The sequence below is a fragment of the Mercenaria mercenaria genome, chromosome 6, assembly GCF_021730395.1.
Source record: "Mercenaria mercenaria strain notata chromosome 6, MADL_Memer_1, whole genome shotgun sequence".
In the NCBI taxonomy this organism is placed as follows: Eukaryota; Metazoa; Mollusca; class Bivalvia; order Venerida; family Veneridae; genus Mercenaria; species Mercenaria mercenaria.
The window spans coordinates 55,736,926-55,881,104 of NC_069366.1; the positions used below are offsets into that span (position 1 = coordinate 55,736,926).

A 144,179-nucleotide genomic window follows, 5' to 3' on the forward strand; every position below is an offset into this window, starting at 1 on the left:
ATGTATTCGTTTTTAAGAAGGAATTTGACATTTTCATAACACAGTTTTAAACTCTTCTAATATGTATGACTTCTTATGTTAAATATACATTTATACATGCAAAAGCAATAGACTTTCTTAGGAACGACTTAAAATGGTGCAATTACCTTGAAAGTAAGGTTTATAATTGCTTCATTAACTTCAAATATACGTAAAACTTCAGCTTCGATTGCTGTTACTTAAATAAAATAGAGGCTCTTGAAGCAATTTCGCTCAGTAAAATTGCTAAGCTATCGACTGTTGCTGTACCAGAGACTGATTTATGTTCGAATACATGGCGAAACAAAAACCTGAAATTCTCTCGGGACGTAACAGAGTATTTTCAAGGATGATTGTGTCTGATTGCCAAAGCGAGAACATTCCAATACTCAACGTACGCAATGACTTTCAGGGTATAGCAGGTGCATGATTGAAAATAGATCACAAATGAGCCGCGCCATGAGAAAACCAACATAGTCAGGATCCATGCTGTTCGCTTTCAAAGTCTATTGCAATTAGAGAAACTGTTAGCGAACAGCATGGATCCTGACCAGACTGCGCGGATGCGCGGATGCGCATGCTGGTCTGGATCCATGCTGGTCGCAAAGCCACTATGTTGGTTCTCTCATAGCGCGGCTCAAATTATGAGCCACAGTAATACTAACATTCATTTGTAAGCTGCTTCTGCAATACTTTAACATGTCCAACATGTCCAAGAGTCTGTTTCAGGCTTATTTTCTTATTTCATTTCCAGAAACATTTTACGTAAAAGAAATTCCAACCAAAATGGATTCTAGTCTATCGCCGATATACAATAATCATAAATTTGAAGGTTCAACAAAATTGCATGTGTTTTATGGACTAAAGTATTCAAACAAAATAGAAATATCTGAAGGTATTCTGGCTTTACACCAGGAAAAATATACTTAACAAATATAACAAATTCCATTTAAAAGTTCATCTTGTAATATATTACAGATGCATAATAATGCAATTTGAATTACATCACCTGCTTAGAAATATCTTTATGAATATTTTAAAATATTGACGGTTAGCTTATAAATGCTGGGAGACATGGAGGAATAAGTAAAGAATATGCAGCGTCTTATGTTTGCATATTTGTTCATGTTTCTAAAAAGCTTTACATGTTTGTTTCGCAAACATTAAAACTTTTATTCTTACAGTCAGTAGATAAAAGCTCTGTTCGGGTTCTTATGCATGAAAGCCTTCACAGGCGCTCGTCCGTTCTTGGAATGATGTTCAGAGGCCCATTAGTTTAAGCTATGTTTTGGTGTGACTTAAAATCCAGCTCAAACAAAAAGGAAATAGTCCAGGCACTCAATGCCAAATTATAGATTGTTTTTTTTACATTCTACTTGGACAAGGCAAAAAATAATTCTAGCAAAAGGAAAACTGCAGTTATATCTTTTTTCGTTTTCATGAGGTGTTTCAACAGGAAAGTAAACGAGAGTAAACAGGGAAATCACGTCCTATTAATTACCTTTCAATCAGGTGCGTTCCACAGCGAAAATTACGCGTAATGTGTCCCTATAACGCATAGCTAAACCAAGTTTGAGGGCAAACGACCCTGTTGATGTACTAATATAGCAATAGCGGATGTGTTCTGTTATAGCATCTGCAGAATTCCTTACGTTGGTGGGGACGGGGAACTTGTACACAATCTCTACAGATGTTATAACAGGGAAAAGACATTTTCCCTTCGTAAACTTATGCATGTTTCTGTGTGCTGATGAATTTCAACGATTTAAACGGGATTTTATACACTCCGCAAACTGTATTTGCTAATATTAAATTGCATAAAAATACCTATGCACACTATTCTTCTTCTTGACGTTCACCTTATCTGTACAGTAAACACAGGATATTAAGTACGTCTTACCATATATAAATGAACAAGGAAGTTGATAAGTCCATAATATACATTTTTGAACACCACGGACAATGAACAACACTTGACCACTTCCTACGGCATCTACACTGTTTTAAAAGTAAATTATTATTTAGTGTAACTTTTAAATTACTTCCTCTTTTCTGTATACCGACATAAACATTTCTCAGAATGTCTAGGAAAGAGAATATATCTCTCACCTTCAACAATTCATTGATTCTGGCGATGATTCAGAAATAAATGGAGAGCGCAGATTATCCCATTGGCGCTTTGATAAATGCTTTCAAGAAAGATTTAGGACCTCTATAATAGTTCCTCACCAATCTTCTCGTACTAAATAATCGAATGAAAAATAACTTGTGCTCGTAATTCACGTAATCACGGAGAAATTTGTGTGTTACGTAAATCTACGCCATATATTGTGAATGAACTAGCCAGGATTTAAAGTATCGAAAGGGACTGAGAAACAGTATGTAGAAATATGTGGGAAATTAATTGATAAAAGAAGACTTTATGTAATAGAGACGTGCAAGATGTACTAAAATCAAGACATCTTTTCATAACGGAAAATTATTTTAATGCCGAAGAACCATACAGAGGAAACGTAAACGAACGGGAAAAGCCGATTGTCATAACGGGTATATTGCTTTGAAAACGCAATATGTAATTATTAGGAATATGACTGGTAAATTTACAAACTGAAAATACATTACAAAAGAACTAAGAGCTTAAAAACTTGTCCTAGAATGTTTTTCTATGAGCATGTTGTCTTTACATCCATACATTTCTACTTCAAAGTACGCTCTATAAAGTTCAGCGATCATTAGGGTATGACGCCATACCCGTAAAGGACAAGCACATAACCACTTTGAAACTGATGTACAAATACGAGAATGCAACTTCCTACAATAGTGTATGAACGACTGACATTTAGATATATAACAAAACTGTGGTGTGTTTGGTCACCAGTTCAGTATTTAATCGTAAATGCTTTCTTGTTCTCGTGGGAGACATAATCTAATCTAAAATTACAAACTCAAAGTAAAACAGTTGGAAAAGGCTGTCTTTTAATATTGTCTGAAATCTTACATATTGCATTTTATTTGTGCACACCATGAAGTGCCTTTATATCAGCAGTGGGCAGAAAATTGAGTAAATCAATCAAGTCTTCTCCCGTAGATGACAAGTTTGATTTTGATTTTTCTAGGAAAACTTATACATATTTAAGTACGTCACCGACCCCAAACGTCTTGTAAAATACAAATAAAACAAGTACGTTTATCGAATGAATTTATAGCTTCCAATTTCTGAAAATGATTTTAATTTTTTAGGTTCGTTGAATTTGTTTCTGTGGCTGCAGTTTAGACAAGTTGAAAACACGTTATTTGGATTTTCAAGCGAAAACTATCGACATTATTTGTAAATTTCGGTGCTGGTGATTATCCAATGTTAAGAAGTTCGTATGCTAAAATGAAAAATTAACAACAACTGTTTGATCCACCTTTTACGAAATAAGATTTTTTCTTGATTTTTTTTTAAATATCAGAAAATTCAATTTATATTGTACATATCATTCTCAAGAACCCCGGGTGTGTTAATAGGAACCTTTTACATTTTCTAAATAGTCTGATAAGCTTTGGATTTATCGTCAAAAGAAGATTTAATCGGGTATTTCTGATTGTACGTTTAAGCCGTTTCTGATAAAATTTATTACAACTTTCAATTTTGACCTTTTTTGTAAACGGATTGATACAAAAACGTACATCATGTCTTAGCATAAAAGTAAGTTTACATGCAAAATATTTTTAAAATTTCAGAAACGTTTTGCCCTATTATTACAAAGGAAAAAATACATTTTGGACCATAAAATTGATATTTTTAAAGTTATTTTGAAAATTCAAAAAGATGGTGCTTTTGTCTTTTGAAACCTAAATTATCTGGATTTTGCAAAATAAAGCTGTAATTAAAAAAAAACATTCTTAGGGATTAGGCGGATCAAACCGTGTTTTTGATTTTTGACAATGGTAAGAAAAATACTACTGATCAACACTGCAAAACGCAGTATTTTCAAGTGTTTGTATCAGATGTGCGTCATAGTTTAACGAAAATTAAAGGAGTGGGCCATTCAAAGCTACATGTACACATTGCTAGACATAGTGGGATTTAAAGCAGCTTGCCTTGATATTAACCAAAGAGCTATAAAAATGTATTTTATACTTCTTTGTATTAAGTGAACAGAAATATATCCGTTTCTGTTATTTTGTGCTACGGTATTTCATGCAATGTTATCCGACATAAAACCACATTGAGAGGTATGTGTGTACATTCAATCAGGTTTTGTTTATCATAAAAAAAATAAAACAATAATATCCAATACTAAGTCCGCATTTTTTCTAATAGAATATCTAAGAAGATCCTTTGAAAGCATAGAACGCAACTAAGTAATATGATTGCGGACTCGGTTTGGCTGAATCTGTTCATGAGAGGTAATGAAATAAGCAACACCCATCACGCAGTCTGGTGCCGGCTTAAGCGGAATTTAATTTTAACAAAGTTGTTTGTACTCCTTGATTTCAAAGGACCAGACAATATAACAACACTGAGTCTAAGTACGGGGGAGACTTGTCCAGCAACCACATGGCACGTAAAACCTGTTGTGATAGCTAAAAAAATCTATACTATATCCTCTGTAGAAGGCAGACTCAGAATTTCTAAGACTTTTATTAGTACAATGTATATTTTGTATTCGAGAAATCGAGTTGAAGAATAATTGTAGATGAAATAGTACTCTTCACTTTACGTCTATAATGCTTTAAGCAAGCTATCTGTTACAATCAACAAAAAATCAGTTCTGGCCGTTTAATTGAACATAAATAAAGAAAATAACACTCATTATCAGCCTCTTTGCTTGAGCAACAGCCAATATTTAAACAATTTTCCAGAACGTAATTGAGCAAGCAACAATTATTTGACGCTTAAAATTTACGGAAATCTTCAGTAAATAATCACTTATTGTGCTGCTTAAGGCAGTTCTTCACAAAAAATAATTGTAAAGTGTGCAGTATTTGAAACAGCAATGTGAATTATCAGATTCCATCTAATTGTACTAATATTTCTTCAAGATGATCCGTGACAGCATAGAAAACAACAAAGCAAAATACAAGTTATATTATATAGCACACTTTGTTGGACCGAGGCAGTGTATAAGAGTCACATAATGTCATATTTTATTACTTTTTTATAACACATGTCCCGGACATAAAAATGGTTTACATCAAAGTTTGACTTTGACATTTTGAATCAGGGGTCTGGATCTCGAGTGCGAAAAGCCATCTTATTAGATGGAACATCTGTAAAAAGTAATTTTGAAATTCCAAATACATCATTTATGGCAGTGTTGCAGATCGGATATAAAAACCCTGTTGCCGTCTCATTATGCGACATGCGTACCAAGTAATTTAAAAATACTTTGATGGATGACTAAGTTACGGCGAAGGGTGATGGACGGGTAGGAGGGCGGACACAACCCGTTTCTATATCTCCCTGTTTTCTTTGAAAAAAGTAGGGGACAATAACAGACCCAGATGTCCTTTAAGTGGTAATTTTTTTTTCGGAAATGACTTTTATATTTCATTTACACGATCCACTATTTAACTATTTTACATTATGTAGATATATATCATATATATTTCTCTATGTTACAGGATTGCAGGAACGTGTGTGACAACTATCACTGCTCCATCAGAAAAACAAAACAAAACACAGTGTTGGGGCGATGATTCGGAAATCTATTGGCACTCTGATGCTTCCGAGAATGATTAAGGACCTCCATAGTGATTCCTCACCAATCTTCTCATACGACAGAATTAAATGGTCGTAATTTACGTAAGCATCGAGAAACACGGAGTTTTTGCGTAAATCAACACGATATTTTATTAACAGGCCAGGCAGCTCTATCTCAGCTTGATCGAGTGTAATTAAAGGACCTGATGAGCAGTTAGTGAAATCTACGAGGAACTGATACATAAACGAATAGTTTATGTAAAAGCAAAGGACATAATGTATTAAAGTCACGACAGTCTGTCTCAAATAATACAGACGACTGAAAAGATAAAATGTTACAATAATTACCAGACGGACTACAAGAAAAGCTCATACATTTTAGGATACATTATATCAATCCTGCTCTTTTGATCCAACATAGGATTCAAATTTCAAGATTATACAGTGCCCAATTAAAATGTGAAGTTATGTTACGATTGCGGTCATTGGTATTTTAAATTCGTACTGTACACGTATTTTTTTATTTCCAAGACCTCAGAAAAACTCCGGATCGTAAAGGCTGGTCAAGGAATATTTCTAAGCAAAGAAAACATACTCCTGGTGGCAATTAAGGGAATAGAGTGGCAAAATTGAATGCTGGTCATAAATATTTTGGAAAAGACAAATTTGCAGATAGATATTATTAAATCATATAACAGTTAAAAAGTCAATACGCACCTTCTGATATTGTATTTATATAACCTGCAATCATATAAAGAGACACCTGCAGCTACATAACGCCTCGTTTTAGTATAGTTTATAGAATTATAACAGACTAATTTCTTTTCCCTTTAATTGGTAGAAATATAACAAACTAATTTCATTTCTCTTTCTTCAATTGATAGAATTATAACAAATTAATTTCTCTTTCTTCAGTTGATAGAATTAATAACACTTTATAAACTTCTCTATGCCCAAATATCCTCTCATTGTTTCCGGTAACATGCTCCAAAAAATTAGGGTAGGTAGGTCGGATTGTCAGGATACTGGTTATATGACCCAGGGAAGTGCCTACGTCTTTAGTATCTTGAACAATGGTTTGGGTCCAATCGCTAAGGTGACTATGTCTTAGACTAGCTGACAAACGATGTAGAATATCCTTTGTTAAAACGTTAGAGCTGGTGAGACCAAATATCTCATATATAGAATTTTCCTCTGGCTACCTTGCCTTAATGATTCGTGTACCAATGATTCGTAAATGATTTCTTATTTTGAGCTAGACAATTTCAGGGATCAGGCAAATCACTAAATGTTTCAAACTAACAATCTCCAATGAAAAATGATTAGCTCAAACTATAGGTTGGAGACTCTATACTTGACTGGTCTTTTTGTTGAAGTTCCCGTCAGACAATGTCTTTGAATCCACAACATACGAGTCCTATCGCATAAATGCTCGGCCTCTGTCCTCTCAAACTCTATATGATTGCCCTGACTCCTGGATGCTCAGCGCCTATATGCTATCACATGTAGCATTCAACTACCATATAGGTATATCCCCGATGCCTTGTCTGTACTTCGCCAATAATGCTGAACCGTCTATAAGCTAGAACTCTCCTACTATCTCAGTAGATTACCAAACTCTGGGTCTCTGGCTCAGCTTCCCGATGCTCAGCCTATATATGCTGTCGTATATAGCATTCAACCACCCTTAAGGTAAAACTTCTATGCGCTGGCCCTGTAGCTTGAAACCTGGTTGACAATGTACGACAATGCTCCAGAGAGGGTAATGTACAAAAATGGAAGAAGAAGAAGAAGAAGAAATTCTGCAACTCTTCTTTAGTCTACGAACTTCCAAAGTCTTCTTTCTAATAATTTATCTGCCCCGACAGGGTAACTGCAATAGTCTCCTTATCAAGGTACTGGGATAAATTATTGGTTGAATCCTCGATGTGTCTTCTTCCACCGCTGGATACCGAATGAGCTCTCTGCCATCCATCTACCTATTTATACCCCAGCAGACGTGCTATTTTTAGAACTTGTTTCTGATTGGTTCAGATTTAAACATAACGTTTTACAACGAGTACTTGCTTTATCAAATATCTGGTTCCCTTTAACTTTTGTATATGACATAATGTGCGAAGCTGGGACCCAGCCATCCACATAATGAACCCAAATCAGCCACAAATGACCCAAATTCTATTAATTACAGCAATTCAACAAAAAATATATCAATGACAACATGAAAAGGGAGTCAAGCACTATCTGTGCTTATGTGTTATTAAATTTTTTTTTTTTATTGTGAGACTATTCGAAAATTACTTTTGTGTCAAAAATGAAAACAAATAAGAGGGTTATGCCTTAAGGGCATTGTTAAGTTGATTTCTAACATCACTGACCATGTTTAAAGCATAAAAAGTGCACTTTTGCAACTTTTTATAGGGTCGGGCCAAAAATTTAGGATAGGTCGTGATACCGGAAATAAACATTTTTTCACGCCTTAATAGAATTGTAGCAAATTGTTTTCTCTTTGTACAATTGATAGAACTATAACAAACTAATTTCTTTTTCCTCCATTGATAGAGTCATAACAAATTAATTTCTCTTTGTTCAGTTGAGAGTATTACAACAAACTAGTTCACTCAGAAAAAGGTCCCAACAGGTATTATATATAAATAAATCATCATAACATGCATTTCACTTAATATAGAACTTATTTTATGTCTAAATATATCATACATCTAAATGTTTGATAAAAACATTTAACAAACTCTAATACTCCCTGGAATTCTGCCGTGCAACAATATATTACCGTTGAGAAAGCAACAACTCTTAAAATCTAGGCGAAAACTAATTTTATTTCAGTAAGTGTTATCAGTGTATTTTCTCAACATGTGATCTAAAGACAAAATTTCACAATCTTTTTCTTCTAATAAAGCTTTTTTATTACGGCAGTTTTGACAAACTTCTAGCAGATTTCACATGCATCTATTTTGATAGAAATTATTTATTGGCGGAGTTCCGTATGTTTAATTTACCGCGCATAACCGACTAGTTACTGTGTTATCAAGGTAATTAGTTTTCATCAAAATTGCTAGAGATTAAGTAGTTCTAAAATGTAGCTCTATGTATAAATTGTTGCTCTCCTCGGAAACGATGTATTAATTAGCGTCGAAAACCTACGACGTCTTAAAAATAACAAAAATGTCACAAAAATCCCTCAAAACTACCTGAACTTTGCACATTTTGTGATCGATATGTACATAAAGTTTTATTATTTTCCAGTATGAGAAACATGATAAAACTAAGTACATGTACATACACTTTTCCCTTTACTACATCCATAGTCTAGTACATAGCAGCGATCGCAGTTCAATACCGTATGTCTTACACTAATACTATTTTAGCTTTTCTTTAGATGTTTTTGAATTAGGAAAAGTTATGTTACAGAACATCTGCTTAACTTTCTGACTCTTTAGATCATGGCGTCTATCAGTTTACATTTCAATAGAATATATACTGCTCATATTTTAGCCGGTTCTAAAGGGCATGAGGGGTGTTGAACATTTCATATTTACCTCTTATTAATGGACTATAAGACCCCATGCTTGATTTTAATCTCTCAAATGATCTTATGGATTTAATTAATTTTCACAACAGCTGTTTTTCGTGCATTTGATCGTCAAAATTGTCATCTAGTACTTTGAGTATGATATTATCATCATCTCTTGTCCTTTTGTGGGGTCTCGTTGTCCATTCCATTTCACTGTACAATAGATTGAGTGGTATTGCATATTTCATTATCTCCTACGGAAAGAGTTCGCTATTAATTTGCTTGGATGTGTTCTATTTAGATAAAAAAATGTCTTTAAAGATTTAATTAAATGGAATCTGATAATTCAACATCCTATTTCAACTTCTTCCCCTATGTTATTATGAAATGAACACTTTAAAACTGTAACTATGCTTTTTCTGAAGGATTAGCTGAAAACATCCGTAAATCACAGCATTAACTGATTGTTGCTTGAACAATTACGTTGAAGAAAATTGCTCAAATATCGACTGTTGCTCTAACAAAGAGGCAGATAATAGGCACCCATTGTCTCGATTTATGTTCGGTAAAATGACGCGAAAGTCCAAAGTTTTGAATGTACTTAAATGTTTCTTTCATTTTCACAACACAACCAAGAAATACTTAAAAATAGGAAATTATCTCAGAAAATGCAAAAGAATTTTTATTACGTCCTATTTCATACCAATATAAGATTATCATATGAATAATGGATCAGGCCTGATTGAATTGTCCAGAAGGATATCTACTCAGAAAAGCAAAAGCCGAAATACATTAAACCATCCCCAGACTTCGTTTAGGATAGGTATTTACACTGTGCAAGATAAACGGACAAAATGGCGAAGAAATGTACAAGTTCATCTAAAGTGTTCGAATGAATTTTATAAATCTTTTCCTCTGAAAATCGAAACAACTTCATATTTTTAATGTACCGTTGTCACCGAAACAAAATCCCCAAATGAACTTTTTTTCAGATATTCCTATTAGTATATAAACTGGAAAATTTCTACCGGAATACAAGGTCACACAACAAGAAGTAACAGTAAATTCATGATATGGGTTCAAGAATTCTTGTTTTAGCGTTGGAAAGTTTCATAGATGAATTAACATTGCGTTTGTTTAGTTTTTTTTTGGAACTGCGAACACAGGCTGCTGTTTTCAAGTGTTTGTCATCTTCGAAACAGGAGCTCGCCCTGCATAGGACAAGAAAGCGTTGACAAATAATTACTGAACAAATATCTAAACTGTTAATGGAAACTTTCATGACTGCAACAATAGTTTCATCTCTTGAAAATAAACTGTTTGCTCATGCCATTGTTTTCCAAGGGTGCTGATTTGATTTGATTTACACCATTGGCACCAGAAAGAAAGTGTCTTGTTCATGTTATACGCTACCCATAGATATACCATGAGAACCATGGGACCCCCCGTTGGTAAATACAGTATCCCATTTCAGTTGCGCATTTCAAACCTAAAACGCACAGTTCGTCTAATGAGTGATATGTTTTTTGAACGAATGGTAATTCATCTTCCATCGTGTACATGTCACATTTTCTCCATGTTTTATTTTGTTGTTGCTTTTGTTTTTGAAACTTTAAAACTTAGTTTAACTTTTTTCTCAATTTAAAACTTAGTTTAAATCCCAATCCTATGTATCTTCATATGAGCCGCGCCATGAGAAAACCAACATAGTGCATTTGCGACCAGCATGGATCCAGACGAGCCTGCGCATCCGCGCAGTCAGGCCAGGATCCATGCTGTTCGCTTTCAAAGCCTACTACAATTAGAGAAACCGTTAGCGAACAGCATGGATCCTGACCATACTGCGCGGATGCGCAGGCTGGTCTGGACCCATGCTGGTCGCAAACGCACTATGTTGGTTTTCTCATGGCGTGGCTCATATATGCCTGGAAAACAACTCTTCCGTCCCGAGACGGGGAGGTACGAAAATCTTCATGTCAGTAACAAGAGTTGTCCTGTGTCGAAACAATTTTAAAATCGCTCTGCAAAGTTCGTTCTTGGGATTTCAATATGAACAGTGACATTTTTGTGAATGTTGAAACAGTTTATTTATTCTGTAAGAAGGAAATTTTGTAGGGTGTTTCCTTTAATCATAGATTATGTAATGGATCCCAAAAATAACACCCATGGCCGAAGTTGAAGAACCCATAAATTGCTTATGATTACCAAAGTCTGTAGATTTTCCCAAATTAAAAGAACCACTCTCGGATGGTTTAAGAAAAAGTAAAATTTCGTCTTCGCCTGTTATAGACATATAAATGACTTTTTACTGCCCACTTATTTTGCGCAAGAACACTTAAGAGAATTAAGTAGTTTTCTATGACGGCGTTGTGTGATCAAGGGACATTTGGAGTTAGACGAATTTCGCTGATGGTGCTAATTACTCAAAAGGACCTTCTGGTAGATACCTTACTATTATCCTAGCCATGTTCTCCTATTTTATGAAGTTGTTGATTATTTTTAGAGCGCTTAATGTTAGCATTGCCTGTGGCTATACCGTCGCAAATTTGGAGACTTTGGGTTTGCTATATTACCTCAAGTTAGATTAGTATGTAAGTCTATTTTCACAATTGTATAAGACAATTTTCAGTCTTTCATTTCTTCAATGTTTCTTTTTCATTTTAAAAGATTTTTTTTTCATTTTTTAAATGGAAAAATCATTTTCCATTTTTTAAAATGAAAATGTCGTTTTAAAAAGATTGCAGCAGGCCGGAGCTTTAGATTTTTAGCAGGTTTTCTTTATACGTTGAGGAAGATTATAGTTACAAAAATAATGTACACATACTCGAACTATGTTTTATATGTTTTACAACCGGTTTTATATTGTGGATCCGCAATCACACTCGACAATTTCGGTGTGATTACGTATTCCCGTTAGGCGAATTGGCATTCTTCGGATAGGTCAGTGCACACAGAGTTTTCAGGCCGAAATCGCGTAAAGAGAATATGTACTTTGTCGATGATTGTTCTATTCTGGTATTATTTCAAAACACGGAAGAACAACTTATAAAAAATAATGACACAAAATGTTTTACATTCAGATTGGATATCATTATGTTTTTCCTTATCTACTTTACCTTTGATTCTTTCCGAAGAATGATAGGCAAACGTTTCCATTTTTATGGTATTTTCTGGTATTATTTCAAAACATAGGTTATGCAACATTGATATGATAATAATACAAAATATTATATAATTGAGCCGCACCATGGGAAAATCAACATAGTGCATTTGCGACCAGCATGTATCCAGACCAGCCTGCGCATCCGCGCAGTCTGGTCAGGATCGATGCTGTTCGCTTTCAAACCCTATTGCAATTAAAGAAACCGTTAGCGAACAGCATGGATCCTGTCCAGACTGCGCGGATGCTCAGGCTGGTCTAGATCCATGCTGGTCGCAAACGCACTATGTTGTTTTTTTTTCATGGCGCGGCTCATATTCTGATTAAGTATCGTCATTCTGATTCTTTTTGAGGCATGACGGACATAAGTTTCTTTTTATATCGCGGTAATGTTCAGTATCTAATTTCCAACACTCGTTCATTAAATGTTGAACGTTGCCATGGGAAACGTATTTCTGTGTCTTAGATGGCAAAGACTAGGAAAAAATTCTTAAAGGACACTATGTAGCGTTTTTAAAGAAACAGTACGTTAGCAATCAAATTACTATGAGTCTTCAAAAATTATATCGATGCAGTGAATTATAAAGAAACTATCAAAAAGCGATCAAAAAGCGATTGTCTCAAGTTTTCATTCTATTTTCACATTTTTCGCCGGCGCCGGGAAAGGTTAGTCTAAGTCTTTAAAACTTGCAGTGGGTAATTGTTGCTGAATAATATTATAAAACATTTTTGAGAGGGAAAGAGCTTACGTTTAAAGTATGTTTTGTTTTAACGGCGCTATATGTTAGTAATCGTCCCTTGATACTCAAGTCACCACAAGCAATTGATTTTAACTAAAACCTAAGAGAAAACAAAAACACGTTAAAGAATCACCGTGCACATTGAGAACTTTGGAAGATGCTCGCTTTGGCAATCATACTAAATCAAGTTATAAAACAATTTAAAATCATCTGTTACGTCGTGAATGATTTTTCCCCCTTTATTCGCACATAAATCTGCCTAAATTATCTGTCTTTTATTTTGAGCAACAGTCGATGGTGCGGTAACATCATTGTACGGACTTTTTAAAAGTGCTCCAGTTTATTCAACAATGTCCATTTGTTATACACTGTTGTCACCATTATTAAAAGGTGTTTAGATTTAAATGAATAAAATGATATCCTTTCATGTTTTGATGTTTGTAAAATGTATATACTTTCTGTAATTTTTAATGTAGAGGTAAGGTATAAAGTGTTGTGTTCGAACATTTTTTAAACTTCCTGCTTTTTTGTTTGAGGTATCATATAAAATTCCGCAATCAGCGATTTAAAGGTATCCGAAGAATCTCCCCCTTCAGTCTAAGTACACCCTTTGTAATTTTTTTCGATATACTTCACTTTATATTTTATGTCGCTATTACTATAATATTCAAACTGAAATAAAATGCAAAATTTGCAATGTTTTAAGTCTTAAGGTTTAGAATTATGCTTTGAGAAACAAAAATCAAACAACACCAAATCAGAGAAGGAAAAAGTTGTTAACAGCATATTAAACGTGTAATTCTAACCCTTAAAACATCACGTAGCTTGGGGAACAAAATATTTAGAACATACAATCTGAAATTTTGTAAAGTCGTTTCTACCAACTGCCGTACAATTTATATATACGAAACTATTGCCGTAAATTCAAGCCCAAGGAAGCGATTGTTTTAACACGTTTAAAGATCGATAAGCTACTTGCTAGAAACAAGGATATTGATTTTTTTACGGTTGATCCTGATTGGTGGCCAACTGTTTTGACAACCAAGATTATGTCAATTTTTTGACTGACTGCAAGTTTGCCTGTATAGCAAAGATAATAAGAAGTTTGAAATGCGATATTATCTCAATGTCACATTTCTTTAATACGAACCATTGGTCTAATTCTATACAGTGTAGCATCTCTTTGTGATGTATCAATTGTCCGAGTTTACACGGGCTGTAGCATCTGATTGAAGAATCCAAAGTTCAAGTGTATAGTAGTATCCGGTTTATAGAAGTTACAGTATCTTATTAAAGAAACCGTGATCCAAGTTTAGAGGTTGCAACTGTTGTGCACAGTGTTATAATTTATCATGACACTTTTGCACTGTTACGGGTGTCCCCTTCAAGAATATTTGTAAAACCATGTAACATCAGCTTACATTCTCAAATGCAACATATTCATGATATGAGCCGCGCCATGAGAAAACCAACATAGTGGGTTTGCGACCAGCATGGATCCAGACCAGCCTGCGCATCCGCGCAGTCTGGTCAGGATCCATGCTGGTCGCTTTTAAAGCCTATTGGAATTAGAGAAACTGTAAACGAACAGCATGGATCCTGACCAGACTGCGCGGATGCGCAGGCTGGTCTGGATCCATGCTGGTCGCAAACCCATTATGTTGATTTTCTCATGGTACGGCTCATATGATTACCGGTTTTGGTTATAACTCAACAATCTAGCATAGTGACCGTGATTTCTATTTGCTTATTTAAAAAAATACAAAAAGAATAAACTTTTCCTTGAACATTCTAATAATAAACTTATCCATGAGTATTAAAATTCTCATAAAATGTTATGAGTTGACATAAACGATTAGGTACATAGACTTTGTTTTCCGCTTTACCCTAGCAGAAAAGCCTACAAATCATTTCAGTTTGATTAAATTTTGCTGGTGATTATTTTATAATCCCCTGAAAAATATGACCCATGGCTACGTTCAAGAAACTATAAATCGTTTATGATTTCCCTAGTTCTTAAATTTTCTGAAATAAAAGTAGCAGATTTAGGTGATTTAGGAAAATAAAAGCACGTCATTCCTTTTTATGGACATGTAAACGACCATTTAATAGCCAACTTCTTCACTGTAAGGACATTGAGAAAAATAATTCTGTTTTTATGACAACATCATGTGCAAAGCGAACATTTTACTCGAAATTAGGCGGTTTTGCAGATGGTTCAAATTATATAAAAATGCCCTTCTGGTGGATACCTGACAATTTTCGAAGACATTTCATCCTGTTTTATTAAGGTGTTGATATTATCTTAGTAGTTAAATATTAAATTTGCCCGTGAACATAATGTTTCGCTATTATTAAACAATATCTTTACTTTTAAGTGTGTCAATGTTTGACAAATTATCTGCTGTAGCCCACGTATGATTGTTTTAATGCTGGAAGTGTTGAAGAGGCTGTGTTTTTGGGGTCTGTTTAATCTAATTGATAATATCACACAATTACTGGTACAGCTGAATGTGCTAGGATGCATATTGGTAATTACGAACAGTATTATCAGATTCTTATTGACACAAACAAATTCGATGTATTGTCATCCCCCGCTGAATGGGTTTGTGGCGAGGATTGGCAAAGAAATATATACGGCAAAAAGTTAAGGATGTTACTAAGAAGCAAATAATTTCATTAGTCAGGATCAGTTTAAAAGAAAACGAATGTTTAAAGTGCACATAATAAATGTATGTTACGTTGATTCTGACTAATAAAATTATTTTGAATGGAATATGTTTCTGTTATAAGCTTAGCTTTTAATATTATATGGAGTTATTTGAAACGTGAGCTTGAAGTGTAACTAGAAGGAAATATTGTATTCGAGTATTTTGGCACCAAGTGCCGCTGTTTAACATATACAATTGAACTTGAAAGAACAGATGTCCTTAAGAGAGCACAATCAAGTAAGAAATCTGGAAGTGGGTGTAGGCGGGATGGAGAGGTTTGGGAGTGGTTACAACGTTAAATGCTGATAAATATTCATGGAAGGTTTGATTTGATTTTTTTTTTAAAAGAATGAAACAAAAACTATTTTTTTGGTGGGGGTGGGGGATGGGAGCAACCGGGTGAAGGTACAAAACTTTACATGTTGATAATAAATGTTCATGGAAAAAAAATGAAAAAGTTAATGAAATTCTACCAATTGGTTGGTTTGTTATGTACAAATATGTGGATTTTCAAACAATTAAAGGACAATAACTGACTAAAATCCTGACTAAATTGTGTGTGCACTACCACCTTTTCAAGTTCTATATATGTCACAAGTTATAAAACAGAAATTGCCATATTTATAATACCCTATATAGTTAGAAACTTCTAAGGGCCATAACTTTGTGTTACTGGGTAATCTGAAATGAAACATGACGTGCCCATCTATCACCTTGTGTGCAAGATATAATTATGTACACCAAGTTAGATAAGAACGGACGGAGACGGACGTCTACATATTTATATCCCTTGTGGAACTTTAAGGGTTCTCAATAATTTGTTCTTGGCAGTAATCTGATGAAAATACGGCCGCATAACCTATGAATGTGAAATAGCAAAAGTTAGTTTAAACATTTCCCAACCCACTAGTATGTCAGATCGGACGGACGGAGGACGGACGGACAACGCTAAACCTATATCCCTTCGGTGGGGGATAATAAGGAAGGAACTTGTACAAATTAATTATTAGTACATGCGTGAGCATGTAATATCTCTCTGATAATGAGTAATTCGGGTAAGAAATGAAAGTTTCAATATACCAAAATTGTAAGGAAAGCATTTGAACTTTTGTTGATACGAAAGGACTCCTACAAATGACACATACTAAGACAATAAACTTTTCATTTTTCCAAAGTTCTAAAGTCATCTGAAGCATCTTCCATAGGCTTCAGAAGGATATATTCACTAATGTTCTGAAGGTATCGTTCACGTTGTCTCACGTTTTTAAACTTATTTCCTCCTTTTCTCTGATAGTACTCGGAATTCCTGTTGTTTTTACTTATTATCATTTCAGTTTTCGTCACATTTACAATCTTTTCACGTATTTTATGTTTTATGTGTGAAATATCAGCTAGAAAGTCAAAAGTTTATGTTACCTCTCTTGGCGTCTGTGATATATAAATGTTAAGAAAAGGTTCTTAAATGTTACTATACAGAGATATTGTTGCTCTCCACGGGAATCCAGGAGAAATTGACACTAGAGTTTGTTCTACGAACGAAGTAAAACTTTCGATGAAGTCTTAGACGTCGTAAATACCAAACAACGCCAAAAGGATTTCTAAGAAACTGACATTTGGAAGTGCTTGAATATTTCAAATTCTTTTGATGGATACGTGAATTAGATATTATATTTTCATAATGTGCCATATTTCATGATATTATATCATGGATTCAGGTCAACGCCAACCACAGAAGGTGAAATTATCGTAGGTTTTGGTAGCACATCAGCCTGACAATTACATTTTTATCAATATACCAATGGATAAGGATACAAAAAATCCAATCATCTGACCCATTTTGCTTTTAGTTATTCAATTTTGGTATTACAAAGAACTAATGAACATATATCTATTAGTTCTTCGGTTAATGTTATATTAACGTAAATTGCTGGTAACTACATCACAATTTCATATACATAACAAATTCTCGTATTACAAATCAGATCAGTGTAATGGACTTTATATCAATATACTATGTTTACCAATTTGACGTCTGATTCTTACAGTGTTCTATCTCCATTTTTACAATGAGATTTAAAACCATTTTGTTTAGCTTTGCGACTTCTACGTTGCCTAGCAGGCAAACAATTTGTGATATCATTAGGAAATATTCACGTAATGCCTTGCTCTATATATCTTCTGATTGAGTATTTCTATAAGAATAAAACTGCTTTACATCGAGAATTGCTATCAACACATTTCAAGGGAAGCGGTTTTGTCATTATATATTTCGATACAGCAGTTAGCCTCTAATAAATTGTTGTCATGTTTTCTCAGATCAGCTAGCGAATCTGCAGGAAAATGAACGTAAAAGCTTATAAGCACGTTCTATTATTTAGAATATACAAAACCACTGGAATAAACACCTTTTCATCATTTCCGCCCAGAAATGTTGAAAATATAGAGCATCATTCAGGCGACGAATTTTGAAATACATATATTTCTTCAATATACATCCGATCTTGCATCAGTAACCGTTCTATCGTGTCATGGTATAAAATTGTTCAATCTGACTAAAGTACATCTCCTATTACGCTACGCATAGGATCTGAAAACGACCTATTCATTGCCTCGTTCTGACGACCCTTTCACTAGCCAATCAGAGCCTAGCTTACAACATCTTGCAAATCTACCTGTAGCATTGACTTTTGATATTTACAATTCTTATATCGTATGTATCAGATAGCCGGTTAGCTCAGTCGGTAGGCCACTTGCTTTGTAAGCGAAGGGTCCCGGGTTCGAGTCCTAGAATAACTGCATATTTTTCTTACTCTTTGACAATCGAACAAGTCGTCTGATTGGATAACATAAAAATAGCAATAATGGAAATCCAAAATATACAGAAGACGAATGTGAATGGGTCGTTCTCAGATCTTCGTTTAGAAGATCAAGTACTTCAGTCAGATTGAAAATTGTTGATCCCGAATTTACATAGATAATGCAGGTCCTATTTTTGAAACAAAGCGTTTTGTTATCAAGTGGTTTATCTGACAATTGCAAGTAGTTTTGCCAAGCACTCGTGTCAAGCAAACTTGGTTGTTCGTCGTTCATGCGGTTCCATTATTTTAACAAAAATGGATCGGTTGGAAAAAACGGCCGTGACAAACAAACTGTATACAAATGAAGTACTCGTTTTGTGATAGGTTTCCAAAAGAGGAATCCACTGTTGCGCCCAAGTACTACTGGAAGCACAACATACATAAACTTCTATTAGTGTCCTAGTGAATTTGGTTAATTTCGGGGGTATCTGATTGTCAACACTTATTACGTGTTGAGCGCTCCTAGGGGAGTCATATTTATGTCCTTAAGACGACAAATTCTTGGAAAGCATTTGTTCAAACTTAACATTTACCGTTGCTTTAACTCTTACGCTGCATATTTAAGAAATAATAAATCTGTTCCTATATTTTATCAATTAATAAAATATGGGCAGGAGTTTGGATGCGTAATAATTAAATCACGAGTGCGTAGCACGAGTGATTTAATTATTCGCATCCAAACGACTGCCCATGTTTTATTAATTGATAAAATTATTGGAACATATTTATTATTTCGATTCTAACAACGCAAATAATTCGCATTTTACGGTACTACATTTTCAGCGTAATACGTCATTCGGGTCATATGCTGTTACAATTTACCCCCTATGGTTAGAAAGTGTTACATAGCCAGTGGAACGTATAGATATTTGTTTCTTTTTTATTAGAACTTTGAGAAGTATTCATAAATTAGTAATGTAACAGCTCGCAAACTAATTATGAACAGAATCATCAAATTAGGCGAGTTGTCCCTGTGTTACGAGTGACGAGCTTAACTTTTATATGACGTCACATCATTATGACGTCATACTTTATGTCATACATTTATGACGTCACCGCTGAATCATAATTGAGCTAATTGAATTCGCTCGTAGAGATGAGAACGTGTTTTACGGACCTACACATAAGTCAGTATGACTTTTTATTATATTTATGTTTTTAAAATGCTGTTTTCAACCGTTTGGCCCTGAAATAATTCGTATGTAATGGAACTGAAGTAGAATCTGTTATGTTACAATCATAGGGGGGTGAATTGTAACAGCCAACCATATTTTATCGTAGATTCATGTATAGGCGATTTCGCTATATGTTTATATAGCAATAGCTGCGGATTGTGTTAGAATTTGTATGTATGCACGCACGTCGTGAAATGCTGTAAAGAAGACTTCAAGTTGAAGACATTTTCTGACGTAATTAAGATATTTACATCTGTTTATTATTATTATAATTATTTATTTGTTTTTGTCTAAAATGTGAGAAAATCTTCATAAGGAATTTAGAGGCAAAGGATAGCATATTATACAAGACCAGCAGCATTTGAGAAATATTTCGGCTATGGATGTATTGGGATGAACGAAGTTGCAAGTTACGTTTTCATACATTGTCAACGTAATTCAGAACGGAAATGTCATTTAGGGGCCTCCGTGGCCGAGTGGTTAAGGTCGCTGACTTCAAATCACTTGCCCCTCCTCGATGTTGGTTCGAGTCTCACTCGGGGCGTAGAATTCTTCATGTGAGGAAGCCATCCAGCTGGCTTACGGAAGGTCGGTGGTTCTACCCAGGTGCCCACCCATGATGAAATAATGCATGGAGGGCCATCTGGGGTCTTCCTCCACCATCAAAGCTTGAAAGTCGCCATACGACCTATAATTGTGACGGTGCGACGTTAAACCCAACAAAACAAACAAAGAAACTGTCATTATAATCATTCATTTACATTCACCTCTTTCACCAAAATAGCTGACTGGAAATCTTTCCTGCAGTTAACGCTAGGATGATTCCATATGACCAAACACTAAATTTAATTTAATTTACGATATTGATAAATTTATGACAAAACTTGAACTTCAGGAAAAGATATAATGTATATAAAATACAAATAATTATTTGAAAATATGTGTTATTTTCTTTGCTGACATTTTTTCTATATATTAACAAGACACTAATACACACGCTTCTAATAGTATACAGTCACACCTTCTTGAAAGGCCACGTGTATTAAGAGGCCACTTGCATTAAGAGACCACTTTTCTAGTTCCATTTTGTGTTGTTAAAGAACAAACTATGTTGTATTAAGGGACCATTTGTGTTTAGAGTCAACAGCTCTTCCCTTAATTGATCTCTTAATACAAGTTGTATTGTAAATGATGACAACAATCACTACAACATCCAGTTTAGATTCTGTTTAATGGCACCGTTCAAAGTATCTAAGAATAGTGTTTTCCCGAAGGAAACTCCGATCCACAGTCTGAAGATCTAACAGTACTTAAGGAAACAGTGCGAGAGTGATCATATTTAATTGCGTAATGGCAGACAAGTTATTTGAGTACTCTGGTTTCACTTAGGGTGCCCACAGAGGTCTAAGTTAAATCTAGCTGTTGTTTAAGTTTCATTGTGGGTGTATTTTTGACATTTTGGTAGAAACAAGGCAGAGAAGATTGTATCTGCCAAAGTAATAACATTTATAAGATCCTTTGGAAACACAGAATGCAACCAAGCAAAATATTAGCAGGCTCGGTTTGAGCAGAGTCTGTTCATGAGAGTTTATGGAAAGTGTAACACCCCTCACGCCCCCTAGCACCGGCTTAAGCGGAACTCTATTACAATGATATTGACTCTATGATCCCAAAGGACCAGAAATTGTATCAACACTGAATCCAAGTAGGGGGAGACATTTTTACAGCCGCCACACAGCACTTAAAGATTGCTGTTGTCATAGTTAATAAAATCCATAAGAAGATCCTTTGGAAGCACAGAATGCAACCACTCAATATAAGCATGAGCAATAATACTAGATCACAACGATGTGATTTTGCAGTAAGCAAATGTTACAGGTAAAAGTGTCTCTTAGCAGGCACATGACCTCTACTTTTCTCTATATTTTATGTCCGTTTTAGGATAATATCTTCAAATGAAGTACGGATTTTTACTCTGCAATGGAGCAGTTCTATGAAAATTGTCCATTTTATATAGAGTACATAGGGAATATCATTTAGGTCCTTGTGATCTTTAGTGAGGGTATGGATGTAATGCGTATCGAATGAAATCGTTATTGACATACAATCAACATAAAACAAGGATTTGGGATAAAAAAAAATGTAGAGCAACCGGAAAAAAACGAACCCAAAGTAATAGCAATACGAAAAATGTATTGCGATCATATATTTTACAAATTAAGAAGCGTGTCACTCCTCTCAAGAATATTCTTTAAATAAATATCGGAAAAATTAGACATAAAGTTCAGCCAAAACATTCCATCAAGTTTCAATAAATTTGCATTACTTCGTATTCGCTGGTCATAATATACACTACACAATAATATTGAAACATCCTTGCATTAAGTATAAATTGTTTCAAATATACATTGTATAATATGAAATACTAGTATTTTGATACGGAAGATCTTTTTAATAAAATCTTATACTGCGCATGTGCTAACTGATCAGCGTTTAAAAAGTAATGATTGAAGCTTTAATTTACTCATACATTTATTGATAATAATCTAAATTATATCGAATTAGAACTTTCATTTATAATCGCACACTCATGTATCTCTCATCATGTGTGCACATTTATATATTGAGTTTTATTATAATCATAGCCTAATAAACGGTATAATAAGGTTGAATTCAACTTTAGATTATGTAACGAATCATACAAACTAAGAACTATGGCTATGTAGATAATCCATAAATTGTTCAACATTTCCCAAACTAAGAGAATTGCTATTGAGATGATTTGAGAAGAAATCTGTACATCTGTAGTTGCAATTTCTCCTATTATGGATTTACAACCATCTATTTAAGCGTAAGAACATTTCTTAATACGGCGCCCTGTAATCAAAAGGCATTTATCTAAAAATAAGATGAACTTAGCAGGTGGTTCTTATATTTCAAAGGGCCCTTCCAGTGGATACCTGACAATTATCCGAGTCATGTTCTCCTGTTTTAAGAAAATGTTGACAATTTTAGAGACTTGAATGTCAAGTTTGCCTGTGGCTGTAATGTTGCTTAATTTAGATATTTTCTTATTACTTTTTAGGTGTGTTTCAGTTGGCTTAATTGTCTCAATGTATACATAAATTGAACCCACGTATGATATATTGGATGTAACTAATGTGTTTGGAAATGTGGTGTACATAGGTCTTTTTACACAAATTTGTCAGATAGATCTAGAGTTATCGTTTGGCTCTATTATCTTTTTTGCGTTCATTTCATTTAAACAAATAGAGGCACCGTTAAGTAACATACTCTAACGTACACTTTTAGAAAATCAAATGATGAAACTTGTACAAGATTCAATGTCTACAACATATGAACTAGACGTAGAATATTTACAGTATTTCATACCAGTAATACCCTAAATTGTAAACAGGTCATAATTATTTTGTTTTTCTAAAAGATTGGAAAATTACTGTGAAGCTACCGCTGAAGAAGAAAGGTCTCCTTATAGAACTTCGTAACTGATATGTCCTTGTGGCAAAGATTTTTAAGAAGTCAGTCCTAAAACAAATTACTGACCATATTGAAGCAATTAGTCTTCTGCCATCTTACCAAAAGGATTAACGAAAAAAGTGTAGAAACAGCAATGATTAAAATGTATGATGACCTTTTGGGTGCTATAGAACAGCCAAGTCACAAGTGATGTTATGATTGATCTGAGTGCATAAAAACCTTCAAGTTGACATTGGTATTAGAGTATTAGAGATACATCGTTAAAGAGGATAGATTCTTACTTGACAAATAGGACAATACAATTAGTTGTCGGTCTAAAAGAGTTAATATGGAATCCCACAAGGATCTTGCGCTGTCTTGCAAGTTTTACTATATATTTATTATATTGTTTTATTGAACAAAATTGTACAGAGTTATTATACTAAAATTTATGGATAATTTATGCAGATGACAAGTTTGTTTCAAAATTCAATCTGAAAATTCATAGGATAAGTCGAATCTCTCCCCTCTCCCCCACCGCCCCTACCCCACCCCCGTCCCCCAACGCTCCACAGGAGCTTCAGGAATGTCTTACAGTTCGGAATTTCAGTACCAGCAGCTATAACTTTCATGTCCATCAATAGAACATAGTTGATAATTATGGCAGATATACAAGCCTTTCTTGTGATCCGTCAACAGCTAATGATGACATGTCATCCATTCTTTCGTCAACGTTTCAACTTCTTTAACAGATTTTCGCGACTTTTTATCAATATGTGTCCATCTCTTTTACGTAAACTCTTCAGTAATACATCAATATTTCGCGTATATCTCATATATCTATACTCGCAGACCACGTAATTACTCTCAATCAAGTCTGGAGAGAGTACACTACATATTCATAATATATTGCGTAAATGTACGTGAGCATTCAGTATTTCTCTAGACTCCTAAATATATAATATGCATATGTTATTTTTCCTTCGATTAATTAGTTACGGAAAAATGATAAGAAACTATCATGGAAATCGAAAATATGTTTGAAAGCGCCAATAGGATAATCTGCGCACTTCACTTATTTCCATCAAAGCCTTGTTGAGCTTGCCACAGGATACTTTGTTCTGGTGTTCAGGGAAATGTGGCTGTAGAAAAGTTTAAGACGGTATACAAAATGTAAGACTTTATGCCATTTGAGCCGTGCCATGAGAAAACCAACATAGTGGGTTTGCGACCAGCATGGATCCAGACCAGCCTGCGCATCCGCGCAGTCTGGTCAGGATCCATGCTGTTCGCTTTCAAAACCTATATAGTAATTCGAGAAACCGTTAGCGAACAGCAAGGATCCTGACCAGACTGCGCGGATGCGCAGGCTGGTCTGGATCCATGCTGGTCGCAAAGCCACTATGTTGGTTTTCTCATGGCACGGCTCATTTGATATTTTTCTGTTTAATCAAAGGTAACGGCCAATTTTCGTTAATTTGATGATAGCAATGTTCTATAAACATTATAATCATAATAATGCATTCAGTAAATTTACGTGTTTGTCTTTATTTGGTATGTCATACTTCCTTAAAAAAAAACTGACATGAGATCTGATTTAATCTTTGCTGGCACGCATTTTGCACATTTAACTAGTCCATTGCTTGAGAAGAACAGGTCAGTACCAAAAACATTGGCTAATTTAACAACTGCACTGCCTACCGTTACATAACTGAAAAAAATGATAAAACGGCGCCAACAACCCCACCCATAAAAAAACACAAACATTCTTCAATGAAACTGGTTTGAATGTGATGTGAATAAACTTTTAATATTTTTTTTCTGCAGCATTTTCATTCTAAGTTTGTGCAACTAAAGTAATTAGGAGCAATTGCCAGTTTCGCTAGCCTTCCTTTAAATCATCTAGCATCACTGTAACATAGCCCTTAAGGGAAAATGTTAAAAGGGAAAAGGTAAATACATCAAAGAACAATAAACATGTTAATTTCTTAAAATTCATCAAAATTAAAATATTAAGAAAATTAACAATGCGGTGTATCAACGAGCGATTAATGGTCCATAATGCTTTAAATTTTATGTCTTAAAAACAGATGAAACATCTTTCCAAATAGATGTTATGTGTGAAAATTACATGTTTTAACTTGCATATATCAATGTGAAAATGTGAAATAGTTTTTTTTTTATTAAAAATAAAAAGTGACACTAGGTGTGGCAGGTTTATTATAAGTAAAGAATATAAATGCATTTTAATACATGATATTATATTTTAGAAAAAGAAACAATGTTTATGAGTTTTAAAATAAATAGAAAATTGTCACTTGATACGAAAAATGTCATGTTGTGATCATGTAAATGATTGCCCTGTTATCTTTTGCATAATATTTCCGATGTAAAACTTGATGAATATAGAAACTGAAGTTATTACGTTTATTTCAGAGAGTTATTGAAAAATTACAGGGAAATATAAAATAATCATCTGAAATTTACGCTGTGAAAAATATTAGATATGTTTCTCTACTGAGAAATAGATAGAATGTCATTAAAACATGAGACAGAAAGAAAACTTTTTCTTTCACATGTAAGATTAAAATATCTTTTACTCGTGAACACCGTATCATGTACAATTGAAACTTGGTATTTCGAATTGCAATGGATCGAGCATTTTATTTTAAGATAACCGAAATTCGACTTAAATGATACTGTAAAATCATTTAATTTCGTGGGCATGAAATTTTGTGGTTTTGGTCAAAACGGCAATTTCGTGGGGATATGAATTCGTGGATTTCAACTTTTCAAGATAAAATTAATGGGCATTTTACCTGTCCGTTGGGATTAAATTTCGTTGATTGACTCAGCCACGAAATCCACGAAAGTTAGTCCCCCATGAATATTAATGATTCCACAGTATTTCATACACGTGTTTTCGGGACGGAAAATGTCTTCGAGAAAGCCGGTATTTTGAGATAAGCGAGTTGGATATGTCCTGTTTCAACTGTAATTAACCCTTAGCCTGCTAAATTTCTAGAGTGGATTGGTCCATCATTCAATTTGGGCAATACAATTTATTATTCCAAGATGTGCAGGCTGATCTTGGTCTACACTGGTCGCAAAGGCAGAGCCAGTTACCGCCAGCAGGCTAAAGGTTAATATCGTGGCTATACCACACGTGAGAATGCTGTATCTGGTATTCATTTGGTGAAAGGTATTTCGATCTCAGTCTGGAACAAACACATACCTATATCCTTTCACCTAATCAGATCCATTCTAAAGAAAAACTACTTCTTACCTTTGATAAAAACTGTATTTAATGCATCTTAATTTTCAGAGCTGTTACATATTACCAAACATTTACTTAAGGATGTAGGAGCGAATTTTTTCTAACGTTAAGAATTTTTTCATACTCCTTGAGCTTGAAGAACATTTGTTTCCAAGACAAACAAGAGAAGAAAAAACATGGGTCACCGAACTCGTTTTAATTTTATAGGGCAATATCTTCATCCACTGCTTAAGCATTTCTGAAATTTTGTAAAATTAGAAAAATGGTGGTACTTTATAAAACATATAATATCCCACTTAATGTTATAGGGATTTCAGGTGTTACAGGTTAATATGAATACAAGGTGATGCCAGTATTATATAAGCATAAATGTCACTAACAATTCTCTTTCATTTTTACATATTGACATAATTACCCCACCCATTTTATTGTCAATGGAAAAAACGTATTAAGATCCACAAAAAAAATTCTGACGTTAAGATTTTCAAAATATTTTGCAGCTTTAATGACCCACAAAAATGCTTTAAAATGGAATGAAGAAAATTTGGGGTCAACGTGCATCTAAGAGATTTATTAAGAAAAAACTTAAAAATTGGTGAATATTGATATTTTTTGTTCTTTGTGTTTTAATATCTGTTTTCTAGATAATATAATGTGCTATCTTGAAAGCTTTTATTTCAATGATAGCTTATTATTATATGTATCAGTCAGGAAAATTTCAAAACGAAACCTAATCTACTTTAATAGATATTTGACATTACCTACCCCTACCCCATTGTAAATCTTTCGTCAATTTTAGGCAAATTCCAGTCAAAAATAAGGCTGATTTTTTTCCGCAAAACGTAGAATCTATTTGGTAAAATGGTACATTATTAGCCATATTTTAATTATCTATCATTATTTTTGGGCAAAACTTTTGTTAGAAGGTTATAATGCAGTAATTCGGTCGAAAATGTGCTTCCGTGGTGTAGTCGAAAGAAGTTCCTAATAAATAGATCCTAATTTTTCCATTTTTCGCGCATTTGCGCGTAAATCGGGGGCCAAATGGGCATTATTTCACTCGTGGAATGAATTTTACATAAAATAGGACAGGTTTCATGCTAATACTCGCATGTTTTCGAGTTGTTTACTTGAAAACGAAAGTAGGGTGTTTATTCTGCGGACCGCTTTCTGAAATGCGGCAATATGAGGGTACCTGACTTCAGTTGACTTGCATTTCACTGCATACTATTCAACACCCCTTTTTATTTTCGTTTTCTTGAAGCAAATGTATGGATATCTTGTGGAAAATAGGTCTACGACGGAGTGAAAGTCTAGAAACTGTAACAAAATTGGTCTGAAGTACCTGAATTTTATATGAAACAAAGAACAATTTCTTTTATTGGTATATAACCTAGAAAGCAATATTCGGAGAAACATTTTTCAAAATGGCGGATATTCTGAAAAAAAAGCGCTCGTACATCCTTAAAGATAAACCCAAAGTGTATAATACTATTATTTGGTTCATCAAGCTGGCTTTGTTTTTTTAAAGAAACGTAGACGTCATAAATGATAGGGAAAATCTGCTGTACGCAAATTAAGTAATCTGACATGTTTCCTTTCAAAACAGCTATGCATTGTTGCACTCTGATGTTTCTTGAAGTACAATGGCAATAAAATCCTATTAGTGTCTTGATTTATTTGGCTAATTCTGGGAGTTTAATCGTCTATGCTGGCTTATAGCGTGTTGAGCGTTCCCGTGAGAGACATGTTTCTGTTTCTAAGACGACAAAAATCTTAGGAAACAATTGTTAAAGGCTGTCATTTATGGCTGTCTCAAATCTTACATTGCATTTTATGTCTGCGCGGCAAGTGCTGTTTTACGGCGGCAGCGGACAGAAAATATAGCAAGTCGGCAATTTTATCTCATGCAGATAACACCTTACAATCTGTATTTGCACATTTTATGACTTCAGTCTCTTCTGTAGATAGTCTTTCTTGAAGAGCAACAGTGACTAATTGAGCGAAATTTAGCAAGGTATCTCTGTGGTTTACAAGCAATGTTATTTACGAGAATCCTTGCGTTTTAAGGCAGCTTTCGAACACTTACTAGTAGTAGACGGTTTATTTCCGCGCCACAGAAAAGACACTGCCCTTATAATGTTGGCTTGCTATATGTGTGAAACAATAGCAATAATTGCGTTCCAAGCACACATCGATCCCGAAATGAAACTTTAAAGCAGAATATATATGGGGGTGCGGATGACATTTTCGAAAATCAAAAGAATAGGTAAAACAAACACACAGTTCTGATAAAACAAACAAACATATAGGGAACACATTGGGGCATTGCCTTGTCGTCTTCAGTGACAGTAATACCACTGGAGAATTACAAATTACAGGACAGTGTAAATAGAACTTATCTCCGCTAAGTCTAGATGTCCTGGGAGTTCTAGAGCAATTCATAAACAAATAAATGCAATATTTCATTTTTTACATGATGGTCAAGATGGGAACATACTCTATCAAAATAGCTTTTTTCCGATGAATTTAAAACTAATCAAGATATCTGGAAAATATAACGTTCTTATTACCGCTCTCTGATTATTATTTTTTTCAGAATGATGTATATTATATGCCTAAATGGTATTGTGTAACATCCAAAGAGAAAAAAAACTTTATATGGAAAATTTTGCTGAAGCAGTAATTGAGATTTTATAGAGTGTATATGAATAAGATATGAAAGAAGAAAAGAAGAATTAGTGATGTCTTCTGAATATTGCACTTGAGACAGAAGAAAACATTCATACACCATTTACTTATGTAAAATCTACTTAATCGCATGTATTTACACGTAGCGCTCAACATCTCTTCATGTACGGTAAGTGATACGGTACAGAGAACGCCGTGACGTATTATGACGTTACTATACGTCAAACGTCACAAAGGATAATGACGCTTAGCGTCGCGTTGTTTCTATAGAAGGGGCGTCGACATATATGAAGGGGAAGCTACCAAACCGTACTGTATCAGTCAACTTAACAACAAAAATGTGAAGAAATAATGAATGAATCGTCAGAAACAGGTAAAAAATATAAAGTTAATTGTTTAAAGCGACTGTCTCACAGATCCGTGATTGACCGAAAACATTTGTTTTGTTGTTTTTTGTTTTGTTTTTTGTTACTGCGAACTTAGGCACACGGGTATTCGCATATAGGATACTGAACTATAACAGCTGAGTATATGTGGTACATCCGGTTTGAAAAATGTCAAATATGTGAAATATGGTTTAAACCATTTTGTACGGCTAGCTTACATTATATTTTATCGGACGGAAGATCGTTACATATTTATGTGCGCTGTATTGCTTAATAACTTTCCATTGAAATGAAAGGACTGTGTCCACAGTGAATAAAAAGCCTAGATGTATTTCTTGTTTATTATGATACACTAAAACAATATTTTCTTTTACGGTAACTTCAAAACATCTTCTTTCACTTGTGAGCACCGTGCAGGTCTTACATTTGGTCGAAATTGTTCCCTTAAAAAATCATTATGAAAATTGATTATTATTATCGGCATTAACAATAAGTTACGTTTACCGTTAATTCAATTATATATATACGACATTTAAGCACTCTCGCTAAGATTTTGTCAATAATTATCGTCTTAATTATCGCATGATTTTCTTAATTCTCGCATCGGGCTTAAATAATGATACACAGTTGCGTGTCGAGTGTTATATTAGCATCGCAAGATTTAAAGACCCACCTAGTGACCTACTTTTTTCACCCACAAAAACTTCATGAAAATCATTCTTATAATCAATCAGTCAGTCAATCAATCAATCAATCAATCAATTAATAAATCAATTTATTTTATTATATTGTAACGTAAACAGATACTGTTTCTTGTTACATACAGACAAACATATAAACATAATGATAGTGACAAGTTTACAGAAATATAAACATAAATATCGTAAACCTTAACAAATAAGCTGAAGCTAACATTACACGTGAGGTTGAAACTCAAAAATATCTAATTATATACCGGTGTAAGTAATACAGGTAATATACAGCTATACTACAAGTTTTCAGGTGGACATTTAGGCCCTTCCTGAATAAATGTGTTTTTCAGCATATTTTCAAAAATATAGATGAATAACTATCTTACACTGTAGAAACAAAATGTGACTAAATTTAACTAAATACACCGATTTTTGTACATATTGCTACATTAATTCAATAAAACACACATTGTCTTGACCTAATGTATGTCACTGTCAATTTGTAACTAAATACTTGTATATGTATCTCTTTTTTTCTTCATGCAAATCATGCATAATTACCATCATGGAAATACAAAAGAAATACAGTTACTCACGCTGAAGCTGTGAGTAAATTAATTATTCTCTAATCTCTATTAACACTGAACTGAACCAATAAAACTGAATCAACTACTAGTACTACAGAATACAAAGACAGAATTTAGGAATAAGGCTTGTATTTGGCAGCAAATATCGAGCTAACAAAGAGAGTTAAATAAGAAAGCTCGAATATAGATACTCCTGAAGAAATTTGTTCTATCATAAAAGAATCCATTGATTTAAACGTAACGGAATGAAAACCTTTAATAAAAGAAAAAATATTGAAAATGATACTCATAATGTTGGTATAATCATCTACAGATTTTATGAAGTGACCGTCGTCTTCATCGCTCATACCAAACCATTGTGTCTTGATGTGACAATTCCACAACTAGTATGGTCACAAACTAAAATTCAATTAAATGCATATATACTTTAATTTTTCTTAAATAGGTAAAACAAAAACAATCTGAATAGCTATATTCAAAGAAAAGCCAACGATTTTAACTGTCAAATGTAAAGATTGTTTGTATCGAGCCTGTTTTGACAAATAACATATCAGGCAGATAGCTTATCTAACATACGACTAAAATTAGGACCGTATCGTCCGTAATTAATTTGTAAATTGGCATGATCTGGTTCGAACCCGTTATCCTCGATACGTAAGACGTTAAAGCAATTAAAAGTCATGGACTCTAAGTGCTCAACGGCAGGAAGAATCTGAATGTATGAACATTTAGCTAGTATCTTTTACTATCGACAATTTTATACAAAATAAAATTCAAATCACTAACAAAATGGCAGACTAATAAGAAAATCAAAATATAAATATACTTATAAATAAAACGATCCTATGCTTAAAACATCCACAACATTCACTAGTGGTCGGCCCCTGCTGCCAGTTGCCATATAGCTCATAGGAATCACATATACTGACTTTCCGTCCCACTCGTGTACTCTGACATTTGGCCTCCTCACATTGACATTACGTCGTTTCTTGCAGACTACACACAGTGACATTCCGTCACTTCTTGCAGATTACTCACAGTGACATTCCATCACTTCATGCAGATTACTCATAGTGACATTCCGTCACTTTATGCAGATTACTCACAGTGACATTCCGTCACTTATGCAGATTACTCAGTGACATTCCGTCACTTCTTGCAGATTACTCACAGTGACATTCCATCACTTCTTGCAGATTACTGACCACTTCTTGCGGATTACTCACAGTGACATTCTGTCACTTTGCGGAGATTACTCACAGTGACATTCCGTCACCTCAAGCAGAATTCATGCACTGACATTCCGTCAACACCTAACAATTAACCTACTAAAATTACACAAATAGATATTTCGTTTCAACTTCAAATTTGATACATAATACACGAATTGTAATGCTCAACTGTGATTTATTTTCATAATGTCTCTATACGAACACCTATGTGAAACAAACATGAAACAATAATGAATTACATGTATTACTATTCACACGTTCATTTACATAAATCTTATAATGTTTGTATTAGTCTATATATATTCAATCAAATACCGAGATTTAAAGACACTGACAAACGGTCTTTTAAACTGTCCTTTACATACCCATCCCTTGCCGCGGAGGATTTCCACCTGCCATGTCTCTGCCATAACCGCTCAGAGGTATTGTTATTAGCTGAAGTACTTGCACCTCCAGAACGGAAACTATGAAGGCTGTAACGAGAAGCATCTAAACCCAACGAACTCATCATATTTTTGAAACTATCACGAACACTGGAATAGGATAAAGGTTTGTCGCAATTTGGTCTTAGAACGTAAGTGTTTTTAACCTTAGAAAACTGTAACGGTCTAAATATAAATTCATCAGAAGTTGGATTAATGCCAGCTTGTAACAAATACCTCTCGAGAAGAGCGACAGGGCAAGAGAAGTTTCCAGTCCTAGAAATAATGACAGTGTTTCCTTCTCTTAACACATCAGTCTTTGAATGTTCAACATGTATTTCACAATGAGTATTGAAAATTTTTATGTCTGATCTTTTTATGTGTAACGATTCATTTATACGAAAGAAACCAGCAAATGATAAAACAAATAAACAAATAAGTCTTAAATTTCCCAAAGAACTGTCCTCAGCAGCATAGTGTTGCACTAATTTTATAAGTATATCTGAAGTAACCGGTTCCTTCTTGTTAACGGGTTTAGCTATCATTCTAATACAACCATTGAGACATAATTTCAACCATTCATCTGAACACGGATTTGGTGAAAAAGAAACATTGTGTGTCCAGTTAATGGCATAAAAAATCATATTTAATTTAGACTTGCTAGACGAATGACAGTTATCGTCCTGTAAAACGGAAACTAAATAAAGTGCTACCGTAACTGGCGTAGCGGGTAGAGCGGTTAACTGGACAATGGTACACCATTCTCTAAACTTCTTGAAAGCTTGAAAATAGCTACGTGTGGTAGATGGTTCTTTTCCCCTCATGCACACTTGTTGCACTGCTGAGAACAGATCTGTATTGAAATGACTGGCTTGAATTTTGACATCGTTCCATCTGTTTGTTTCAAACAAATATGTAAAACCATGAGAAAAAAAATATAATATACATGTATTATATTATGTAACGAAACTAAGATTTTACGATACATCAGAGCAGTCTAACCTCACTACAAAACTTTGCTGGTGAATTTTTCTGAACCGAAAATAGTGTCTTTGTTACGACCTTGCATATAAATATTACTTGGGTCATTAAACAATAGCATGTCGGAAATATATGGCTTAAAGACCGAATGCTCACTAACTATCAAAGGAAAAAAGGGACTAGATGGCCAATAAAGTGCTACTAGAGTACCTTTCGCTTTACAAAATAACAAAAAATTGAGCGCTTTGGGCATTAAATACACCGGCGGTACTAACCAATTGTTAACCTTGGACCAGCTGACCGAGAAAGCATCTACAGCCTCGGAATCAGGGGTCCAGAATAATGAATTATAACGAGGCAACTTAGTATTGTATTCATTGGCAAAGCGATCAACTTAATGAGGCCCGAACATATTGTCTATGAAATGGAAAAAATCTGGTGTTACAACGTAATCATCGTAATCTAATAATCTGCTGAGCTCATCAGCTGTAATATTCTTATCTCTACTAATCCAGGTTGGTTCCAAGGAAATACCATTGCTGGCACATACGTTAAAAACTTCTAAAGCCATATTCTGCAGATTGACATTCATGCTACCTTTATTAATAATATGAACACAATTTTTGTTATCAGTGTTCCAAACGACTCTTTTTCCTCGTAACTGATTTTTAAATGAACATAGCGAAAACTTTATTGCTAAAAGTTCTCTGAAAGTAGAACTTTGATTTTTCTCGAAATCTGACCAAACCTTGTGTGCAATATCACCACAACACTCGATATACCCAGCACCTGCCACTGCCGAAGCATCTGAGTAAACTATCTCTGCAGGATGATAATCCTGAAAAAGCACTTTGTGAAAAGAGGAATCGAATACAGTTTTCCAAAATTTTAAGCAATTCCACAGACGTGTAATATCTATATTTTTGTCCCAACTAACTCTTGTCTCTATGAAACCATAAAACGGTTTTGTTTGCAACAAACAAACATTACCTAGGACGGGTGCCATGGATATGATTTTACCAGATAGCTGGGCAAGTTTCCTGGCAGACGAAAAGGGGAAGTAATCTAATACTTTCTGTAGGCATTCTCTTGTGCTTACTATTCTCCTAGTAGGGATACGCAGACATCCATTCTTAAGATCCCAAACATAGCCTAACCATTCTAAACACTGAACTGGCAGAAAAATAGACTTTTCTAAATTTACCAAAAAAACCCGCCTTTTTGAAAGTGTCGAAAACAAAGTCGGCATCTGACTTAGCCAGTTCGTAGGTGGCATTTATACCCCAACCATCGTCCAGAAACAAGACTATCCTAATACCAAATGAACGCCAGTACTTAACAAGGGGACGTAACCCTTTTGTGAAAATGAAAGGGGCAGATGATAATCCGAATGGTAGCACAGAGAAAAGAAAATACTTAATTTTGCCTTCCATTTGCCATGAAAAACCAAGATATGTATGATGTATTGGTTTTATGGAAAAATGATGGTAACCTGAACTGAGGTCGAATTTGAACATGAAACCATTAGGGACCAGAAATTCCTTGGCTACTTTGAAATCTTCGAATTTCACTTTCTGTTTTTTGACATATGTGTTCAAAACGCTCAAATCTAAAATCAAACGTTTTTTGCCGACGCTATTAATAGCAACTGATAAAGGGTTAACATTATGAGGTAAAAAGGGCACCTGATAGACGCAGTTTTTATCTAACAGTTTTAAAATTTCAGACTTCACAAAATCATAATTTTCTAAAGCAGAGCGATTGAGTAGGTGGATTTACAATGAAAGGTATTGTATAACCATGCTCAATAACAGATAAGATGTCAGTGTTTGCTTGAATAGTATCTTTCCAAAACGGAAGTGCAGCTTGAAGTCTCTTTTTAACAGAACGATCCGAAACAGAAAATGAGCTTTCAATTGTCTCACAAAATATTTCAGTGAAATCTAAATCAGGAAGAAATTCTGACGATTCAGCAAAAAGCCAATACTTATCGTCCTTACATTGACAATCTGAAACTTCATTTTTCTTTTGTCTCTGGCTTGGCACTGGTATTGTCCAGGATGGGGACTGCCGACCTTCTTGAGGTTCCAGACTCCAAGGGTCGCTCGACACTGGACATCCTGAGATGGGCGGCGCAGCCGGTTGCGAAGTGACCCACTCCTCCGCATGCATAACAAACGATGTCTCGACTGCCAACGGTTTTCTGTTGTCCCGCCACTGTATTTCTTTGTAGTTCTCTCCGATAGCTACGAAAAGACTGTCAAAACCAAAAAGTATTTATTTATTTATTTATTTATTTATTTCTATCCTAACGCTACTTATTTCAAATAATGCTAAACGAAATTCAGAGGAGTATTTTCATAAAACTTAATAGAACTGCATGCTACGCCTAAGCATTTTGCTTTTGAAATATCCTCCCGCATAAGGGGTAAAGAAATATAATGAAACTTTACACACATTGTATAATAGAATAGCCAAAACACAGTGTGCGCGTTGCATAATTCAGGTTAATAACCGAAGATAAATTTGGCTTTATAAATACTTTTTCGTGCAGAAAGAATTAATAAACTCTCATTTCAGATATTTTTGACAAATAATACAATATAAATTAATAAATCAACTACTTACATCGTGTACAGACTAACAACTAAATTTTATGGTGATAAACGGTCAATGACATTATCGGGGAGCAAATTCATATACTAACTTACTATTCGATATATAAGTAAACAATAACAGCCAACAATGAATTCGCCGTGGGAAAGTTTTGACAAGTCCTGCACGGAAATCACGTGAAAGTGACGCCGTTTACTATTTATCTGCTCGATTAAAGGTCGAGCTTGTATCTGTTATGTAATAAATTTTGATCTTTATAATTCTTTACACATGTACCTATTTTACGGTATATATTACAAACTCAAGTACGCAGTGGACGCCCAAACGATATTTGTGTATCCGTGAAGCCATTGTAAATAAAAATAAAAAACGAAAAAATTACCTGGTTACTATTACCAGCTGAGCTATTATCAGACTCAAACTTTTTAGACTTTTCCAACTTTGCCTTGGCCCTCTCCTCGGCTCTACGAATCTTTTTATCGTCATCAGAGTCGCTAGCGACTTCGTTCTGCTCATATTCCTGTATAGTTAACCAGCCTGCCGATGAAGAATCTGCTATACAGATAAGTTTATTCCTATGCTTTATCTTACTTTTGGCTTCCTCCAAGAAATCAGTGGCCTTACTGGCGTTTCTAAGATTAATAGCTTTCTGAGCCGAGTCTAATAAATCTGCTATATCAGCATTAAAAAGATACTGCTTTCTATTTGAAACGTTTTTGAAAGATAATGAATTATCAGTTCGTACCTTTTTTCGTACGTTTTCTGCTGCCCATTCGGAATCTTCTTTGAAGTCTCGCTTCAATTCTGTGAACTTGGAGTTAAAATATCCTTCGAGTTCTTCCACGATTTCCTTCCTAAACCCAGGAGGTGCTTCCGAAGCTATATTTTGTGAAATTCGCCCACGTTCCCTTGTATCGAGCTCAGTATCCGACATATCCAATGTATAGTTTTGCTGCCAAAAACTTAGCCTCGAGTGGCGATAAACCGCGCAGACACTGCTTTTATATCCCGATAAAGCTATAACGCATGAAAAACACTGGTGAATACCCGCCAAAATGTACCGCTAACTTGACCAAAACTTGCAAAACTGGTTAATATCGAAACGCGAATAATTACAGTTATTTTGTGGTGCGTCTTTAATGTGGCATGAAGTGTATTTCGTATGTATGTATCCAGAGCCTTACCCTAAGCCCTCTCTATACAAGGGAAACACAATCTCTTTATAAAGTGAAATTGTTGAGTGAACACCGTTTGTCAATCCTAATCCTGTCCATGTTATATCAATGCAATGGAAAAGTATGGTATCTATATAAAAAGCTATGCAAGATAACACAGTCGTGCATCAAACAGTCATGGAATTGTTTTCTTTGATTTTCTTATATTTCTAGATATTTTTCCATACTTTGACGCATATATATGGGTAGCAGAGATTGTTTTCTTTCCACCAGTAGCTTTTTTCAACATATTGTACCTTGTGAAATTCTGTGGGTTTTGACTTAGTTTTTCAAAAAAAAAATCGACTGTTGTTGACAAAATTCGCCACAAAAAATGTCACAATTTCCCCAGGGCAGTAATTGACTTGATCTTTACATAGTTTTCTTTTCAGACTGCAGTAACTATGCATGCTTTTCTCCTGCCTAGAGGTAAAAGTGCATGCTTTGCATGAGGTACTAAGTCAATAGTCATCCAAGCCTACAATGAAATTCATATCGGAGTTGTCTCCATTTTTTCCAAATATTTTATCCCCAGGACCATTTTTTTCAGATCAAATAACTCCATTTTCAGACTGTGTACACATATATTTAAAATATGTAGTGCCTACTTGAAGTTGGTATTTTTAGTTTCACTGCCTAATGTATCGACTACATGACAAATGAAATTAAGTTTTGCGTACATAAAGCGCAGCGATGTGAAAGTGATAAGTAGAAATACAGCTAGACCTTCAACAAAAACGTATACAAAGCATTTCTTTGGCTTCACAAACCAACTTAAAGACATTTTTGTTCTTATTTACAGGTCCATCAAAAGCAGAATTGGAGGAACTGACCTTACTCCTTGAAAATCGAACGTTTGTGGATTATTTCAACACTTTCCTTTGTCTACCTGTAAGTAATATCCATGTTTATTATAATTAATAATAATAATAATAATATTATTATTATTATTGTCATCAACATCATTATAATTATTATTATTATTATGATTATTATCATTATTATTATTATTATTTGCATTCATAGTGAATGGGATATTTTAAGAATCTGTGAAGAATCTATTAAACGAATGGACTGATAACTTCGTTTAAAAATGCTAAAAGATCTTTGCTGCTAGTTGTCAGGGGTTTGGATGACGGGATGTGTCCTGACCTCAAGGAACTGTGTTTTGCATCATTCAGGTAATATTCTCTAGTTGCACAAGAAGGTATAACCATTTGTTGCTATATGTCATTCTTTGTTATTCAGGTTTTTGGCCAGCATGTGCTCTACAATTACATGGAAATGGAATTTGAGTTTGAGCCCCCTATCAGGAACCGGCGGCACGTAAGTAATGGCTTCTAGGGTATATATAACAGACGTTCTTCCAGTCCCACGTATATAAAGTTACTTTCTTGTCCCACCAGTCTCATTTGATCTAATTTGCTTCCTTCTATCATATTCCATTACAGTAATACAGATAAGTATTGTCACAGTTCAGATTTAGGTGTATCTAGTCAAGTTATTTCAAACTCCTACAAACAGGTTTTTTAGCTTATTCCTGGATTGTTATTTTGACCAGTTAAAAGTCTCAAACCATTTTGATAAACGAAGAAACTGCAAGCAGAGCATGTACTTTGAATTATTCATTTTGGTACCATATTTACTATATAACGAAATAGGAGAGAAATTCAAAATAGGCTTAAAGTTGAAACTCAGTCCTTTATGTTGTTGCTTGTAATATTGTTTGCTAACCGCCACTCCGACTCATAGTTTATTGCTATAGACCGGAGTATTGTTCAATACTTAATTTTGCCTGGCTAAATTCAAAACTTGAACAAACGAGTTATTTAAGAAATAACAAGTTCCCAAGTGTGGTTTATCGTAGAATAACCCGTGTTTTGAATTCTCATGCGTAAGAATAATATCACGAAGGTCATAGGCCTCAATGATATATTGTTTCGCATAAGAACGAAAAACCAACGGATATTCTACGATAAATCACACTTGGGAACTTGTTATTTCGATTCTAACACGACATACTTGAAACAACAGTGTTAGAAAAAATGGTAACTACTTTTTACGACATGAACTACACTTCGTGCTACGCACCTGGATTTGGCTGTTGAAATTTCCTCCATGTATTTTCCCATTGCTTAAGGATTGCAGCAAATATTGTGTAACATGACCATCAAACCTTTCATAAATTACCCTCCAGTCCCCAAAACCACGGCGAATCTCGCATATTGTTCCCGTACGCAACAGTTTAGTTGTTAATGCCATTTTGCAGCCAAACTTTGTTGTTGTTGTTGTACGCGGATACTACGATTTTTACGCTAGTATTTACAAACGTCACGTGACTTTCATTCATAAGATGAATTGCACGCGGGGGTTTGGCGGTATACCGAACAATCCTTTGCACGCGCATGGGTTATCGCAAAATAACCGTTGTTTGATTTTCTTCTATGTGTATGTAGGTTATTTGCTGGTCGTGTTAGAATAAAATATCATTTTGATTCCATGCAATAAAATATTTGCTGAATGGCTTGCAAGTCAAAAGTCAAAAATGACTCGATTCCCGTCCATTCTCGACATCTTACGTTGCCATTGGTCGATTTCAGAAAAATACTTCATAATTGAGCCGCGCCGTGAGAAAATCAACATAGTGCGTTTGCGACCAGCATGGATCCAGACCAGCCTGTGCATCCGCGCAGTCGGTCAGGATCCATGCTGTTCGCTTTCAAAGCCTATTGCAATTACAGAAAGTGTTAGCGAACAGCATGGATCCTGACCAGACTGCGCGGATGCGCAGGCTGGTCTGGATCCATGCTGGTCGCAAAGCCACTATGTTGGTTTTCTCATGGCGCGGCTCAATTTTGAAGTATTTGAAACTGAAATCTATGAGACCTCATAAGAACCAGGCACTTACATACCTAAAACTGCAGTCCGGAACGTAACAGTTTGTTAGACTTCGTTTTGAATGACAAATTTTGCATAATCTAAATGGTCAGCTTGACATGAATGCAGTCAGTGACGTAACCTAGGGTTTGGTGTCTATGAGTGGAACTATATCAAGTTCTTAGTTGTTGTAAGGAATAATATAAGCATGGTCTGATTATAACTGGTTAACCTGCCTAAATAAAAACAGTTTTCTGCAGGATACTTTACAACATTTTCTGGTCATGTTCTTTTCGCCGTTTTCATATTCAAGGGGTTATTACATAAATAACTTTCTTTTTTCTAGTCTAATTAATAGTGTTCTAATTGCTTTTCGTATGAACATTTCTTCTGAATATAATTTTTCCAACATTTTCTAGTCTCTTACCTTTCTTCTATCTCTAAAGCTATACCTTGATCGTAGAGAGGTTCTGAAATGGCTGTGCACGGAGAGGCTGCGTTCGTTTAAGAGGTCTGCATTGTACACGGAATATAACCTGTGTATGTTACTGAGGAACACAAGCGTCGAGCTACCTGGATTACAATGTGAAAGTAAGTTTACCTTGTAACATACATGCATGTTACCATTATTTGCTATTGCCTTTCTAAATTTTACAAGACCCGAATATAAGTTATACAAATCTACACGCCTACATGGATGGTAGATGGAACTTTTAAAATCTTGAAGATATTTAAAGTCATTTTAATAGTACGAACAAAATATGTCATTGTAAGAACCCTTTGTAAAATATTGGTAAAGAAAATTTCGAAAATAAAAGGAATGTTTAGCTAACTACGAACTTTTGAGTTTTACAGAGATAAAACGACCTGATTAGAATGTGAGTATAAAGCACTTTTTTTCGAACAGTTGATGTCCAAGAAATTACTGAAATGGATGTCAACAAAATGGATTTGAGATAACACTGATCATTGGAATTTAAAAGCAGTTTCTATTATTTATCTAAGTTCTTTAATGTAGAAATATAATGTCAGTATTTGTATCAACTATTTAAACAGAAGTTTAAGAATGCTATCACTAAGGAACTAGAAAATGTAATTCGAAAGAGAAATATGGACTATATGAACCGTTATGATTTAGATGCTGATATTTCTGTATGCGTTCTTTTTAAAACTTACACTACAAATTTCTATAATGGACGGGTTCATCATTCAATTTTGGCAATACCGTTCATCAGTCGAACGGGTGTTTAATGAAAATTCACTGACTGAAAAGCGAACAGTGCAGACCATGATCAGACTGCATGAATGTGCAGGCTGATCTTGGTCTGCACTTGTCACAAAGGCAGAATCACTTGCGGCTTGCAGGCTTAAGGTTAAACAAACGTGCCCTTCTCGAGTGCCACGATGTTAAAAGTTATAACTCTGAACGCTACAAGTACGACCGACATTTTGCTAACAATTTAGTCTGTAAATATGTACATGAGTATGAGGACCCTTTTACGATATGTGTCTTTGAAATACATATCTCTACTAGGCAAAATAAAAGAAACTAAATGAATGCATATTTACTTATTTAAATATAGTTTGTTTGTTATTTTTGTGTGTTTTTTTTTCTGTTTCAGAGGGTCAAGATACGACGGTGTTCACCAGAAATATAATTGGCACCGTCAGAGGGATGATGATCTTCCGGGAATCTATGAGGGGTACAGAGGGAGAGACCGTTTATCGGTGCTGGAAAGATATAGAGACCTGGAGACTTACTGAAGATCCAATGAAAAAGAAGTACTACATGCGTGAAATTTACATCCATTACATAAGTGGAATTAGCGCGACAGAAGTGGCCAGTAAATTAAAAGGAAAAGTGTTCCATGGTAAGTCATCACAATATTGACACACTCCTTATCAACGAAAACACGGAAGTGGCTAGAAAATAGAAAACAAACCTGTTCTTAGAAAAGACTACAACCTATTAACACCCGGTGTAACCATTCAAAATGGAAATGACTGATAAACTGGTATTATAGGGGTGCCATTTATAGATTCGTTGATATTTGCGCACATAATTGTTCAAATTACAAATTGAAGTGATTTTGGTCAAAAAGATTAGATAAATAATATTTTGCTGGTTAGAGAACTCCGCCATGTTGCATTGTCATGTGACTTTCTCATCGTCACGTGGTATCTTGTGAATGCAGAGATTATAATAAATGCAAGGGAAGTTATTGCTGTGAGGAGCTTGGCTTATTAGTTCAAACTTCAGGGTGGAAGTTGTCATTTGTACAGGTGTAATGTACTGACTAACCTAAACACGAAGCGTTTTATATTCAGTCGGTTTTATTATAGCAGCCACACACAAGCTTTGTCATTTTTGCTGCTTTTCTATGGGATGTTGATTTTCTTCTCATTATGTTACAATTTGCCCTAATTGCCTTTGAACTAAATATTGACCATAATTTCAATATTTTAAACTTTGACCTTTTTTCTATGTTTCTGAAGAACGATCTTACCGCTGACCTATTGACCGCTGTCTTGTGGATATTCATATTAGGTAAATTGAAATAAGACCTTGTTGCATGCATATTGAACTGTGCTGGTTTATTAGACTTTGACCTTGCACAAGGTTTTCTGAGCTTTTATCTTGTTAAAGATACACTGAACCTTGACCTTGTTGTAGGCATGCTGAACATTGACCTAATTGAAAGTATTCTGAACTTTGAGCTTGTTGTAGGCATGCTGAACTTTGACCTTGTTGAAGGTACACTGAGCTTCGGCCTTGTTGAAGGCATGCTGAACTTTTACCTTGTTGAAGGTATGCTGAACTTTGACCTAATGCATATTTAATAATATTTTACGGTATTGTCGCAGTACTGAACCTTTGTTGCAGATATACTGAAAGTTGACCTTGTTTACACGAAACATATACATGTACTTAACATGGTTCTTGTTACAGATATACTTAACCTTGACCTTGTTTCCGTTACCCTTTGCAGGTATACAGGACTTTGTTCCTAAAAGCGATATTCATCAGCAAATACTTGACTCTGTGGCAGACAACGCCTTCCATTGCTTTGTCGAATCAGACGAAGCATTACTTAAGTTGCAGACGATACAACTATATGCACTCCGGAATTATTGGTTACCAAGACATCTTTTGCATATATTACAAACAGTAAACAAAGTAAGTACTTCGTTTAAAATCGCGAACGACAAGAAGAAGTATTTCGTTTAAAAATGGGCTGTGGCTAAAAGATTTGTTATATCGACATCAAAAATAAATTGTCTCTAACACTGTATTCTTCATATTGCCTTTTTACTTTTACTCCTTATCAATCAAGTTAGAATACATACATCATGTAAAAAACAATGAAAAGACAGTTGGATCAACAGAGCTTAGATTTTTTTTTTCATTTTATTTTTAAATGTACATAATGCATATATAGGTCGACATATGCTGTTACAGATGCGTGTGGGGGCATTCAAAGGCCAAATATTGAGCTTCAAATCAGAAAATTATTTTGCTGCAGCCAAATTAAAAGCAACCAGTTTGTCTTACTCTCCAGGAAACACTTGACATACTAATGAAGCCTGCATCAGGAGATGTTGAGTCCATTGGTCATGAACGCCGCATGCGTTGCCGCTACATGTTTCCGACGATATATGAAGATTCCAGCATAAACTCACCGACGACAACCGTTTTAGAAGATTTGAAAGCTCCGGCGAAGACGCCGTCATTGTCGTCACTAAGCGACACTGAATCCGAGGATGAAGTTGAACCGACCGACCTTTTTGCACTATGGGGAGGTAAGATGCAAATTAACACCAATGTTTATAATCATCAGCTATAGTTAGGCAATGATCCTTGCTTTATTTATTTGAATTTTATTTTGTTCAGTTTGTTTTGTTGAATAGAGGTCGTTAGTACTGTTTTGACAGGTCGGAATAATACAGACTTGTCTTTGTATTTATGCATATGCTTTTGAGAGGTATACTGGCACTTTCTACTTTCTGTTAGCATGATTGTCGTCATTAAACAGTTAAAGAAATCATCGTTATCTCAAAACATTATTTTATATTAAGTATGCATTATTTTTATTGTTTGTATACGATTATTACAGCACTTCGTTTTATTTATCATTGCTATTTCTGTGATATGTTATTTCAATATCTTTTCTTGGCTTCCTTGTTTAAATCTTGCATTTTGTATTAATGATATTCTGTGCTTGATAATATTTGTTTTGTGTATATACTTCATATATGTTGAGGCCCTCATGGGAGATGGGAAAACCCGAGTGTAGCTTCTAGAAAAAAAGTCGTCACTTTAACTTTAACTTTTTTACTTCAACTTTTTCACTTTCACTTCCACTGTACTTTACTTTACTGACTTTGTAATCTTTGTGGCATTTCTTTCCCGACCAGGTCCAGCGAAAGAAATTAAAGCTGAGTGCCCATCGCCAGCAAGTTCTGCTTTCTTACCGGAAGTAGCGACTTCAGCTGAACTAAGCGACCTGAAGCTGCACGCTCCCAGTGCACATGTCAGGAGCCCAATTCCCATTGCTCTAACTTCGTACCTGGCCGGAAAAGGACGAACTTTGCTCGGACATTTTCCGAACACAACTAACAGGGTGATCTGGTCTCTGGCCTCAGACACGCTAGCCAGCTGTCCTTTTCGAGAATTCCTTGAACAAAACGGAAAGGTTTCAGATCTGAAATATTTACGATTCTGGACTGATGTTCGGAATTACCTAGATACTGACGAACACGTCACGGATAGACACGGGCAATCTTTGCGGCTACGGCTTGCACACCGGTTAGTATTATTATTTTCTGGAAAGCAGTTGATTTGAATGTTATTTGGTAGGCAATAATCAAGCACCTTAAACCAAAAGTACAATTTGAGCACACGAATGTTTGTTTGAGAAAAAAAATAGACTGCAGCTGCCTTTTACCCGATGTCATATGAAAGACGGAAATAAAAGCCATATTATTCCTCTCCGCGGCGTTGAACACTGTTTTTCATTTGTTTCATTCTGTACCATTTGACTAGGTCATAAATGATGGAAAAATGTCTGCTTTGAGACCTAACTATAGTAAAGGAACCAGCGCGTGAGCCATCTGGTCTAGTCGCGTAATGGCGGACAGGTTTTTGAACAGTGTTTTTTCACTTGGTATGGCCACATAAAATTATGTCTAAATTGAAGCTAGTTTGTGTTAAAATTTCATTGTAGATGTATATTTGACATTTTGGTAGGTAAAATGGGAGAGGAGGGGGTATTTGATGAAGTAAAACTCAATTTTAGTATGAGTAGTACTTCCAGATCACAGCGTTGTAATTTTGATGTGATTTTACAGTAAGCAAATGTGACAAGAGAAATCTCTCTTAGAAGATACATGACCCCTACTTTTCTTTTCATTTTTTATCAGTTTTATCATAACTCTTTAAAATGAGGTAAGGATTTGTTCTCTGAAATGGGTCTAGCTATGTTCTGTAGCTCTTTAAGAATGTAAGTTTTATATAGAATATGTATGTGGAAAACAATTTACTGGTGTATGACCTTTGAAGGACCGCCTTAATTAAGGTAGTTCTGCACGTTTGATAAACTGGAAATGATGGCGTAACGTCTTTTATCCAGAAAACGTAGAATAAAGCCTGGATTCGGCGTACGGGCATCAAAATCATTTTATGAATTAAATCAACCTGTAAGTAAATTTATTACAATAGCACTGTTACTGTCTTTCTAAAGTTAAAATATGATATTACAACATGTAACACGTTAAATAGTTCAAAATAATGTCTTTATACATATCGTGTGATTTTAGCGAGATATTGCAATGAACCGTTTCGGAAGAAAAGAGCCTGTCGTGTCATTTGACGATTAAGTATCTGTAAACGTTATGAAAGGATCATAACATTACCTTATGACTTGTGCTATTGGCTGGTCTCGCCACACTAAATTTTGCTGGGATAAAGTGAAGAAATGAACGAAAAAAAATCTGAAAATTCCTTTTCGATGTCATGCGATAAACACTTACATAAATTATTGACCCGTAAGCCATTAAATGGCTTAATAATTAATAGTATGATTTGAAATCACGATTTCTTCTTTAATATGGATTTTATCGATACATTTAAAAAAAAAACAATGGTAAATGATTACCTTTTGAATAGAAGCGCGTCTCCTACCGTAAAACAGTTTTTGTACATTCATAAGCCTGCACGTTTATTATACCTAAATTGAAGTGAAAGCAATCAAATAGTGTGTGTTGAAGAAGAAGCCATACTGATGTTGACTTTTCTCCGTTTGAATAACATTACGTTACCAGTTTGAATTCTGTAATTTGATGAATAACGCAAAATTGCACGAAATATTTAGATATTTATTCATGTTTGTGTTTTCCAGGATAGCTGATATCTACCTATCTAAAGATGCTGAAGGAAGCGATATCTTCTCAGAGACGTTAAAAATGTCCTTGTTCACCGCAATCAGTACAAATAACGATATTTCGTTGCTTTGCACAGCCCAAGATTTAGTTCAAATGGTACGTATTAATATTCTATCAATTATAAACCGTCTTTAGAATTTAACCCAAGCTGAAATTTTACATACTTGTGCGGTTGCATCATTTAACTTTTACCCTGCTAAATTTCTAAAATTGACTGGCCCTTTATCCGATTTGGGCAGCGCCATTTATTATTCAAAGGGGTTTTCACTGAAAATTTACTGACTGAATAGAGAACATTGCAGACTATTGATCAGCCTGCATGGATGTGTATGCTGATCTTGGTCTGCACCTGCCGCAAAGACGGAATCACTTGCCACCAGTAAGTTAAAGGTTAAGATTTTGGACGTCATTTGAGTAAGGATGGAACACCAAATACAAATATCGAACATCAAGTGAGTTGTTACTTGTCACAATCTTGGCGATAAGAAAATGATGCGATTAAAGATTTGTCTCTAAACGCTTGTGGTATCACCTTATAAACGAACTTCTTTAAATTTATTAAAAATCAAATAGTTTACATGTTTTTGTTGTTGTATAACATGCTGGCGTTTTATTCTTCTTTTGCATTTTAGAACTTAGAGGAACCTCTGAAAGTGTACGTGCAGGATGAAAGGCGCCGCTTTTTAAAGCAAGTGGTAAGTACTCAAAGCTATTCTATCTTGTAATAATATCTTCGTTTAAAATATAAACATTTGACATTGACTAAGTAAATACGATGGGTCTAAGGTTTTGATTACGGTGATTGTTAATTTTAAAAGCATATTCAACATGGCCCAGTTTTGTGTTTTAAGATTTCTAATTCAAAGTTCATGGCCACTCACGCTGGCATGAAAGTCGGCAATAGACCTATTTTTTTGATAATGTGTCTTCAACCTAACAGACAGAAAAAAAAAACAATAATCTAAAATGCACTTACAATATCTAAGTAAAGAATATACCCTTGTTTTAAAGATATGCACATTTTGCCATATTTTTGTAGCGGGGCAAAAGATGCAACCTGAATAAAAAGCAACTTCAAGCAATTGACCAAGCTGCAAAAAACACAAGATTGAAATCTGCAAGTGATGCGGCCGATGTGGATCCGGAGTATTTTTTCAACTGTGTTACACTAGAAACAGCGTCGTCTGCGACTTCTCCTGTATTTTCTCCGACAGTTTCGTACGGTTCTGCTATATCACGTCCGGAAACGTCGTATAACATGAGCATAACCAGGGAACAAATGTTGAAAGCAATGGAATTAACTGTACTTTGCAGTCAATATGGTACGTGTGTGTAGAAAATCGTTAAATCTCCAAAAATCATCAGTACGAGTTATCTGAAGCTATAGTGCTTAATTACAATAAGGCCTAAAAATTCTTTGTTTGCGGTAACATGCTGAGAAAAATTAGGCTAGATAGGTCGGATTTTTTTCCGGGGGGTGGTGGGTGGGGTGGGGGGGGGGGGGGGGGGGGGGCGGGATTTTTTATTTAGCGAGACTTTTCGGAAATTATTTTTGTGTCGAAAAATGAATACAAATAAGGGGATTACAGGGCCGTAGGAACAGGGGGTGGGGGCAATGAATTGACCGATTATGGTAATAATCGTAGCAATTTTTTGACAGCGAATCAATTTTAGCTGATTTTAATAATGTGTGCCCCCCCCCCCCCCACCCACTCCCCCAATCTGAAAATGCTTCCTACGATCCTTGGTTATGCCTTTAGAGCATCAGTAAGTTGATTTCTAACATCACTGGCCATGTTTAAAGAATAAGAAGTGCAGTTCTGCAACTTTTGATTATAAAATAAAACAAAAATATTCTCCAAGGCCATAAAAACATTTAGGTTCGGGCCAAAAATTTAGGGTAGGTCGGGATATCGGAAACAAACAATTTTTACGCCTTAATATATATAAGTACGTATTTTCATAATCGCCCGATATAGCCTATCCATCCCATCTGAAATGATGTCCACGTCGGTACGATATAGAAAATGTCCTATCCAGTTGTTGATATCGAATAAAAGTCTATATTCATACGAAATTCATGTGATTCCAATTTAATGCAACTTTAGGCGTTCCAATGACGGTGCCCGAGAGCCTAACGAATCTCTCACAGCTGGCTGATGTTCTCTACAGCGATTATGGCAGTCAGCATGTTACCAGAATTCCGACCGTACGGAACGGTAAGAACACGGATTTTAATTGTGTTAACTAGTATTTGTGTTGTTTATTTTGTTGTTGTTGTTATTTTTGTACCCCTCGAACAACGAAGTTGTAAGGGAGAGGGTGTATACTGGTTCCAGGCTATCTGTCTGTCCTTCCATCTGTCAGTATGTCTGTATACATAATCTTTTGCGCAACATATCTCCTCATGCCTTTGACACAATTTATTGAAACTTCACACAAGTGATAAGTAACAACAGTAGTTGTGTATGGTGCATGTAAGGGTCTTTCAGAAAATAAAATTGCAGAGTAACGGGACTTTCTTTTTTTGTAACTATACTATATAGATGGTCTGCATATGCAGTCTTGTGCGCGTAATCTCCTGAACCCATGCACACAATTTAATGAAACTTCGCACAACCCTAGTTGTGCATGGTGCATGTTATGTTCTTTCAGAATAAAATTTTGCACAGTTATGGGACGTTATTTTTTTTGTAAATATACTATATACACAGAGTCTGCATATGCAATCTTGTGGGCGCCTAATCATGGCTGAACCCTTGCACACAATTTAATGAAACCTCACACAACCAGCCCTAGTTGTGCATGGTGCCTGCTACATTCTTTTGGATACATATTCTTCAGAGTTATAGGACTTTGTTGGGTTTGTTTGTGTTCCTAAACTATATACATAGTCTGCATATGCAATCTTGTGCGCGCCTAATATTCCGAACTATTGCACACAATTTAATGGAACTTCACGCAAGTTTAGATATAATAACCAAACCTTTACCGCAGTCGTGTCTGTATCTTGTCAGCTGGGATTTTAGCCGCACCATGAGAAAACCAACATAGTGCGTTTGCGCACAGTCTGGTCAGGATCCATGCTGTTCGCTCTCAAAGCCTATTGCAATTAGAGAAACCGTTAGCGAACAGCATGGATCCCGATCAGACTGCGCGGATGCACAGGCTGGTCTAGATCCATGCTGGTAACAAAATGCATTATGTTGGTTTTCTCATGGCCCGGCTCATTTATCCAAATTATCGCAAAGTGACATTCTGATCACCTCTGTCTTAATGCTTGGCGATAGTTTATTGTTCCGTCTCTTGAGATGGAACACTTAGAATGGGTAAGTCACACTTGACTGAGTATTGACCTTGGAAGCTGTTGTCATTACAAGCTGGACAATCATACTCCGTGACCTTAGAAATAACCTCTGACGTTTAAATTATTCTTTCCTAATTGAGGCGACTCTCTGGCTGAACGCGCTCTGCAGATTACACACTACTAAACCCGGGGATGGAAAAGTGGAGTTGTTGAAACAGGCCAAACATCTCATTTGTCACAAAGGTTAACATACGTCGTTACCTTCGAATGCATGTTTAATAATGTGAAAACAAACCCCATTGCGACCCTCTCATTGTGCACAACGAATTCATGAATCGAATGCCCGGGTGTTTAGGACAGATACAACTAAATTACAGCCATGAATTACTTGATTAATGACCGCTAAATTTGTTGTGTGCGAGGTCGAAGACTGTTAGCGCATCAAATCACGGCGGCCCAAATCACTAGTAAATTAGGATCCCATCACCAGCTATTGAGGGGATGAACATTTTTCAAAAAGTAACTGATTAAAACCAAACGGGTATAATATCCATTTTACATGTTAGAAAATAAAAAAAACCAAGTTCCGTAAATTTACTTTGTTGTTGGATTTAACAACTTATTTTAGCATAATTACTATGGAAATAGCGGACTTGACATTTTTTCAGGCAGTAGAAAACAACATAGATCTTTTTTTTTTCAAAATTTTAGGGTTTTTTTTTGTATTTTGGTGCAGATATAAACGCCCCCTTGGTGCAAATGTAACGCCCCAGGGCGCTTGAACGGGGGTTATGGAATGCCAATAAGGTAGAATGGTCTTGTCATTGCGTCCAATCCTAGTGTTCCACACACTGATGACCAATATTTAAAGAAGAAATTGCAACCAAAATTTACAAGATGATCATTATATATTTATATAGATGTGCCCTAGAAGGAACTTTTGCTATGCTTTAACTTGTTGGGTTCTGAGCTTTCTTCTTTTCTGAACCCACAACATCACGTTTTCTTTCACTCTGCGGAATTTCAGCATGTATTTGTAGCATTCTTTCGAAATGCGCATGCTCCTATCACATACAACGTAAAATGGCGTCGGAGGACGTTTTGTCCAAGAAAACAAACACTGAAAGAAGCGAAAATGAGTAAATTCAGAGGGTTGAAGGTCATGAAGCGTAGCTTTCTTACATAAAAGCTGGTAACCATTTTGCTTTAGAGGAGACATAGTTCGTTATGGGAATACAGGTCTCTGTAAATGTTGTATTCTTGAAAATATCGAAATAACGTTATTTAGATTTAATGGATTGTATGTAAAATGAAGAGCAGCCTGATTTAGTGGTGTTCAGCTATTTATGTTTGGAAAACTAGACCTGTGCAAGCTTACATTTGATATGGTGGTGACCCGCCTATTATCCGGGAATACACAATGTTTCCCCATTGTACATGTGGGTTTTAAAAGCCGGTGTTTTACAAGTATGTGGAATAAACATTATTATAAATGAGCCGTGCCATGGGAAAACCAACATAGTGGGTTTGCGACCAGCATGGATCCAGACCAGCCTGCTGTTCGCTTTTACAGCCTATTGGAATTGGAAAAACTGTTAGCGAATGCGCAGGCTGGTCTGGATCCATGCTGGTCGCAAACCCACTATGTTGGTTTTCTCATGGCAGGGCTCATATATGCTTTTGATATATAATATTCCTAAATTACAGAAAGGCTGAGAAGCATGCTGGAGGTAGAAAAAATTGATATAGAGAAGTTAAAAGTGTCTAGAAAGGTTTTGTGGGAACCCATTGATATTTCTATCTTTAAAAAAGATGACGATATACCGAGAGGGAGAGGCCGGATGATAAGACGTGCAGGTGTGATTATAGAGAGACCCAGAAGACCAAAGTAAGGCCGAATGACTTCAGTTGTTAATTAACCTAGAGTTTATGTTTTAAAGAGAAACCCAGAGAGGCAAATTTTAAAAGTTTGTTGCCTTCTTTACGCATATACTGTTTCATGCGGAGAAGAGATGCTCAGATTAATTACCTGACAAGATGTTAGCAACTGCGATTGAATATTTACGATTTTCATGCACTGTTCTATTTTTTTAATTTCTTTTTGAGGACGCAAATATTGCAGAATATTATCCAGTTTTATTCTTATTCTATAATTTTTGCTGGCAATAAAGCAATTGTTACACACGTGCGCTATTATAAGACATTGACATTTGAGCCCCGCCATGAGAAAACCAACATAGTGCTTTTGCGAACAGCATGGATCCAGACCAGCCTGCGCATCCACACAGTCTTGTCAGGACTCATGCTGTTCGCTAACGGTTTCTCTTATTGCAAGCGAACAGCATGGATCCTGACTAGAGTGCGCGGATGTGCAGGCTGGTCTGGATCCATGCTGGTCGCAAACGCACTATGTTGGTTTTCTCATGGCGCGGCTCATTTAATGAATCTATAAGGTTCTAAATAGATACTACTACCGTTCACTGTTAACACGTGCTTCTTTATATAAATCGCCAGTTCATCCTTTTTCTTCTTTTATCAAAAACACGCGTTTTACTGTCATACCGGAAGTTCTGTTAAAGCAGATTTTTTTGGCGAGGGTTTAATTTTCGCTATATTCGCGAGGCCCTACATCTCGCGAAAATTAATCGTCGCGTAAATATTCACCATTAGTATAATTCAGATTCAAGTGGGATACCATTTTTACAATTTCGTGAATATTAAACCCGACTGCAAATCTGGATCCTGCAATTACAAAAATAAATTCAAGCTAGATTCATTAAACTTGGTATGTGAATTGTGTGCACTATGTAGATTATGCATGTATATAAATTGTGCGTGTAGGTCAAAGGTCAATGTCACTTTTGAAGGGCAAGTAAAAATTGTTTCGGCTCCATAACTTTTATATGCATTGATGGATTATCATAGTGCTATACACAAAAATTCCCCTTGACGAGACAAAACATATGATCTATGCTTGTCGGTAAAATGTCAAGGGCACTGTTTAAGGCCAAGTAAAAAATTGTTTCTGCTCCATAATTTTGAATTACATGTAAGGATTTTTATTACTACACAAACATGTTCGCCATGATTAGACTATGTGTCGCGCACATGACCCATGATTGTCGGTCAAAGGTCAATGTCGCTATTGAAGGTCAGGTAAAATTGTTTCCTTTCCATAACTGTGCATTGATGGATTATCTTTGTACTGCATACAAAGGTTCCCCATGATGAGACAATGTGTCGCATACATGAGCTACGCTGGTGGGTTAAGGTCATTATTGAAATTTAAGAAAAATGTTTTTGTTTCTTAGCTCCTAAATGCCTTGAAGCATTTTAGTCCTAACACTGTTGCCAGCAACCACATGTAACGAACACTAACGAAGTTTGCTACCGATATGGAACTTCTGTATTGCCACTGCAATACTTGGTCAGTTGTTATTTTCTAATTTCCTGTGTAACAAAATATTTCTTTTCTTGAGACAGTAACATTGTTATCATTCGGAGAAATACTGTCAGCCTTGGCTTCACCTCAGTTGATATTTTCCCCGTTAGGCTGTCACTGTTTACTGTCTTTATCGTTGGATAAACAATATACAATTCAAACTTTAAGAATATCCGGAATTTAATTTAAATTCCAGGTCTTTAATCGAGGTGTTGAGTAACCCGGTTCAGTTCGACTTTTTCAAGCGGTTCCTGATGGCGCATAAAATGAGCCTCCCACTTATGTTTTGGAGAGCCGTTGAAGATCTCCATGGAATGAGTAATGCCATGGCACGGCAGAGCAGAGTGGTGCAGATATTGCGAAAATTCTTCGGAAAAGGCGCAAAATATGGTAGTATTATTACTTTTGTTTCTCTTATACTTTATATTATATAGATTATGAATTAGTGTCATAAGGTTTTTGATTAATTAAATAGTTCCTGCTGTGCTGATGTTTGCTTTTGTTTATTCCATAACCAATACATCATGGCAGTTCTGAATGAAATCAACAACTTGATGTGTCTACTGTAAAATAAAATGTTTCAGACTACTTTGTATTTGATATCAGTTAATTTCATATTTGAACGAAATCTGTGTATAGATTAAGTAATGACTGCGTAGGACTGTAAGCGGAACTCCTCGGCCGTATTCATTTATACGTCGAGTACGAAATTCAGTCATAAACTTTCAAAAGTGATTATCTTTTGTATTTGTTGTAAGAATACAGTTAGACTTTCAAAAAGAAATGACAATAGAGGACAACACTGTAAAAGCAGAAATTTTCCCGCGGGTTTAAATTTCGCTATATTTGCGAAGCCATACATCTCGCGAAAATAAATCTTCGCGTAAGTATTCACCTTTAGTATCATTCAAATTCAAGTAGTGACCATTTTTTACAATTTCGCGAATATTACACCTCGCGAACATACTCAAAATTTCAAATTCGCGAAATTATATCTGCTTTTACAGTAACACCATAATAGTTATTAAATTGTATCACTGATAGAGTAAGAAACAAATTATTTAATACCAACATGTGTCCACATTACAGGAGCTGCATTGGGTTGCGATGATGAAATAATACGACAAATCCCACATTTGGAGAAAGTCACTCCCGGTATTTTGATGTGCGCCCAGGCAGCTGTTTTTAGGTCTTTAGAACGAAAATGGTGAGCTTTTGAACTTAAACAATTTTGTCTAATATGGTTTTGTGTTTTCTTGAAATGGTCTGATTCGCCATTAAATACATGTATAATATCATGTTCCCTTCAAGTGAAACCGGGGGACGGGGGACTTGTGGTTTGCAACACACCCAACCTCTTCCGGTCCGTTCATAAGTTCGTACGGTCCTGCGTTAACTTAAAAAGAACCTGATATTATTAAAAAAAACATGTTACAAAATTAGTTATTGCGGCCACATGTAATAAAAATAGATGCTGTGGTTTCTGAAAAAAGAAACCAAGAGATTCTGTCATGAAACCTAGATAAAAATAGTAGGTGATACGGCAAAATATACGTGATTTTCCCCCGTTTTCCTTCCGTTCGTCCGTCTGGCTGACAGCAGTAACAAGTGGCAGTTCTGCCGTAACCTACAAAACTGCAAGATATTTCTTTTTGACACAATATGGACCAATATGCGCATCATTTTATTTTGTCCTTGTGTCCGTCCGTTTGTATGCCTCTATCCATCCGCCAGGCATTAAAGATAGGCATGCGTTAACTTTAAATAGTTCATATTTAGGGAGTTACGGAAGCATGGAGGGGGCATCGGATTTTTTAATTTTAGTTTATTTCGTGGCCACGAGTTATAACTAAAAACAAAAACAAAACAATTTCTTAATTCGTGGCCACGAAATATAACTAAGAAAAAAAAAGCGAATTTGCTTTCGTTTTTTTTTTTTGTTTTTGTTTTTTCTTACTTATATTTCGTGGCCACGAATTAGCAAATTCGTTTTTTCATTTTTTTCTTAGTTATATTTCGTGGCCACGAATTAAGAAATTGTTTTTTGTTGTTTTGTTTTCTTCGTTATATCTCGTGACCACGAGGTAACATTTTTTGTTTCTCGTTTTTTTCTTAGTTATAACTCGTGGCCACGAGATAAATTAAAATAAAAAAATCCGATGTCCCCTCCATGCTTCTGTAGGAAGTGGTCCTCATGACAGCAAAATATGACAAGGGAGACGTCTGCTGTGCGACAGTATTTTATTAGATCACTTGCTGACGACAGTTTTTACATATCAGTCTTTTGCATGGACAACAATAGTAACAGATTTTGTCTTAACAACAAATTTACAAAATTTCACAAACTAAATTTCTCATTTTCTAATTACAACTGTACTAGTATTTATTGGTCTTTCCAATGATTTATTGCAATGAGTCTCATTTGGTCTTTCCAATGGTTTATGGCAATGAGTCTCATTTAGTCTTTCCAATGATTATGGCAATGAGTCTCATTTAGTCTTTCCAATAATTTATGGCCATGAGTCTCATTTATTCTTTCCATTGATTTATGGCAATGAGCCTCATTTAGTCTTTCCGATGATTTGTGGCAATGAGCCTCATTTAGTCTTTCCGATGATTTATGGCAATGAGTCTCATTTAGTCTTTCCAGTGCTTTATGGCAATGAGTCTCATTTATTCTTTCAAATGATTTATGACAATAGCCTCATTTAGTCTTTCCAATGATTTATGGCAATGAGCCTCATTTAGTCTTTCCATTGATTTATGGCAATGAGCCTCATTAAGTCTTTCCAATGATTTATGGCAATGAGCCACATTTAGTCTTTCCAATGATTTATGGCACTGAGTCTCATTTCATCGTTCCAATGCTTTATGGCAATGGGTCTCATTTAGTCTTTCCAATGATTTGTGGCAATGGGTCTCATTTAGTCTTTTCATTGATTTATGGCAATGGGCCACACTTAGTCTTTCCAATGATTTGTGGCAATGAGCCTCATTTAGTCTTTCCAATGATTTATGACAATGAGTCTCATTTAGTCTTTCCAATAATTTGTGGCAATGAGCCTCATTTAGTCTTTCCAATGAATTATGACAATGAGCCTAATTTAGTCTTTCCAATGATTTATGGCAATGAGTCTCATTTCGTCTTTCCATTGATTTATGGCAATGAGCCTCATTTAGTCTTTCCAATGATTTATTGCAGTGAGCCTCATTTAGTCTTTCCAATGATTTATGGCAATGAGCTTCATTTAGTCTTTCCAATAATTTATGGCAATGAGTCCCATTTAGTCTTTCCAATGATTTATGGCAATGAGCCTCATTTAGTCTTTCCAATGATTTTTGCAATGAATCTCATTTCGTCTTTCCAATGATTTATGGCAATGAGTCTCATTTCGTCTTTCCAATGATTTATGGCAATGAGTCTCATTTCGTCTTTCCATTGACTTATGGCAATGAGTCTCATTTCGTCTTTCCAATGATTGATGGCAATGAGCCTCATTTAGTCTTTCCAATGATTTATGGCAATGAGTCTCATTTCGTCTTTCCAATGATTTATGGCAATGAGTCTCATTTAGTCTTTCCATTGATTTATGGCAATGAGCCTCATTTAGTCTTACCAATGATTTTTTGGCAATGAATCTCATTTCGTCTTTCCAATGATTTACGGCAAAAAGTCTCATTTAGTCCGTCCAATGATTTATGGCAATAAGTCTCATTTAGTCTTTCCATTGATTTTTGGCAATGAATCTTATCTCTATCTATCGATAACTTACGGTATAACTGTCGTACGGAATCTATAATGAATTCGTTAGTCACAATTATCACTATTTAAATTTGATCTATTTATACAGTATCGGGTCATTTTTAATTATTGTTAAACTGTCAAATGAATTTATTTAAACGTTTGAAAGTGCATACCTATTCCCAATGCGAGACGCTTGTTCCAAAGGTTTGGCTTTGGTCAGATTCATTTCTATAAAACCAACTAATGAAGTGATGGTTTTGAGACTGGACAATACCTTAATACCGTGCCATGAGGCTAATGTTGAGCTTTACATCTAAGCATATATGAATTTTACAAAAGGTAAAGGGGGAGTACCTCCACAACGGCAATTTTTGTTTACATCCGAGATGAATTTACCGCACAGGTATATACTGTATTGCAACACGTTCCCACCAGATTCCGGAAGGTCATCCGAAAATAGCATCACCTTTACCGTACAAACGGGGCTGGTAAAGAATTTTGAAGTAGCCGCTGATCTTGTTACCAAGACGAAGAAGGTCAAGAAGAGGACAACTGGCAGCAGAAGAACGGTAATGAACGACTTCGAAAAACACTGCTTGTAAAATGAGTTTTTGGACCAGTCTGAGAACGTTAACTTATAGATCTAATTGGCCAATTTGAAAAAAATGTCCTCTGAAGTGACCAATCAATAGTTGATGCTCTGAGACTTGTTAAGGTAGGTACACACGCACGCGCGCACACACGCGCACACGAACGCACACACAGTTAGGTATGATGGAGCTAATTCAATTTAAATTTTGGTAGTTACTTTTAATTGAAATAAAATATAAATATAACATTGCTTTGAGTAGTTCAGAAATTCTCCTAATGTTGTCAAAATAACTTTCACACAAAAAGCAATGTTGTGGTATTTCTTTTATTATAATGAAGCGGATAGGAAGATATTTGAATACGAACAACTTACAAATTGACTGAGATACCTGTTCAGAAAAAATATCGACTGGTTATAATCTGTATAAACCGAAAACTCCAGAAGTATTACTTCCCCTTATCGGTACATACCGTTATGCTTTTTATGTCAAAAATTCCACGCGGCTTACATGCATACAAATATAGTAGTCCTTGGCCGATATGGCACAAGATTTGAACAGTGTTCTAAGAATTCTAGAGTAATACTCTATTTTTCGTCAAAGGAATATGTAAATAGTTCTGTCTGCGCCAGGTTTTATTTAGAATAGTCCGCACATGTTCTAAACGTTCCAGAATACTACCCCTTTTCACTCCACTGACTTAGGAGAGTGTGTGCAGAACGTTCGGAACAGTAAAAGGAATATGACCCATGTCTCACAAACTAAAGAATTTTATAAAAATCGATTCTATTGTCTCCCCTTGTTCATTAAGATCACCGTTATACACAGTTGTCTCCCTTCCACCGTCTAACTCAATAAACAGATCTGTGAAAAACTTTATACACCATTGAGTCGTTTTCTTTGAACAGCTGGCGTTATGGAAGAACTTTTCAAAAGCACTGACAACATTTGTTAAAGCTGTTTCTTCGAAGACCGAGTCACAGCTGTTCGAGATGTTTCTGAAATATGAGGCTGAACGGGAGAAGCAAAGTCCCCAGAAGGATCAGACGGGTAAGTTCAGTTGCCATGGAGACAGAGATTTCTGAATTTGTGGTGTAATTGCGTACGATGTTAAAATTACATTTTGCCGCAATAAATGAACGTATGTATATTAGTTTTTAGCTCGACTTTTCGAAGAAAAAGTAGAGTTATAGCACTCGCCCCGGCGCCGGCGTCGCCGTTGGTTAAAGTTTTTCGGTTAAAGTTTTTGATAAAGTCATTACTATCAAAGCTATTGACTTATATTAAAATAGTTATTTACTATTAAAGTCTACACCAGGAGACACAATCCTCATAACTCTTATTTGATTTTGACAGAGTTATGCCCCTTTTAAACTTAGAATGTTTTTGGTTAAAGTTTTTGATAAAGTCATTACTATCAAAGCTATTGACTTATCTTAAAATAGTTATTTACTATTAAAGTCTACACCAGGAGACACAATCCTCATAACTCTTATTTAGATTTTGACAGAGTTATGCCCCTTTTAAACTTAGAATGTTTTTGGTTAAAGTTTTTGATAAAGTCAGATATCTCTGTAACTATCAAAGCTTTTGACCTGAAACTTAAAATAGTTATTTACTATCAAAGTCTATACCTGAGAAACAATCCATATAACTCTGATTTGAATTTTGACAGAGTATTGTCCTTTTTTAACTTAGAATTTTTTGGTTAAAGTTTTATAAAGTTTTTCCTGGCAAAGCTCTAACTCAGAGTCAAACACTGAGGAATATCTAACGGGCTGTTTTATGGACAGCTCTTCTTCTACTAGAAATGTCTAATACTCTTTATCAAATGTATTTCTACTTGACTTTCATTTCTTTATTTATAAGAAATATCTTAATAATGATATAATAGTTTGATGTACGTGCATTGTAAGTTTTGTCCCACGAACTAAGATCTAAGGCACTTGTCTTGTTATTTGAGATTCAGTTTGTGTACCTGATGCGAGTGTTTAACCATTTGTTAACCCTTACCCTGCTAAATTTCTATAATGGACTTGTCCATCTTTCAGTTTGGATAGTACCATTAACTGTTAAAAGGGGTGCTTACCAAAAGATACTGACTGAATAGCGAACAGTGCAGATCTTGATCAGACTGAACGGTATGCAGGCTGATCATGATTACACTGGTCACAAAGGTAGAATCAGTCGTGTCCAGCATGGTGAGGGCTAATATAAAATTTATTACTACTATTTTGTCACAAACCCTTCAGTGACTGACCTGTTCGATAGTCTTCCAATATCACCGCCCGTAGTGTGGTCAAGTATTACTTTTTAGCTCACCTGTCACGTGACAAGGTGAGCTTTCATGATCGACCGTCGTCCGTCGTACGTCGTCCGTCGTCCGTCCACAATTGCCTGTGAACACGATAGAGACACATTTTGCAATCAATTTTAATCAGACTTACACACAACTTGTACTGGCATAATATCTCAGTTCATTTCGAAAACTGGCCAGATCTCGTCATGGGTTCCAGAGTTATGGCCCCTTAAAGGGCCAAAATTCGCCATTTTTTGCTTGTGAACACGATAGAGACCACATTTTGCAATCAACTTTGATCAAACTTGTCCAAAACTTGTATTGGCATAATATCGTGATTCCTTTTGAAAACTGGCCAGATCCCATCATGGGTTCTAGAGTTATGGCCCTTAAAGCGCCAAAATTTGCTGTTCTTGGCTTGTGAATACGATAGAGGCCACATTTTGCAACCAACTCTACTCAAACTTGCCCACAACTTGTATTGGCATAATATTTCGATTCCTTTCGAAAACTGGCCATATTCCATAATGGGTTCTAGAGTAATGGGTCTTAAAAGGGCCAAAATTTGCTATTTTTGGCATGTGAACGCGATAGAGACCACATTTTGCAATTGATTTTAATTAAACTTGCACACAACTTGTATTGGTATAATACCTTAATTCTTTTTGAAAACTGATCAGATCCCGTCATGGAATCAAGAGTTATGGCCTCTTAAAGGGCCAAAATTTGCTATTTTGGCTTTTGCAGCCATATAGAGAATTCATTTATGGTTTGATTTGATACAAACTTGCAAAATATCTGTAACAACAACAATTCTTGGAAGGATTCCATGATGAATCTAGCAGATCCATTCATAGGTTCCTGGGTTACGGTCCATGATAGACACCTGAAAGAGCCAAGATTCGTTAAATTTTACTTTGTGAACACCATGATTCCCATGCCAAGTTCGAAACTGGGTCATGTGGGGTCAAAAACTAGGTCACCACTCAGATCAAAGGAAAAGCTTGTTCACACTGTAGAGGCCACATCTATGACTCTATCTTCATGAAACGTGGTCAGAATGTTTATCTTGATGATTCAAAGGCCAAGTTTAACAGAAGAGCGATATAGGGTCATCATGACCCTCTTGTATTGTTTTTGCAATGACTATGCGTATAATATAGAAAATGGTGGGCAAATACATTAACTAAGCCAGTGATATCTTCTTATATTCTTATACTGCGGTAAAGTCTAAAACTGTTCCTGTGTCCGGGTACAGAAAGCTGTGGTTCTGGTTAAACCCAGAACTGTATGAAGGTTGGTCAGTTGTCTTAAATGTCTCCGGCGTAACTTTGGGCCAACTATCAGGTCGTCATAATAGGGGAAGGTAAAAATCCTGATGATTTAATGGTTCTAGTAGTTATACCTGTTAATATACTAAGGACGACTTCATTGCAATGTTTAAATGAATCACAGGTCAGATGCCACATGCGGACAAGAGCAAGAGTACTATGATGCCCAACGCACAAGCCAGTGTTCAAACACGTGTTGTCGTCCGTAATAAGCTGATCATTATGAATCGTCTGCCGGCAGATTTGAGGTTTTGGTCGGAAATTAGGAAGTAAGTATAGGAGATTTTTAACATGTTAAATATTCAGTTTTGGGGGACATAGGTGTTTGCTTAACAAATAATCATGGTCTTCGAGTGTTTTGTCGTCGTATGTATCATGGTTCAGAATTTGGATGCGCAAGAATTGAACCATGCGGTTGTTAGCACGAGTGGTTAAACATCTAAGTATCTGAACGATGAACCATGGTAAATTAGACGATAAACCACAAGAAGGCCTCGATTGTTTTCATACTTATCTACATGTCTATTGAAATAGTCTATTCTTGCATAAAAACGACATTTTTTTCACTGGATCCGCCCATGTATTAACGGGAGAAAAATCGTGTGCAAACAAAGCAATTCACGTGCTGTTAACACCCGATTTGTAGCTCACCTGAGCAATGCTCAGGTGAGTTTTTCTGATCGCTCGATGTCCGTCGTCTGTCGTCTGTCTGTCTGTCAACATTTAACTTGTGTATGCGATAGAGGTTGTATTTTTCAACTGATCTTCATGAAATTTGGTCAGAATGATTATCTTGATGAAATCTAGGCCGAGTTCGAAATGGGTCATCTGAGGTCAAAAACTAGGTCAAATAAAAAAAAAAACCTTGTGTATGCGAAAGAGGCTGTATTTTTCAATTAATCTTCATGAATTTTTGTCAGAATGATTATATTGATAAAATCAGGCCAAGTTCGAAAATGGTTTATCTGGGTTTAAAAACTAGGTCACCAGGTCAAATCAAAGAAAAACCTTGTGTATGCGATAGAGGCTGTATTTTTCAATTAATCTTCATGAATTTAGGTCAGAATGATTACCTTAATAAAATCTAGGCTGAGTTCGAAAATTGGTCATCTGGGGTCAAAAACTAGGTCACTAGGTCAAATCAAAGAAAAACCTTGTGTATGCGAAAGAGGCTGTATTTTTCAATTAATCTTCATGAATTTTTGGTCAGAATGATTATTTTAATGAAATCTAGGCCGAGTTTGAAAATGGGTCATCTGGGGTCAAAAACTAGATCACTAGGTCAAATCAAAGAAAAACCTTGTGTATGCGATAGAGGCTGTATTTTTCAATTAATCTTCATGAATTTTAATCAGAATAATTGCCTTGATGAAATCGAGGTCAAGTTTGAATATGGGTCATCTGCCTTTTTAAAACTAGGTCACTAGGTCAAATCAAAGGAAAAGCTTGTATATGCGATAGAGGCTGTATTTTTCAGTTGAACTTCCTGAAATTAAGTCAAAATGATAACATCAATGGAATCTAGGCCGAATTTGAAAATGGGTCATCTAGGGTCAAAAAGTAGGTCACTAGGTCAAATCAAATAAAAACCTTGTGTATGCGATAGAGGCTGTATTTTTCAATTGATCTTCATGAAATTTGGTCAAAATGATTGCATTGATAATATCTAGGTCACATTTGAATATGGGTCATCTGGGATCAAAAAGTAGGTCACTAGGTCAAATCAAAGAAAATACCTTGTGTATGCGATAGAGGCTATATTTTTCAATTGATCTTCCTGAAATTAAGTCAGAATGATTGCCTTGATGAAATCTAGGTCAAGTTTGAATATTGGTCATCTTGGATCAAAAACTAGGTCACTAGGTCAAATCAAAGAAAAACCTTGTGTATGCGATAGAGGCTGTATTTTTCAATTGATCTTCATGAAATTTGGTCAGAATGATTGCCTTGATAAAATCTACGTTGATTATGGGTCATCTTGGGTCAAAAGGTAGGTCACTAGGTCAAATCAAAGAAAACCCTTCTTATGCAAAAGAGGCTATATTTTTCAATTGATCTTCATGAAATTTGGTCAGAATGATTGCCTTGATAAAATCTAGGTCAAGTTCGAATATGGGTCATCTGGGGTCAAAAGGTAGGTCATTAGGTTAAATCAAAGAAAAACCTTGTGTAAGCGACAGAGACTAATTTTTTTCAACTGATCTTCATGAAATTTTGTCAGAATGATAACCATGATGAAATCTAGGTCAAGTTTGAATAAGGGTCATCTGGGTTTAAAAACTAGGTCACTAGGTCAAATCAAGGAAAAACATTGTATATGTAATTTTACACTGGATTTTCATAAAATCTGGTCAGAGTAGTTGTCTTGATTAAATCTAGGTCAAGAACGTATATGAGTAGTCTGGGATCAAAAACTAGGTCACTAGGTCAAATCAAAGAAAAACCTTGTGTATGCGATAGAGGCTGTATTTTTTAATTGAACTTCATGAATTTTAATCAGAATAATTGCCTTGATGAAATCGAGGTCAAGTTTGAATATGGGTCATCTGCCGTTTTAAAACTAGGTCACTAGGTCAAATCAAAGAAAAACCTTGTGTATGCGATGAGGCTGTATTTTGTAATTGAACTTCATGAAATTTGGTCAGAATGATAGCCTTGATAAAATCTAGGTCAAGTTCGAATATGGGTCCTTTGGGGTCAAAAACTAGGTCACTAGGTCAAATCAAAGAAAATACTGACTTATATTCAAGATTTTTGCTCCAATTTTTATGATAATTGGTCAGAATATTTTTTTCCATGAAATCACTAGGTCAAACATGTTTACACTGTTATGTTGTGTTATGGTGTGTTTCTCAGGTGAGCGACCTAGGGCCGTCTTGGCCCTCTTGTTATTTTTGAAATGCTTTCCCATTGACGTATGTGTATTCTGTACAGATTGACATCTGGTATCTGCGTCTTGTTTCTTTCATAAAAACCTCTTCTTGTAGCATAAAGATGCAATATAATCCATAGAGTGTTTTGCTGTATCAGTTACCAACGCCAAATGCTCTGGCCCCAACAACGTTCGTACTTGATTCTCCCCCTTAGCGGCGTCGATTCAGTTTTTGTACGTAACCGTGAATGTTTAGAATCGCGTGTAACTTGAGCGATTGTTTGTTTTTAGGAATCATACTTATGACTTTGGTAAGTATCAGTCGGTATGTTTTAGTCTAATTTCTCGAAGAACTAACATTAAAAGCTTGAATTCGTACTCATCCGTACTCGAAGTGAGTTCGTACTCAAAATAACAAAAATGTAAAGTTAATATTCTTGAAATTACGCTCCTACTTAACAATTGTTTAAGTAATATGAAAAATTATGGGTAATGTAATGTTTGTTATAACAAGAAATTTAAAAAATCATTAAAAAAACCTTCATTACTTGCTGTTTGTAGTGTTGTTGATTTCTGGGCCCTGGTTATGGATATTTAAAACGTGTTTACCGTTTCCAAAAACAACAGAATGGTAATTTAAAAATGTACCGGAATCGTAAAGTCATCGCATATGAAAACAATACATTTAGTCGTCGTGTTATGTTTTTAAGCAAGAATAGCGACAATATACGTTTTTTTTTTGTGTATTAACGTCTGCAAAAGCCCTTGGGATATGTTTGTGACCTCGACCTTCGGTCTCGGTCACAAACATTCCCGCGGGCTTCGGTCTTGGTCACAAACATTCCCGCGGGCTTCTGCAGACGTTAATACACACAAAGAAACGTGTATTATCCCTACAAAAAATTATGCTGGGTGGACGTCGTGTCAATTTGGCGTCATAGTTTACTTCACAATGCTCTCTTAAAAGTATCGATCCGCGTGTCAACCGTTGTTTGTTGCAGAATATAAAAAGGCTTTGTTTAACTGATAATCAGATCGAGCCATGTTAGAACTATAAATTTAGTGCAAACACTTGGTTTACTTAAAAAATATTTCAAAAGAAGATATAAAACTTTCTTTTGTATTGCAATCATGACTTTTTCATAACGCTCCTGATACGTAAGTATGTATATGATGTTACTAGAAAGCTGCTGTGAAATAAGATATAGAGTTAGATCTAACATGATTTTAATTTTCTAATTTTTATACTCCATAAATTCTGAACACGTAATTTTATACTTTACTATCCATTTTCACTTTAGTATGTCGAGTTTAATACAAGAAATTTCTGATTTCTTTTAATTTATTGATCAAGTGATTTGAAAGAAACCTGAAGGCAACCCCGAAAAAAATAGTCAATGTTACAGATCATGTATCTTTGGTCATAATTTTAGAATAATAATATATGTCATGTGTGTACGAATCGGATGGAAATATCCGTCCCGAGGGCACCTGCGCGTTGGGCGGTAACGAGGCTCTCTAGTTTTCATTAACATTCTAGAATCATCTGACATGGGGAGTGCCAGATGGGTTTTGCCGACACGGGTAAAATCACTGGAAATGCCAGTCTGGTGTGCAAGAAATGTCATTTTTATCTATTTATTTGAATTGTTTACCGTATTTAATGTGTTTAAGAATCGAAATGGTTTAACAAAATGGTGTAACACTTAATTCACGCACACTGTTTTTAGGTTATTGGAGCGAAATATAAGTCATTATACATCTACGTACTCGTTGACGGCGCGTCTGTCTACTATATTTGACGCCATGCATGCGCGGAAAAAATAGTGCTTCCATAATTCATCATTCCACAGGCGTATAACCTCATCGCACTGTTTCGATGTTCTGCTTCTTAATGGTATTTAACTTTAACCCTGCTAAATTTCTAAAATGGACTGGTCCATTATTCAATTTGGGCAGCATTACTTATTATTCAAAAGGATGTTCACCGAAAATTTACTGACTGAATAGGAAACTGTGCAGACCATGATCAACCTACACGGATGTGTAGTGCAGGCTGATGTTGGTCTGCACTGGTCGCAAAGGCTAAATCACTTGCCACCAGCAGGCTAAGGGATAACAGAGCCATGTGTTTAACCCTTACCATGCTGGACATGATTGATTCTGCCTTTGCTGCCAGTGTAGATCATGACCAGCCTGCACATCCAGTATATTTTTGGTGAACACCCCTTTTAAGGCATCGCCACAGTCACAATTCAGTATCAGTTCATATTTTCAGGCCGAGTATTTTTCTCTTGAAAATTGCACTAAAGCCTTAACAGCTGGTCAAATTATCATCAACATAAGAAGCATATGATGATTTATAGTACATATGCCGCTTGTAAAATATTTGAGTCTCGTTTAGACCGAAAATTTACCCCAAAATATTGAAATTTTATGTGCAGTAGAACTCCAATATAAAAATATTACAAAGACAAAATTTAGTTAATTTCATAGTACAATATGTATACTGCAAACTCCTACGGATTTTTGTTGAAATTGTTTCTGGTTATTGCATTAGACACAAAAAGACAATCCCATGTAAATTTAATTTAAAATGTTGTTTGTACATGCATTACTGACCACAGGTAGCCAGGTAAACCTATACATAATCCTATAATATCACCTGTTTATATACATGTAAATTATGTGTGAACAGATAACACAAATTAGATAAATTGATGGTGTTGGGATTTTTGTGTATAATTCAGTAATCAGGTAAAATTTCAAAATAATTTCTGAAGACTTTATTCTTCACGGTCTGCTTTACAATTGGCTGTAATTATCTTTGAATTGTATTGAATATATATTGAGTTTGACTGCAGATAAAATTGCAAAATTTTGTCATAAAAAATATCGAATAAAGGCATAATACAGGTAGTGAAATGCCTATCCTTCTACTTGCATATATTCACATAGATATTTAAAACATAATTATGACAAATTTATTGACTTTATAGTTACCACTTAGTCATCTTTTATTTTTATGAAAATTTGCATGTAAAATTTTGAGTCAAATGGCTGTCACTGTAGGCGATGCCTAACAGTTATTGGTACTGTCAAATTTGGAAGAAATTTACAGAAATTTAGCAGGGTAAGGGTTAACATATCGTAACAATACAATGAGGTTATACGCTTGCGGAATAATTTCACGAGACTTGAGTGAATTATAGAAACGGCGTATATAAACGATTCGTTCTTCGATTCTAATATGTCTGTTACGTAAACATGAAGATGATTTTTTTCATGGCGCATGTATGGTGCCAAATATAGTAGATCGACATGCCGTCAGCGCGTTAAGTATGTTTTAATAGTATTAAGGTTTAGCAGTATATCACAAAATAACAGCTTTTTTTAGTAAATGAACAGCATCTTGACCAACAACTTATCTGCCCAATACATGTTTTACTGTTCTGTCCCACAGTGTTGGATACTTAAAATATTCTTAATGAGTTGTCCCCCTTTGAATAAGAATGTCATTTGTAAAGAAATAAATGTAAACAATTGTCAAAAACGATGTTTTACCTAGTTATGTAAAGTTTAAACACTCGCACGATGTTGCAAATGCATCAAAATGAAGACATGTAACAGCTTTTTCAAAATGGTGAGTTTTTAAAGGCGCTGAACTGTCCAGAAGTGTGACCCCTTCATGCAGTCCCTTTCCGGAATTCAGTACATACATGAAAAAATTGACAGTGGTTTTGTAGCATCATATAAATGTTTTATATGCTGTTAAATTTTCATGTGAAACAATGCTTTCTTTCTATGATTTGATGACTTTCGAACTTTTTTCTCCGAAACATGGACCTATACCTTAAAATACGGCGCAGACGTCGAATGAGTTTTTTCCGGCCTTATAACCTACACAGTGTGTGAGAATTGAGTGTAACAGCATTTTTATATCATTTCAATTTTGAAACGTCTTTTATTAGCTCACCTGAGCAAAAGGGTCATTGTGAGCTTTTGTGACCGCTCAATGTCCGTCGTCAGTCGTGCGACGTGCGTCGTCCGTCCGTCAACATTTTTTAAAAAAATCTTCTTCTTGAAAACCACTAGGCAGAATTACACTAAACTTCACAGGAATGATCCTTATGAGGCCCCCTTTCAAAATTATTCAAAGAATTGAATTCCATGCAGAACTCTGGTTGCCATGGCAACCGAAAGGACAAACTTTAAAAATCTTCTTGTCCAAAACCGCAAGGCATAGAACCTTGATATTTGGCATGTGACATCATCTAATGGTCCTCTATGAAGATTGTTCAAATTGTGCTGGGTGAAAAGAGGCCCCACCCCGAGGTCACAAGTTTTACATAGACTTATACCTTTGATATTTGGTATGTATCATTTCCTTGTGGTCCTCTACCAAAATTATTCAAATTATAACCCTGGGGTGAAAAGAGGCCCTGCCCCGGGGGGTCCTAATTTTATATATACTTGTTTAGGAAAAAAACTTTAAAAATCTTCTTGTCCGAAACTGCAAGGCCTAGGCTTTTGATACTTGGTATGTATCATTGCCTTGCGGTCTTCTACCAAAATTGTTCCAATTATAACCCTGGGATGAAAAGAGGCATTGCACCGTGGGGATCTATAGTTTTACATATATACTTAGGGACAATGAAAACGCACGCCCGCAATATATGCATTTTATTACATGAAAACAAAACGCTAACGACTCCATTAGATATATATCATAACTTTATTACAAAACGCAAACTTAACAACTGAAAATATTTCAAGATGTTTAAAATCAAATGTACACCAGTCCATCGAAGTACCTAAGGTGAAAATCCCAAAATCACACATTTCATCACAGTAATGCAAACTTAACAAAAGGCAAAAAAAGAAAATAAAAATCAAAAACAAAGTCACTCATAAATGTCTATTCGTAATGTCACCGTCGGGATCTTTAGAAACGACAATGTCCTCCATCAGCGTCTCTTACAGATGTACATCGTCGCCTCATGGACCTTACTAGGGTGCGGATAGTCGCCTGTGGAATCTGACGCCATTCGGCCTGTAGTGCAACCCAAAGTCCTTGTACGTCACGAATGTTTTGTCTCTTCCGAATCCGCTGCTTTAAGTGGTCCCAAAGGTGTTCAATTGGGTTTAAGTCTGCAGACATGGATGGCCAGTTAGCAAGCAGCTGTACCCCGTTTTGTTACAGAAAATTCAAGGATACTCTCGCCACGTGCGGTCTTGCGTTGTCCTGCATAAATAACGTCCCAGGATGCTGCTGAACGAATGGAACCAGGACAGGCTGTAGGACGGAATTAATGTACCGTTGAGCATTCAATCCTAAGCGGCGTCTTCTTCCTCCACGTTCCACACCTTGATCCAAGAAAACAAGATCTGTCCTGTCGTTTGCAGTTATACCTGCCCATATCAGAGTCGACGCTCGTCCGCTGCGCTCCTCCTCCACGACACAGCTATCCCTGAACCTTTCACCACGGCGGCGATACACACGCTGTCTTCGGTCACTTGAGTCGACCATTACTTTGGTCTCGTCAGAAAAAATAACGCTGTCCCATCTGTTTAAGCGCCAACGGGCATGGGCGGCTGCCCAGCGTCTTCTTGCAAGTCTATGGCGTGGTAATAAGCGTGGGCCACGGTATGGCCTGTGACATCGAAGACCAGCATCCCTCAAACGTCGGCGAATGGTGCGAGCAGAGACCGTCGGATTTTGGCCTTCTGGAATAGTTCTAGCAGTTTCTGCTGGTGTCCTAAACCGATTGGCAATGTGTACCAGGCGAATGTTGATATCTTGGCGTGCTGTCGTCACCCTCCGCTGGCCTGGTCTCGGTCGGTCGTTGACGGTACCAGTAGTACGAAAACGCTGGTGAAGCCGAGAAATTGTAGTCCGATGGACACCAAAACGGTTGGCGATTTGTTGGTAAGATACACCAGCCTGAATCTGTCCTAAAGCTACCCAGCGGTTATTTCTTTGTAGAACCATTGCGTACAATTTGCTAGCAAGTCTGAGTAGTTTTTTCAAATTTAGTACCTTTTATAGAGGAAAATTGTGTGTGCATGCAATTTCCATGGGAGCTTTTGACAAAACATTACGATTTTTAAAACTGACCATTGGCATAGTTTAATATTCATTTTCATAAAGATTTTAATTGCTCATTTGTGTCTAACATTTCTAGAAAGGTGTGTGTGAAAAACAAGTTAATAATTAACAGTTTAAAAAATTAAATAATTTCATTTCATAAAGTAACAATGATTTGGTTCATTCTGTTTTCTGTTGTGATCTTATCACAATTAGCCAAAAGTGTTACTTTTGATTTTTGGGGTACTGTCTTTATTACGCAATAACTTCTTTACTATGCAATCAATTTTCATAATTTTGGTATCTAAATGACCGCAATGCATTCGGTTATATGAAACTTGAAAAAATATTTATAAGAAAAATATTTTCCTTGTTAAAATGCAATTATCCCGACCGTGCGTTTTCATTGTCCTTAAGTATATATATATATATATATATATATATATATATATATATATATAGGAAAAAAATTTAAAAAATCTTCTTGTCTGAAACTGCAAGGCCTAGGCTTTTCATATTTGATATGTTGCATTGCCTTGTGGTCCTCTACCAAAATTGTTCAAATTATGCCCCTGGGGTGAAAAGAGGCCCAGCCCTGGGGGTCACTTGTTATATGAGTTATATAGGAATAAATACTTCAAATATTATCAGATCATATTTCCTAGACTGCTTAATTATAATTACCTGATAACCCCAAGTGATTAGGGGTCACTTGACTGTGACCTTGACATACTGACCTACTTTCTTGTTTTTTGAGATACAGCCTTGAAATTTGGATGACCTGTACATGTTTGCACACCGATCTTAAATCTGACTTTCAGTGACCATGAATGTGATCTACTGACCCACTTTCTAATATTTTAGCATCAGTTTGCCATTTTAAACATGTGGCTCTTATTACTCAGGTGAGCGATTCAGGGTCATTATCACCCTCTTGTATAAAATAACATATCAGATAAAGAAGCAATCTTACGTCGACGTAACGCCAGATTTACGTGTTTAACAGAAATGTGCATGAATTTTTCATATAGAGAATTTATTTAATGACAAATTCAGAAGTATGATTATGTGGTATTTAAATTTGGGCATTCAAGAAAACTTTTAAATCTTCAAGAATTTGTTTCAGACTGTTACTGTGTGAAATATATTAACGATATTTTAGATATCAAAGCCTTATTGACACTGCCTCACTGAAGGGCAGCGTATCCGACCAGGAGAACGAATTCTTTATGGACAAAGCAAAATCTATAATCTCCTGCTTCCTAAATTCGGAAATAATGCCAAAAGTACAGGTATACAATATATTTAATCGAATAGAGTGATTCAGGTAAGCAGTATATTGGTTACACATTAATAACCTTTATATAGATTTTCATGTTCAACTATGAAAATAAAACATGCTACTGAAATTTGTTTAGTTGATAAGTTTGATACACATTAATAACCTTATAGATTACCATGTTTCATATATGAAAATATAACATGCTGCTGAAATTTGTTTAGTTAATAAGTTTGATACACATTAATAACCTTATAGATTACCATGTTTCATATATGAAAATAAAACATGCTACTGAAATTTGTTTAGTTAATAAGTTTGATACACATTAATAACCTTATAGATTACCATGTTTCATATATGAAAATATAACATGCTGCTGAAATTTGTTTAGTTGATAAGTTTGATACACATTTAAAATAACCTTATAGATTACCATGTTTCATATATGAAAATAAAACATGCTACTGAAGGTCTATGAGTTGGTAAGTTTGATGCACATTAATAACCTATATATTAATGACCGTAAATTACCATGTTTAAATATGAAAATAAAACATGTTCCTAAAGGTTGATGAGTTATTCAGTTTGATAAACGTCGATAACCTTTATAGATTACCATGTTCAAATATGAAAACAAAAAACATTTTTATTTCGTTTGTTTGAAATATTCTTTCTTATATTTAATTGTGAATAATATTAGGTTATTAGTCCCCTACTGGTTGAAAACCAGTTTCGGGGACTATAGGGATGCGCTTTTCCGTCATTCTGTCCGTCCTTCCGTCCGTAATTTCGTGTCCGGTCCATAACTCTGTCATACATGAAGGGATTCTAATATAACTTGGCTTGGCGACGTGTCATGCGCAAAACCCTGATCCCTAGCTCAAAGGTCTAGGTCACAATTGGAGGTCAAAGGTCAACAGGGCTTTTTCCTGTCCAGTCCATAACTCTCCCATACATTAAGGGATTTTAATATTACTTGGCACTAATGTACCTCATAATAAGACAATGTGTCATGCACAACTTTCAAACCCCTAGCTTAAAGGTCAAGGTCATACTTAGAGACCGAAGGTCAGATACAAAAATGACTTTGTCCGGAGCATTTCTTCTTCATGCATGGAGGGATTTTGATGTAACTTGGCTCAAATGTTCACCAACATGAGACGGATTGTCATGCGCAAGAACCAGGTCCATAGGTCTAATGTCAAGGTCATACTTAGAGGTCAAAGGTCAAATTCAAGTTCGACTTTGTCCGGAGCATTTCTTCTCCATGCATGGAGGGATTTTGATGTAACTTGGCACAAATGTTCACCACCATGAGGCACTCTTGTTTTTAGAATTATGTCCCTTTGTTTTTACTATAAATAGATTATATTGTAACTTTTTTACTACTGGCCGTAGAGAAAAATCGAGACCACTTTTCTGTGGTACAACATACATGTTACATCCAGTTTTAGGTGTATTTTGACCTATCTTTACCTGGTACAGAGTTTCTTGTGGACTTATATTATATAGATTTTTTTAGGATTAATTTCCCTTTGTTGTTACTATAAATAACTTATATGATAACTTTTTTATAATCGGCCAAAAAAATTCTATATGAAAACAACAGTAGGTTTTCATATATGCAAATTTTAATCCAAGTGTTTTGTTATAACATTGTATATATAGTACAATATTGTTTATACATCATTGACAGATATCAGTTCACTATGTTATACTGCAGTAGAGAAAATTAGGTGCCTTCCAGTAGGGGACTTTGTATTGCATGGCAATACTTCATTCACTTGTTTAACATTGTTCTGTACAATACGGAGATATATTTGGACGAGTACCCAGCTAAGAAAACCATATTGGACGAGCCGCTAGGCTATGGTTTGAGCCCAATTATTTCTCGTATTGTACAATTCAATGTTAAATAACCTTTTTATTCTATATCTATTTCATTTTAGTTTAAATTACAGATGATTCACTGAAAATTGTATTTCTGCCTTCCTAATTTCAAGACTCATTATCAAACTCTGTACATAGAGCGCCTACTTCACCCGATTTACATTCGGAACATTTTCGCTCGTTTCGGGCTTTATCGTATGTTTAACATGAGACTTTTTAAACCGTCCAAATACGGAAAAAATACAGTTTTTTTGTACGCACGTGCGTCCAATAAGGTAATATATTGTACGGTCACGTGTTGCAAATGAACGTTTACGATTGGATAGATAAAAAAAGAAATATAGAATAACTAAATGTATTGTTCTCCACGCTTGTTGTGAATCTTAAAACTGTTGCCATGTATCTTTTTTCAGGTGAACATTTCAAATGACATGGCGTCGAACATCATCAACAGTCTAGCTAGTGATGGTCCGAAAAGAGGCTCGTTTCATGATGCTATAATTTCCATCTTCCCGATTCTCTACCACTTCCATAAAAAGTATGTTACGAGATTTTATTTGCACAAATTTCGTACAACTTATATTTCTGCGACGTTCAAAATGTCATGTTATATTTTTGAATATGCGGGATGACCTGCTATATCCCCTCCTTGAGATTTCGATATGTCTTTTTTTCAAGCTTCGGGCCCCAAATGGGTAATCCCATTTATTTCCCCGTCCATCTGGCTTTCTGTGGGTCGGAGAGCTATCCGCCATTGGCCTTACACAAAGCAAACGTTCATACATATGCATGATAATATCTTGCATCTCAATGTATTTCATGTATATACGTTTTAGACTTAAAAAATACAGTATTTTTCATATGAGTTTTCGGGTTTATTATACTAGTTTAATACAAAAATGTATGTACATTTCGATATATCACAAAAGTAAGCAACTACGATATTTAGGGACCTGAAGCTATATATTTTTATAGTTCTAAATATGAAAAAGATAGCATAAAAACCTTACAGAGAAAAAAGGTATTTTCATGCATTCTTTGAACCTAGTACATATACAGGACTAAATGTAGTTTCGTGTCATAAATCTTACAATTGCCCACCTATCTCTGTCAACATCATTGGAATAAAACAAAGCTATGAATGTTCGAAGCCAAGCTTAGACTATTTCTACACCTTCTATAGTAGTAAGAGTTTTTTTGTTTTACACAAAAATACATATCGCTTTAATTCTAAAAATAAAATGTCCACTTTACTATCATTTTTATCAGATCCTAAAGTACACACATACTATTTAATTTAAAATTTGGATCAAATTCTATGACTTTCTTGGAAACATAATTAATCAAAGGTTTTACTTTACTGCAGTCATGGAATAAGTGAATTAGTGTTTCTTCATTTACTAGACAAAATGTACATAAATTGTTCCCTTTAATGTTCATTTTGAACAAAAGAGAATTGGTTGGCAAAATTCTGTGTAATATTCTTGTTTGCAGCCACTGTATGTATGTATCTTTATTTATTACTTTCCAAACAATATTACAATGTTCATACTATCTCAACCATTTATCTTTACTACTAGTTATCTCTTTATTGTCTAATAAATTTATTTACGTCTCTTCTAGTTAACTTAAGGATATGCGTAACAATTTATGCAAGGATTACGAAAAACAGGGTATTGGACATTATTTATTTCAATATTTTTTCTAATAAAAAAGTTTTCACATCATTTCTTAATCCTTAATACTGTGAGAAATTGAATTTCTTTCCCGTGGTATTCTTTAGGTAAACAATGTCTACAAAACTGCTATCCTCTTTCAGTATATCCTTAACTAATCTTATTCCTCTTTCATAAAGAACTGACATATATAGAGGTTTGGAATTAACAAGAAAATTTTCGTTGTAAAATAGTGGCATATTTAACAGTTGTTCAGAATTATAAATGATAAACTTTCCAATATACAATGTGTAAGCTTTTAATATGAAATAAGGCAATGCCTCAATCGGGAATCGTTACAGTCCATCAGCTTGTCCATAAATATGTGTTTGTGTCCATTAAGGTAGATTTTGGAATAAAAAACAATACTGCCCATATTTGTACTGATGTGCAAGACGTTGCAGTTCGGACAAGTTATGCGGACGCTTATTACGCTCAAGGAAAAGGCGTATTCTTCCAAAAATCCGAAGTCAAACGCTCTGTGCACGCGCCGGAAGACAACATTTTTTAATTCGATAGTATATCTCATTCGGTATATATCGGTAGGATCGATTCCCTATAACATCTTTCCAAAAAAAAAAAATATTTTTTCTTCATAATTAATTTAGAAAATAACTTTCCACAATTCATAACTTTGTTCATATCAAATAAACAGTTAACCAGTTTATAACACTTACTTTCACTGTGTAAATGGAAATTTCTTAACCATTTAATTTTCAAAGAGTTAATATAACTGTCTACATCTAGCATTTTTAAGCCTCCCTCCGTATAATCCTTAATAAAAACACTGCTTTTATTTTTGCTTTACCATCCCATACAAAATTATAGAAAATATCGTTAAGAATTTTAACTTGTGAATAAATGAGTAAATATGGGCAAAAGTAAAACCTTAATAACTGTTATTCCTCCTAAAGATGTTAGTTTTTTTCTCTTCCAATAAGAAATGCTATTCTCTATACTTGTTATCTTTTTCTGAAAGCTCAGTTAATTCATATTATTTAAAGCAGCATAAAATTTAAACTGTGTATCTTCCCAAGAAAGTTTACATTTTGTTTTGATCGACCGTGTAGTATAAACCAAATAACTTTTGTTTGGTCAAAATTAACTTTTAGGCCGGATATTAAAGCGAAATGATTTAGCAGGTCCAAAACAGTTTTCAAGGACTTTTTTTGAGCCATCTAACAGTAAGAGGTGTCGTCAGCAAATTATGAAATGACATATTCCTCTCCGTTCATTTTAATAGCTGAGATATCTTTACATTGTTTTATTTTAACACTTAAAAAAATTCAGCACAAAGGATAAAAATATATGGCGATACTGGGTCTCCTTGTCTACAGCCTGGTTTAATCGAGAAAAAGCTTGACAAAAAAACAAAAACAAAAAAAAAAACAGTCTCAATGGAACTGAAGGATAACGAAACGAAAGCTTTTTCAAATCAATAAGCATCAGTAATCCTGGAATATTATTGTCTTCACAATACTTCATACTATCATAAACCTAGCGAGTGTTTTCGCCAATATATCTATTCTTAACAAATCCAGTTTGATCATTAGACACTAGAACACTTACCACATTTTTCAATCAATTAACTAATTTTACATACTACATTTAAAAAATGTCATTGGCCTCAAATTCTTGAGATATTGCTTTGGCTTATTATCTTCCGTTTGGTATGCCAAGTTTATTGTTTCTAGAAAAGGAGTTCATAACAAAGCCATAGTTAAATGCTCTCACGACAAAGTTTCCAATTTTGTTCCACAACATTTCGAAAAAGTTAAAAAAAAAAACAAAAAAAACCCTCACAACCAGGGCCTTTATCATTTTTCATATTTCTTAAAGTATTAGTTACCTCTGTGTACGCTAAAAGCCCCGCATTACTCTGTTCAGTATTTAATTTATTAACATTACGGTTGTGCAAATCCTTTTCAAGATCAAGTCATTGATTACATTATTTTCACTATACAATATATTTTGAGATTCTTGAAGTATTTCCTTCTGACTGTATATTTGAGATCCATCTTCTTTTTTTTCTCGATAAAGGGAATATTATGTCTCCCCCACTTCATTTCCGATCAATAACTGGAGAAGCATTTGACCTAGAACCTTCAAACTTTTTAGGATGACAGTGCTTATAAAGTAGACGACCCCTATTGTTTTTTTTTAACCTCTGATAAAGGTCAAGGTCACAGGAGCCTGAACTTGGAAAACCATATCCGATCAGCAACTTGATAACTACTCGATCCAGAATGTTTAAACTTCATAGGATGATTGATAATACAGAGTAGATGATCCTTATATATATTGGAGTCACTCTGTTAAAGGTTAAGGTCACAGGAGCCTGAACATGGAAAACCATTTCCGATCAATAACTTGAGAACCACTTGACCCAGAATGTTGAAACTTCATAGGATGATTGGACATGCAGAGTAGATGACCTCTACTGATTTTGGTGTCACTCAATCAAAGGTCAAGGTCACAGGGGCTGAACATAGAAAACCATTTCCGGTCAGTAACTTGAGAACTACTAGACCCGGATGTTGAAACTTCATAGGATGATTGGACATGCAGAGTAAATGACCCCTATTGATTTTGGGGTCGCTCCACTAAAAGTCAAGGTCGCAACGGACAGAACATGGAAATCCATTTCCGGTCAATAACTGAGAACCATCAAAGATCAAGATCACAGGGGGCTGAACATAGAAAGCTTCTTAATTCTGAAAGTTCATTCTGTAACTGTAACAGTTTTTCTGTTTTTCTTCAGTCAAATTTGACTCCAGGCTTGGAATTTCTGCTGAAAGTTTTTTTTTCATAATTCTTTCTCTCTTTTTATCCTAACTTGAATATGAATTTTTTCCCACGTATTTCCATTAACAATGCTTCTAGAAACAACTGATCATGGATTATAAAATGTATGTTTGATCTTTCCATTAACAGTACATTGTCTAAGTCATATACTGGTACACAATACTGTAAAATTATTCCATCTATTTTTGTATTAACGACTTCTTGATATTCTGAATCATTTAGCAGGGAGTTATTGAAATTAGTCCCTTTCCATTGGCAGAGGTCTAAAAATGTAATAGAGTGGTCTTACTTATAACTAATCACAATTACTTAAATATTTATGCAAATTATTTGTTAATAGAAAAAAGTCAAGCCTGGCTTCCTGTAATGGGATAAATCTTCTCCAGTATACTTTCTCACATCCACATGTATTTCCCTAAATGCATCTATTAGATTCCTATCAGAAATGTTTGATATCAATACATTTCTTGCTTTTTATGATGTTTTATTGATTTATACTTTTCGTAGTCCAATGTAGGGTTTAAAACTAAATTGTAATCACCACACATAATATAACTATCCTTTGTGTAAAAAGTATCAATAGTATTAAAACATTTTGAAAAAAAAAATCATAGGGTCGTCCGTATTAGGTTGGTTGGTTGTTTTGGGTTTAACACCTTTTTCAACAATATTTCAGTTATGTAACAACGGGCAGTTAACTTAACCATTGTTCCTGGATTCTGTTTCAGTACAAACCTGTTCTACGCAAGTAACTGCCAACTTTCCCACATGAATCAGAGGTGGTGGACGAATGATTTTAGACACAATGTCTTTTATCAAATCGTCACAGAGAACATACGCCTCGCCCAGGGCTCGAACTCACGACCCTGCGATCTGTAGATATACGCTCTCCCTACTGAGCACAGCGGGCGGACACATCCGTATTAGGAGCATAAATATTAGTCAGAACAAATTTAATATCATTGTATAATAACTCTATAAACAAATAGCTCCCATTACTGTCAGATTTTACATTCAAATTTTAATATCTAGACTTTTGCTAAAAAGTATGGCTACACCCTTTGAATTAGATTTACCATGGTTAAAGTAACAGTACCCCTCCTAGTCAGAGTATATACTCTTTTTATGCTCTTGAATATAATGTGTTTCCTGTAAACTTTTTTATCCTTGAACAGAGAAACATCATCATTACGTTTCCTACTGACAATTTTAAGAGAAATATTCAAGTTATCCATAATCTATCCAGTACAACATTGTTACACTTCTATAATTACTAAAGAATAAAAAAAACTACATTCAGACAAGCAGTGCATATATACTTACAAGGCAAAGCAATGCATGTAAAAATCAAACACAATGCTTAAGTTTTTGCATTATCAACACAGTTTTATGTAGGCTATTACATAAATAAATAAATTAAAATATTTAAAACACAGGTTACCTTAAGTAAAATAATACCATAGAAAGAATTTAGATTCATATAGTACTAGTATACACATCAAGGCTCAAAATCTATAATTTAGGACAATGTGCCGATACATATAATGTTACAGGTTTTTGACAACCAAACAAATGCTTAGTACTTCCGAATGTGTTCGTTTACTAGGATTTTCACTCATTGCTTGTTTACTGGGTTTTTCTCCCTTTCTTTGTTTATGTCTATTAGACCTTCAATTCCGTGTAAAGTTTGTCACTTTTCCATCACTTGAAACTGTATTAAAATGCAAAAATATGCAAGAGCAAAATTTAGCTGACCATACTGAAAAATGCCATGTTTGCCTTTTGTGTTCGTTTACTAAGATTTTCACTCTTTGCTTGTTTACTAGGGTTTTCTCCCTTTATTTGTTTATTTTGATGGGCTAACCTTGACCCCTTTCTGTCATGATGACTGCAATAGTTACACAATAATGAAAGGTATTTTAAAATAATTTCAAATGTTGAACACTGATCCGTAATCCGTTCATTGAATTGCACTAGTTGTTCAAATTGCCTTTAGCTATGCACTTGATACACTCAACACACCATAATTTCCATTATTTTGAAATGTTGTGAATACAAAGAAGAATCCCTTTTCAAGTCAATGTCTGCTTTTGCAAAACCTCATTCACTATTCCAAGTCCAGATACTGATAGATCTCTATCAGAACTTCAATTTCATGTAAAATTTGTCACTTTTCCATCACTTTAAACTGTAATAAAATGCACAAAAAAATGCAAGAGCAAAACTTAGCTGACCATCCTGAAAAATATTCCCAGGCTATCATCGATTTATTCATTCCGATATGTCTTTATTATCGTATAATCCAAAAGATATTGTCTTTAAGCTTCAGTGGCAACATCTGCAAGTATTAGATTCAGATATATTCAATTTGACTAATTAGGCACATATATGCCACTATATATTACATTAGAGTATTGACATTTTTATATTAAGTTGAAATTGTATACATGTAATTACTACATATTGATTTAATTCATCGAGGTTTTTTATATCAATATCTAAGGCTTGTGCTTGTTTCTAACAATAGCAACCACTCTGGTCAGACATGTGTCACAGGGTGAGAAAAATGCGCAGCAAGAACGGCACTCGAACGCGGGGCATCGGAATACAGTTCGAATGCTCTACCGAGTGAGCTACCCGGCCAATTACACGTTTTCTCCCCGTTTAAATATGTGACACATGCTTTAACAAACGTGTATGACTTAACGAAATAATCTTCAAATGTTGCTGCTTTCTTAGGTTCTCCAATGAGTGGTTGAAAGGAGATATACCGGACGAATATTTTGATTCTATAGAGGCTGCATTGCAAGATCACGTGTCGTCCATGCCTCATCAAGGAACGGACATGCCCGATTTTACAGACTTAAAACCGGATGAGATTAAAACATCCACCCAGTGGACACACGGTAAGAATCATTCGGCTGGTTTAAATGAAAAGTCTATTCTAGTATGAAAATGCCGACTTTAACGTAAATTGGGGTGTTATTGCGACAGGCGAGTAAACGCATATTTACAAAAAGATTCTCGCGCTCACATGCTGTTTCATATATGCGCAATCCACGGACAACCTAACCAGTTTACAAAATTAATATATAATTATCTATATTATACAACAAGAAGTATCGTTCTGTATGGTATTCTGTTAAGAACATCACCTCTCTTATATTGCCGTGCACGAAGAACGATATCACGATGGCACGGCAAAGCGCGGGACCACGGCGACCGCTTTTGCTTTTGAAGCAGTACTTTGAGATGGCGGAATTTAAAGCGTTTTTCTGCCTTACAAATAAAAACAGAATAAGTGTAATGTGTTTTGAAGTAATGATACTGCTCACTGTGAAACCACGCGCAAAATTTGTGTGTAAACGTTTATACAAAGCAGATGGTTAGTTGTATCAAACTTTTAAAATATCATTAGTGTTAGACACATTACGCAAGAGATATTTTAAATATTCAAGGTTCTAACTGGAACAGTAGTGTATTTGTCCCAATATATTAAAAACGCCTGCGGAACGATACTTAAGAACGCAATAAGCAACATAATAGCAGACTAGTTTGAGTCTATTTGTGAAAGGTATCGAACTGTGTATTACCCATCGCACGCCTCTCCCCCTAGCATAGGCTTAAGTGAAATAATATTATAGTAAAAATGAGTGAACTCCATGATTCCAAATGACCAAAAATTAAACGGCACTAAGTCGAATATGTGTAAATTATTGTAGACTTATCTTCAGTAGAATTATTTAAGCGTTTGATATCTTGTTCGGTCGCTTTCACTAATTCAGAATTCAGATGCCAATACATTAATACTACATATGTATTACATTTTCACTTACAGACGATAATTGGATGAGAATACACTTCTCCATATCTGAAGGGGTAACGCTTATCTACCCGCAAGTGAAGAAAACACCAACAATAACAGCAACAGGCAGACGTATGACAAAGCACAGTCTGCATGCGCTAGATGAGGAGACATCGCAGGTAGAAGTGAGCAAAGGCGGTCACGGAGATAAGGCAGAAAGCCCACAGGTTCATAAAGGGGTAGATAAGCATCAACAGAAAAAATCGGACGGCAAGAAACACTCTGTCGGTAGCATGAAAAGAAAGAAATCAAAGAAAATTGTAGTCAAAGAATCGGAGCAAATTTCATCAGAGCCACCTAAAGGGAGAAAAGTATCCATTGACAAAGCTCGCAGGTTAAGCTTCCTTATGGAATCTTTAAATAAAGTAAAACAAGAGAAGATAAGTGAACAGAACAAACTGTTTAGCAGAATGATGGCATTTGAAGATATTATTGCTGCTGCAGCAGCTATGGCAGAATTGCCGGAATCCCAGTCCCCGCTCTCCTCGAAGGAAAGTTCAAAGGATTAAATGTTGTTAAAACCGTTTCTTTCTTTTTGTGTGTGTTTTTTTACATTTTTTATTGTAAACCTCTCCAACCAAATGAAGCTGATAAAGCAATGATAATCCAGGTAGAAGAAAAACCGAAGCAAACACATTTTATCTTAGTAAAACACACAGCGTAATGTCTACAGCGGACACGTTATACACTGAGCCGCTAAAAACGTTACCACTTTTTGATGGCTCATATTTTAGCCAGGAGCCTCCGCAGCCAAGTGGTTAAGGTCGCTGGCCTCAAATTTCTTGCCCATCAACGATGTGGGTTCGAGTCTCACTCGGGGCGTTGAATTTTTCATGTGAGGAAGCCAACAAGCTGGCATACGGAAGGTCGGTGGTTCTACCCGGGTGTCCACTCGAAATGAAATAATGCATGCAGGGGCACCTAGTGTCTTCCTCCACCATTAAAGCTGGAAAGTCGCCTTATGACCTATAACTGTGTCGGTGTGATGTTAAACCCAAGAAAAACAAACATAATTTAGCCACTGGAAAAAAATGATAAATTTATATGTCATAGTACGTGTCAGGTACTCAAAACTCCGGGTCGGATGACACGTTTTACATGTTTTGCACGTGTTTTATGAATTCAAATTATCCCTAATTATCCAGTACCCGTCGCTACGACTTAAGGAGTATATTTTCAAAACACAAAAAAATAATTGATAAACGACAACATCTTTACCAACAACCTAAGTGATCACATGCTCTACCGCAAATTCCGACTCAGTGATTTCCCTTAAAATATAAATTTCCCAAAACCGTGCACAAAACATTGGATTTGGCGCCGTTTTTCAGCTGTACAGCGTGCCTGGATTCTGTACTAGTATTATCTTGTTCTATGCAAGTTTCTGCAAACTCCACACGAATTAGAGGTGCACGGGGGACGGAAATGCACCTGGGAATTGAACTCACAGCCCCGTGAGCTATAGATCTCCCACTATTGACCTAAGCTGGCTCCTTTCGGTTTAATACATGAAATGATATCTTAAAATAATTCAGAGATTTGATTTTTCAACTCCCAATCTTAGATTTCTTTTTAATATCTACAAAAACTTTGATATATATTAATATTATCATTAAACAAATTATAGTATGTCTATATAAAGGAAAGAAAGAATTTGGACTAGAATAAAACAACCAAGTAAGTCTACAAGTATATATTTCATTGCACAAACATAATTATGAAGCCGGTAACTTAGTTTTATAACAAATTCAGGGTTTTCTCATCAATAACAATGTCATCAAAACAAACCATAACTAAAATAAAAGGGCCACGAAGACCCTAATTAGCGTATCCAAGTACTTAGACATAACTGTACCAAAATACCTAGTTTTTACACTATCGTTTCGAAAATGCAACAACTTTATGAATACAAATATTCTGACCAGACTTCATACAGGTCATGCAGGAAATATAAATATTCTATGATTCGGCATGCATTTAAGTAACCTAGATTATAATTGCCGATGACCCACTTTTTAATATTACCTTGATTATTGGAGAGGTCTATCAAGACCTCTCCATAGTGTTGGCTTTCAAACTAGGAGGATTTAGACTAATCTACTAATTTTACGGCGTTAGATTTCACTTTCTAGCGCAAATTACGGTGAGCCAGTCTAAAATGGCCCAATGCGCTTGCGCACAAGTAAGTTTTGAAATCCTCTAAGACGAAAATAATTGTTCATTTAAAATAAAGAAATATAGTGTAATACTATTGTTACAAATGTTGGAAACGGTTCAGTTATTAACAAAAAAATATATAGATATATATTTACTATTCTTTGTTCGCAGTATTCAAAGATATGCATATGAATTGAATCACGTTAAAATGTATTTCGTTCAATTAAATGAATTTATTGTTCAACTGGCGGGTTCGTTTGCCCCGTTCGGAAGATCTGCCGGAATAAGAAGAGTTCTTCCGAGCTTCTGTGTTTTCCATCCGATAGTCGGGGGTGTTAATCACGTGATCAAAACAAGGCGGCAATTCGACATATAAACCTTACAAACTGAGTAATAAACTAGAACAAATAAAATGTTTAGAATTTCTTTTTCAAATAGTACATTAACAATAAAAAATCTCTGAAAAAATACATTTAAAAAAAAGATATATTTTTTCAATTCCGACAGATGTCCGTTCGATTGGGATTTTCTTCTAAGCTTTTCTAAAGCTTCTCGGAAGCTATTCTCCTGGGCCCAAACGAACGGAGCGGTTGACAAACAAGCCTGTCAGGTGAGGTTCTCGCAAAAATGGTAAGATGCTAATTTGGCAGCTTTCACCAGGGCCAAGTTCAGTGTACAATTATTGCAGTGGTAGCTTTTGAACATTTTTAAATGAAATTCAGTAACTAGGAAATGCTTGGGCCTATGTCCTCGGACTGGCTGAGGTTGATCATAACCTGAAGATGACCTATTGATTTTGAGGTCATTAGGTCATGGTCACAGCTAGTGACTATAACCCAAAATAGGTCACAGTGACCTGCAACTGGGAAACTGTTTTTCGTCTGTAGCATAACCTATCATATAACCAGAGATAATTGTTATCTATGTCTCTGATTGTTCCTTCTCATGAGAAGGAACACTTATGGTGGACATGTCACACTTGACTGAGCAGGTAATGGATACAAGGGTATCATCAAAGGCATCCGAATTACAGTAGGGCGCCGCCATTTTGTACTCATGCATATTCGTTACAAATAGCCTCTTTGCCAATGTGTTTTTACGCATCTTTAAGTCAATCTTAAGTGAAATACAACTGCGTAATAACAGACCTACAAAACACAATAATATAGTTTAAACTATCTAACTCCTAAATCTAACATGTCATAATGTAGAATCGAGATTAACTAAATGAATATTCATCATCTAAAAATAGACTCCCGCCCAAAAATATCGACTGCTATTATTCTTCTCGGTTGCATTCTTTGCTTCCAAAGGTTTTTTACGATTTCATTTCAACTTTATTATTTTGACATTTTAAGTATTACCATCACAACATTCTGTATTAATAAAGTAATTCGAGATTGTTCGCTTGTCTGTTAATGGTATTGCACGAGACGTACCGTCACCGGATTACAACATTTCAATTACTTCCCTTGTTTTTATCCAGAACTGTTTAATGCATTTTTTCACTTTATTGAGCTATAAAATATTTCTAACTTTGTAATTTCATGCCTTTTGATTAACTGTTTTGTAAGATTCAAGCTTTGAACGTTTTGTACGCATTTGTTTTTTAAATCCAAGCCTTTTTTCTTCTGGCATTGTCGTTCTGGAACTGAAAGTATCAATCATGCGATGCAGTTACGGGCAATTTGCAGCACTTTACTGCCATTTTTTTGCTATTTAGAAACACTGGCACCAGAACAGAAAGAAAATGCCTCTGTACATATTATACCTTACCCCTAGGTATTCTATAAGAACCATGGTCATGAACGGGAAAATATACTAAACCGTTTCAATCGCGCATTTCATACCTAAACACGCAGTTCGGTAAATGTGTACTATGGATATCAAACAAGTGGTAATTTATCTTCCATTGTGTATCGGTCACATTTCTTCAATACATTTTATCTTAGAAAAACAACGCGTAGTTTATAGTTATTTCAACGTTACATAAAAAACTTGCTTGAACTTCCCTTGTGAAGTTCCGTTCTAGATTAGAAAACCATTCTGATTGGCTGTTGCGAACACGTATGTCAATCGTCATTTTACTACACGTGTTTGCTAAAATGTGAAAATGCAGCATAAATGTGTAAAATGAATAAAATAAACAGAACAGATGCAGACCAATGTACGTTTTCAAATTAAAGATCATACACAAGATGAATTTCATTCATCATTTCGAGTTTTAGTGTAAAATTGTGATTTTTTAAATTTCTGATTTTGTTTGTTTACATATCGCCAAACATGTGCACACTGCCGTGACCTCCAGACCGGATGTTCATTAGGGAAGGTCAAGCAAGTTTTTTCTGTAACGTTGTCAAAAGCATAAAATATGTTGATAATCTCAGCAATATGGAATATTGAGACAATGTGACTGGTGCACGATTGAAGATAAATTATCGCTTGTTCATTATACTAGGTACCCATTCACCGAACTGCGCGTTTAAGTTGCGAAATATACGATTGAAACGGGTTAGTATATTTTCCCCTTCATAACCATGGTTCTTATAGAATACCTAGGGGTAAGGTATAACATGTACAGAGGCATTTGCTTTCTGTTCTGGTGCCAGTGTTTAGAAAGAGGCCACTAGGACAGCTGTCGACAATGGTTCCCTAAATTTTGATAGAGCGATGGTCTTTATTATTTATTGTCCGCTGATAATATTTAGGTAGAATCGCTCATCTAAAGGTGTTTGATTATTATTTTAAGTTAAATAAATGTTTGTGTGAAATAACTTTAAATATTCCTAAATAGATAAGAATGCACGGAAACTAACAAAACACATTGTTCATTATTGTTTTATTAAAGATCCCTTAAAAAGAACATTTAATATGCGCTAGAAGGAACCTTTTGGTAAGCTAAACCTTGTATAACTTTAAAAGGAGCAACACTGGACCTCTCCTAGGTTTCTTTTTTAAAAAGAAGCCAACTTGTATGAAGTAGATTTCAAGCTGATCAATTAGTGACTCGGGCCTACTGAATGGAAGTATAGTTTATCAAAATTTGAACCTTCCCCTTATTTTGCAAATGGCGTCAAGTGGGAAAGGGGAGATAACTCAAGATGAAACAAGAGGGTCATGATGACCCTGGATCGCTCACCAGAGTAATATGAGCTACATGTTTCAAATGTCAAACTGATGATTTTTAGAAATTTTTTGGAAAATTTTCCGATGTACAATCAAGTAACCCCTGGGGCGGGGCAAATTTTACCCCGGGGGTCATGATTTGAACAAATTTTGTAGAAGTCTAATAGGCAATGTTACATATCGAATATCTAAGATCTAGGCCTTCTGGTTTATTTTAAGCAAATTTTATGAAGATTTCCCTACGTACAATCAAGTAACCCCTCGGGCTGGGGCAATTAGACCTTGGAAGGGGGGGGGGGGGAATCAAGATTTGAACAAATTTTGTAGAGGTCCTCTAGGCAATGCTACATTCAAATATTTAAGCTCCAGGCTTTCTGGTTTATTTTTAGAAAATTTTGAAGATTTTTCTATGTACAATTATGTAACCCAATGGGGCGGGGTCAATTTGATCCCGGGGGTCATGAAATTTTTGAAGATTTTCCTATGTAAAATCAAGTGACCGCTGGGGCGGGGTCAATTTTGACCCGGGGGGGGGTCATGATTTGAACAAATATTGTAGAGGTCCACTAGGCAATGCCACATGTGAAATATCTAAGCTCTATGCCTTCTGGTTTTTTTTAAGAAAAATTTTGAAGATTTTCATATGTAAAATCAAGTGACCCCCAGGGCGGGGTCAGTTTTGACCCCGGGATCATGATTTGAACAACTTTAGTAGAAATCCACTAGGCAATGCTACATGTCAAATATCTAAGCTCTAGAGCTTCTGGTTTTTGAGAAGAAGATTTTTTAAGATTTTCCTATGTAAAATCAAGTGACCCATGGGGCGGGGTCAATTTTGACCCTGAGGGTCATAATTTGAACAAATTTTGTAGAGGTCCACTAGGCAATGCTACATGTGGAATATCAAAGCTCTAGGCTTTCTGGTTTATTTTTAGAAAATTTTTGAAGATTTTCATATGTATAATCAAGTGACCCCTGGGGCGGGGTCAATTTTGACCCCGGGGTCATGATTTGAACAACTTTAGTAGAGGTCCACTAGGCAATGCTACATGTCAAATATCTAAGCTCTAGGGCTTCTGATTTTCGAGAAGTAGATTTTTTAAGATTTTCCTATGTAAAATCAAGTGACCCCTGGGGCGGGGTCAATTTTGACCCCGGGGATCATGATTTGAACAAATTTTGTAGAGGTCCATTAGGCAATGCTACATGTCAAATATCTAAGCTCTAGGCTTTCTTGTTTATTTTTAGAAAAATTTTGAAGATTTTCATATGTAAAATCAATTGACCCCTGGGGCAGGGTCAATTTTGACCCCGGGGTCATGATTTGAACAATAGTAGAGGTCTACTAGGCAATGCTACAAGTCAAATATCTAAGGTCTAGGGCTTCTGGTTTTCGAGAAGAAGATTTTTTAAGATTTTTCTATGTAAAATCAAGTGACCCCTGGGGCGGGGTCAATTTTGACCTCGGGGTCATGATTTGAACAAACTTGGTAGAGGTCCACTAGCCAATGCTTCACACCAAATTAAGCTCTAGGGCTCCTGCTTTTTGAGAAGAAGATTTTTAAAGTTTTTCCTTTCGGTTGCCATGGCAACCAGAGTTCTGCATGGAATTCAATTCTTTGAACAATTTTTAAACAAGACCATCCAAGGAACATCCCTGTGAAGTTTCATCAAAATTGGCATGTTGGTTTAGGAGGAGATGTTGTTTAAAGGAAAGTGTAGACGGACGACGGACGGACGTACAACGGACGGACGGACGGACGCCGGACGGTGAGCGATCACAATACTTCACCCTGAGCACTTTGTGCTGAGGTGAGCTAAAAATTCAGTAAAAGTAACTTCCCCTTTATTTTGCAAATGGTGTCAAGTGGGGGTAGGGGAGATCTCAAGATGTAAAAAGAAATTGGTAAGAGTAGTCTCCCCTTTCTTTTGCAAATGGCGTCGTGTAAGGAAGGGCCATAAAATGGGAAAAGAGAATATGGTTAGAGCAACTCCACTTTATTTTGAAAATGGCATCAAGGGTATAGGTGAGATAACTTAAGATGGAAAAAGAATATGGCAAGGGTAACCTCCCTCTTTTTTGCAAATGGCGTATAGTGGGGGAGATAACTTAAGATGGGAAAAGAATACGGTTAGAGTAATCTCCCCTTTATTTTGCAAATGGCATCAAGCGGGGTAGGGGAGATGATTTAAGGTAAACAATTAAGTCAGTTAGAGGCTATATACCAATAAAAGAAATTGTTCTTTGTTTCATATAAAATTCAGCTACTTCAGAACAATTTTGTTACAGTTTCTAGATTTTCACTCCGTCGTAGACCTATTTTCCACAAAATATCCATACATTTGCTTCAAGAAAACGAAAAGAAAAAGGGGTGTTGAATAGTATGCAGTGAAATGCAAGTCAACTGAAGTCAGGTACCCTCATATTGCCGCACCGCAGAATAAACACCCTACTTTCGTTTTCAAGTAAACAACTCGAAAACATGCGAGTATTAGCATGAAAACTGTCCTATTTTATGTAAAATCCATTCCACGAGTGAAATAATGCCCATCTGGCCCCCGATTTACGCGCAAATGCGCGAAAAATGGAAAAATTAGGATCTACTAATTAGGGACTTCTTTCGATACACCACGGAAGCACATTTTTGACCGAATTACTGCATTATAACCTAGAGGAAACTCCCCTTTATTTTGCAAATGGCGTCAAGTGGGGGTAGGGGAGATAACTCAAGATGGAAAAAATAATCCATTTAGAGTTACCTCCCCTTTATTTTCCGAATGGTGTCAAGGAGGGTATGGGAATTAACATTAAATCGGAAAAGTGGTCGGTTAAAGTAACCCCCTTTATTTTGTAAATAACGCGAAGAGGGCGGGGTAGCTAACTTAAGATTGAAAAAGGAATTGTAAGTGTAACCTTACTTTTGTTTTGCAAATGGCGTCAATGGGTAGGATATAATTTTAGATGGAAAAAAAATACGGTTAGAGTAACTTCCCTTTACTTTGCAAATAGCGTCAAGTAGGGTAGGAGAAGTAGCTTCATGGGGGAAAAAGGGATTTTGTATGACCTTTCAGTTAAGATATTAGACCCGTAATAGAGTACCTTTTTTATGAGTATTCAATTCCTACAATAAACCTACTTTGACTGAATTTTTAGCTCACCTGTCACGAAGTGACAAGGTGAGCTATTGTGACCGCTTGATGTCCGTCGTGCGTCGTCCGTCGTGCGTCAACAATTTGTAAAAAAATCTTCTTCTTGAAAACCACTGGGCAGAATTACACCAAACTTCACAGGAATGATTCTTGGGTGGCCCCCTTTCAAAATTGTTCAAAGAATTGAATTCCATGGAGAACTCTGGTTGCCATGGCAACCGAAAGGAAAAACTTAAAAAATCTTCTTCTCAAAAACCAGAAGCCCTAGAGCTTAGATATTTGGTGTGAAGCATTGCCTAGTGGACCTCTACCAAGTTTGTTCAAATCATGACCCCGAGGTCAAAATTGACCCCGCCCCAGGGGTCACTTGATTTTACATAGGAAAATCTTAAAAATCTTCTTCTCAAAAAGCAGAAGTCCTAGAGCTTAGATATTTGACATGTAGCATTGCCTAGTGGACTTCTACTAACGTTGTTCAAATCATGACCTCCGGGTCAAAATTGACCCCGCCCCAGGGGTCACTTGATTTTACATAGGAAAATCTTAAAAAATCTTCTTCTCAAAAACCAGAAGCCCTAGAGCTTAGATATATGGTGTGAAGCATTGCCTAGTGGACCTCTACCAAGTTTATTCAAATCATGACCCCGGGATCAAAATTGACCCCTCCCCAGGGATTACTTGATTGTACATAGGAAAATCTTAAAAAATCTTCTTCTCAAAAAGCATAAGCCCTGGAGCTTAGATATTTGACATGTAGCATTGCCTAGTGGACCTCTACTAAAGTTGTTCAAATCATGACCTCGGGGTCAAAATTGACCCCGTCCCAGGGGTCACTTGATTTTACATATGAAAATCTTCAAAAAATTTCTAAAAATAAACCAGAAGGCCTAGAGCTTAGATATTTCACATGTAGCATTGCCTAGTGGACCTCTACAAAAAATTTAAACCATGACCCTCGGGGTCAAAATTGGCCCTGCCGCAGGGATCACTTGATTTTACATAGGAAATTTTAAAAAATCTTCTTCTCAAAAACCAAAAGCCCTAGAGCTTAGATATTTGACATGTAGCATTGCTTAGTGGACCTCTACTAAAGTTGTTCAAATCATGACCCCGGGGTCAAAATTGACTCCGCCCTAGGGGTCACTTGATTTTACATATCGTCGCTGCTCTACGAAAACAGCGTAAGTCAATTTTGGCCACTTTTCAGGAGACGAAAAAACGTGATATTGTTTTATAAAATATCAGCTTATTATGCGTTATGTGTACATAGTATTTGATTTCAGTGCATCTTCTACTTGTGATACTGGAATTTTCAGTCACTTAAGTAGTTAAGCCAAACGTACACTTACGCGATTTTTCTCATTAAATTTGAATCAATTTTGACTTACGCCGTTTTGGAAACACACACTTGCGCGATTTTCTCATTCATCTTGTCAAAAGTTTGACTTACGAGTTTTTCATATTCTGTAATATTGATAAACATCCGTCTATTTAATGTCACAGAAAGGGCAAATATTTATCTTGAATGATTGTTTAATTGAACAGATATCAGTACTTATATCTAGGATCAAAATTTTTACAAATGAGTGATCTACGATTGTTATTATGTATGTAAGTTTGATTAATAAATCAGATGCCATTCGTGTAGAACTTTTACAATTAAAATGTGTGTGTGTTCCGCGTAACTAAAGTCAGCATCATTGTCTTGAACATATTAAAGATTTAGAGGGGCTCACTCAAGTCGGCTATGAAAAACACAGTCAGATTCAGATTTTCGGTTAGGTTTCTATTAACTTTTCTGGACTTTGCGCTTTGCATTCATTAGATCTTATAATTAGTTTTAACTGGTTTCTCTTTCAAAAACTGTAGGTGTCCAATGTTCAGACTGTTTTTATATTGAAAACACATGCTACAATGTCATTGAATTTGTTCTATGTTTTGCTGATTTGAAACTAATCAATTTCAGCGTATTTAACCTAAATAGACACGAATGTGTACGACATTGTAACACGTATTTAGATACAAAAGAAAACTAGAAAACCTGTCGATTGAAATGAACTTTAATCAGAATGAACTGCAAACATGTTATCTATAATTCTGACTGTGAATCGCGAATACAATAACATTCCATTGTATTGCAGCGAAACGAAAATAATTATAAAAGGTACTGTTAATGATATGATTTAACACTAATGACTACTTTTGGGCCTTTAAAAGTACAAGACAGAACTTTTTTCTGTAAATGAAACAAAATAAAATAAATAAATCATCAGATTATTCAAACTGGCGTAACAAACCCTCTGTTTTATCAAAATTAGAGCGGCTATTTATATTTACGTTGTTACATTGTTATACTATTAGGTTTCATAGTTATATATCTATACAATAGTTTTGTATTGTTAGCGCCAATTCAAGTTACATTCAATGCAAGCCGCCTATGTATTTTGCAAGAGATTTTACCACAGATACTAGTATTAATATTGACATCTTCAAAAATTTAAAACTAGAATTATAAGATCTGGAAAATGCGGAACATTATACAACTGTGGTTCATGACATATCTGTTGCGTATCAAGTCACGCTATTACATAATGAAACTGAGTATTGGAAATGAAATGTTTTAAACTTGAATTCAATGTAACTTATAAGATATTGAAAATGCATGTGAAAACTCAAATCACATTTAACATAAATGAACTAAACACTCTACGAAAGAAGCATCAGTGGAATAGTTCGAGTATCCATAAACTGTCTATGAGCTTAACGTTAGCTAGAAAAGTAATTAGCATTAACTAGGTAAACTAGTTTCAAAATCAACATGATGCATTAAGGTCAGTTACGCTTATTAAAACTCGTTACATCATTCTCGTCCTTGCACAGGGTGCATTATGAATGTTTAAGTGTGTCATAGAATGGGTGATAGTCTTTGGGGATGACAGCCTTCAACTGCTGATAGTGCTCATATTTAGATTTTTTTTATTTGTAGCGGTCCTGTGTACAATGGTGGTATCACTTCGCGCCCAGTTGGCACCGTTGCATTTCTACGTTTGGAACTCATTTTCAGTTGTTCTGTGTTACGGTTACAAGACGTTTAATTGAACAGTCCCTGTGCATATAAGTCAGTTCTTTAATTTCATCTTCTATTTCGCTCACTTTAAAAGTTACTTGTAAATAGATCATACATGGCTTTATAATTGTGTCACACTGTTTTACAGTCACTTCTATACCCGACAAGTCCAACACATTCAGTTCCAAAGCCGAACATATATTTACCACAGTTGCTGGTTCAACATTTGTGTAAGATAAATATAATTGATCTAAGCTTTTGCATTTGGATATAACATGAAAATCAGCATAGACCAAATTTTTACATTGCGAAATGTTTAAAATATGAAGGTTTGGCAAAAAGTGCAGGAAACATAGTGTTGAAATGTTACTTTCTGTAATGTCCAGCCAGTATAACTTTTTGGCATTTTATAAATAAGTAACAAATAGGAGGTCAGTTTCAAACGTTGCACATGATACTTGAACACACGGTATTATGAGTTGTTCAAATCCCGAAGAATGTTTTAAAACTCGTTTGAGAACGTCAAAATTTGCTACAAATTCAATTTCAAAACCTATGTCCCTCCATAACACACTATTTTGTTCCACTATTTCATTTAATAGTTTACACGTTCTATTCACAGACTTAAGAAGATGAGTGGTTGGTATGTCTAAAAGTATTCTGACAATGGTTTCAGTAGGCAACGAAAGCAAATTGTGCTCCATTCCATCTGTCAAATGGCATTTCTTGTATCTGTAAGAGACAGAAAAGTCTTAGAAACTTATTATCATGCATCTAAAATTATTCTGATAATCAATGCAATAGGAAAGCAGCATTTTAACAGGCCTATCGGCACCATGATTCTTCTGACTGTGTGGCAAAATTGTACAACAAATTAGACTTGACATTTCAAAAAATATCCTGTCCTTGCATTAAATCATGATTACTTAACAAATTTTTATATTCGAAAACCGCGTATATTTTGACATGAGAAAAACCAAATTCAGTTAACGAAAATCGCGTATAAATATATTCAAATTTTAAAGCTTCAAATCCCTGTTCATTCAACATAAACCGTATTAGATTCAACAGTTTATCGATTTTACAATCACTCTTTATTAAAATAAGCACGTTATATCATTTTCCCGAGGAAAAATGCGAATAAAAACATAACAAACATTGTTTCTTTCGAAAATTATGTTGTTTTAGGAAGTTATGCATGTAAATACATCAATTAACATTAATGCATAAACATTTATATTAAATTAATTGTATAAACTAAAAAAATAACTTACATCTTTCATTAAAATCCTTTAAAACTGTTCCATACAAACACCACTCTGACTTAAACAATTATACGCGGTTTTAGCTGAAAAAAATATCAACCAATGAATATACAGGATTTTGTCACATGGTGAGTAAAACAACTTTTGATTGGCTAAAATGTCCAGGATTTTCGCAGAATACGTAGCGTGTACCCGCCTTTCCAATCGTAGAAAATAGTTTTCGCGCCAAAATTGACTTACGCGGTTTTCGTAGAGCAGCGACGATATGAAAATCTTCAAAATTTTTCACAAAATAAACCAGAAGGCCTTGATCTTAGATATTTGACATGTAGCATTGCCTAGTAGACTTCTACAAAATTTGTTCAAATCATGACCCCCGGGGTCAAATTGGCTCCGCCATATGGGGTTACTTGATTGTACATAGAAAAATCTTCAATTTAAAAAAAACAACAAAAAAAACAGAAGGCCTAGAGCTTAGATATTTGACATGCAGCATTGCCTAGTGGACCTCTACAAAATATGTTCAAATCTTGACCCCCCCCCCCCCAGGGTCAAATTGACCCAGCCCCAGGGTTACTTGATTGTGCATAGGGAAATCTTCATAAATTTGCTAAAAATAAACCAGAAGGCCTAGATCTTAAAGCTTTAGCTAAGAAATTTGTTCAAGCAAGCAACTCTACTCAGGTGAGCGATATAGGGCCACCATGGCCCTCTTGTTTCAGGGGGGCGTTGGTTCAAGTTCCACTCAAACCAACTTTTTTTCTCTTATTTTCCTGTTTTCCTAGTAAGTTTTTACTTTTTTCAAGACTTACTATTGATTTATTGTACAAAAGAAAAAAATCATTTGATAAGCAATTTCTTGCTGTTCAACGTGAATTTAACTCTGAAGCAGAAGGGTTGGGGGCAGAATTAGACATCTTTAAAAATACTGAGTTACATGCGGTTCTCTATTTTGACTTTACTTTTTAGTTTATATATTGTGGAAGAAATTTAGGTAGGTTTGACTTCTGTCCCAAGATTAATTTTGAATGAAGTGGGCAGAATTTAAAACAGTCCCACAGGACTCGACCATAATTTTTAAATGTTGTAGTTAGAATTCTGTCTCATTAAATCAGTTTACTTGAGGCACCCTAGAAACAATGACATTGACAGTTTTATTTTGTGTTTTATTTTTGTTTACCAATAGTTTGGTGTTTCTTTTATTAAAATTTATCGTATAATGAATGTTCTGCAAACGCTTTGGACAGTGGCCATCACTTTGCAATTTGTCTCTACTTGAACTTGAGGAAATACCATAAATTATACAAAGTTTTTAAAAGAAACGGCACAGTAAAAGTTTAAAATTTGCAACGCAGTGCAAAACACAGTCATCTTTAAGAATATACCTAGCTAATACCATCTCTGAACATTACTATTAGGGGTCCAATACCTTAAGAGAAAATAATAAACACAACTGTATAGCATTTTGTTCATTTTTCAAGCAGCAAAAAGTAGCATAAAGAGCCACGAATGACAATAAAAATCATAATTATAGTGTGAAAGTTCTGAAAAATATTTTTGAAATTTAATACACGTAAAATAATTCATTGAATTGAAATATGCTCTCACATCAAACAGTAAGATTTCTTAATAAAACATGGAAAGCTGGCCAATATATTCAAACAGCTCTTTAATACAAAAAATAAAATGTATGTAATTGACAGATTTGTGAGAGACATGGTTGATAGATAATTGAGGGAAACAGTTTTTAAATGAAAAATGAAATGCACTCTTTTCAGGATGATAAACCAAAAGAATATCTAATGACACAAATAATGAAGTTTTGACTGTAATTGCTAAATACTAAATTTTTCAAATGTGAAAAGGCACTTATCTTGGAATAATAAAACAGTTGTCGGATGACAACAACGCGTCGTTCAACAACCTTTTCAATTTAATGAATATAAAAGTCAAAAAAGTGGCACAATTCGTACAAATATATAGCCTGTATAATGACTGTCAGCTCATGACAACGGACAAGTGGACAAGTGTTTGAAGTTTTAATCTATTCCCATTAGTGGGTTACGTGAGCTACCATCTTACATATAAAACTAAACCAAAACTGTTAAGTCCATAAAGGGGCATAATTTTGTAAAATTGCAAAGCAGATTTATGATCTGTGTACATTGCATGTCAGATCATCACAGCGAACAAGTGTGTGAAGTTTCAATCCATTTCCCATTAGTGGACACTGAGATACCAGCCTACATAAAAAGACTTAACTAAAACTGCTAAGTTGAAAAAGAGGCATAATTTTGTATAAACACAAAAAAGTTATGGAACTAGTGCAATATAAGTCAGTTGGTCACAGTGAATAAGTGTATGAAGTGTATTCCCAATATTGGTTATTGAGATACCAAACTACATACAAAAATTCAACCAAATCGAGACACCAACGCATGGGTGAGTCCAATAGCTCTACCTATTCTTCGAATAGTCAGCTAAAAATGGAAAGCTGACAAATATATTTAAGTTTTGACTGTCATTAAGAAACAAACAACAAGCAGAAACTTGAAGCTAGAATAGCGTTAGCGCATGTTCTTTTCGTGTTATAACATCTTCAGAATCCCTCGGGATTCTGGAGATGTTATAACGCGAAAAATCATGCGTTATCCCTACACATAAATTCGCAGATTCGAAAGTTAATGTGATCTGCTATGGTGTCAAGACAGAGGCGGCGGCGGCGGCGGCGGCGGTGGCGGTGGCGGGAGGAAGGCGCGTATGCGGCGAATACGCTTCACTGCTCTGCAGATACATTTGAACATCAGTTAGCCAGTTTCGCATTTGGCCCGGGTACGTTTTTTAAATAAAATTCTTGCATAAAAACTACTTTTTTCACTGGATCCGCCCATGTATTAACGGGAGAAAAATCGTGTGCAAACAAGGCAATTCACGTGCTGTTAATACCCGATTTTTATTTTTGAAATGCTTTCCCAGGGACGTATATATGTAATTCTGCGCAGACTGACATCTGGTATCTGCGTCTTGTTTCTTTCATAAAAACCTCTTCTTGAAGCATTAAAGATGCAATCTAAACCATAGATAGAGAATAATAGGTTAGTGCCGTAGATGAGAAAGTTTATCTGGCGAGGTGGAGGAGGTTATCGGGTGAGCCGAAGGCGAACCTGATAACGTCCGGAGCCGAGCCAGATAAACTTTCTCCATCTTAGGCATTAACCTAATTCGCAATAACTTCTTCGTTTTTGTAGTTCGGACATTTCCAACACAATGATGATGGTTTCGTTGCAAAATTTCTTATGACAACAATATCGATCATAAGGTCACATGATCAACTGACCGTATATCACTGGTCACATGATCAACTGACGGTATATCAAGAAAGATATACGGCACCCTGATATCGGGTCGAAAATACTGCAAGTGACAGGATAAAATGTTTTACTGTATCAGTAACTAACGCCAAATGCGCTGCCCCCAACATTGTACGTACTCGTTTTTTCCCTTGTTTACAGTACTCCCCTTTTAGAACTCGGCGTCAATTCAGATTTTGTAGACAACCGTGAATGTTAAAAAATCGCGTGTTTACCTGTGTGATTCTTTGTTTTTAGGTATCATATTTATGATTTTGGTAAGTATCAGTCGGTATGTTTTTATCTAATTTCTCTAAGAATTTATATAAACTGCTTGGAAACTTGACACTACGTTCGTACTCATCCGTACTCCAACTGCGTGTCCGTACTGAAAGTAACTCGAATGTAAAGTTATTATTCTTGAAATTGTGAAATGATATGAACAATTATTGGTAATTTATGTTTGTAATAATGAGAGATAAAAAAAATCGGTTAAAAACCTTCAGGATGTGCTTTTGATAGTGTTGTTTATTTCCGGGCCCTGGATACGGATATTTAAAACATGTTTACCGTTTCCAAGAACAACAGGAATGGTAAATAAAAATTGTACCGGAATTGTCAAGTCATCACATATGAAAACAATACATAAATCGTCGTGAAATATTTTTTTATGCAAGAATAGCGACAATACACGTTTGTTTTGTGTATTAATACACAAAAAAACGTGTATTATACCTACATAGACATGTGTACTTTACAGGCATATATATTCAACTGGTTATTTATGATGTTTATAGAACTAAGGATTCCTGCGTACGAGTGATTATTGTGTAAAATAAATATGTGCATGTATCGATTTTCCTAGCTCCATGTAGACGGCCGGGTCTAAAACTTTACCTGAGGTAACGGAAGTCAGACGAATTGGAAACGGTCATCCATCCATCCAGCTTCAGCTCAAATTTGCGGAAAAAGTAAACGGTTATGAGACACTTTTCTTCCCACCATTATTTTCGTCTGGCCACATGCTTTAAAAATATGCATGTGTTTTAGGTCAGTCATTTGCAGATAATACGGTACAGGTCGCGCAAGGTGTGCATTTTGGGCCATTTTTGTCTAAAAATTTAGTGTCCTGAAACCTGCATTTTACTCGTTTTTATCACAGAAGCAACAGAATCGGCAGACTGAAAATGTCACATAATAAAGTACTATGTCTACGCAAGACATTCGTTTAAAAATTGCCTTGAATTTGTCGAAATTGGATTTTTCATGATTTTTTTCGCACTGGTATCAGCGCAGTATTGTGGAGTTTTCAAATTTACTGTCCCTTGCCCCCATAAAGCTGAACAATACTGCATCACTTTTAAAAACAATCATTTTCATTTGTTTAATCATAATAAATCTTATCATTACATTCTAAAAACAATTGTCACCATGTTGATTTAAACTGTATTTATTTCCACAATTTTAATTATATTTACAAACACGAGTAGTACATTTAGGTTAAAAACTTTTGATAAAAAACACACATCAATCAAAATAGTATAAACAAACAAAGAAAATATTAAACGAATGGATTGGAAAACAAGTTACTTAAACTTATATGAACTCCGCAGAGGTTAAATGAAGAATAATAACTAGGCTGTGTAAGTATGTGTGTCGTGTTGTATGAATCCAAATATGAATGTACAAAAACGTATCGTGGGCTGAGCGCGAAACTATTGTAACTGTATATAAATAAAGAACAAGATACAATAGTTTCGCGCTCAGCCCTCGGTATGTATTAGATTATATACGAAGTTTTTTAGAATAAGGAGTGAAAGAAATAACGAGCGTGTTTATGCTATTGTCTCTTGTCGTCGTTTGGGGTTGGGAGAGCGGAGGTGTGGCGGGAGAGGTGTGTTTAGGGGAGGGGGCGCTGTTGTACGTCAGCGAATAGGGACATATTGTGTTGATATGATAGATATTCATCACCATACAGTAGATATTTAAGAGTTAGAGGGCATTGGATATTGGAAAATATGTCGGTTCGAAGATTTTGGTATTTTCGACAATGTAGCAGATAATGGTCGACAGTTTCTATCTCACCACAATCACATCTAGCAGTGTTTGTGAGTCCTCGGCGGTTGAGGTCATGGTTAAGTGATCGAGCTACATCCCAGACGTAGCCGAGCATAAAGAATTTGGCCTTTTCTGGATCCGACTTTAAATAATGGATTTGATTTTGATATGTTTTTATTCAGATTTGATTTGAAGGCATTGATTAGAGAAGATAATTTGATATGTTGAGGAAGTAAGTTCCAGTCTTGTATTTTGTTTGGAAGAAACGAAGAGCTGTATAAATGTGATTGGCAAAAGATATTTCTGATGTTTCTGTGGTTATATCTAGCATTGATATTGTGTTTGTTGTCAGGAATTAGTGGAGACAGGTAGGCGGGTGATAAGCCATTGACCATTTTATAGAACAAAACAAGGCGATGTATTTTTCGTCGTGCCGCCAGAGGTTCCCATCCGAGATCGAGTAAGAGTTTCTGGATGTTACAGAGTTTTGTGGCGTCGGTGACTATCTGGGCAGCCTCGTTCTGGACGGTTTCGATTTCATTCTTTAAAGCTTCTGTACAGTTGTCCCTAACAACATCAGAATATTCCAAGATTGGATGAATAAATGAAAAGTACATTCGTTCGAGACTATGTCGAGTCAGTAGACATTTAAGAGTTTTTATAATTACAATTCGTTGCCAAGCTTTTTTCAAAGTGATAGATATATGTGAGGACCATTTTAGATCCGAGGAGAAGGTGAGACCAAGATGTTTGTGTTCAGTCACTTCAGAAATAGGTACATTGTTCATACATAATGGGGGATGGTTCGGTTTAGAGAGTTTTCTTGAAAAGATCATGGATTCTGTTTCTGATGGGTTGAATGTAACAAGGAATGCTTTGGACCAAGAGTGGATGGTTTCAAGATCTGAGTTAAGAGTGGTACTAGTTAAAGCTTTATCATCCAAGGTGATATAAAGACTGGTATCATCTGCAAAAAGACGAATTTTAGAACCGATGTTTGAAACAATTTCGTTAATGTAAGTTAGGAATAACAAAGGTCCTAAAACAGATCCTTGCGGGACACCAGCGTTAATGGTCGACCAAGAGGAAGATGCATGTGCGTACACAACACGCTGTTTACGAAAGGAAAGGTACGAGGATAGCCAGTTCAGGAGTAAGCCCTTAATACCGAGAGAGGATAGCTTATGAAGAAGTTCGCGATGCCACACCCTGTCGAAGGCCTTCGATATATCACTAAACACGGCTCGAACTTCTTTGCCGTTATCGAGAATATTGCAGATGTCGTTATGAAGATAGACCAGTTAGTTCACTGTAGAGTCACATTTGATAAAGCCTGATTGAAGAGAAGTAAGGAGCTTGTCTTGAGTGAGATAGTTGTATAATTTGCCGATGCAGCGAAGAAGGGAGATTGGTCGGTAGTTCGAAGGTTTAAAGGGATATGACTTTTTAAAAATTGGAGTAACATTTGCTAGTTTCCAGGACGAAGGGAAGAAGGCATGTGTCAATAACTTGTTGAAGAACTGTGAAAGAGGTTCAGAAAATTCTGCTTTACATTCCCGAAGAAGTTTTGGGCTGATGAGATCAGGACCACTGACTTTAGAAGGATCAATGAGGGATATAGCATCAGAGACGTCTGTTGGTGTTATAAGAATATTTGATAGGGTAGCTGTAGTAGAGAATGGGCATGGTGGCAAAGTTTCGTTAGTGTCATCTTTGGTGGATCGTGAGCAAAAGAAACGGTAAAGAAGTTCTGTCTTTTCTTGGTCTGTAGATGCTAGTGTATTTTGGTGTTGTAGTGGTGGAATTGTCTGAGCTGTTGTTTATAGCAGTTTTGAACCAGAGTTTCGACTGTGTATCACCGCCTCGATAGCCTAGTGGTAGAACGTCCGCTTCGAGTGCGGAAGGTCGTGGGCTCGATCCCCGGCCACGGCATACCAGACAGGAAAATGGTACCAGTAGCTCCCTTGCTTGGCGCGCTCAGCATTAAACTGGCCTCTTCTCTCATACCCTCGTGGCAATGGATTCCATCAGGAATGAGGTGTCGAGAGTGATTAATGTAAGTTGTAGAACTTCCTTCACAGTTGACCCAAAATAAATTAATACGTATATAATTATGTAAAACAAAATTGCGTGTGTGATGTCTTCAGTGGCTTTGTTAAGGTCAGCGTTTTCCATTTTTGTGTCCCAGTTAGTATTTTGCAGTATTGTATTGATTTGATCATAGTTACCTTTGTCATACAGCCGTATTTTTCTTTTGTATGTAGTATTTATAGGCTTGTCTAGTTTAAGAACAGCAACAATAGGGCAGTGGAATCGAGTCATGTCAGGAATGAATGACTTGTTAGTACGTGATTTTTATTTTTTAACAAAAATGAGATCAATAAGAGAGGATGGGTTTACTGTAAAATGGGTTGGTATTGATATTAGTTGTTCTGCGTGGTAAGAAAATGAAATCTGGTATCTTGTTTGTCATAGTGTTTAGGATATTGATATTAAAGTCGCCAATATCTATGATGTTAGTTGATTATTTGAATCTGGGTGACGATATATACCTCCTACAAGGATGACTCTAATCCAGCAACAGAAAGGTCGTCACGACGTTTGGCGAGAGGGCCATCTCGAATATAGATAGTGACTCCTCCATTTGTGCGGGCATTACGATCACAACGAAACAGTGTTTACAATTTAGGCATGAAAAGGCATTATTGTAGGAGATAGCTAGGATTCTGTGAAGATAAGAATGTCATAAGGCTGTGCTTCTATTTCGAGAATGTCAATTTTAGGCCTGAGACTTTGAATATTTAGATGCATAACAGAAAGACCGCTTTGCATTATCTCATATGTTACAATCTGAGCTGGTGCACTAAGACAAAGTTAGTTTAAAGGTTGTGCTCTCCGTGTGCACAAGGGTGTCAAGTTTAGTTTAAACAATACTGTATTTGTACCTCAGTAGGTGATTACGTGATCGTTCAAATAACTATCAAAATAACATATTTAGCATTACTTTAATGTATGACAGCAAAAATTATGAATTTTACATATTTCATTTACATGAATGCACATCATTATTTTATTCAACTTAATTTATAAATAAAATACAACTTAAATAAATGACTACATTTTAAAGGTAATAAATTAATCCTACACTGTATATCCTGGCTAGATTCTGTACATTGTCCTGTTATTTTCTTTGACAGATATCCGCTCGAGATCATATGCATCTGCAAATACAAACTAGAATGTATATCAAACCCATGTCTAGTGTAAAGGTACTTCCCTCAATGCTAAGTATTTTTCAATGCAGCTTAATTTTAATTGTCAAAAAATATTCTCTCGCACGAATGGCATCGCACTGTTGTTAAATCATTATTTTCTACTAGTAACTGTCTCCTACATCTTTCTAGTATATATTGTCAATGATACGGTCCCTATCAGGATTAAGCTGATAGTTACTAAAATCTTTGGTGAAAATCAAGTTTTTCTCCTTTTCCGGTACTGTCTAGTGACACAAGTGTTTCAGTTGGCAAGCAACCCTGGAGAAAGATAATGCCAGCTGAGTAAATACATTCACCATTTCAAATAATGTTTGGGATTTTTTCCAGCTGTTCTTCTGTTGTAATATCGATCTTCCCCTGGCACACGTATGCATACTCTAGACACATATCCCGCACAAAATCCACCATGTGTCTATTATCATACAACTGTCGTTGCCTTAAAAACTCTTTCTGTTCATTATAACTATCACCTGTTATGCTTTTTTTGGTAACCGTCCGCCTCCGATTTTTTTATATAATAAATGGTATGTCAGTGTGCGCAGTGCCGATACGAAGTTACACTGAGACGAAGTACAGGATGATAAACTGTGAAAGACTTCTTTAGTACGTACTTTCTTACGTACAGTGCTCTAGTATGAATTTCTAGCAATCTGCACGAAAATGTCTTATGCATACAGGAAAATTACTGTACTGATGATGCTAATTTTCATCACTACATTCAGTACTGCCGTCAAGCTGGGACAAATGGCATTGTCGTCGTCGATATCATCCAGATCAGGTTTCAGAAGTTCAGTGCCGAGGACACACGGCTATTTAAAAATTCTCTTGAAATAATAAAATAAGCAGTGCTACGATTCAGGTATATACGAGATTTCTAGCAATTTACATTAAAGTATCTTTCTAACCTCTATTAAAATATCCACTGTAGTAGGGCGAATACTGGACTAGAAAATTACTGTTAATACTCTACACGTCATCGTCTGAGCTGGGATCATCTGCATCAGGTTGAAAAACAGTGCCGAGAAAAGGTTTGCTTTCATTACATTTCCCCCAAGATCCGATATCATTTGGTATGACAAGTGTTTCATTTGGTAAGCAATCTAAGTAAAAGGCAAATGTCAGGTGACCCCACTTTTTATATCGACTGTTGCCTTCGCACGAGCCATCCCATGCAATGGTTGAAAATGTTTTCCAATTGTACCTGCCCTGCTCTGGTGATGTTAAGATCGTCTCTCTGTCTTGCAGATTATCGTTCCAAGTAAATATTCCATCATCTGTCCTCGTCGCAACACGTGGATGGTCACCGAAGAAACCTTCTGGAGCTATAACATAGGCGTGCATAACTTCTCGTCTGTATACATATGTTCCCAGAATAGATATACGGGCTTTTCCATTACAGCAAGTTTCATATTCCTGGATTATTTTATCAAAATCAACGGTAAATACTTCCGTCCCATATCGCGACCGACCTGGTAAGAATAGGTCACCGCGTTCTTGTTGTGGTCCTCTTTTCTCGGCAATTTCTGCGAGTGTTTCATCATTAATGAAAACAGAAAACCAGCTGAATCTTGCATTTATATTACTATCATACTGCTTTTTGTTGCCTTTAAACTGTACATTGTTTCCATCACCAACTATTATTATCTTGTTATCTTCCGTAACAGCTTTCTGCACTTTTGTGAATGGTATGTTAAAATGCTCAAGTCCGCGATATTCCGCAGGTGTCCAGATCCCTTTTGGACAACATATTTCTTCGCCGCTAATGCCCTGTGTCCTGATGAGTCTACGAGGTACTGGACCCTCTGCCATGTTTTGTATCAGCTGTAGTTGCTGAAAAATACAACAGACAAAATTTTAAGTTGTTAGGTACAGCGACACAACGTCAAGTGCTGAAAGACGAATATATTATAAGCCAGTAACTATAAAAGAAATCGTTGATTAAGGTCCATTTCATTGTTACCATTCTGCCATTTTTGTATCACTGCTACACTTGCTGAAAAAGTGAAAACTGAAAGATCAGTTGTATGGTACGCCAGACACGGGGTCGATTAAACCAACGATTATTTGGCATTATTCATAAATCGATTAAATTAATGATTATCATATATTCAAAAGTAATCAATCAATAAATAATCGATACAGTCTAGTTTACCAAATGCATTTGTTTCAAAAGTCTTGTTGCTCAACCAACAAGAAACTGACGACTATAATCCGAATACCTATTTCTATATTCAGTCAGCGTTGTATAACTTTTATTTTGTTCTTCTTTAAAACCCCACGAGGAAATCTACGAGGGGTGATCAGAAAGAACACGGAAATGGCCTGTAACATTTCATATTACAGAATTTGTACAAAGACATCATTACAATTTCTCATAGTAAATTCTTCCCGATTCACCGTGATTCCCTTTATGGTGCACGAGCCCGTCACGTGACATGATGTCTGTTGTGCTTATATTTTATTTATAGCTTGCTTCGTACGAAAATCTTTTGTCTAGAATATTAGTTTAATTTACAATAAAATTAATGTTGTTATTTTGGCTTGTGTTTACTATTTTACACGGGTTATGTTAGGTTTTGAATGTATATAATGCGTGTTTATTTTTTCAAAGTAAATCACTCCGGGGATGAGGGGATGAGCTATCAAGATACAAAAAGTTCTCCGTGACGATTTGATAAAAGACATTGTGTCTGAAATCATTCGTCCATCACCTCTGAAATGTCATGTAGGGAAGTTGGCAGTTACTTGCGGAGAACAGGTTAGTCCAATAACAGTAACACTGGTTTAGGTTAACTGCCCGCCGTTACATGACCGAAATACTGTTGAAAAACGGCATTAAACCCAAAACAAACAAACAAAAAGTAATCGTTAAAGTCTGGCCGTATACGCCGCACTCAAAGCGCACAACCACCCCAAAAGCTAAAGAAATATTTAACGAGGTTATCATCATCATCATCATCATCATTATCATCATCACCGTCATAATCTAAATTGTTACACTAAACCATGTTTATAACAAAAAATACTAAAATGCTACAGTTAAATTTGCAACACACCATTATTTCACATTTCATGCTTTAAATATTATTATTATTATTATTATTATTATTATTATCATGTTAATCATCGTTATCATCAACAACAACAACGACAACAACACCATCAGCATCATCATCATCAGTATCATTAGCTTTTTATAACAAATAGGCCCTAACAAAAATACTTGAAATGCAACAGTTAAATTTGCAACACACCATAGCAGTGACAATTTTACAACAAACAGAAACAGATATATGAATGGACGAATTTCATGACTTACATATACACAATCTTCTTTTAAATATTCATGTTGAAATGATGCAGATTATACATCGTGCTTTATTCTGTTCGCAATTTCGAATTAGATCTAGTTTCCTAATCTACTTGTTATTTGTTTTACAGTCCACCTTAGAAAAATAATTTGTATAAAAACGTTACCAATTTAAGTAGCACAAAATATCATACATCACATTGACTACCTGTAACTTGTGAATGCTCTTAATTAATATTTGCAAACATGTACATGTACACAAATATTCCCACATCTATTATTAGAAAAATATTAATAGAAATGACGACCGAATTCTATTTATAGAGAATTGTATCAGCGGTACTATAGATAGAGTTTATATTGTACTATTTTATTGACCTGTCAAAACATGTTTCTGGCTTTCAGGTTAATCTTATCAAGGCGTGAACAGAATATAATGAAAGCCGGGGAACATGTTTTGACAGGTCAAATCAATCTGACTAAAGTACTTGATCTTCTAAACGAAGATCTGAGAACGACCCATTCACATTCGTCTTCTGTATATTTTGGATTTCCAATATTGCTATTTTTATTTTCGCAAATCTATTTTTGTTTGAACCAACCAGACAACTTGTTCGAATGTCAAAGAGTAAGAAAAATTTGCAATTAATCCAGGGCTCGAACCCGGGACCTCTCATTTACAAAGCAAGTGCCCTACCGACTGAGCTAACCGGCTATCTGACATCTTTCAACATAAAAATTGTTGATATCAAAACCCACGGCTTTTAAAGCTTGCAGGATATTGTAAGGTAGCTTTTGATTGGCTAGCGGAAGGGTTGTCAGAACGAGGCCATGAATAGCTCGTTGTCAGATCCTATGCGTAGCGTAATAGGAGATGTACTTTAGTCAGATTGAGGTCAAATAAATTGTACAATATAAACGGAATTCTTCGTGAAAAAGAAACCGTGTAAAATAGTAAAAAATTATTATTAAGTAATATGTACTTTTTTAATACCTAGTTATTTTTTAATAAGGTACCTATGGATTAGCAAAACTAGTTCGGTTATATTATTTTATAGTTTTTGTAAAAGCACTGATGTTGATATGACTGTGCAATAATCTCTTATATTTCCAACATGGAACGGCGTAGTACATTTGTAATTGTAAATATATATAGCTGTTTATTTGTTGTATGTATTACGATGAGAATAAAAGATTACACTATCCTGATGGACTTATATAAGTTAAAGAAATATATAACGAGGTTATCATCATCATCATCATCATCATCACCGTCAAAACCTAAATTGTTAGACACAGCCACGTTTATAACAAAAAATACTAAATTTTAAACACACCATAACAGTGACAATTTCACAACCTACAGAAACATATCTATAAATATACGCATTTCATGCTTTAATAGTATCATTATTATTATTATTATTATTATTGTCATCATCATGATAATAATCGTGATCATCATCATCAACAACAATAACACCATCAGCATCAGCATCATTATTATCTTTTTATAACAAAAAAAAAATACTTCAAACAAAACAGACAACATAATAGTGACAATTTCACAACAAACAGAAGAAACAGATCTATAAATATACGCATTTCATGACTTACATATATATAGAATCTTATAAATATTCGTGTCGCTCTAGTTTCCTAATTCACCGGTTATTTGTTTCAGAGTCCGCCTTAGAAAAAGAATTTTGCCCTACAAGTATAAACAACGTTACCAATTAGCACAAAATATCATACATCACCTTCACTAATTGACAACTCGAATGGTCAAAATTAATATTTGCGTGTACATATATAGTGGACGCAAATTGACCCCGATGGTTGACCTTTGTATTATAACACATAATGAGGCACAACCTATTATTGAAAAGGAGTGTACGTAAAACGCTCCATCTCTTTGCATTCATAAATTAAAGAGTAAGCGCTTGAATTCAAGTACTTGTTTTGTTAAGTTATAAATAGAGAAATAGGTTCGAGCCTTGTGAGGGATTTTTTTTATTTATTTTATCCCTTTCAGCTTTTCTTCTGTTTTTAGTCTTTTGCTATTTCATTTTTATTATATTTTGTGTTTTTATTTTTCTGATGGTTGTCATTCCAACGCCCGTAGCCTCTGTTGCCATTTTAGTAAAGGCTCGATTTGAAGTATCTTTTTCAAAATATTTAGTAACATTTGAAATGATTTTTCGGGCATCTAAGGAAAAGCCATTTTCAAGTGACAGTAATGTACAATAACGCTACTTATGTATACACAGCATTGTGCATGTCAAGGAAATTTTGTTTAAAACAAGCAAAGTCAATGAATTGGTATACCCCGCCGAAAGGGTTTGTGGTGAGGAATGGCAAAAAATGTACCCGGCAAAAAGTTAAGGATGTTAGTAAGAAGCAAATAATTTCATTAGTCAAAATCAATTACACAGAAAATGAATGGGGGGGGGGGGGGGGGGGCAGCGGGGTGACCGGGTGAGGGTACAAAACTTCACATGTTAATTATAAATATTGATGGGAAATTAAAAATGAAAAAATGGGGGAGGGGGGGGGGGCGGATGCATAATCGTGGTGGTGGGCATGACTGAGTGGAGAGTGAGGTGGGGGAACGGTACAACTTTGTATGTTGATAAAATATTCATGGAAGATTTGAAAAAAAAAAAGGAATGATTTCTTTTTGGGGGAAGGAGGGGGAGAGGGTGTGACCAAGGCAAGGTGGTGACCAGGTGTGGGTACACAACTTCACATGTTTATAATAAATGTTCATGGAAAAGAATGAAAGAAGTTTAATGAAATTCTACCAATTGGTTGGTTTGTTATGTACAAATCTGTGGATTTTTTAACAATTAAAGGGCAATAACTCCAAGGGAAACTGAATCCAAAATAAAAAAAAATAAAAAAATTGACGGGCATCATTCATCGCAGTATGCTGGTTCATGTTTATTTCAGGTTTTATGAATTTCTATCTGATAGTTACTGAGAAATGGCTGTAGACGGACATTTTTGGGCATTTTTCATTAAATCATGGGCAATAACTTTAAGGGAAATTGACCAATCCAAAAGAAACTTGACGGGCATCATCGCAGTATGTTGGTTCATCTTTATTTCTAAGTTCATGAAATTCTACCAGCTAGTTACAGAGAAATGGCTGTAGACGGACATTTTTGGGCATTTTTCATTAAATCATGGGCCATAACTCTAAGGGAAATTGACCAATCCAAAAGAAACTTGACAGGCATCATCGCAGTATGTTGGTTCATGTTTATTTCAAGTTTCATGAAATTCTACCAGCTAGTTACTGAGAAATGGCTGTGGACGGACGCACTGACGGATGAACAACGCCATTTCAATACCCCACTCCCGATTTCATCGGCGGGGGATAAAAAAACACGAGCTGCGCGAGAAAATGGAAATATAAATTTGTGTCAGTATAAATGGAAAGTTTTAACTGATCAAAGTAAGTATACATACTTTGATACTGCACTGTATACAAACTAAGTCCATGTAAATATACACGGCTACCCTAACCACCCTTATTTCTACAATGAAATAATCGATATGAATAATCAGCCTAAGGTCAACCGTCGCGGTCAAGTTGCGAATACTATAAATATATATACAAATATTCCCACATCTATTATTAGAAAAATATTAATAGAAATGACGGCCGAATTCTATTTATAGAGAATTGTATCACTTAGGACAGACTCCCTACACTAGTTCAATCGCCATCCAGTGGTATTCCCACATCTATTATTAGAAACATATTAATAGAATAACGGCCGAATTCTATTTATAGAGAATTGTATCACTTAAGACAGACTCCACTAGATAGTTAATTCTTTTTCCAACGGCGGTACTCCTGTAATGACCCATATTTTGAATTATGTCTGAACTGTGTCTCTATGTTTGTTTACTTTATATTTCATAATATATATAGCTACATGGTTGTTTCTTCATGCTTTAGGGGTGGCTGCGGGCTTTGTGTGCGGCATATCCTGATGGACTTAAATATTTACTTTTAGGACAGACTCCGCTAATTCATTTTCCATAGAGTTAGGAGTAACTGAAAATGGATAGATGTATGTAGCCTACAAAAGTCGCTCTTCAAAACCGAGGTACTTGCAATATGGACGCTTCCAGTTTCGAAGTTGCGACTTCGGTATAGGCCGATGGTAGACAAGCTTACTGTCGCTGAGTGGCTGCTTTTTAATTTCTAACATTTGCAGCCACCGCTGACCTGTCACAATATAAAAACAAACTGTATGCGTCGGATAAGTTCGACTAGTTCCTCCTTAGACTTTTCCTCCCAAGAGTGGCAAGACTTTTCACATTTATGAATAAGAATATAGAACAGCGTGGGAAAACCCAGGTAATAAGATTACAACAATTGCATGATTTCCATGAATAAAGTAGTCCGGCTTTATGAATGAAATACTATTGGTATAAATAGTGTCTATACTTAACCACACATCATTTAGTGATAGGTGTTAGACCTAATGCGGGAGAAGGATTTAACATGACGTTCTGTTGTTCTCTACGGGTTAGTAACCTACACTTACACAACGTCATTTTAATTTGTTAGTTTTTATTTATTTATTTATTTATTTATTTATAAGTCTTTCCTTCTCCCAGTCAGAAAATAAAATGATTTTTGGAATTACTTTAACTTCAGCAGGTAAATTGAAATACGTAAAATGATATTAAAAAAGTTTATGAAAGTTCTGCTAATTCGCCAATGTAATGCATTTTTGTCAACCAATTATTTGTTTGGAGTTTTTTTTATCTTTTAATGCACAACTTCACACTTCGGTTGCATGTTTATAAAATATTTTTCATGATAAACTTAGTTTCGGACTCTGCATTTACGGTTTCGTCGTGGTCGTGGTCGTGGTCGTTATCATCATCATCACCATCATCATCATCATCTAACAGCAATAATTAAAATGATTATCTTCTTTTTTCACTCCTCCCTGTGAAGTACTGGGCCGTGAATGTATCTTGTAGATGAAAACATGACGATCGTAATTCAAAGGTCAAAATATACAATATTTAAAAAAAGAAGTATACATTTGCTACTTGACGCAGGTATTGTCTATTTTCCGTAAGTATTGACCTGGCACTCATTTTTCTTCACCAGTATTTTCGGGGGTTTCCATTATTTTACCTAATACTTGTATCCTAAAATAACCAATATAAATAACCAATGGCACGGTGGCATAGTGGTAGCTGTCTGACTGCCACGCACGATACCACGAGTTCAAAATCACCTCAGACCATTTTTTTAATTCAATGTAATGTTATTATCGATGTTACTTTTACTCTTACATTATCTGCGTAACACATTTTACGAAATCTGGTGGTTTTGTCTTGAAGATCTAGTATTAATTTTCAGGAAACACGGGTGATAAATACTTCGTCTTTTTATCTAAGGTACTTTTAAATATGCTTTATTCATTTTCCATAACGTTTATAGACCATAAGGTTTGATCAGATAAATATGGCAATATTTCTACCGATAAAATTTGGGGGGAAATGGTCAGTACACAGGAGTTGAACCAAAAATGCAGTTCAGCAGCTAAACGTTTTGTCGGCCCAGCTATTTGCACATGTGACATTGTGAAAATTATAAAGAAATATATACGCAATATTGATATCGCTATTTAACTTCAGACACTGAGAATTAATTTACGGAAAATATACGGAATATTCTTGAGTGTCAGGTCTAGCATGGCATTAAATAAACATTACAGTTTGAACTCATCTAACGTTCTTTTCACGTGCTCAGGTATGGTATGATACCTGTGCACGAGCGCAGGTATGGTATGATACTTGTGCACGTGCGCAGGTTTGGTAAGTAGGTATTCATTTTGGTTATTAACCCGCAGAGAACAAAAGAACAGTTGTGTAAGTCAGTTACTTACCTCTTAGATCGGTGTTCATGAAATGAAAATACCCGCGCTCGTGCGCGCTCTCGGTGTCACGATTCGCACGAGCGCGGGTATTTTCATTTCATGAACACCTCCTACTCGGTTAGTAACCTACACTTATTTATTCGCTCTGTGGAATGCATAAGTGTAAGAAAGGTAAGAGACAGCACATAAAATAGCCCTGTGGTCAGTAATATAGCGCAGTTAAGACTTTTTGATTTGTTAAAAATATTAAAACGCCTACTTTTTCACCAAAATGTGAATTCATTATAAAAATAAAACACACTTGATCAACCATACAGACTTTCGAGCAAATATAATATTTAAAATATTACTTATTTTCACGTGTATAACATTTTAACACAACCTTTCACTGGCTCTCTGTTTACATTGCCGGTAATATGGCGCACAAGGACGTAGTCATGTGCAATCACAGGCACGGGTCCAGCGTATATTTTTTGTTTAATATCAAAAACCCCTTTTTCACACAAATATACTTTTTATATGTTAGTAAATGAAAAAAAAATCGATGACCAAAAATCCAGTCACAGTATCATATACATTCACTGGTCAGTGGTTAGAAATCAACTTACTGATGCTCTAAAGGCATAACCCCCTCATTTGTATTCATTTTTTTTTGACACAAAGTCTCTCTTAATATAAAAAAAAATCCCGGAAAAAAAAATTCTACCTACTCTAATTTTTTTAGCATGTTACCGGAAACAAAGAATTGTTTAGGCCGTAGAAGATACAGAGCGGACACGAAATGGAAGGCTCAAACCTTTGACCTTGAGTTGTGGCCTTGACCTTAAGTCAACACGACTGACACGTAAGTTCTGCACATCGTCTTGATGAGGTGATCATTTGACCCAAGTTTCATGAAATTCCTTCAAGGGGTTTAGGAGATAGAGAACGGACAAAAATGTTAAAGACAGACGGAAAACAGAAGGACGGAAGTACGGACGGAGACCATTCGTTTAACCTCTACCACTATATGTTATGTTATGTTATAATTATTTACACAAAATTAATGAGTCACTTGCCCATTTCAATTAAAAGTCATTTTTAATCCCCCACCACGAGGGGAGTGGGGGCGGGAAGGTGGGGGGAGGGTTTATAGGAATGGTCTCCGTACATCCCTCCGTCTTCCTAACTGTCTTTCGGATTTGTTGGATTTAAATAATGTAATGCAACTCGTCCTTCAATACTGTCAAGTGCGAATCCTGTTGGCTGTTTTTTTCTTCTTGTCCATAAAGATACTAACAGCGATGCTGGTATTTCAGTGGAGATTCCAACTTTCTGAACTCCTGTGGCTGGTTCTCCAGTTGGTATATGATCAGACCTTTGTCCTACTGACCTCAAAAACAATAGGGGTCATCTGCCAGACAGGATCAATCTCCCTATCTAGTTTCGTGATCCTAGGCCTAAGCGTTTTCAACTTATCGTCCGGAAACTGTTAAACTGTTCCAGGTCACTGTGACCTTGACCTTGAACCTACTGACCTCAAAATCAAAAAGGGTCATCTGCTGGTCATGATCAACCTCCCTATCAAGTTTCATGATCCTAGGCCAAGTGTTCTCAGATATTTGGAAACGGTTTAACTGTTCCGGGTCACTGTGACCTTGATATTTGACCTTAATGACCTCAGTATCAATAGAGGTCATCTGCTGGTCATGACCAACTTCCTTATTAAGTTTTGTGATCTTAGGTCCAAGCATTCTAAAGTAATCCTCTGGAAACAATTTAACTGTTCCAGGTTACTGTGACCTTGACCTTTAACCTACTGACCTAAAAATCAATAGGGGTCATCTGCTTGTCATCAACTTTCATGATCCTAGGCCCAAGTGTTCTCGAGTTATCATCCGGGAACGGATTGGTTTATGGACCGACTGACATACTGACCGACCGACATCTGCCAAACAATATACCCCTCCTTCGAAGAGGGGCATAATAAGTCTGTGTAAAACAAGGGGCCGCCCGGTTTTAGGCTATATTGGCCCCACAGTCATGACTTGAACAATCTTGGTAGAAAACCACTAGACCACACCACATACCAAATATCTGGGCCATAAGGTTTCTTAAAAAGAGTATTTTTAAAAGGTGTTTCCCTATATAAACCAATGTAAAAAAACTGTTGACCCCGGGGCGCAGTCAATTTTGACACCAGGGTCATGATTTGAACAAACCTGATTGCTGACCACTAGGCAATACTAAATACCAAATATCTTAGCTCTGGGCCTTATGGTTTGAGACAAGAATTTCCCTATACAAATCTGTTTAAAACATGTGCCCCCGGGGCGTGGCCAGTTTTAACCCCTGGGGAATTACTTGAGCAGTCTTGGTAAAGGACTACTACACGATGCTACATACTAAATATCAAAGCCCTGGGTCATGTGGTTTTGTACAAGAAGATTTTCTAAGTTTTCCCTATATAAGTCTACATAAACCATGTGACCCCTAGGGCAGGGCCATTTTTGACCCTAGGAGGATAATTTGAACAATCTTGGAGGACCACTTGATGATGCTACATACAAAATAGCAAAGCCGTAGGCCCTGTGGTTTTGGACAAGGAGATTTTAGAACATTTTCCATATACAAGTCTATATAAACCATTTGATCCCCAAGGGCGGGGCCATATTTGACCTTAGGGGGATAATTTGAACAATCTTGGTAGAGGACCTTTAGATAATGCTACATACTAAATATCAAAGCCCTAGGCCATGTGGTTTTGTACAATATTTTCCCTATATAAGTCTATATAAACAATGTGACCCCCAAGGGCAGGGCCATGTTTGACCCTCAGGGGATAATTTGAAAAATCTTGGTAGAGAACCACTAGATACATACCAAATATCTAGGACCTGTGATTTTGGACAAGAAGATTTTCCTTTTGGTTGCCATGGCAACCAGAGTTCTGTATGGAATTCGATTCTTTTAACAATTTGTATGAAGACCATGCAAGGAACATCCCTGTGAAGTTTCATCAAAATTGGCCTGGTGGTTTAGGAGAAGATAGTGTGGATGGACAACGGATGGACAGACATAACATGGACGGAGAACGATCACTATAGCTCACCCTGAGCTAACAAGAGGGCCATGACAACCCTAATTCGCTCATCCCAGTACATACAAAAATATTTCCTTTGCTCCTTACGATTTGACCTGGTGACCTAGTTTTTACACTAACGTGACCCAATTTGGAAACTGCAACAAATTTATGAAGACAAACATTCTGACTAGATTTCATAAAGGTCACAGGAAATGTGACTTTTAGAGTATAATTAAGTTTTCTATGGTTGGACATTCATTTAATGGCCTAGTTCTTGATCTCAGCTGACCCCTTTCCTGTTTTAAGGTAAATTGTATGCAGAAAAACATTCTGACCAGGTTTCATATTGATCAATGAGTAAACAAAGCTTATTGAGTGTAAGCATAGTTTATCACTGATTTGAACTTTATCTAACTAAAACAAATTTCCTGGTCAGGTTTTATACAGTTCAAGCAGAAAATGTGGTCTATTGAGTATAAATAAGATTTTGTAAGAAATGGCTTAATAACCTACTTTCAACCTAAGCTGACCAAGTTTCAGACTTTGTTTCATAAATTATAGGTAGAATGTGTGATAGTGTTTCCTATGATTTTACCAAGTTGTCAAGTTTTTGACCAATCCAATCAAAATTTTGTTTCGATCAAATTTGTCAAAATTGTGAACAAAACAATTGTGGATGAAGAACGCTGAATAGCCCACTTACAGTTCTGAACCAATTGTTCAGATGATCTAATAAAGCCTTATTGTAGCCATTTGTACTAAAGTGTAACGTTATCCGCTTACAAATTTTGATCCACTCTTCAGTATCCTTCTATCTGAGTGGTCAAATCACACTTTTATAAGTATATATACTTCAGCTGTTAGTTAAAAAAAAAACAACATTGAGAACGAAATGGGTCTTAGTTGCTCACCTGAGAGGGCCCATGTACAATCGACCTTGCTACTGAGTATTAAGTTTGGTGATTTTCCATTAAGCAATTCATTAAAAGTTATTTAAAGGTGTTTCAATATTTTTTGCTGTAAAAGTAAAAGTCCTTGAAAGCAGCTACACAAAATCATTTGCACAAATTTGAGACAACCTTACAAAGATCACAGTAGACCAAGTTTGGTGAAGATCTGTCAAGTGGTTCATGAGAAGAAGTCATTTAAATACTTTTTATTTTAGTTCTGGCAACCCCTAAAAGTGGCCAAGCTGAATAATTTGCAAAAAAAACTGATATAGGCCCATGCCAGGATGATACTGACCAAGTTCAGTGTAATTCCTACCAGTTGATTCAAAGTAGATGTTCAAATTAAAACCTTGACACAGAACGATTGACGAGGGACACTGGATCATCCTAAATGTATACTAATAGCTCGTTCTGAAAAAATTATTGAAACAAGACTTTATTCAAATGAACCATTGGTACCAGAATAATACAAAGAAATCAGAGCAGTGCAAAGTATTCACTACCGATTGCCACTGAAGGGAGAAAACTGTAACACAACTACTTAAAACATTTCTTCCAATGATGTTTAATAGCCTTAGTATTATGCAATATTTATCATGTGATCCAATACACTGCAGACAATACATCATTACAAAATATATTTAATATAGGTTAGTGTTTATTAGCAAGCATTTATTTAATAAATTCAATTTGATAAATGCTTACTAATAAATACTAACCTATTTAGTGTTTGAAATTATTTTTTCTTTACAAATTTAAGTTCCACCTACAGTATGTGACTTACCGGATTAATAAACGACTGGAAGTAAATGTTGATTTACCAAAATAAATTTCCCTATAATTTGAAAAATACTGCAATGCCACTGGACAAAAAATAATTTCAAACACTAATAGGTTATTAGATTTGTATCGAGAAATATGCATGTGTTCTGCAGTGGACTTTATGAGCGCAATATTATTCCGCGAAAGATCAAGTGCAGATTTCTTGATGCAAATCTAATAATCTTTTTATTACATACGTATCTCCACTTAAAATTATTATATAAATGATATAAATTTGTTGTTAAGCCGAGTAAAATAGAAAATATCATTGTTAAAGAACTTTTTAACGTGACGGCGTACATGAAACTGATGTCACACACCCAATATGAAATCTGAACGTCAATATGGAAAATTAATGACGTTTCAGGTTCCATTGAAACTAAACGGGGTTTTAAAATGAGTATGTAATAAGTAGTCTTTATTGCATAGATTGATCCCATAAGTTAAACCTGAGAAAATACTGTTACATCCATGACATTTCCAGCTACTAGCCTGCTGCAAAACTGCCTCATACAAACAAGGTAAGTTTGTTAAAAATATCTTCTCAAAATATACATATCTTGGTTAAAATAGGAAATAAGTCCTTAACTTTCATCTGAGAAGCTAAAATTGAACTGTTTACTAACTGATTGAGATACCAAGAAATTAACGTCATGAATTGAGAACAAAATGATCATAAAAGTAACAAGAAATATTTATCTATTCTCTATGTTACTTTTTAAGAGATAGGCCTCGAAATTAAGAAAGATTTTTGTTTGTTACTAATTATTTCAAATGAAGCTAAAAATCAACAACAACAATAATGTGATCTATGGAGTTTTAGGCAATACTAGAATAAAATCTATTTGCTTTTTATATAAAAAAAAAACATGTACCGGTATGTAGTAAGTCTGTAAAAGAGCTACAAAAGCTATCTACTCCATACTTACATCACATAATTAAATTTTCAAAGGTATACTAGTGCAAAATTTCATACCTGAAAATAAGAACATTCTCTATATGCAGTTTATGTAAACATAAAATTAACATGCTTATGCAAATTAACACTACTAAGCATAAGGTTTAAAATACTACACTTAATACATATTCAGCTAAACAGTATGTGTATTAGCACTAAAAAACTAGAAGGTTTTTTTAACAAAAGAACTTACTTTATCACGTGTTTGAATTGTCCCGGAAGTGAAATAAAGCCATGACATAAATTCAATAATATACTAGTGTAATAAAGCTTTGACCGAATTTACTTGGTAAATATTAGGTAATGAAAGAATAAATTTTAATGTTTCAAAAGGAAAAATTACATGTAATAAAAAGAATATTACATTTGTGTCTTTCCCAATTGAATTAATTAAACTTGTTAAATAAATTGATAAAATGCTCGACAGAACCTCGCATTTTATTACCGTATTTTATTCAACTCGTTTAATAAATTCAATATGAAAAGACACTCATATAATATCCTCTATATATGACATTTACTTGTAAATGCAGTTCTACATACAGAAATTGAAAATATCAATACTGTAAAATCATTTAATTTTGTGGGAATGAAATTTATGGTTTTGACCAAAATTTGACCAATTATTTCTTCAGGATATGAATTTTTAAGAGATAAAATGAACAGGGATTTAATCTGTTTGTCGGGATTCATAAGGATTTAGTTTTAAAGGTATAATTATTAGATCCAAATTCCACATTTAAAACATGAACAATTACTTCATAATACTGTTTATGTAAACATAAAACTAACAAATTTATGTGTATTAACAGTACTATGCATTAGGTTAAAAATAGTACACACTGTATACATGTATGGATAAACACAGTATAAATGTGTACTACCACTAAAAAAACCTGACTGTTTTTTAACAATCAACTGTTACTGCATGACATTTAATTATGAATAAAGCACTATATGCAAACTTAATTTATATGTTTAGTGAAGTTAAATTCATTTGATGAAGAATTTATACATCTGAAGAAAATATCGGATGTGTAGGCTGATCCTGGTCTGCACTGGATGCAAGGCAGAAACACTTGCCGCAAGCAGGCTAAGGGTTAAAGAGATTTAATATCACTGATTCATGCAATTACAAAATCATGAAAAGTATTCCCCCACAAATATTAATGATTTGATGATACATGAAAAAAAGAGCTAGTAAAATTTTTCAGGCTGTACAGATTACTTCCATCATTAACCCTTATCATGCTGGACACAACTGATTCTGCCTTTGCGACCAGTGTAGATCTTGATCAGCCTGCACATCTGTGCAGTCTGATCAAGATCTGCACTGTTGGCCATTCCATCAGTGTCTTTTTGGTAAGCACCCATTTTAACAGTCAATGGTACTGTCCAAATCGAAAGATGGACAAGTTCATTATAGAAATTTAGCAGGGTAATGGTTAGACATATGCTGATATAATGTAAGCAAAATCATTCTTACACAGATATGAGAAATATATGAGCGTCACTATGAGAAAACCAATATAGTGCATTTGTGACCAGCATGGATCCAGACCAGCCTGCGCATCCATGCAGTCTGATCAGGACCCATGCTGGTTGCTTTCAAAGCCTATTGCAATTAGAGAATCCATTAGCGAACAGCATGTATCCTGACTAAACTGTGCGGATGCGCAGGCTGGTCTGGCTCCATGCTGGTCGCAAATGCACTATGTTGGTTTTCTCATGGTGTGGCTCAAATTATGCAGAGAGAAATAATTACACAAGCTGGGACTAACAGAGATGTCACAAGCATGATGTTTTTTAAACAAAAACATTAAGAAACAATTTAATATACCTACATCTTATGCTACACATAAACATTTGAAAAAGTTACATCATACAAAATGAATAACATTATTACAATTGAATAAATTGACATGATAGACACTTTTTCCATTGCATTTGTATCTATTTATCTTTATATGCCAATGTAGTCTTTGTTAGCACAGGCAATATCTACAGAATATGCATGTACAGGCTATCACATGAACATGCAACAGAAAAAAAATCTCCTTTGTTCATTTTGTACTACCAGATAATAAAGCTAGTCTACCTATCACATGTTTAAAGTCGTGGAAGTGAAATAAAGCCATTACATAATTTTGGTTTGACACTAGTGTAATAAAGCTTTGATGCTGATTTTACTTAAAGTATTGTATGTCTGTCGAATAGACTTGTTCTATAAAAGGTAAAGAAGGAAGAAATTTTGATGTGATAAAAAGAATATTACATTTCCGCACTGAATTTATTAAACTTGTTGAATAAAATGATAAAATGCTCAGCAGTGCCTTGTATTTTATTACTTTATTCAACTCGCCTGATGAATTCAATATGAAAAGACACTCATGTAACAGCCTCTATTTATTATATATACAATATACAACCTTTTTTTTATTTCACTAAATCTTCTATTCAGTTTTCATCAAGTAGAAAACATAACACAAGTAAAAATATTTGCATAAATCTTTCATATCACATACCAGTAACCATTATTGACCCCCAGTACCATATTTGAGCAATATCACATACATGTACCAGTAACCATTACTGCCCACTGTACCAACGGCCAATAGTTTTGACTATTGACTGGCTAGCCATTAAGTGTTTTATTGCATGATCTCAGAAAAAATCTATTTTTGCAGTTTTATTCTTAACTTTTCGACTTAGTAGCCCATTAAACATGTGAGCTGCACCATGAGAAAACCAACATAGTGCGTTTGCGACCAGCATGGATCCAGACCAGACTGCACAGATCAGGATCCATGCTGTGTGCTAATGGTTTCTCTAAATGCAATAGGCTTTGAAAGCAAACAGCATGGATCCTGACCAGACTGCGCAGACTGGTCTGGATCCATGCTGGTCGCAAATGCACTATGTTGGTTTTCTCATGGGGCAGCTCACATGTGGTGAATATAGATGTCATATAGCACAACCTATGGGCCAGTGATTTATAAAAGGAGTCACATAAAAATACCCATTATTGACCCCTTCTTCAGCACTGTCGTTCTACAGCAAGTTCCTTTCAACTTTCATCAAGCTGATATTTTACTGTTTCCATATTTATAACATCTTTATGCCTTTCCATAGTGAAGCTGTCAACTTCCACAGTGAAGCTGTCAACTGTAGTTAGCCGATATATTACAACTTATTCCACTTTCAGCAAATTTCTGTCACATCAACTATTCATTATTACACATATATACCCCATACCACAGCTGTTGAGTATACACCTTCTTACAGCAACTTTGAATTGCTTACCAAATTTCATTATTTATAAGTTTTTATAACAAACTTCACAGGTTGCACATCTCTGTCATATCACATTTCCATGAAATACTTATTTACCCATACCAAACTTGTTCAATATATGATTCTCAACAACTTTCGGTCAACTTTCAGTAAGTAGATATATCGTTGCATATTTTAATGTTTCTGTAGCCCGGCCTCATCTTCAAACATCATCTAATACTGCTTCCTTGTTGAGGTACCAGTACAGTATAAAATACAATCCCACCACTGCACAAAGTCCTGTTAAAACTATGAGAACTGTGTCCTGTAAAAAGAACAAGGTTTCATTACATTACAGTTCACCATTGTATACTATATTCCTTTGGTATGATCAAACTTTTTGTTAACTTGCACAACCTTATAAATGATGTTTTATTGTAAATGGCACCAAAAAGGGCAGCAAAATTTTTTTGAACTTGCAGTATTTTGAGCCTTTTTCACTCACTTCCCAACAAGATATTCACAGTGGTTTCGGCCCATATATGCTTTAAAAATTCTCAAACTGCCATTATTTTCGAATTATACTTGGTATTTTGTTTTTATTGTAACTTTAATATTCTGAACTAAACTGGCATCATATTGAGTCAAAATCGCAATATTTAATATTCTATGGTTCAAAATGGCTAAATCTTACAACAGAATGTATCCCCTTCATTGGTGATGATTTCAAAACTGTTTTAAGTATCTGAACATATCAGAGGTTACTTTTTATCATCTTTTAGGTGTTTTAGAAAAATTGTATTACGAGATTAAAGACATAATTTACATTACTGTCCTTCAAAGAAATGAGTAGGTTATAATTTTCTGCACAAAATAAGCCATTAACCTTTAGCCTGCTGGCAGCAAGTGATTCTGCCTTTGCGACCAGTGCAGACCAACTTAGATCAGCCTGCACATCCGTGGAGTCTGATCATGGTCTGCACTGTTCGCTGTTCAATCAGTAAATTTTCAGTAAACACCCTATCAAATGATAAATGGTACTGCCCAAATTGAATGATGGACTATTCCATTATAGAAATTCAGCAGGGTAAGGGTTAAATAACCAAAGAAGGTTCTAATTCTGATAAAATTAAAAGTTACACTCTAAAATTTTCTTTCACAAAAAATGGCTCTTCAAAAATTCAACCTATATTATTCTGATATAATTATATTAAGTCTATGGACAAGTAAGAAAAACATGTGAAATACTGTAAAAACAGAAAGTTTTGTGAGGGTTTAATTTCTGCTAAATTCGCGAGGCCCTACAGCTTGCGAAAATAAATCCTCGAGTGAATATTTACCATAAGTATAATACAAATTAAAATAGGAAGCCATTTTAACAATTTCGCGAATATCAAACCTCGCAAACAGACTCAAAATTTTAAATTCGTGACATTCTGACCCAGCGAAAATATGTGCTTTTACAGTATTATAGATAAAACTGTAAGCTCAACCTTCACTGGGGTGGACGACTTCTTTAAATCATGAGCAGCTTTTGTTGACTTTAAACTTTTCTTTGCTTTCTTATAGTCCTGCTTTCCTGTAAATAGAAATAATCAAATACTTAACCCCTTACCCTGCTAAATTTCTATGATGAACTTGTCCATCTTTCAATTTGGACAGTACCATTAACTGTTAAAAGGGGTGCTTACCCAAAAGCTACAGACTGAATGGCGAACAGTGCAGATCATGATCAGACTGCACGGATGTACAGGCTGATCATGATCTACACTGGTTGCAAAGGCAGAATAAATGGTGTCTAGCATGATAAGGGTTAATAATATTTATACATAATACTGTCAAAGAGATTATTCGCGGAAAAAAAAAATATGTGTCAGATTTATTTTGGCTCGTTTAAAATCATATCGACACCTTGGTTTAAAATCACATTGACACAGGTAACTTTTCCAGCTTTTGACGGTGGAAGAAATCCCCAGGAGCCCCTACTGGCATTGTCAGACAAAGGGAGGCACTTGGGTAGACCCGCTGACCATCGTTTAGCCAGTTTGGTGGCTTCCTCACATGAAGAATTCAATATATATAATAAATCTTCGTCTTACACTTACTAATGTCTGTAGTCAAGGAAACAAGAGCCTGAAAAGAGCACAAAGACTAAAACACCTGTCTCAACATGTCTGGTTACCATGGTTTCATGAACATTTCCCCCTCTACATGTTTTATTTGATATGAGGCCTTAAAAAAATGTTTCCGGTAACATGCTCAAAAAATTAGGGTAGGTAGGTGGGTAATTTTTTTTTTTATTATTAGTTGTGGGACTTTTCGGAAATTATTTTTGTGTCAAAAAATTAATACAAGTAAGGGGGTTATGCCTTTAGAGCATCAGTTAGTTGATTTCTAACATCACTGACCATGTTTAAAGCATAACAGTGCAGTTTTGCAACATTTTGTTAAAAAGTGAAAAAAAAAAGTCTCCAAGGCCATAAAAAGCATTTAGGGTTGGGCCAAAAATTTAGGGTAGGTGAGGATACCGGAAACAATCAATGTTTTTTTTAGGCAAGAATGTAACACCAACTTCCAATAATAGTCAGTCACTATGCTCTTTCCCTACTAGATTTCACTTGATAGTCTCTACCCTATACTTTAGTGTTACTTTTTTACAAAATGTATGTCTTTGCATCTCCTCAATAATATTAGATGAGCCGCACCATGAGAAAACCAACATAGTGCGTTTGCAACCAGCATGGATCCAGACCAGCCTGCGCATCCACGCAGTCTGGTCAGGATCCATGCTGTTCGCTTTCAAAGCCTATTGCAATTAGAGAAACTGTTAGCGAATAGCATGCGCAGGCTGGTCTGGATCCATGCTGGTCGCAAACGCACTATGATGGTTTTGATTTAAACATATTTTATTTCAAACATATGTGCATATTACATTTTACAATTTACAATATCAATATTATACATGTTGAAAAGGATAAGATCCGAAAGCTAAGCTTATAAAGGTCTTCTCCTATTATGGTTTTCTCATGGTGTGGCTCAAATGTGTAATAAGAAGACTTACCTATCTGTTTTCTATACTGATCCACAGGACTTCCATGTATCCCTGCTGCATCTTTTCTACCCATTTTTATCTAGAATACATAATGAAAAACATTGTACACAATCCTGGCTTTTACATTCCTATGCTTTTTAAACATGGAGAAATATAGTAGAAAACAAGAGCACCGCAATGCAAAGCAATATACACCCGAAGGTATGACCTTTGGCCCCTAAGTGTGACCTTGACCTTGAAGCAAGCCATCAAAATCATGTGCTCTGCAAGTCATCTTGATCTGTTGAACATATGTGCCACACACCCTATTACCTGATGTCCACCACGCCGAGGGATGCGGCTGCCACAGAGGTCAGAAATCAATTACGATGAGTAGTGGTGTTAGTTTTCTGAGCTGTATTTTTTCATTTCGACTTTCCATGAAAATATTCTGGTGCAAGCATACGTGTAAATGCCTTAACCCTCGGCATGGTGGACATCAGGTAATAGGGTGTGTGCCAAGTTTCTTTAATATTTTCTTCAATTACTTGAAAAACATTTGCGCAATACACTATTATAGTTATATCGCCAATAGCGGATCATAGCCAATAGTGGATCACACAATTATAAGGCATAACATTTTAGCAAAAATTGAGAAGGAATCGAAAACTGAAGCTTACTTCATGCAGGGGAACATTTTATTTATTCACAGCTAAACTATGATATTAATGTTCCCACAGCATGTACCCTTAATCACTGAAAGACTTTTTCAAGTGATTTTGATGATCTCGATTTCCGACCTCGTTAGAAAATGAAAGTAAACATTGGTAAAAAAATCTCTTTTGTATTAGTTTTAGTATCTGAATTTGGTATCATTTTATGATATATATATATATATATATATATATATATATATATTATTGGGGTATTTTTCTAAGATAGTCTTCTGGGGTCTTATTGATAGAATTTCAGACTCCAGCGGTACGTTTGATGTCAAAATATTTCCATTTTGGTTCAATAGTATTCTTCGTGTAAGTATATGACATACATTATTTTAAAGAATTCATAATCACAAGAAAAGGGCAAGTTTAACTGATTATGAAGCTGGACTGGGCAACTCAGGTAAGCATTGTAGCCTTGTAGCCCATCGTCCTCTTGTTACAGTTTTATTTTCACTTTACATAAACAAGAACACAATTCTTTAGAGAATATTAAGTAAATCATTCTTTCATTCATTTAAACATTCCATTACGGTTAAAAATCTAAAATGTTTTTAACCCTATGCAGAAAGATTAGCTGACAAATGCCAGTGTCAGATTTTGAGAGGTATTTTCCATTTTGAGACAATCCCCAGTTTTTCAAAACATGTGACCTGATCATGGCGAAAGTGATCTGCTACTGGCTTACAGCATAGCGTGAAATGACGACAAAATACTTCTTAGTTTAAGTTGATTTCTGGTAAACTGTTTACGGTCATGGAGAGGAACAATTAATCCCCAAGTTGGTCATGTTTCAAACCGATGAATTATGAATACACATTAACATGCATTAAAAGTTTTCTTAGTGATCCGCTACACAAAGGTCAGGAACCCCCCACTCACCCCACTCCTGCCAAAGTTTAGTGAATATTTTGTAGCATTTTAACACGTACTGCACATAGGTGGGGATCATAAAACGCATTTTTTTACAATTTCAGCCTGTTTTAAAAAGCATTTTTCACCATCAATGCTCCTACATAAGAAGACTTGCAACTGTGTAATGGTCACTAGGAAACAATAGCTGATTAAACTTCTAAATTAACACCTACCCATGAATGCATGGTATCAATCAACATATCTGTTACCATTCTGTCAAATGACACCACTCCTGACAACTGACATTTGGATTCCGACAAGAAATCAATAACTTATAAATCGATCAAATTCAATTTTATGGAAAACGTCCCTGCGAATTGATCTCTGCTTTGTACTGCACATATTGAAATCGGACCAAAATTGCATGGGCTTTTGTCATAGGAAGTGATTATCCAGTATAAATATAGTCGTAAGCGTATTAATTTTGGTACTCGGTTAATGACACGCAAGATATAAGATGGGCAAGTGTTCCCAGTGTCAGTTTCACAGCTGCAAGTCCAAGTTTAGATAGTCCTGTCACAAATATAAAACAATCTAAATGTCGAATTATTTTGACTGTTTCAGTGTTCGAAATTCACGGTAGTCCGACAGCCCGTGGCTACCAAATTTCAGCTCGGGCTACCGATTTTCCACAGGTACAAGCCCGACTGGGCTACCGAATTTTCCTCATTTGTTTAAAAAAAACATGCTAATTAATCGAGTACTGCATCGTGATTTTCCAGACTGAGAAACGCTTATGGAATTATTGGTTTTTGCACTCTTACATGTTGACAATCAAACACAGTGTCAAAGACGTAACCGCAGCTCTAATTGGCTGAACACAATCACCTCTAGCGTAACGGATAATTTGATTAGCTTTCACACTTCTCGCGAAAATCTCACAAGTACCTGCAGTAGGTGGAGCTTAAATTATGCTATCAGCGTGTGTGTAATGTGTATTCAGCACTCCGTATTACATCTTCCAAATTGTCAACAGTCCGAGTTGCAGTAATTGGCGAGTGCGGATCCTAAAAAATCGGGCATAACAGTTTAGATTTCGTTTGGCAAGGAGTGTCATGTCCGATGCTTTTGGATTCTGACGATGCTGATCTGGACTGGAGTATTTCGAGTTAAAATTTTTCAAAAACATGGCAAACATATACTGTATGTCTTTTTTATTACTTCAAACATGCATAGAGATGTCTGTAAAACAAAATGTTATATGGTGCAAAAATTATGTATTTTAAGGTGTTAAAGTTCGGGCTAGTGAAATTGGTGTTGGGCTTGGAAATTTTTTAATCTGGTAGCCCGAACGGGCTATTGGATTCAAATCTGAATTTCGTACACTGCTGTTTCCAGATACTGAAACCCGCAATGCTGACAATGATGTTGCATTCTGAAGTGGTTAGATAAGTTTTATCTTATGTTTTCGCTTTAACTGGATCCGTACCCCTAGACACTTTCAATGATAAAATGATAGAGGTGTGGTCCGCTGTCACTTTGGTTTGGATACTTTTTGGAAGTCTAAATTATGCAGGGCCCACGCTGTCGTTCGCCACTCGAGCCATTTGGCGAATCTGCGATGAAAGTGGCGAAGAAAAATCGCGAGTGGCGAAAATGAAAAAAATCTTCGTAATTTGGACAGCCATTTTGTTTCAGACGTTCTAAATAGTAACCTCCGAGAAATTATGTTAAAAAACAGTCGACTGGTTCCGATAATTTTACCTTATAAAATAAACTTATTTCGGGATAGTACTACCCAGTCTGCGTTCACTTTACATATAACAATGTGTAATAAACATCTTGACACGCGAGAAGATGCAATTTGCAATCAGTTAGCAACCAATTATCGGGTTAAAATAATCTTTTTGTTTTGTTGTCATTACGGCAGATTAAATGATTGATGCCTTTAATTTCCACGGATCAAATAATTAATAAATAAATCGGCAAAATAATGAATGGTTTGATGAACTTTTTAACGTTGTCGCCACCGTCAGACAGTATCTTAGTCACAGGCACGGGTCCAGTGTATTTTTTGTTTAATATAAAAATCCTTTTTTTTTTCACACAAATATACTTTTTATATGTTAGTCAAATGAAAAAAAAAATGATGACAAAAAATCCGGTCACAATATCATACACGACACTGTGACCGGATTTTTGTCATTTTTTTTTCATTTGACTAACATATAGAAAGCATATTTGTGTGAAAAAAGGTTGTTTTTTATATTAAACAAAAAAAAAAAATACACTGGAACCGTGTCTGTGATCTTAGTAAGTAATTAGTAAAGGTGTTTGCCATGTTTTCTGAATGTCTTTAAAAGTTAGGAATGGATTTAAAATGTAATCCTGTATCAGTTACCAACACAGAAGGTAATAGGTAAGGGTACATTTCTCGGAAACACAGCCCCCGGGCCATGCATTTACATAGTAGGCCCACAACAAAAAGAAGCTGTAATGGAAAAATTTTTCAGACAGGTTGCTTCAAACATCCAACAACATTTTTTAAAATACAAAATTTGCTTTAGAGGTATACCCACTTTCATTCAAAAGTCCTCCTATATAGGTAGAATATCACCATTTGCTTATGGGAAGTAACAAAAATTTTCAACGCACCGTGGGAAGGGAAACCTCTCCAGCACCCTCCCTACCGTTCCCGAGAAAAAGGTGGCTCCAACTTTTTTCAGCCCAGTGTGGGCCCTGTTATGACAGTATCTAGCACACCAGACAAACTGTGTTCAATATTGACATGTGGATTTAATTACGATGTTTATTTTGAAACACTTCGTAAATTAAATTTTTCATGACATATTGTAAACAGAAAGAAATTTAAAAAGAAAGAAAATTGTTTATACTTACGAAAGTTTGTGAGAGTTCTTCGCCCTTGCCACGGTTAAACCGGTGTAATCGTTTTTCTTATATTTTGTGACGATTGACACGGGTCTGCCTTAAGGCATGAAGGAATAAGGTCAGTAATTCGGTCGAAAATGTGCTCCCGTGGTGTAGTCGAAAGAAGTCCATAATAAATAGATCCTAATTTTCCCATTTTCTGCGTAAATTCGTGTAGAACGAGTGCTTTCATCACACTTTTTCGCTACTAGAATACATTCTGCATGAAATGGGACGGTTTTCATGTTCATACAACCCACATGGCAAGTTTTGCAGATCGAAACCGGAAGTAGGTGTTTATTGCGCGGAGGAGAGCAAATATGCGCCATTTTTAGGGTAGCAGACCACAACTGACTGGCATTTCACTAGGAACTATTCAACCCCCTATTTTCTTTTCATTTTTTCGTTAGTTTGTGATAGAACTTTCATGAAAAATTGGTGTAGGAAAAAGTGATGTTCTCTAAAGATACGTAAAGACGACATGAAGTTGTCGTTTTTTATATGAAACAAAGAAGGATTTGAATTACTGACCTTTAACCTATAAGAGCTGAAATAAGACTATTCTCGAGACACAACGCAATTAGTCTTTATAGCCATAAATCGGTTGTATATGATATAAAGAGTGTTTCCAGTGCAAAATAATAATGAAATTCGACATTTTATTGAATTATTTGACCTTATTTTATGTATATGCGCCTATTTCAGCAGCGATTTCTGGGATTAAAAGGCCATACTTTGTCTCCCAGAATGTCAGAAAATGCACAAAAATGCATCCTTCTGGGTCTTATTCATGACGGAATGAATGATATTTCAAAATCCCAGTGAAAAATGATGCAAAAGAGTGGAACATTTACCAAAATATACAATAAAAGTCCATAAGTCCAAAATTTAGCCCTTTAAATGGGTAGGGGGTGGCTTCTATTAAATGTCTATATTTCTCTAAAATCTCGAAATTTCACAATGAAACTTGGCAATATGTTTGGTATTACATCTTTCTTGGAAATATGAGATGAAAAATGGTGTGAAATTGATAAGAAAATTTCTTATAGGAATAGGTCAGTAATTCGGTCGAAAATGTGCTTCGTGGTGTAAGTCGAAAGAAGTCCATAATAAATAGATCCTAATTTTTCCCATTTTCTGCGTAAATTCGTGTAGAAAGAAAGAGTGCTTTCATCACACTTTTTCGACTACTAGAATACATTCTGCATGAAATGGGGACGGTTTTCATGTTCATACAACCCACATGGCAAGTTTTGCAGATCGAAACCGGAAGTAGGTGTTTATTGCGCGGAGGAGAGCAAATATGCGCCATTTTTAGGGTAGCAGACCACAACTGACTGGCATTTCACTAGGAACTATTCAACCCCCTATTTTCTTTTCATTTTTTTCGTTAGTTTGTGATAGAACTTTCATGAAAAATTGGTGTAGGAAAAAGTGATGTTCTCTAAAGATACGTAAAGACGACATGAAGTTGTCGTTTTTTTATATGAAACAAAGAAGGATTTGAATTACTGACCTTTAACCTATAAGAGCTGAAATAAGACTATTCTCGAGACACAACGCAATTAGTCTTATAGCCATAAATCGGTTGTATATGATATAAAAGAGTGTTTCCAGTGCAAAATAATAATGAAATTCGACATTTTTTGATTTTGACCTTATTTTATGTATATGCGCCTATTTCAGCAGCGATTTCTGGGATTAAAAGGGCCAATACTTTGTCTCCAGAATGTCAGAAAATGCACAAAAATGCATCCTTCTGGGTCTTATTCATGACGGAATGAATGATATTTCAAAATCCCAGTGAAAAATGATGCAAAAGAGTGGAACTTTTTACCAAATATACAATAAAAGGTCCATAAGTCCAAAATTTAGCCCTTTAAATGGGTTAGGGGGTGGCTTCTATTAAATGTCTATATTTCTCTAAATCTCGAAATTTCACAATGAAACTTGGCAATATGTTTGGTATTACATCTTTCTTGGAATAGAGATGAAAATGGTGTGAAATTCGATAAAGAAACATTTCTTTAAGGAATAAGGTCAGTATTCGGTCGAAAATGTGCTTCCGTGGTGTGTACGAAAGAAGTCCATAATAAATAGATCCTAATTTTCCCATTTTCTGCGTAAATTCGTGTAGAACGAGTGCTTTCATCATCCACTTTTTCGCTACTAGAATACATTCTGCATGAAATGGGACGGTTTTCATGTTCATACAACCCACATGGCAAGTTTTGCAGATCGAAACGGAAGTAGGTGTTTATTGCGCGGAGGAGAGCAAATATGCGCCATTTTTAGGGTAGCAGACCACAACTGACTGGCATTTCACTAGGAACTATTCACCCTATTTTCTTTCTTTTTTCGTTAGTTTGTGATAGAACTTTCATGAAAAATTGGTGTAGGGAAAAAGTGATGTTCTCTAAAGATACGTAAAGACGACATGAAGTTGTCGTTTTTTATATGAAACAAAGAAGGATTTGAATTACTGACCTTTAACCTATAAGAGCTGAAATAAGACTATTCTCGAGACACAACGCAATTAGTCTTTATAGCCATAAATCGGTTGTATATGATATAAAAGAGTGTTTCCGTGCAAAATAATAATGAAATATCGACATTTTTTGAATTTTGACCTTATTTTATGTATATGCGCCTATTTCAGCAGCGATTTCTTGGGATTAAAAGGCCAATACTTTGTCTCCAGAATGTCAGAAAATGCACAAAAATGCATCCTTCTGGGTTCTTATTCATGACGGAATGAATGATATTTCAAAATCCCAGTGAAAAATGATGCAAAAAGAGTGGAACTTTTACCAAAATATACAATTAAAAGGTCCATAAGTCCAAAATTTAGCCCTTTAAATGGGTAGGGGGTGGCTTCTATTAAATGTCTATATTCTCTAAAATCTCGAAATTCACAATGAAACTTGCAATATGTTTGGTATTACTCTTTCTTGGAAATAGAGATGAAAATGTGTGTGAAATTTGATAAGAAACATTCTTATAGGAATAAGGTCAGTAATTCGGTCGAAAATGTGCTTCCGTGGTGTAGTCGAAAGAAGTCCATAATAAATAGATTCCTAATTTTCCATTTTCTGCGTAAATTCGTGTTAGAACGAGTGCTTTCATCACACTTTTTCGCTACTAGAATACATTCTGCATGAAATGAGACGGTTTTCATGCTCATACAACCCACATGACAAGTTTTGCAGATCGAAACCGGAAGTAGGTGTTTATTGCGCGGAGGAGAGCAAATATGCGCCATTTTTAGGGTAGCAGACCACAACTGACTGGCATTTCACTAGGAACTATTCAACCCCCTATTTTCTTTTCATTTTTTCGTTAGTTTGTGATAGACTTTCATGAAAATTGGTGTAGGAAAAAGTGTGTTCTCTAAAGTATACGTAAAGACGACATGAAGTTGTCGTTTTTTATATGAAACAAAGAAGGATTTGAATTACTGACCTTTAACCTATAAGAGCTGAAATAAGACTATTCTCGAGACACAACGCAATTAGTCTTTTAGCCATAAATCGGTTGTATATGATATAAAAGAGTGTTTCCAGTGCAAATAATAATGAAATTCGACATTTTTGAATTTTGACCTTATATTATTATATGCGCCTATTTCAGCAGCGATTTCTGGGATTAAAAGGCCAATACTTTGTCTCCAGAATGTCAGAAAAATGCACAAAATGCATCCTTCTGGGTCTTATTCATGACGGAATGAATGATATTTCAAAATCCCAGTGAAAAATGATGCAAAAAGAGTGAACCTTTTACCGAAATGTACAATAGAAGGGCCCATAAGGCCAAAATTTAGCCCTTTAAATGGGTAGGGGGTGGCTTCTATTAAATGTCTAATTTCTCTAAAATCTCGAAATTTCACAATGAAACTTGGCAATATGTTTGGTATTACATCTTTCTGGAAATAGAGATGAAAATGGTGTGAAATTTGATAAGAAACATTTCTTATAGGAATAAGGTCAGTAATTCGGTCGAAAATGTGCTTCCGTGGTGTAGTCGAAAGAAGTCCATAATAAATAGATCCTAATTTCCCATTTTCTGCGTAAATTCGTGTAGGAACGAAGTGCTTTCATCACACTTTTTCGCTACTAGAATACATTCTGCATGAAATGGGACGGTTTTCATGTTCATACAACCCACATGGCAAGTTTTGCAGATCGAAACCGGAAAGTAGGTAGTTTATTGCGCGGAAGGAAGAGCAAATATGCGCCATTTTTAGGGTAGCAGACACAACTGACTGGCATTCACTAGGAATATTCAACCCCCTATTTTCTTTTCATTTTTTCGTTAGTTTGTGATAGAACTTTCATGAAAAATTGGTGTAGGAAAAAGTGATGTTCTCTAAGATACGTAAAGACGACATGAAGTTGTCGTTTTTTTATATGAAACAAAGAAGGATTTGAATTACTGACCTTTAACCTATAAGAGCTGAAATAAGACTATTCTCGAGACACAACGCAATTAGTCTTTATAGCCCATAAATCGGTTGTATATGATATAAAAGAGTGTTTCCAGTGCAAAATAATAATGAAATTCGACATTTTTTGAATTTTGACCTTATTTTATGTATATGCGCCTATTTCAGCAGCGATTTCTGGGATTAAAAGGCCAATACTTTGTCTCCAGAATGTCAGAAAATGCACAAAATGCATCCTTCTGGGTCTTATTCATGACGGAATGAATGATATTTCAAAATCCCAGTGAAAAATGATGCAAAAGAGTGGAACTTTTACCAAAATATACAATAAAAGGTCATAAGTCCAAAATTTAGCCCTTTAAATGGGTAGGGGGTGGCTTCTATTAAATGTCTATTTTCTCTAAAATCTCGAAATTTCACAATGAAACTTGGCAATATGTTTGGTATTACATCTTTCTTGGAAATAGAGATGAAAATGGTGTGAATTCGATAAAGAAACATTTTTATAGGAATAAGGTCAGTATTCGGTCGAAAATGTGCTTCCGTGGTGTAGTCGAAAGAAGTCCATAATAAATAGATCCTAATTTTCCCATTTTCTGCGTAAATTCGTGTAGAACGAGTGCTTTCATCACACTTTATTCGCTACTAGAATACATTCTGCATGAATGGGACGGTTTTTCATGTTCATACAACCCACATGGCAAGTTTTGCAGATCGAAACCGGAAGTAGGTGTTTATTTGCGCGGAGGAGAGCAAATATGCGCCATTTTTAGGGTAGCAGACCACAACTGACTGGCATTTCACTAGGAACTATTCAACCCCCTATTTTCTTTTCATTTTTTCGTTAGTTTGTGATAGAACTTTCATGAAAAATTGGTGTAGGAAAAAGTGATGTTCTCTAAAGATACGTAAAGGACGACATGAAGTTGTCGTTTTTTATATGAAACAAGAAGGATTTGAATTACTGACCTTTAACCTATATAGAGCTGAAATAAGACTATTCTCGAGACACAACGCAATTAGTCTTTATAGCCATAAATCGGTTGTATTGATAATAAAGAGTGTTTCCAGTGCAAAATAATAATGAAATTCGACATTTTTTGAATTTTGACCTTATTTTATGTTATGCGCCTATTTCAGCAGCGATTTCTGGGTTATAAAAGGCCAATACTTTGTCTCCAGAATGTCAGAAAATGCACAAAAGCATCCTTCTGGGTCTTATTCATGACGGAATGAATGATATTTCAAAATCCCAGTGAAAAATGATGCAAAAGAGTGGAACTTTACCAAAATATACAATAAAAGGTCCATAAGTCCAAATTTAGCCTTTAAATGGGTAGGGGGTGGCTTCTATTAAATGTCTATATTTCTCTAAAATCTCGAAATTTCACAATGAAACTTGGCAATATGTTTGGTATTACATCTTTCTTGGAAATAGAGATGAAATTGGTGTGAAATTTGATAAGAAACATTTCTTATAAGAGCTGAAATAAGACTATTCTCGAGACACAACGCAATTAGTCTTTATAGCCATAAATCGGTTGTATATGATATAAAAGAGTGTTTCCAGTGCAAAATAATAATGAAATTCGACATTTTTTGAATTTTGACCTTATTTTATGTATATGCGCCTATTTCAGCAGCGATTTCTGGGATTAAAAGGCCAATACTTTGTCTCCAGAATGTCAGAAAATGCACAAAATGCATCCTTCTGGGTCTTATTCATGACGGAATGAATGATATTTCAAAATCCGAGTGAAAAATGATGCAAAAGAGTGGAACTTTTACCAAAATATACAATAAAAGGTCCATAAGGCCAAAATTTAGCCCTGTAAATGGGTAGGGGGTGGCATCTATTAAACGTTTAAATTAACCCCTAAATCTCGAAATTTCACAATGAAACTTGGCAATAGGTTTGGTATTACATCTTTCTTGGAAACAGAGATGAAAAAAATGGTGAAATAAGGTCAGTAATTCGGTCGAGAATGTGCTTCCGTGGTGTAGTCGAAAGAAGTCCATAATAAATAGATCCTAATTTTCCATTTTCTGCGTAAATTCGTGTAGAACGAGTGCTTTCATCACACTTTTTCGCTACTAGAATACATTCTGCATGAAATGGGACGGTTTTTCATGTTCATACAACCCACATGGCAAGTTTTGCAGATCGAAACCGGAAGTAGGTGTTTTATTGCGCGGAGGAGAGCAAATATGCGCCATTTTTTAGGGTAGCAGACCACAACTGACTGGCATTTCACTAGGAACTATTCAACCCCCTATTTTCTTTTCATTTTTTCGTTAGTTTGTGATAGAACTTTCATGAAAAATTGGTGTAGGAAAACGTGATGTTCTCTAAAGATACGTAAAGACGACATGAAGTTGTCGTTTTTTATATGAAACAAAGAAGGATTTGAATTACTGACCTTTAACCTGAAGGGAGCAATTAGCCGGATATGCCTCCGTGGTCCACTCGAATGTAGTCCATATCAATATATAGTGCAATTTTCCCGCCTAGTAAAGGCCATTTTCATGCCAGATATAAGCTTTATTTGTGCTTGATTGTAAAAAGGAATGTCCGCAGATGATTTTAAGCTACGTTATATGCTTCAGAAGATGATTGGAAGCTGCCTTGTAAAATGAAAGTGAAAGTAGGTATTTCATGATGTCTACCTACGCAATATTAACGTTTTCATCACGTGTCTCAGTCACGTGACCATGGTTTCACTGCATTATGGTCAACCCCATATTTTTTGGGTATATTTTGATTGCCTAAAGACAGACCTTCAAGACAAGGGTAGCCTCGCAGGAAGTGAAAGGCTAGAAATCTTGATAAAAATATGTTATAAGTTGTTAATTTTATATAGAAAATAGCAGCGGATGCATTTAATACCTTCATACCTAAAAATGAAAAATTCGCACTTCGTGAAAATTGCTTCAACCGATGTAAAACTGGTATTTTCTGATCAGAATTGAGCAATAAGCACCATTTTAAGACAAACATGGAATATTATTTGCATATTTTGGGCAAATTTGAGATTTTTTAGGAAAGTAGGGCAAAATTCTGATTTTTAAGGTGATCTCCACATCTCAGTTTTGCATCAGCGTCGCCATTTTAGGTAAGAATGACAGAACTCGATTATTTTTCGTGTTCTTCTAGCTGTTTCTTGCAAACAAATAATAGAAATAAGATAAGTAAGGCCGTATGATACTATATTTAATGAAAAATTGGTATTATCTATGCCCTGACACGTTTTTTGCAGGTGTGGACTGTCTGTCTGAATGGGGCATAATTCCAACAGTAGCCATTCTTTCAAACTGAAAGTTGGCAAAATTGTTGACAATTGACTTACGTACAATAATTGACTGCAACAGAACGATTTTGAAAACTTTGGTATTTCTTATAAAAATGAAAAATTCGCACTTCGTGAAAATTGCTTCAACCGATGTAAAACTGGTATTTTCTGATCAGAATTGAGCAATAAGCACCATTTTAAGACAAACATGGAATATTATTTGCATATTTTGGGCAAATTTGAGATTTTTTCGGAAAGTAGGCAAAATTCTGATTTTTAAGGTGATTCTCCACATCTCAGTTTTGCATCAGCGTCACCATTTTAGGTAAGAATGACAGAAACTCGATTATTTTTCGTGTTCTTCTAGCTGTTTCTTGCAAACAAATAATAGAAATAAGATAAGTAAGGCCGTATGATACTATATTTAATGAAAAATTGGTATTATCTATGCCCCTGACACGTTTTTTGCAGGTGTGGACTGTCTGTCTGAATGGGGCATAATTCCAACAGTAGCCATTCTTTCAAACTGAAAGTTGGCAAAATTGTTGACAATTGACTTACGTACAATAATTGACTGCAACAGAACGATTTTGAAAACTTTGGTATTTCTTCTAAAAATGAAAAATTCGCACTTCGTGAAAATTGCTTCAACCGATGTAAAACTGGTATTTTCTGATCAGAATTGAGCAATAAGCACCATTTTAAGACAAACATGGAATATTATTTGCATATTTTGGGCAAATTTGAGATTTTTTCGGAAAGTAGGCAAAATTCTGATTTTTAAGGTGATTCTCCACATCTCAGTTTTGCATCAGCGTCACCATTTTAGGTAAGAATGACAGAACTCGATTATTTTTCGTGTTCTTCTAGCTGTTTCTTGCAAACAAATAATAGAAATAAGATAAGTAAGGCCGTATGATACTATATTTAATGAAAAATTGGTATTATCTATGCCCTGACACGTTTTTTGCAGGTGTGGACTGTCTGTCTGAATGGGGCATAATTCCAACAGTAGCCATTCTTTCAAACTGAAAGTTGGCAAAATTGTTGACAATTGACTTACGTACAATAATTGACTGCAACAGAACGATTTTGAAAACTTTGGTATTTCTTATAGGCATGAAGGGGGCAATTAGCCGGATATGCCTCCGTGGTCCACTCGAATGTAGTCCATATCAATATATAGTGCAATTTTCCCGCCTAGTAAAGGCCATTTTCATGCCAGATATAAGCTTTATTTGTGCTTGATTGTAAAAAGGAATGTCCGCAGATGATTTTAAGCTACGTTATATGCTTCAGAAGATGATTGGAAGCTGCCTTGTAAAATGAAAGTGAAAGCAGGTATTTCCTGATGTCTACCTACGCAATATTAACGTTTTCATCACGTGTCTCAGTCACGTGACCATGGTTTCACTGCATTATGGTCAACCCATATTTTTTGGGTATATTTTGATTGCCTAAAGACAGACCTTCAAGACAAGGGTAGTCTCGCAGGAAGTGAAAGGCTAGAAATCTTGATAAAAATATGTTATAAGTTGTTAATTTTATATAGAAAATAGCAGCGGATGCATTTAATACCTTCATACCTAAAATGAAAAATTCGCACTTCGTGAAAATTGCTTCAACCGATGTAAAACTGGTATTTTCTGATCAGAATTGAGCAATAAGCACCATTTTAAGACAAACATGGAATATTATTTGCATATTTTGGGCAAATTTGAGATTTTTTCGGAAAGTAGGCAGAATTCTGATTTTTAAGGTGATTCTCCACATCTCAGTTTTGCATCAGCGTCACCATTTTAGGTAAGAATGACAGAACTCGATTATTTTTCGTGTTCTTCTAGCTGTTTCTTGCAAACAAATAATAGAAATAAGATAAGTAAGGCCGTATGATACTATATTTAATGAAAAATTGGTATTATCTATGCCCCTGACACGTTTTTTGCAGGTGTGGACTGTCTGTCTGAATGGGGCATAATTCCAACAGTAGCCATTCTTTCAAACTGAAAGTTGGCAAAATTGTTGACAATTGACTTACGTACAATAATTGACTGCAACAGAACGATTTTGAAAACTTTGGTATTTCTAAAAATGAAAAATTCGCACTTCGTGAAAATTGCTTCAACCGATGTAAAACTGGTATTTTCTGATCAGAATTGAGCAATAAGCACCATTTTAAGACAAACATGTAATATTATTTGCATATTTTGGGCAAATTTGAGATTTTTTCGGAAAGTAGGCAAAATTCTGATTTTTAAGGTTATTCTCCACATCTCAGTTTTGCATCAGCGTCACCATTTTAGGTAAGAATGACAGAACTCGATTATTTTTCGTGTTCTTCTAGCTGTTTCTTGCAAACAAATAATAGAAATAAGATAAGTAAGGCCGTATGATACTATATTTAATGAAAAATTGGTATTATCTATGCCCCTGACACGTTTTTTGCAGGTGTGGACTGTCTGTCTGAATGGGGCATAATTCCAACAGTAGCCATTCTTTCAAACTGAAAGTTGGCAAAATTGTTGACAATTGACTTACGTACAATAATTGACTGCAACAGAACGATTTTGAAAACTTTGGTATTTCTTATAGGCATGAAGGGGGCAATTAGCCGGATATGCCTCCGTGGTCCACTCGAATGTAGTCCATATCAATATATGTGCAATTTTCCCGCCTAGTAAAGGCCATTTTCATGCCAGATATAAGCTTTATTTGTGCTTGATTGTAAAAAGGAATGTCCGCAGATGATTTTAAGCTACGTTATATGCTTCAGAAGATGATTGGAAGCTGCCTTGTAAAATGAAAGTGAAGTAGGTATTTCCTGATGTCTACCTACGCAATATTAACGTTTTCATCACGTGTCTCAGTCACGTGACCATGGTTTCACTGCATTATGGTCAACCCCATATTTTTTGGGTATATTTTGATTGCCTAAAGACAGACCTTCAAGACAAGGGTAGTCTCGCAGGAAGTGAAAGGCTAGAAATCTTGATAAAAATATGTTATAAGTTGTTAATTTTATATAGAAAATAGCAGCGGATGCATTTAATACCTTCATACCTAAAAATGAAAAATTCGCACTTCGTGAAAATTGCTTCAACCGATGTAAAACTGGTATTTTCTGATCAGAATTGAGCAATAAGCACCATTTTAAGACAACATGGAATATTTATTTGCATATTTTTGGGCAAATTTGAGATTTTTTCGGAAAGTAGGCAAAATTCTGATTTTTAAGGTCATTCTCCACATCTCAGTTTTGCATCAACGTCACCATTTTAGGTAAGAATGACAGAACTCGATTATATTTCGTGTTCTTCTAGCTGTTTCTTGCAAACAAATAATAGAAATAAGATAAGTAAGGCCGTATGATACTATATTTAATGAAAAATTGGTATTATCTATGCCCCTGACACGTTTTTTGCAGGTGTGGACTGTCTGTCTGAATGGGGCATAATTCCAACAGTAGCCATTCTTTCAAACTGAAAGTTGGCAAAATTGTTGACAATTGACTTACGTACAATAATTGACTGCAACAGAACGATTTTGAAAACTTTGGTATTTCTAAAAATGAAAAATTCGCACTTCGTGAAAATTGCTTCAACCGATGTAAAACTGGTATTTTCTAATCAGAATTGAGCAATAAGCACCATTTTAAGACAAACATGGAATATTATTTGCATATTTTGGGCAAATTTGAGATTTTTTCGGAAAGTAGGCAAAATTCTGATTTTTAAGGTGATTCTCCACATCTCAGTTTTGCATCAGCGTCACCATTTTAGGTAAGAATGACAGAACTCGATTATTTTTCGTGTTCTTCTAGCTGTTTCTTGCAAACAAATAATAGAAATAAGATAAGTAAGGCCGTATGATACTATATTTAATGAAAAATTGGTATTATCTATGCCCCTGACACGTTTTTTGCAGGTGTGGACTGTCTGTCTGAATGGGGCATAATTCCAACAGTAGCCATTCTTTCAAACTGAAAGTTGGCAAAATTGTTGACAATTGACTTACGTACAATAATTGACTGCAACAGAACGATTTTGAAAACTTTGGTATTTCTTATAGGCATGAAGGGGGCAATTAGCCGGATATGCCTCCGTGGTCCACTCGAATGTAGTCCATATCAATATATAGTGCAATTTTCCCGCTAGTAAAGGCCATTTTCATGCCAGATATAAGCTTTATTTGTGCTTGATTGTAAAAAGGAATGTCCGCAGATGATTTTAAGCTACGTTATATGCTTCAGAAGATGATTGGAAGCTGCCTTGTAAAATGAAAGTGAAAGTAGGTATTTCCTGATGTCTACCTACGCAATATTAACGTTTTCATCACGTGTCTCAGTCACGTGACCATGGTTTCACTGCATTATGGTCAACCCCATATTTTTTGGGTATATTTTGATTGCCTAAAGACAGACCTTCAAGACAAGGGTAGTCTCGCAGGAAGTGAAAGGCTAGAAATCTTGATAAAAATATGTTATAAGTTGTTAATTTTATATAGAAAATAGCAGCGGATGCATTTAATACCTTCATACCTAAAAATGAAAAATTCTCACTTCGTGGAAATTGCTTCAACCGATGTAAAACTGGTATTTTCTGATCAGAATTGAGCAATAAGCACCATTTTAAGACAAACATGGAATACTATTTGCATATTTTGGGCAAATTTGAGATTTTTTCGGAAAGTAGGCAAAATTCTGATTTTTAAGGTGATTCTCCACATCTCAGTTTTGCATCAGCGTCACCATTTTAGGTAAGAATGACAGAACTCGATTATTTTTCGTGTTCTTCTAGCTGTTTCTTGCAAACAAATAATAGAAATAAGATAAGTAAGGCCGTATGATACTATATTTAATGAAAAATTGGTATTATCTATGCCCCTGACACGTTTTTTGCAGGTGTGGACTGTCTGTCTGAATGGGGCATAATTCCAACAGTAGCCATTCTTTCAAACTGAAAGTTGGCAAAATTGTTGACAATTGACTTAGGTACAATAATTGACTGCAACAGAACGATTTTGAAAACTTTGATATTTCTAAAAATGAAAAATTCGCACTTCGTGAAAATTGCTTCAACCGATGTAAAACTGGTATTTTCTGATCAGAATTGAGCAATAAGCACCATTTTAAGACAAACATGGAATATTATTTGCATATTTTGGGCAAATTTGAGATTTTTTCGGAAGTAGGCAAAATTCTGATTTTTAAGGTGATTTCTCCACATCTCAGTTTTGCATCAGCGTCACCATTTTAGGTAAGAATGACAGAACTCGATTATTTTTCGTGTACTTCTAGCTGTTTCTTGCAAACAAATAATAGAAATAAGATAAGTAAGGCCGTATGATACTATATTTAATGAAAAATTGGTATTATCTATGCCCCTGACGCGTTTTTGCAGGTGTGGACTGTCTGTCTGAATGGGGCATAATTCCAACAGTAGCCATTCTTTCAAACTGAAAGTTGGCAAAATTGTTGACAATTGACTTAGGTACAATAATTGACTGCAACAGAACGATTTTGAAAACTTTGATATTTCTAAAATGAAAAATTCGCACTTCGTGAAAATTGCTTCAACCGATGTAAAACTAGTATTTTCTGATCAGAATTGAGCAATAAGCACCATTTTAAGACAAACATGGCATATTATTTGCATATTTTGGGCAAATTTGAGATTTTTTTCGGAAAGTAGGCAAAATTCTGATTTTTAAGGTGATTCCCCACATCTCAGTTTTGCATCAGCGTCACCATTTTAGGTAAGAATGACAGAAATCGATTATTTTTCGTGTTCTTCTAGCTGTTTCTTGCAAACAAATAATAGAAATAAGATAAGTAAGGCCGTATGATACTATATTTAATGAAAAATTGGTATTATCTATGCCCTGACACGTTTTTTGCAGGTGTGGACTGTCTGTCTGAATGGGGCATAATTCCAACAGTAGCCATTCTTTCAAACTGAAAGTTGGCACAATTGTTGACAATTGACTTACGTACAATAATTGACTGCAACAGAACGATTTTGAAAACTTTGGTATTTCTTATAGGCATGAAGGGGGCAATTAGCCGGATATGCCTCCGTGGTCCACTCGAATGTAGTCCATATCAATATATAGTGCAATTTTCCCGCCTAGTAAAGGCCATTTTCATGCCAGATATAAGCTTTATTTGTGCTTGATTGTAAAAAGGAATGTCCGCAGATGATTTTAAGCTACGTTATATGCTTCAGAAGATGATTGGAAGCTGCCTTGTAAATGAAAGTGAAAGTAGGTATTTCCTGATGTCTACTACGCAATATTAACGTTTTCATCACGTGTCTCAGTCACGTGACCATGGTTTCACTGCATTATGGTCAACCCCATATTTTTTGGGTATATTTTGATTGCCTAAGACAGACCTTCAAGACAAGGGTAGTCTCGCAGGAAGTGAAAGGCTAGAAATCTTGATAAAAATATGTTATAAGTTGTTAATTTTATATAGAAAATAGCAGCGGATGCATTTAATACCTTCATACCTAAAAATGAAAAATTCTCACTTCGTGGAAATTGCTTCAACCGATGTAAAAACTGGTATTTTCTGATCAGAATTGAGCAATAAGCACCATTTTAAGACAAACATGGAATACTATTTGCATATTTTGGGCAAATTTGAGATTTTTTCGGAAAGTAGGCAAAATTCTGATTTTTAAGGTGATTCTCCACATCTCAGTTTGCATCAGCGTCACCATTTTAGGTAAGAATGACAGAACTCGATTATTTTTCGTGTTCTTCTAGCTGTTTCTTGCAAACAAATAATAGAAATAAGATAAGTAAGGCCGTATGATACTATATTTAATGAAAAATTGGTATTATCTATGCCCCTGACACGTTTTTTGCAGGTGTGGACTGTCTGTCTGAATGGGGCATAATTCCAACAGTAGCCATTCTTTCAAATTGAAAGTTGGCAAAATTGTTGACAATTGACTTACGTACAATAATTGACTGCAACAGAACGATTTTGAAAAACTTTGGTATTTCTAAAAATGAAAAATTCGCACTTCGTGAAAATTGCTTCAACCGATGTAAAACTGGTATTTTCTGATCAGAATTGAGCAATAAGCACCATTTTAAGACAAACATGGAATATTATTTGCATATTTTGGGCAAATTTGAGATTTTTTCGGAAAGTAGG

The 144,179-nt window shown here is 35.4% G+C and overlaps 4 protein-coding genes across 4 annotated transcripts; 1 reads left to right on the forward strand and 3 right to left on the reverse strand.

Annotated features, from left to right (window-relative positions):
- Nucleotides 1-29,573: 29,573 nt before the first annotated feature.
- LOC128557756 (regulator of G-protein signaling protein-like) lies at nt 29,574-82,516 on the forward strand. The gene is made up of 22 exons (XM_053545969.1): nt 29,574-29,701; nt 38,261-38,349; nt 38,707-38,784; nt 40,782-40,926; nt 41,958-42,206; nt 43,326-43,513; nt 43,896-44,136; nt 44,752-45,142; nt 46,734-46,872; nt 47,409-47,471; nt 47,816-48,098; nt 48,885-48,995; nt 51,791-51,971; nt 53,722-53,915; nt 54,615-54,732; nt 57,674-57,839; nt 58,769-58,910; nt 61,615-61,759; nt 71,613-71,742; nt 74,036-74,160; nt 80,882-81,048; nt 81,981-82,516. Exons 1-22 carry the CDS (start codon nt 29,680-29,682, stop codon nt 82,514-82,516), a joined length of 3,903 nt encoding a protein of 1,300 aa, XP_053401944.1. The 5' UTR covers nt 29,574-29,679.
- On the reverse strand, nt 35,408-37,336 carry LOC128557757 (uncharacterized). The gene is made up of 2 exons (XM_053545970.1): nt 36,627-37,336; nt 35,408-35,885 (listed from the first exon to the last, which is right to left on the reverse strand). The coding sequence occupies exons 1-2, from the start codon at nt 37,176-37,178 to the stop codon at nt 35,646-35,648; spliced, it is 792 nt and encodes a 263-aa protein (XP_053401945.1). The 5' UTR covers nt 37,179-37,336; the 3' UTR covers nt 35,408-35,645.
- A 20,655-nt stretch (nt 82,517-103,171) lies between the features above and the next one.
- LOC128557758 (uncharacterized) lies at nt 103,172-108,555 on the reverse strand. The gene is made up of 2 exons (XM_053545971.1): nt 108,383-108,555; nt 103,172-105,285 (listed from the first exon to the last, which is right to left on the reverse strand). The coding sequence occupies exon 2, from the start codon at nt 105,262-105,264 to the stop codon at nt 104,422-104,424; it is 843 nt and encodes a 280-aa protein (XP_053401946.1). The 5' UTR covers nt 105,265-105,285; nt 108,383-108,555; the 3' UTR covers nt 103,172-104,421.
- A 10,880-nt stretch (nt 108,556-119,435) lies between these two features.
- Nucleotides 119,436-129,294, reverse strand: LOC128557759 (triple QxxK/R motif-containing protein-like). The gene is made up of 4 exons (XM_053545972.1): nt 129,254-129,294; nt 124,812-124,881; nt 123,244-123,329; nt 119,436-122,075 (listed from the first exon to the last, which is right to left on the reverse strand). Exons 2-4 carry the CDS (start codon nt 124,873-124,875, stop codon nt 121,974-121,976), a joined length of 252 nt encoding a protein of 83 aa, XP_053401947.1. The 5' UTR covers nt 124,876-124,881; nt 129,254-129,294; the 3' UTR covers nt 119,436-121,973.
- Nucleotides 129,295-144,179: the final 14,885 nt, after the last annotated feature.

Bases quoted from the DNA above. Each gene is read 5' to 3' on its own strand.
- LOC128557758 (XM_053545971.1), bottom strand. From the start codon at position 105,264: ATGGCAGAGGGTCCAGTACCTCGTAGACTCATCAGGACACAGGGCATT.
- LOC128557757 (XM_053545970.1), bottom strand. From the start codon at position 37,178: ATGTCGGATACTGAGCTCGATACAAGGGAACGTGGGCGAATTTCACAA. The intron at 35,886-36,626 runs GTAATTTTTTCG...TGGTTTTGACAG, and splicing joins CAGCTGGTAATAGTAACCAG to TCTTTTCGTAGCTATCGGAG.
- LOC128557756 (XM_053545969.1), top strand. From the start codon at position 29,680: ATGAATGAATCGTCAGAAACAG. The intron at 40,927-41,957 runs GTAAGTTTACCT...TTTCTGTTTCAG, and splicing joins ACCTGGATTACAATGTGAAA to AGGGTCAAGATACGACGGTG. The intron at 57,840-58,768 runs GTAATGAACGAC...TTCTTTGAACAG, and splicing joins CAACTGGCAGCAGAAGAACG to CTGGCGTTATGGAAGAACTT.
- LOC128557759 (XM_053545972.1), bottom strand. From the start codon at position 124,875: ATGGGTAGAAAAGATGCAGCAGGGATACATGGAAGTCCTGTGGATCAG. The intron at 123,330-124,811 runs GTAAGTCTTCTT...TTCTATTTACAG, and splicing joins TCAGTATAGAAAACAGATAG to GAAAGCAGGACTATAAGAAA. The intron at 122,076-123,243 runs GTTGAGCTTACA...TTCTTTTTACAG, and splicing joins AGTCGTCCACCCCAGTGAAG to GACACAGTTCTCATAGTTTT.